The sequence below is a fragment of the Lepisma saccharinum genome, chromosome 1 (assembly GCF_977018435.1).
Source record: "Lepisma saccharinum chromosome 1, izLepSacc3.1, whole genome shotgun sequence".
Taxonomy (NCBI): domain Eukaryota; kingdom Metazoa; phylum Arthropoda; class Insecta; order Zygentoma; family Lepismatidae; genus Lepisma; species Lepisma saccharinum.
The window spans coordinates 11844759-11988937 of record NC_139229.1 but is presented as its reverse complement, the minus strand read 5'-3'; the positions used below and the strand labels follow the sequence as shown (position 1 = coordinate 11988937).

Below are 144179 nucleotides of genomic sequence, written 5' to 3'. Positions count from 1 at the left end.
ACTAGAAAATGATATGGCATTTCCATCCATCTATGGTAAAGTAAGCACTATATCATTTTCTAGTGAATTCATTGTGAGTGAGGTGTTGTGTTTCATTTTGTGGTGTAAATACTTAGATTGAACTACATTACCTTAATGTACAGCACTTACAAAAAGTACTACCTTTGTAGTTTATTTGTTCTTTTTGTTTCACTACATTTCAACCATGTAAGATGATTCATACGACTAATAAAATTGTAATAGAATGAAAAGAAAATCACAAATGTTATTAGGGACGTTGCTAGCATAAATGATTTCAAAAATCTTACAGCAGTTTTTATACTTTTCATGGAAGTATTTCATGTAACATTCCAGTTAGCATTTGTGATGGCAATGTGAAGCATGCAGAGAACGTTACAGCACAAAAGGTATATAAGTTATGCAGTCTAATAAATTTAAGAGGAAGAGATGTAATTCAGAAGAAGAAATGGTTATTTAATTGATGAGATATCGTGTAAACAAACTGAAAATTGTTACTTTTTTTGTAATGTAACCATCAATCTCACCAGTGCATTTAGATATTTCTGCCCACATCTAGTGCCTAGAGTTTACCATTGAAAATTGAAACAATTAATTTTGTAAATAGTTATCACATCTCACTCGACTGCCATTACATCTGCACCCTTCTGACTGGCATGTTGCATGAAATGCTAAGAAAATTAGGACCAATTCTATTTGTGAAATATGCCATGGACTGGATGCTATTAGTTTCCTTCACTTTACACAGTAAAATTAGATCGTAGTAGAAATGTTAAGAAAAGTGGCAAGGAAAATACTTTTGTCTAGTGGGCCATAGTGCTTGACAGAAGGTGTAAACTATGCATTACTAGTGACACTATTTTCCAAACATTTAATGCCCATATAAAATATACACAGATAGTCCCCTTGATTGACAGACAAACTTTAAAAAGACACAAGAAAATCACAATAACCCTCATTATGAAACATCGTAATGCAAAATTATAATATGAAGTTATATCACCACGGTCATAACAATTCTTTGTTCTTAATTTTTAACACCTACACACAAAATATTTAACTCAAAATGTGCAGACCTGACACTGAAACATCTATCACTTTTGTCACACCTTGCAAATGAAGGTGCAAATGCATCCACATTGAACTATCAGTTGTTGTTTTTCTAAATATAATGCACATGAATATTTTTTCAATCCCAATACTTACAAACTTCACATTTATAGATTCCCGTCTAGCCACAAATATAATATTAGTGGCAAGTGCTCTTAAACTGGATGTCTCGTATTTCCCGGAAGCAAAGGAAACCACATTTTTCCTACTCTCTACACAGTTAAAAGCCTCACGATTCGGTGTGAGTCAATGCAATACATATTTTTATTTACACTCTCGTGAGGCATTCTGCACTCTCAATACCACAACAAATATCCGATTTCTAAAGAACGAAATGTATCTCTCCTACATTCCATAACCAATACACAGTGGGGATAAAACAACTGGAATAATTCCGTAAATTTGTACACAATAAATAACAATGAATTTATCATTCGATAACAAAGAGAAGAGTTTTTTTGTATACACAGTGAATGGACACAAACATCTTTTTTTACACGCTACTGATCTGAGGAGATTTATTCTCTATTTCAATGACGTTCCTGTGATTAATGGTCGAGTTCATTAACTTATCTTGATCATCCAACGAATTGGATGTGGAATCCAGAGAGTTGGTGAACGGAGAATCGGGCAAACTATCCATGGTGTCCCTTTCACTTATGGCAAGAGAATCTGAAACTATGCTCATCCTTTCTTCCGAATTCAGGCTGAGGGATCCCAGTTCGATACCGTTGGAGTTTTCTAGCAGGTTCTTCTTCTTCATGGCGGTGTCCGCATCACCGGCCTCCCCGTTGAGAACCGCAGAATTTCTGTTGATGGGATTTTCCTCTTTCTTCTTCGCTACTTTCTCGCCTTCCTTCTTCTCTTGTTTCTTATCGGGTTCCTTTTTATCCCCATTTTTAACCTTCGCATCCTTTTCCTTCTTTTTCGTCAAGCCGGAAAATGTCGGAAGTTTTGGAGTGGTCTTCTCCTTTATTTCCTTACCTCTAAAAGAACCGGAGTTGGCTCTAAGCGACAGTTTCTCCGTCTCGTCTTCTTTCTCCTCTGCTATCACCATCAGATTCTTCCCCTCGCCTGCAGCATCGTCTTTGGGAGCTTGGATGGGTATGTCATCTAGAATGGTAATGCTATGCATTTAGTATCATGAACTTTATGGGAAAAAAGCATGCACAACAAATAATATTTATATTTATCTTCCACCATTTAGTGTCTAGACCATATTTCTTAATTCAATATTGCACAATAAAATTGCAAGTATGTATATTAGGATCGAGTGCTTTCAAACTGATACCAATGTCAATATTCCTGTGTATTCATTGCAGCAACTAAAAAGGTTTGAGTATATAAAGGCTGTAACTTTCTTTGGTTTGGCCATACTGCTTTGTGCACATGCACACATGTCAATAATGAGTATATTTGTTGTTGTCTTAGTGCATATTTGGCCTTAATCACTCAATGATTGATTGATTTAGTTTATTTTACTTTGCTTTTGTGCCACTGTTGGCTAATTGCGAAGATGGGGATGAGTGATATGATGAAATTGATGAATGGCCACTCACAAACACCCATGCCCAGGCCGGGATTCGAATCCGGGACCCCTGGCATCATAGCACGATGTGCTAACCACTCCACAACGGAGGTCAGCACCTTAATCATTCATTTTACTTTCTTGGTGTTTCAGGGTAAATGTGGCTGTGCCATTCTCTGTTCACACTAAACAAGAACAGCAATCAATGATTCGTTTTTTTTTTTTGGTCTGAAGGTGTTCAAGGGGTTAAAATCCACCGAAGGCTTGCAATCATAATATGATAAAAATGCTATACCACAGCAAAGTGTGTTTGAATGGTTTGAGACATTCAAAAACAGGGGGAGGACACCCCTTTACATCCACTAGTGGCAACAACATTCAGCAAGTCCGTGTCAAGATTCTGACAAAGCAACAAGTGCCTATATTGATGAAGTAGCAAGTCCTCCATATTGTGATGTTCTGTGAATGTAGGCCCCTGCTACACTTGCAGATCACAAAAATGAATCACTGCTCACTGTTCTTCTTTGATGTAAACGGAGAGTGGCACAGGCATGTTTACCTTACAGTAACAACAACACAAGTGATGAAGGCCAAATATACACTAAAACAATGACAAATGCACACTCTTTTGACATACACGTGCTAAAAACAGTGTGGCAAACCTAAAGAAAATGACAGCAAAAGTGTGGATAATTACCGACTGATCTACTGCAACCATGCCAGTGTGTCACTTGAAAATATTCACAGATTCATACATAAGGCAATAAAAGCTATCCTTTATAAAATTCAGCTTTGCTACAATTTTAGTGAGGGTTTACTTAAAATTAGGGGTGAGCCGATACCACTTTGAACCGATACTGATGCCGATACTCTTACCTATTCACACAGATACCGATACTTAAAAATTGCAATAATTAAACTTTGTTCAAAATATTGACCAACATTGGCATGTAAATATTCTTCTCCAATTATATGCATCCATTTACCAAGAATTTTGCCTTAGAATTTCAAGAATTACGTCAGAATATGAAAATAGATATGTAATCGCAAAATATAGTTTTTCATGCAAAATTGGTGCAAAATAAAAAGAAAGTTTGAATTTTCAATAATTTCCAGGATAATTAGACTCTGTGAAAGTGTTGCCTGGCATTTTTGCGGACCTTATAAACCACTAAAATGCCGGAAAAGTATCGGCAGGTATCGGTAGATGAATTCCAATTAATACTTTCTGATACCGATACCACTGGTATACATCAGCATCGGCTCAGCCCTACTTAAAATAACTCTGCATAATTCTCCAAATAACTGAATTCTGTAAAGGTATCCATTGGAATATGCATAGCTGGAGGGATGCGTGACTCAGAAAACTATTGACGCTTAAATCTGAATAGATAATATTCAATATTGACACTGTGGTATCAGTTTAGCCTCAGTATTCATTTATAAATATACACACAATTATACAGGGTGCGTAAAACAACATGACACCATTGTAGTTCAGGAATAAAGTTGATAATGACATTATCTGAGAGGAATACTTGAAGTCAACCATACTGAATTTAGGTCAATATTTTTAAATAGAAAAATGATCATGCGATACGTCAGGTTCGACTAGGAAAGTTCCAGAAGTCACTGAAACGCATTGATTTCACGAAGTGACAATGTAAATCTGGTTAACACCACACTCCTGATGAAGGAGTGGAGTGGTGCATTTTGGACACTTCACAAGTGAAGCGCATACAATTTCTGAAACTGTTTTAGGGTATTGTTATACATGGTGTTCATAAAGTCCCGGTACCATTACAAATGTAATGTACATTGTAATGGTACTTTAAGAACAGCCTGTATATATATCATCCCAATTACACAAAATCTGGCTATAAAATCATCCTGAGAGAGCTAGAGGAACGTAACTCCCAAAATAGGCTGTTCGCAGTGGCGTATACTGAGTCCCAAGATCTGGACTATCTCACTGTCACGTGGTCCTAGGCTATGAACAGAAATAAGTTTACCAACTGCTAAGAAATCAGGTTGCCAACTCATAGGAAATGAGGTTGCCAACTCGTAGGAAACCAGGTTGCCAATTCCAGAATCACCATCATCATCTCACTGATATGAATATATTGACAATTTCTGATCAATTTTTCTGATGTATTTTATTCTCTAAACTCCAGGCTTCGCAGGTAGCTTAGATAGCCTAGAATATACGCTCCTGGGTGTTCGATTTTTCTAATGCATCTACTTGCGTACTTCAAAGAGCTCTACGTATTTGGAATCAGATCAACATATCTCCACATGACTCTACTTTGCTGCTGATGTGACGAAAAGGAGATACATCGATCTGACCCCAAGTAAAGCTCTTCAAAGTGACTAGATATTTCCTGACTCTTACATGGTGAAATAAGCTAATGTACTGTGGTTCATCTATGTGGAACTGGTTGAAATGCATTAGCCAAACAGAAGGATGATTTTCGTCTTTAGCTTTCATTAGTGTCATGTTTCATTGACTTGAAACAAAGCATTATTTTGAATTTTAAACTTTTCCTGTTAATAACACTAAACAAATGAACGTAGATGAAAACCGATTACATCATCGACTTTCTGAGTCTTTTCTGTTAAAAAATATTGACCTAAATCCAATACAGTAAACTTCAAGATGGTGACCATGTTGTGGTTCTGCAGCAGAAAATATCATCTACTCTTCACATTTTAAATTACAACGTTCACAGAGATTAACAAGGGTGTTTTGCAACTTTTGATTCACCCTGTATTTTCATGACTGTAAAAGACTTCAAACATATCATTTCTGGTTCATGTGAATGTGACTTTCAAAAAATAAGTAATTATGAAAATAGTATTCTCACAGCTTACATCAATAACAAGCAATTCACAAATTTCCACAAGGAACAAATTCCCTGTAAGATCCAAAAGACTTTATCTCTTAAGAATTTCACACTCACCTAAATTAATCAATAATTTAAATGCTACAGAGTTCTATTCATGCAGTGCATGTGAAATCAATAGTGAATAAATTTCTTTGAATGTATATTTTTTGCTTGTAAAATTAAAGTGTAATAAAAGCAATTGTTTTCTTAATGAAGGTGAAATTTGGTAAAATTGTGACTACATAATAGACACGTGTGAAAGAACCCCCGCAAAATTTCATAAGTCAGAAAGTGTGTTACTAAAATATAGCTTTAATTCATGCATTATGCTCTACTGTCAAAAAATGTCAATTCGCAGTGCATATGGAACACGTCACACTGTGCGCTTTGGACATATTTTCAAAATGCAAAAGCTAAATAATTAAGCAATGAATTGTACATAATTGGAAAATAATGCACATTATCATAGTGTGAATTGTGAAAATGTGTTACAAGAAGTAAATAGAACGGTAGCCAAAAATTCTGAGAACAGAAAGGTAATTATTTCCCTTTGTTTTGGGCTTAGATGGTATGGCTGTTCTATAGTATTCAATTTCAATAGGTGTCACATTATGTGCAGCATGGAAAAAGAAGAAAGTTATTGGGTATTTTGCATTACTAGGGATCAAGGTTTAAGTCCCAAAACCCGTATTATTGAAAAGGAAATAAAAGTAAGGCTGTAGATAAAGATGGCGTGGTCTGCAATGGACTATAGCATACAGTCATTTTATGAGAATGAGTGAGTCCCAGAAATGTGTGTTATTTATGCAACTAGGTTAAGGAAGGTTGAGCTGGTTACAATGACATTTACTATTAATGTTGAAATCAACAGTAACTCCAGATCCCTTTAAAAAACATCAAACAGTGTGAACTTATGGACACGAAAATGAAAATAGCCTAAAAAAATCCAAGATCCAACTTTCTCCTTCCACAAAAGAAAAAGATGATTATTTGACTTGCAATTGTGTGTTGTCATATCAAAACAGATTCAGTCTTACGAATGGGACATTTAATATGATAATGTCAAGTTTAAAATTATAATGTGTATTTTTGCTGGGAGAAGGGGGAGGGGTCCACTTTATGCCATTTTTCTTCCTCTAGGTCGGGGATCAACAAACCACCAATGGTTTTAACCCATAGACGTATTTTCAGTGGCTCGTAAATGGTTGGCTACTCACTTCATTTGCTACCAACGATTTTGAAGAAAACTTTACGCTGATTGCATTCCCATCACAGAGAACGGACAGCCTGGTCAATATCTCGAGAAGCAATAACAGTAATCCCATGTAATTAACTTTCATCATAACCTGCTTTGCTATAAAATACTTTCCAAGTGAGATATTTAAAAAAAACTTATTTTAGGTGACATTTTTTCAGAGATATGGATTTCTCGATTCTTGTAGGTTTTTCAGTAATTTTATGAAATTATTGGACTTTTCCATGATTTTTTTTAGACACAGGTTATTTCTCCTGACTTTACAGGATTTTCAAGTCAATGGGAATCCCGAATATGGAAAATACTGTGTAACAACTGATGTTCAGTGAACAATGCATATAATTAGTGTTTTTTATATCTTCTCTCGCTTTTTTGTGTGTATTCGGTGTCAAGTGATTTCATATATTATGGGCAAGTTAAAAATGAGGGAAAGGGGGGGGGGCAAACTGAACCTCCTGCAGACTTTAAGAACGGGAACTTACACCCACAGATGAAATTCGGGAACATCACGAGAGCTGAGCCCGTGTTGGTGGGCAATAGTCATAAGGAAATCTTCTTGCTCAGAACCAAGACACTCGCCCGTATGCACTGTAGATACTCATTCTGCAGCCTAATTTGCAGTTCTTTATGTTTATTGTGTAATCCATCACGTATTTGTATTACATTCATTAAAATTGCATATATTGTCTTTGTGCATCTGTTTCTTAACCACACATCGTACAGGAAGCAAATGAATTTCGGATAATTCGGGTCAGGGTGGACTGCAGCCAGGTAGCCAAAGTCGTGCAGGGCTTTCTGGATACTGACACTCAACAACTGATGAAAAGGGGTTTATGAACTAGGGAACAATGTGTCCAGCACTCATAGGAAAACAGCTGACCTTTCACCCTACCAGGCAGCTTCAACACTACCAGTATTCATAATCTCATTTGTCCAATTTCTGCCAATCAAATTCTATGTTACCTATTCCAAAGAATAACTCACGTGAGTGCAGGTAACATAAATCTTAAATTTAAGTCACCATAGACTTAAAAATTAATTATTAATATTCCATGTGATATTCATGTTAATATTCTGTACACATTTAATAGAAAATAAATCAAAAAATGAATCTTAAAGCTTGAAATTGACACTGTTCATCCAAATTTTTTATTTCCAAAACTATAATTTAAGACTATCTGCTAGTAGTTGATTGTTAAAAACATTGTTTTTCATATCACTTGTTTGTAGCTCTTGCAATGAAAGTTCCCTATCTTCAAATTTTATGTAACTTCGCTTCCATCATTATTAAATTTTCCTTTTTGGGTTCTTTCTTAATCTTCTCATCTTGTTTACTTTCACCTATAAGACAGAGAAATTGGACACTTTTGTGTTTTAACTCCAAATACTATGTAAGAACCTAACCACTTGTTTAAAAAAAAAATGAAAGTAAGTTAGAAAAGGTATTTGAGGTAGTTTTGGGTTCCCAGTGGAGAGGCAAAAATTTGGTGTTGACTCAGGATCACAATGAAATGAAAAGTAGCAGGCTCTGGACAATGGACTACAGTGTTGCCACAACCTAAGGCCACATTTTCCCTTTTCAAGAGCAAATTTTCCCTTTTTTGTCCTATTCTTAAATAAATGATAAGTGGTAGTCTTTTTGTTAGCCCATGTTCGTATATGTAAAAATGGTAAAATTAATCACATACATTCTTACAGTCAATCTCCTTGCTACTGGGCAAGATGTCTCTGAAGTAAGTCCTGAAGCTTTCCTGGCGACGAATGATGAATAAATTCTCTCGGGCTATCGACCAGGTCAATTCTGGAAACGTTTCCGAGCTTTCGAGAGCTACCGTCACGTTAGCTCTCGAAAGCTCGGTAACTTTTCCAGAATTGACCTGGTCGATAGCCCGAGAGAATTTATTCAAGATATCTCTGGTTTGAACCCAGGTAAGACACGAATGCACAATTTCTGTTTGTTCCATAACCTATTTCATAAGTTCATCATTGTAGCTATTAACCATGCAGAAGAGTAGTGTAAAATAAAGTAGAAATATAAACAAACATATAGGCTGAAGGCAGAGCAGTGGAAACAAGAAGTAACAGCAAAGAAGTATGGATTCGAAACTGGAACTTAATATCTAAAAACCATCTGTACTAACGTTAAGTCTGATGTGTTCAAATTTCTCTGAAATTTAATACTTTTCTTCGAATTTCCCTTTCTCCCTTTTTGCTTAAAATTTAGTTGGAATTTCCCTACAAAAAAGAGAGATTTCCCTCATGTGGCAACACTTCACCCATTGACAAGATACTTGGTACAACTTGGTCCCCAAAATGTTGTTATGCCATGTAGTGCATTTCAAACAGCTGTATGCACAGAAACAGATTGCTTCTATATTTTCACTTTTGTTACAACCACAAGTTATTATGTCCATTTTTAAAACCAAAGTGTTTTTTTTTCAATACACATGGTATGGTGGTAATGCAACTTTCACAGGATGTACAGGACATGAAGACATTGAAGCCTCAATTCAACACTGCAGTATTTTTAGCCTGTACATATACAACCAAGCAATACATATTCAGGATAGCCAACCAACATTCATAAATGTTCATTCCAGTATTTGCTACAGCTAAATGATAGTAATTAGCCTGCTCTATGACTATTTCAACTCCTACACAGAAACATGAGTATTTGATTTCCAAAAAAAGACAAAAAAAAAATGTGATTCACTTCAAAGATAAACTTCAAATTGCTCTAAGATCTTACTTAAGTAGTTCGAAGTTCGTGCTTATATATTCTCTTATTGCTTTATTTATGCTGATAAATGCATGATGGCTGTTATAGATCGGACATTATCAGTGGTGAAAATCTCCTTTCAATTAGACATGGCATCCAAACTGAAAGTGTGCGCAGTGACTCGCATGGGCAAGAAAGTGTAGCCCTGCTGAAATTCACTGCCAATTTCAAGAAGTCTACAGTGATAAAGCAAATTTGTCTCAGGCGATCGCAAAATGGTGTGCGTTGTTTCAAAAATGGGCGTACAGAAATTGAGGCCGACTACCGGCAAGGAAGGCCGTCAACTGCAATGACGAGGGACAATGTTGAACATTTTAATGAACTGATTCATAGTCCAGACCTGGCAGCCTTCGATTTTCATGTCTTCCGGCCTATGAAAGAAGAACTTCCGAAACAGCTATATCATTCCGATGAGGAAGTTAAAACTATGATGCAAGAATGATTATTGAAAGTTGAACGGGAATTCTTCGAACAAGGTATAAACTCATGTCACAATATGACAAATGTTTGAACAGACTTTGTGATTATGTAGAAATGTAGTTTGGTAGTGTACTTTCATATAAATACAAGAACTGTCCTCCATATTCCATACACTATTTCTTTCACGCTAATGCAACTAACTTTTTAACTGACCCACGTATATTTTAGTTTTAACAGAGGACAGTATTAAAAAACAAATTATATTCAGATTTACAAGTTCCTTGCCATTATAAGAGCAGCATGACCTACTACTACTACTATCTACCAATCATCTTTGAGGGGATGTATGCTGGAAAGGCTAGCATATTGAGTTGTGGTGTGAATGTTTAACGAACAACATCGGCTACATTAACACATTTAAAGCCTCAAGACTCACGTATACAACTGAAGGACCAGGAGCCGTGTGCTTTCATGGCACACTGTCAACATGGGGTGTTTCCAACTCTAGTTTGTTTCTCACTTTAAGTTACAATTGGCACTATGAGACACGGAAGTAAACAATGCCTCAAAGAGAAAGAGAATGCAATTTATCCATGATTTCTTGGCTATTCCTCAACTGGAGTTAAGAAATTTTTCTTGAACTTTCGTGGATTATAATTGGTGAAAAAGTGGAATTTGATGGATGCATAGGTGTCTGGGTGTCACATTTTGCTACTAGTGTCTGACCACCTGAAGCTTGTGGCTGATTACTACCTACATATGTGATTCATTCATCGTACTTTCTTCTAATTTTGAAACGAATGCAAAATATCAGAGAGGTGCTATATAGGGCTGAGCTTGATACTGTTTTAACTAAAATGACACCACTGGCGATACATAAATATATTTTTTTATGTTCGATAATAAATATTACAGAAGAACTATGCCGTATCAATATGCCTGAGTTCTGGTTGAAAAGATTCACTTCGTATACAAGATAGTGAGGATGTAAAACAAGTGTTACAATCTAATCACAAAATCCATTTTTGCCGCACAATTTTGGTGTTAAATATATGACAATTCTGTATTTTGGCATAAATTTGTACTGATAATTCCATTCAATATAAAAATGCAATGGTCCATAAAGACCCTGAATTGTTTGCTTAGCCTCCTAAATTATTTTGCAATATTTGCAGGATATTTTGACTCCACGAAATTGTCACATGGCATTTTGCAGTCTCTGCAAGATACCTGGAGACTGGTAAATTATCAGTTATTCAATTCAAACTAATACTTTCCAATACAGATACACTGGTATCACCTCAGCCCTAGAAGAAACCTAACAATAAAAAAAAAAACTATCTATTCCTCAGATATCTTCAAAGAAGTAACATTAAAAACAATCGCAAGATAATTCTTTAAAGAAATTAAGATTTTTACAAAAATACTAACATATAACAAGAAAATGCATAATAAATATCAATAGAAACAAATATAAATGCAAAGTATATAAAATTTGTAAACATAAACATAACATAACACTTAAAATAAGCAAATTTATTAATTGAAAGCATGCTCACTATTTGGACTTGTTATTAAACATGAATACATTTACTACTTACAAAACAGTAAACACAAAAAATGCATAAATTCCCTATTTGTGACATTATTCCATCTATTTCCGGCATAATTTTCGACAACATTAATCTAACACAGCCAGGTAAAATATAGGTATCCCACTCACTTGTACATAGATAGCAGGGTTTTTAACACACAACAGGGTTAATTGGTAAAAATGACAGCACTGTTAGAACTATTCACAACACATCTAACTTACTCATAGTATTTCACGACATACCACATTATTGCAATGTGCACGCAGGTGAAAAATATACCATTTAAAAGTATGAAAATTGTTTTTTCATGGTACCCAAGTCCATACATGATTTCCTATGTAGTAGAAACATACTGCCCAGTCTCTTCCATTCTCAAATAACCCCAGATGCACCGACCATCTCTTTCAGTGGTACTGTCTTGAAAATAACATGCATGGACATTAACAAATACAAGCAGCTATACTTGGAGACACCAAACATTGGCAATGATCTATTTAAATCTAAATCCTTCACGACCGAAAAAAAAAAAATGAAGGAAAAATAATGCAGCAGTGTGATCAAATTAAAACTGCAACAAAACTGGTGCAGGTTGTTCAGGGTAGTTCATTCTAAGCAAATACTTCTAATTGTGTTCTTTTAATAAGGAAAAAGAGGGGTGATGCTCTTTTGTCATTCCCACAGCTGTAGGAGCTACATGCAGTCCGATGCAGACATGAAAACGGCTCATACCTGTGCGGAATAAACTCCAATACCAGAATATTACGGCTGCCATTCTTCCGGTATGTTGATGCTCGCTGGACGGCCGGCAACATAAAAATTCTGCAGGGCGTCCATCGTGTCCTCCCCTTGCGCTTCTTCGAACACTTTGCAAAGCTTCGCACCTGCACTCATTCTCACGGACGGACCGTACTTTGTAGTTGTGCGCTTGGGCGAGTTGGCCAGTATGTAATTCTTAAGGTCCGTGTCGGTGAAATTCTTGAAGAGGCCCTCGTGGCGACCTGACTGCGTTCTGCGAATGAACGTCGGCGAATCGAAATTCTGTGCAGTGCCGGTCTCCTCGGGCAGCCTGGCACTTTTGGGCGAATCTTGCTGCTTGTTGGCTGCCTTCTGGGCTTTCGGAGAGTCAGGCTGAGGTGGAAGCTTCTGCTCGCTCGTTGGACGGCTTAGTTTTTTGGCCAGGCCTTTCTTCTTCCTGATATTTTTCTGTGAAGCGGCACTTGGCTGATCCATTTGTTCACCAGCTGCATCGCCCGTTTCCTCCTTGTGAGCATTCGCTAAGTGTTCCCTTCTTAGAGACGGACGGGGAGACAAGTTCAGTTTTTGCATCAGCAATTCATGGTCACTGGGAGAGTTTGCCATAGCTACCATAAGTCCAGCTACAAGATCCTCTTCAATGTCATCTATTAAAAATCATGCACCATGCAAAAATGAATAATATCAACTAACTTCAAATTAAAAATGTTGAATTTACAAGTATGCATATTTTATACTAGATAAACAAACTTCTTTTTAAAAATTGTTGAAGTTTAATGTATTATCTACAAGTAAGCATTACTGAGGAAAATTTTATATTGCATCGACCACACAGAACACAATACTAAGAACAAAGCAGAATTATCCACATTAACAAATGATGACTAGAGGCACACTGAAGTACTAAGAGCTGTAAAAACATCAGAAAAGTCTGCTCTAGCAATAATGTAATCTATAACTTATACATACACACACACATGTACATAGACTACAACCACCCAACAATAAAGGCATGCATTACCTGGCAGTTTCTTTGTTCTAAATGAAGCATTAGTTATCATAGACTTTGTTACGGTCACTGTTGTCGTAGCAGGTGAAAGTGCAACACTAATGCCCATTGGGCCATCACAGGGTTGACCTGTAAAATAGAAAGAAAATGCAGAACATATTCGAAAATTTCATGTTAGATATGTTAGAACAGATAGAGCATTCTAATGCAATCTAATAATCATATATTCATGAGAAGGGTGGTCACTGGGGGGGGGGGGGGCAGTTGGACCTTAAAGACAATGATTTCTTTCCTTTGAGTCAGAATCGAAAAACATTTTTGTTTTGCTTTTTCTGATCTCTTTTTTTTTTTTTAAGCTTTGTAACTGCAAAATTGGAATTGTAACATTTCTAACAAGTGTTCTTGGCTTAGAAGCCAGTTAAATCAAATTGAACCGAATTGTTGGAATTGTTGTTTTAAGTCCACTATATGTGCAAATAGACTAATTGGGACTGTACATAGGGTTTTAAAGTGGGATTTGAACCACTGTGCAATGAGCCTGCACCGGGTATGGAACCTGGGACTCCTTGATTTCAAAGAGATGGTGTTACCACTACGTCATCGGGGAGGCCCCAGGATTAGATTTAATCATTGGCTGATTTTTATATATAGGCACATTAGCACATAGGCTATACAATACAGGGAGAAGCCCATAAACTAAAACAAAATTGACGACAGTCCCCTATCAAGAAAATTAAAATATGTCTGTTGAAAACTTCCCCACTCAATTGTCAAAACTAATAGGGTAAGCAGGGGGGAATTGGGAGGTATGTTTTTAAAACGAAGCTGTGTAGACCCTGATACTTGTTTTAAGACTTTGGACCCAATTTATTATATTGAGAACCTTCAATTACCATCTCTCACACCATCTCTTAAACACACTTTAATTTTTTTACCTCCTTATTTTATGCATTAAAAAAATTAAAAAGTAATTTACAACCCAATTACCCCCACGGGGGTAATTTGGAGGTATACCTAGAACTCACAAGATATTAGTGCTACAGTCTGTGGACAAAAGGGTGTTAAAAAAGAAAGTAAAAACTACATTTTACACTCAGTTTTAATAGTTTTAAATTACAAATGTTTAAGTACTAAATAAAACAATATTATCCCAGTATTCTAGGGCTTTGAAAAACCTACTGCTTACAGTTTATATATGTAGGTAAATGATAATACATACAGTAAATTTTTTGGTACAACCTAGAATTTTTTAGAGTATCTCAAAACTCTGAAAAACATGTGGGTAATTGGGAGATAGTTTTCTCCCCTCCTTAAACCACCCCTTTAAAGTGCATGAATTAAGATTTTTCAAAATGCTTCATACTCCTTGGAGTATATTTACTTGATTTAAGGCTAAAAATCAAACAATTCCCACTTGACAAAAAATTAGTGTTACATTTAGTTAAGGCAGGACAAACATAGTTTTTCACTTTTAAAGTCATAAAAGTGCAATAGTCGAAACAATATTTTTTTACTCGCTAGAGAATTGAAGCAAAATGCTGAAAACAATACAATTAGTGCCCAATGAATAAAGTTATCAATCCATGTACTAGTTATTGTATTATGACAATACAGGAAATTAATAAAAATAAAATGAAATGATACCACCCAGTTACCCCACCCAGCCAATTTCCCCCCACTTACCCTACATTCATTCATTAGACAAGAACTGAAACTATACTATCTCTGCTGAGGATAAAATCTCCTTGTCCTAGTTAAAAGCTGAGGCATTAAAGGGTCACTCAGCACACACACAAGCACAAACACAGAACAGCACGACCCCACAGAGGATTATCCTGGCCATGGATTCAGGTCCCAGAGCCTCGCTGGTCTGCAAGAAGCCGTTACTGGGGCGTACTACGAGGAGAAGGTCACCTCTTACTACCCAGCAGCCAGGTTAGGTCATGTCAGCATTTTGAGCACAGGAAGACTGAACTAATAAGCAGCAATTTGTGAATGATGGCCAGCGAGTGACTGAAAGCCACTGAACTGACTGTTCAATATATATATTTTAAAATTAAACCCCATTATTATTTTATACAGGGTGGTCCAAAAAGCACTTTACAACTTTGAAAAGTGTATAAAAATTTATTCGGAAACATTACGGAACTAGTTGTGGTGTCATTTTGCAAGGAAATACATCAAGATTGACGAGCATTGTGGAATAGTACTAAATTCTGCCACCGCAAGCACCAGCGGCAGTTCGATTAAAAAATGCCTGCTTTCACAGGTCAAGGGTGAGCTTGCTGTTTGCTCTGGCCAAATCCACGCCCAAGATAGCACACCACCTCAATGAAGTCCGGGATATCCTCAATAACCGATTTCCAGGATGATGCTTAGGTTGAGATGGGCCAATTGCATGGCCACCTTGTTCACCTGGTCTGATATAACAGCACTAGAACTCGTTACCATTATAGGCAAATACTGTAAAATGCATGACACTCTTATTTGAGGTCTTATTCTTCTAAAGAAATTATAATTGTAAATTTTAAAATTTCTTATATTGTGGACTAGGAGTACATTCTGATCTTCCAGTGTTTATTAAAATGTTTAAGATTGGCAATGTAATTTTGGTCGTATTGGTTCAGCCATGTACTTACGGTAAGCTTGCAATATTCATAAAAACATCTATGAGTTGAGAATTACTAGGTATTTGGTGCTTACCTGGTTCCACCTTCGTACTGCCTGTAATATTAGATTGTATTCTATCTAAATTAAGTTATATTAAACTCAAAAAAGCAGTAAAATTCACTATTCAGTAAAAGGAGCGCCATAAATGGTAATCCTAAGTACATAAAAATTATCATCGTTGCCAACTCCTATAGAGGGAAAAATTTATCACACGTGGGAAAATCCCTTTTTCCCACAAAAGATGAGAAACTTTATATTAACATTTATAACTTAAAAGAAATACTACAAGCAGTTTAATAACTTATAAGGTAATTTATTATGCAAAGAATATCTTACAACAAAATTCAGATCATTAGTAAGTGCAAAATAAGATTTCTTTCATGTTAAGTGTTTAGTAGTTTGTATTCTGTGAATATGGTGAAAAGTGTAAGGATTTGGAGACACTGTCATCTCTTTCTAAGATGGAAGCACATGGAATATGAAAAAATAATTTCAGATCAGATAAAATCTGAAAACATCTAGTTGAAAACGGGATGAAACTGTACAATGTTATGTCTCATTAAATCTGCAATGTCCATAATGGAATAATGAAGACATAATACCATCATTAGTAAAACAGGAATTGTATATTCTTAAATGTGAAAATTTGTGATTTGAAGAAGATATAATCTGAACTTTGTTTTCGTGTTGGAAATACGAACAGATAAGTATGTTTTGATTGACTGTTTTACAATTTCGAATACTTGAAGACTACATATATTTAATCCATTTTCTGAACTTGGAAAAGAATATTACACAACTGGATCTGACTAGTAGTTTGAGTAACAATTCTCGAACTTTGATTTGTTCAAAGCATGTGGTCGAATTTGGTACGATTTCAAACTTGATGTATTTCCTTACAAAATGTCGCAACAACCAGTTCTGTAACGTTTCAGAATATTTTTTTACGCACTAACAAAGTTGTAAAGTCCATTTTGGACAACCCTTTCCACCTTTAAAAGCTCTGTCCTTTCACATGAATTCTTCAAATCCATGAAGATACAAAATGTAACATTTGTGAAATACTGGACAAGATTCTACAAGTGTTACAGTTCTGTTAATTTATTGAAAATACAATAAAAATGCTGAGGAGAAAATTAAGATATGATTGAGAACAGACACGTGGAATGGAAAAGAATCCAGAAACACTAGGTAAGGATGTTCCTTCATCAAGGATTTTCACTGTCGAATGTATGGAGGGTAAGCATAAGTTCCAGATGTCTTCTACCTGAATAACACAAAGAGCAGCTGCAAAGCAAGGACGGACTAGTAGATAAGCAATTCGACCTTTACCTGATGGATTCACATGTAATGAATTTCTTATTGCATTTGTGACCAAGATGACTTCAGCGAAACTTTCATAACAGCCACGTTGGTAGATATCCTCCAGAGCCTGAGTAGCGATATACGAGAAGCCATTGAACCTGGAAAATACAGATAACAAAGCCAGTGAGAGGTAAAGTACTAAACATTTCAGTTCGATTAATGTCATAATTACGGTGCTGAAAATATCAACTGGATATTATTTACCGATAACTGCCGATACTCTTCTGGCATGTTGATCTTTCAACACTTTCGCGGAGCCTAATTATCCTGAAAGTTACGCAGATTCAACATTTTCCATTTATTGTGCAACAAGATTGTGTGAGAAACTGTATTTTGTGATTATATAACAGGCATTTTAACATTCTGATGTAAATTTTTTAATATTCTGAACCAAAACTCTGTGAAAAGGAAGCATATAACTGGAGTGGAACCCTAACCTACTAATAGAATCAATATTTTGAAATACTGGACAAGATTCTACGAGTGTTATACATAGTTCTGTTAATTGTTACACTTTTCAAGCACTGGTATCGGTTCATGATGGTTGCGGTAAACGTGGTTAAAATTACTTACGTGAAATTAAGATGATTTCGCACTTCTGTGTTGCACAATTTAATGGTTTCAATCCTAATAATTTCGAAGATCCACTGTCTTCATTCACAAAAGGGTACGGCGTTTGAAGTGTATGGAGATCTCCGCTTCAAATGCCATACCCTTTTGTGAATGAAGACAGTGGATCTTCAAAATTAATAGGATTGAACCATTAAATTGTGCAATGCGGAAGTGCAAAATCTTCTAAATTTCACGTAACAAAGTGGTACAGGCTCAGTAAAGTACATGTAGGGGATGTGGGGGGTAGGGCCCCCACCCATTCTTGATCTCTGCCATTTTGGAGCTAATGTGATCAGCATCATGTTCCGGCTGCCTTTACTCACCAGGGTTGCCTCCAGGTACCCACTGATTCGAGGCTGGGTGAGCCACAGAGCCACTTTACGTGGGTAAATGGCCAGAAAAATGTCGACCTTACATCACTCACCCCGGAAACCGGACACAGGTCTCTGCATGGCAGTCAAACGCCCTACCAACTAGACCACCACGTCAGTCCAAGCAAAGGCGTGCGCAGACCCTCTGATTAGGGGGGGAGGGGGGGGCAAGAGCATTTGATGAATGTTCAGTCGGGAAAGATAAACCTCACTTTATCTCATTGTTATTAGTTTCATTGCATTGATGTGTGTGTGTATGTGTAAGCACGGAGGGCCAAAAGGGCTAAGTAAAAATCAAAGAAGGTAAAAGGAAACACTCACCGGACAGTAGAAAAATTCAAAATTTTCGCTAACTTCGTAGCATCATCTGTGTGAGGAGAAAGAGACGGAACCGGAAGTTGGGGCCCTGCAGAGTTGTCAGGTCCCCATTGAAGAAGAACCGGTGTGTATATATATATGCAGCAACATAGAGGCACCATAACGAATAAATAAATAAATTGTGTCTGAAATGTGTGCCGTGCTTTTTTTCCTCCAAACAATTGCGTTCATGCATTTAAGACAAAACTGTTAGCAGCAAGAGTCTGAAGTACTTAGTGGTTATAACATCTCTATCTGATAATTTACAATGCTTTACAGGAAACAATAAAATTGCGAGCGAAGCGAAAATTTTTAGATACAAATTCTTGCAAGCTGAAAACAATATGGCACAAAAAATTTCTTGGGACGTCATGGCATTCTCTTTTACAATTTTCTTCATTTAGATCGTTCTGTACCCAGGGCCAACTAACTCCCTCCACCCCCTAGCTACAGCTCTCAACTTGACAAGACAAAGAAAAGGAGATACTGCAAACGTTACGAAATGTACTTTTATTTGTATAAAATTTGATATCGAGGGGTGGGGCAATGTCCCATTGTGCCACCATGCAGGTGCTCTGAGCAGTCTGGAAGAAATTATGCAAGAAAGACATGAAAACTAATTCAGTCTTGAATATCCTTTTGTCCTCCTACTCTTAGATTCTACTATAGTCTTGCTTTACTTTACCTCAATGTTTGCCCCCCTTGCCCCACTAGAATTGATTTCTGTCCAAGGTTGGATGAGCATTGCCCGTGTGGTTGCGCCACTGCACTTCTTTGCCCCGTAGTTGCTTTGAACTTTAATCGGCTTGAGAATACTTTATTTTCTTTAAGAGTATAATAATGTTTAATAACTTATAAGATTCCTCGACCCTAAATTTCTAGGTGAAAGTACAATAATGTAGGAACATGGACGTCTGGAAAGGGGAGCAAGGATCACCACACCTCCCCCTTAGAAATTGAATGTCGAGCTAAAAGTATATATTTCACACGTATAATTTGATTTCAGTAATAGTAATTTACATTAATGCGATAACCCTGATAATGTTGTTTTTTGAGGGGGCAGCACCATTATCAGGGTTATATACCCCATGGAAAAATACCTTGCTTGTCCCTCCATTGAAAAAAATTGCGGAGGTCCATGATTAGATGACCTCTCTTGCTCGCCCATGCTAATGCCTATGAGTCCAAGTCATAATTTAAAATAACCAAAATGGAGAAGCATTTTAAAAAATGAAATTTTGTCTAATGCATCAAGTTAACTTGAATGATGTCATTATTCTGGTGTTTTCTTTAGAAAGATTAGCTACGTAGTTACAAATAACTAGGTTTCGTAAATTTTACCTCTAACAATACAAAAATTACACAACTGTGGAAGTTAGTTGCATGTTATTTACTTTAGAGTGTCAATATTTTACATCCAAGATGAACATTCTGCTTGCACATGAAAATAATTAGCTGAAACAATGCCAATGCAAACGAAAAGCTTTAATTAATTTGAGATTTTTTTGTAGATGCAAAATAATTTAACACAGTTATTTTTAGTGGTTTTTATTTTATTTTATCTGTGACGTTTCGTTCTGGTTTCGCAGAAGGGTAGAGTGACTAGCCATGTGATGTTGTATGTAGCTTGAAAAAATTCTGGCAAACCAGAACGAAACATCGCAGATAAAATAAAATAAAAACCACTAAAAATAACTGTTAGATAATTTGCGATTTCGTAAAACATAACAGAGGGCCAGTAGTGAAGTGAACTACATTCTGAAATTTGTGCGTTTACTCACTAAATATATTCACAGTATAAAAAGTATAACAAACTTATGTGAGTGAGTATAAAAGTCGTAACACTCCTTGCAGACGACGTTTCGCAAGGCTACGCTTCGCTTCTTCAGGTATTTCTTTTCAGTAAATAAAATACTTCGTCATATATGTAAAAATAAATCCAGGATTAGGTAAAAAAGGGTACTGGGATATAGAATTTAAAATTACATGACATTAAAAGTGTCATGTAGGCTAAGAGATAATTCTAAAAGAACGGTGTACCCATACTACCATACAGAATGAATGACTACTGTAGCGTACGAGTGCTACATCCCTTCCAATGTGAAGTCCACAGATTCCGAACCAGCTCATGTCACTTCCAGCGTGACAAGGAATTTAACACACTCTTCACTGTTTTTTCCCCATCATTTAAACATTTTGATCCATGTTTCATCCAAGTTACCATCATCCCTATTTAGTCTTTCCCCCTATCAACACAAATATTTGCTGCCTCATGAACATTCCTATTGGGTTGTTTATGAACACTTTTTACCACTTCCCTTTTTCTAACCTTATGTTACAGCCCCAGAGCCACTATATCCCCACTGATTCCTGCATACTAAAATACGCTAGTGTAAATAAGTCTGCAGTAAGATTCTCAAACAGTTCATTGTTTACTCAAAAGCCGCCATATTTTATTCTCAAACTCTGCCACCATGACTGTTAGTCACTTAGTTTTCATGTAACATATCTATTCTGATGTTTTAAGTATATATGCCAGTACCACAGAAAGAAATAGTACTTACATCGCAAAGTAAACAGCATGCAGAAGTTCTAGTAGAAACTGTGATGTAACAGGGATTCTTGGCAGCAAACGAGGAACATAGCTTGAATCACTTCCATACGAAGATCTTTGGTGATGGCCTGGTTTGTTAAAGCCCTGAGTAACCAGCCTGCAAAATATACAAAACATGGTTGCAAAATATACAAAATATGGTTGCAAAATATACAAAATATGATTGCAAAATATACAAAATATGGTTGCAAAATATACAAAATATGATTGCAAATATACGAAATATGGTTGCAAAATCTACAAAATATGGTTGCAAAATATACAAAATATGGTTGCAATCAACATGCATCGGAATATTAACATATTTATAATATGAAGCGTTCGGGTGTAAAACAAGGTGACATTTTGGTCATTTCTGAGTTCATTAAGAAAAAAATTATAAGCTATACTGTACCTAAATTGTTTTTGTGTTGTGTTTACCAATTTCATAAGGTTTCACTGAATCCAATGCAAATTGTATGACGGTAATTTCACTTGAAAATTGAAGGATGGCACATTTTACTTTGTAACTCAAAAATTACCAAAATGTCACTTACCATGATTTACAACCAAGCCCTTCCTATATTTATGATATTTATAATGATTATGTAAAAAAAAAAAAAAAAAGTGCTCTCCTGTGCATAGCACCATGCCATGAAGGCATATAGGGGGTGTGGGGGTAACGCCCCACACTTTCTTGATCCGGTCGTGAGTGGGGGTGATGTGATCAGCATCATGCCCCTGATCGCCTTTACCCCCCAGGGTTTCCCCCAGGTACCCATGTTATTCGATGCTGGATGGGCGCCGGGGCCGCTTCCATCGTTAGAAAAGTTCCTGGATTTGAACCCGCCGGGGATCGAACCCGGGACCTTTAGCATGGTAGTCAGACACGTTACCGACTGAGCCACTGCGATTATGTAGAAACAAAAAATGAGGAAACCCTCACTTTAATTAATCTGCTCTTATTAGTTAATTCTGATGATTAACCGAGTCTGGATATTTTATTCCCTGATACAAGACAATTTGTTAGAATAAATTTAGAACATCTCAAGGCTTTGAGCAGAATTTAAATGATATTGTTCATGTAGAAACAGGGCTCGCAATATATATTATGCTAGTGCAAACATTGAGGAAGTAAATTATAACAGCTCCATACACATAGTAAAAACTAGCTACAAAAGTTCTTCGAAGAATATGTGACCTAATATACGAGAACCATGGACTGTGGGAACTTTGTATAAAGACAATACAATAAATTCAAGACTTAACAAAGGTACCAGTAAATGCTTGCAGAGAGAAACAAAACATGAAAAGATAAAGAAGTAGTGAAAGAAATTAAAATAGGAAGATGGAGATGGATAGTACATGTCTATTTATTAACAGAGGGCTCTGCATGTAATATGTCGACATTCAAGAGACCTGCTGGCATAAGGAATGTGGGTAGATATTCCATTGTCATGGGTGAGACTACATTTTTGACACTAAAGTAACTCCTAAAGTTCTACTAACACTTAGGCAACATTTTCCCTACAGTTTCTGTGCAATGAATTATGAAACTAAACAATGTGGATTAACTACTCTTAGAATACTTTGCCAGATAACTATAGGTAAATAGATTTTTGTCACACAGTGTAATCTTTCTTGAGAGATCACATCGAAAGGATGGGTGGGACAGATAAAAATACTTTCTCTCAATTTCACTTTCTGTGAATTTTCAAAAGATGAAAAATAAATTATTTACGACAAAGAGGAATAGTAAATTACCTTTGAATATTCTAGTGAGTTGAAGAGGAGTTGAAGGGCAAATGTTAGGGGAGGGGGGGCAGTGCCCCCCACACCTTTCGCCACGTTTGCCCCTTCCCTGTGCTAAATCAGTTTTGGAACCCAATCGCCGCCACTGCCTTCTATTATTAATTAAATTAAGTATAATACTTGAATTTCTATCCAAATGGCAATTTTAGATTGTTGGCTCACAAAATAGAAGAAAATTACAGCATTGCATTTAATTTTAAAAACAGAGATGGAGGCTCCATGGAGGGAACCCAAAAGTGTTGGGAGATTGGAACTGTAGAAAGAAACCAGAGAGGGAATGCTGGCTGAGGATTTTGAAGGATGCTAACGTCTAAAGAGAACTGTAGTGTTACTAAAGAATCAGCTATGAAATATCAAATGATGAAATCTCGTTTTGCATTATGACGTTTCAGCATGGAAAGAACGTACTTACTTTGACGCCACCTTGCAAAGCTGCTCGAGTGCAGTCTTGGGCATGGGACTCAACTGCCTATTGTATACAAACATCAGGGCAGTCATCACTTTCAGCCGATTCTGGGCATTGAGAACTTCCACTTGGGGTGAGGGACCCCATCTCACCAGCTTGGTGTTACATTCTTCTAACCTTCGAAGAGCACTCTCGGTCAATGATGCTGGAGCTAGGCTCATTGGCTGAAATTTAATACAATTGAAAATAAACATGTTGTGGAAAAGATTTATTAAACAGTTATAATTCATTGGGTGAGTCGTTGAATCAGTAGTGGCCGATACCAGTGGTATATAAGCCAATAATAATAACCCATGGTGCAACAGCCCAATGAGGGCCCGGGCCTATCTACCGACTGCTGGCCTCACACCCACCTGATCTGACTTACTCTCACACCGAGGTTCAAGATCATCCAACCAGTTATGGAGTGACATGTGGTCAGCATGATGAACCCCCAGTTGTTGTAGATTTTCATGACTGGGTTACGCTCCTCATTCGTAGCTCCCCAATTTCCATGTTGGTGGGTGACCACCAGTCCCCCAGGAGACTCGAACCTGCATGCATCCTGTAGCAGGAGCCCAAAGCATGATGCCTTAGACAGCACGGCCACGGTGCAAGACATACCAGCCAATACCAATCATATCGACTCTTAATTGAAGTTTTGTACACTATTCAATATTTCTTTATTAACACCACTGTGCTGTGTGAGAAAAGACATACTTTTACATCACCAAATAAGATATAACAACAAATGTAGTAGTCTTGAATACAAGCATACTTTATCTTACACATCCACAAGCTTAACCAAAAACATCCTCACATTTTGCAATTTATATACTAGATGTAATAAAATAAAAATGACAGCCTCCTCTATGCAATTTCTACAAGAACACTTGCCGGAGCCAGAGTTGAAATGATGTTGGAGCCACATAATTTATTTATTTTGAATAATTCCAAAATTATGAAATATGAACAATTTGTTGCTGCTGTTCGCTGCTCTCTTGCCAAAATGCTTTATTGGGATGCTAACACCATGACTGGCTTCCTCCTTCATGAACTCGTGCACGTTGCTTAGAATTTCCCGAGCTTGGCTATGCAAGGTTTTTGATTTCAACTTCGACAGAACTGGAGGCATTATGGAATTTAACGTTCATTAGCAAACACACACTTTTACATACACACACGCAATACACGCACACAACGTCAAACCGGTCAAATACTTAGTATAAAATAAAAATATGGTGCTTCCAATCCAACGAAACTCACCGTCACTTTACCTGCCTTTTCCCCTTCCGTGACAGAAATAGTGCTTCATTATTACAGTTGGCAACACTAGTTACTAGCTAGCCAATGAACATGCACTGCATAAAAGAAGCAACCACTACGCCGTGCTATATTGCCACATCAGCGTCCCTACCGAACGGTGGGAACCGCGAGCTGGAGCGCTAGTCAATTGTTTTCAATGATGTTTGCGCGAGTGTGTCCAGGAATAGAATGACAATGTGGCAACAATAGCGAAGGTTTTCGAGCAGGGTAGAACACATGATGCTAAGGGAGAGGGAGACGAAACGAAAATTCGTTTCTACGCAACGGCAAATTTACGTGTGTGGCACTCTATCGGTGGTGTGTATGTATGTGTCTTGTGTTGTAGTTGTGCTGTCTAGTATGTTTGTGTAGTAGTTGTGCTGTCTAGTAGGTTTGTTTTGCGTAGTAGTTGTGCTGTCTAATTTGGTTGTGTTTGTCTTGTGTAGTAGTTGTGGTGTGTTTGTGTTTATATTGTGTTATAGTTGTGAAGTGTTTGTGTGTGTCTTGTGTAGTAGTTGTGCTGTCTAATGTGTTTGTGTTTGTCTTGTGTAGTAGTTCCTCCATTCATATTGGGGGTTAGGCGTAGAGCTGACAACTCTGCACTGTAAAAAGCCATGTCAAGAATCAGCAATATAAGGCCATGGATGTTCCCAAGGTAAAATATTCCGGAGGTAAAATAGTCCCCCGTTCGGATCTCCGGGTGGGGACTACTTTGGGAGGTCCCTGGACTAAGGATAAGATCTACGTTAGGAATAAGAAAAATATTAAATTAGGCACCTGGAATGTTCTGAGCCTTTACCGGCCTGGGGCATTTCAGTGTACAGTTAATGAGATAGTCAAGTATAAATTAGATGTAGTAGCTGTCCAGGAAGTTAGGTGGCCAGGAGAAGGGAATTGTAAAACTAAAAATTATACTTTTTTCTATGGTGGTACTGAAAATCATAATTTTGGAACAGGCTTTTTCATAAATAATAGAATTATCTCGGCTCTTAAAACAATAGAATTTATTAATGATAGGATATCATATGCAGTTTTACAGGGTAGGTGGTGTAAAATTATTTTAATAAACATACATGCACCAACGGAAGATAAAGATGATAATACTAAAGATGATTTTTATACAGAGTTAGAACAGGTCTTTGATAAATTTTCTCAGTATGATATGAAAATTCTGTTAGGTGACTGTAATGCACAGATTGGCAAAGAAGAGACATTTAAACCCACGATTGGTAAAGAAAGTCTTCATGAATTAAGTAATGATAATGGTATAAGATTGATTACTTTTGCAACCTCAAAGAATTTAATTGTGAAAAGTACCACTTTTAAACATAAAGATATCCATAAATATACCTGGTCTTCTCCAGATGGTAAAACTCATAATCAGATAGATCATATTCTCATTGATAAGAGAAGGCATACTAGTATAATTGACGTTCGTACACATAGAGGTGCTGACTGTGCCAGTGACCATTATTTAGTAATTGCTAAATTAAGAGAAAGACTCTCAGTGATAAATCATAAGCAACAGAATCTAAAAGTTCTAAAATTTGATACAGGAAAGTTTACTGATGAAAGAATTAAGAAAGATTACCAAATTAAACTGTCAAATAGATTTGATGTTTTGCAGGATTTAAATGATGATGAAAATATAAATGAAACAGACGTAAATAAGAATTGGGAGCACATACGTAATGCAATAGAATCAGCAGCTAAAGAAAGTATAGGATACCATAAACCGAGAAAAAGTAAGCCATGGTTTGATAATGAATGCCATAATCTAATAGAAATAAGAAATCAGGCTAGAATTAGGTGGTTAAATAACTCTGATGATAAAAATCTAAACAATTATAATAGAATAAAGCGAGAAGTTAACCGCACGTTTAGAAGTAAAAAAAGAGATTACTTGAAAAGCAAAATTAACGAAATTGAAACAAACAGCAAAAATAAAAATATCAGAGATTTATATAAAGGTGTAAATGAGTTTAGAAAGGGGTGGCAACCTAAAGTAAACTTGATAAAAGATAAAGACGGTGATTTTCTAGCTGACCCAAGCGATATTCTAAATAGATGGAAGAACTACTTTAATGACCTTTTAAATGTCCATGTAGGAGATAAATCAGAAGTGAATGAAGTCCACACAGCAGAACCTTTAGTTCCAGAACCTAACTTGACTGAAGTTAAAGATGCTATTAAAAGGCTAAAGAATAACAAAGCACCTGGCATTGATTTAATACCAGCTGAGTTAATTAAATATGGTGGAAATTCATTAATTTGTCAAATTCATAAATTAATTTGTTTAATATGGAATAAAGAAGAAATCCCTCAACAGTGGAAAGAATCCATAATTGTTCCTGTGTTTAAAAAAGGTGATAAAATGAACTGCAATAATTACCGTGGAATTTCTCTACTCTCAACAACATATAAAATATTATCTAACATTCTTTTAACAAGACTAACCCCATATGCTAATGAAATTATAGGTGATTATCAGTGTGGATTTAAACGCAACAGATCAACTACAGATCAAATTTTTCACATCAGACAGACACTTGAAAAAAAGTGGGAATATAATCAAAATGTCCATCAGCTATTCATTGATTTCAAAAAAGCATATGATTCGGTCAAAAGAGATAAATTATATAATATATTAGTAGAGTTTGGAATACCTAAGAAGCTTGTTAGTATGATAAAAATATGCACCAGTGAAACAGAAAGTAAAATTCGTGTGGGTATTAATATGTCTGACAAATTTACAATTCATGATGGGTTAAAACAAGGAGATGCATTATCTCCATTGCTCTTTAATTTTGCCTTAGAATATGCTGTTAGGAAGGTAAACGAAACTAAAGAAGGACTAAAATTAAATGGTGTGACTCAGTTGTTAGCATATGCAGATGATGTAGACTTACTGGGGGATGATGTGAATACAATTAAGAATAATGCTAAAATATTTTTCAAAACTGCTAAAGAGATAGGTTTGGAAGTTAACAAAGAGAAAACTAAATATATGCTTACAGGCCGAAACCAAGTGTTAGGTAATAATCAAAATCTAATTATTGATAACAACTCGTTTGAAACAGTTTCCAAATTCAAATACTTAGGAGTAATATTAACAAATGAAAATTATATTAAAGAGGAAATAAAAAGTAGGCTTAATTCAGGAAATGCATGTTACTTCTCTCTTCATAAACTTTTGTCTTCTCGTTTAATATCTAAGAATCTAAAAGTTAAAATATACAAAACCGTAATTTTGCCTGTAGTATTATATGGGTGTGAAACTTGGTCCCTTACATTGAAAGAGGAACATAAATTGAGAGTATTTGAAAATAGGATCCTTAGGAAAATATTTGGACCTAAAAGGGATGAGGAGACAGGTGAGTGGAGAAGGTTACATAATTTAGAACTACATAATTTGTATTCATGTCCAGACATTATTAGAATAATTAAATCAAGAAGACTTAGGTGGGCAGGCCATGTGGTACGAATGGGAGAGGAAAGAGGAGTTTTCAGGATTCTTGTTGGGAAACCTGATGGTAAGAGACCAGTAGGAAGGCCAAGACGAAGATGGAGGGACAACGTCGAGATGGACCTAAGGGAAATCGGTAGGGATGGAAAAGAGTATATAGATCTTGCTCAAGATAGGGACAGATGGAAGGCCTGTGTTGCTGCAGCCATGAACCTTCGGGTTTAAGAAGGCTAGAGAGTTAGTTAGTTAGTTAGTTTATATACTAGATGTAGTATTTCCCGAGAGTATATTCATGATAAAGATTGAACTGTAATCATTAGCGCTAGGATTTTCATGATTTAGCATATTTTCTCTCGTCAGGGTGATGTGTTCCCTAAATATATAGAAATTCATAGTGAAGAAACTAATTGAACTAAGGAGCTCTTTATGGGCATATTTTGGCATATTTGGCCATTTCTACGTGTTAGAGCATATTTTGATGGATTTTCGGTCATATTCAGCATATTTTCGCTTTTTCAAGAAATATACAGTCATTTTCGAAGTGGATTCGTTCTTACTCCCATCTTCACTCGACGTTATTTTTTTTTTGTACTGCAGCAAAATCTTTTCATTTTTATTTGAAAATTTACAGAAAGTATTTATTGTGCACTCCAACTTAGGGCCCATAAAGTGAACTAAAAATAGTATGTATGTGAAAATATTTCAGCATATGTTAAATATTGATGTTTGAAAACAGTTCAGTTATAAGGGCATATTTTTCAAATTATAGTGCATATTTTGTAAAATTTTAGGTCATAGCATATCTTATTTTGCATATTTTGGTGATTTTTAGGTGATAAAAATCCTAGCCCTAGTAATCATTGTTTTGGTTCTGATTCTGACTTGAGTGCATGTGTCTCAGTAAACTAACTAACTTTTTTTCTTTCTCATGTTGTGTTGGTTTCTTGTGTGGTACAACATGGTCATGAACTAAATTTTCAACCTTATACTGGTAGGAGAGGGCCTACTTGCACAGCATATTTTATTTGGATATTAGTTTCTGGGCATAATAGAAGCAGTGTTTCCAACACAAGATTTTTAAAAAGAGAATCAATTTTTGGATCTTAGGTTTCGGGTATGAATTCCACTGTACCTGAAAAATCATGTGATATAATGAAGAAAAAAGTCCACTAAATGACTTGAAATTATTTCCCAATCTTAATTTAACTAACCTCATGATAAATAGATGATTGGGCCAAAGAGGGAAGACGAAATGACACTTCCTTTGGCTGCCCAGTTTCGTCCACAACTTCCAAGTTGTACAAACCAATAAGAAGTGTTTCAACACTCCGGCAACTCTGTAAAAATATCAACAAAGGGTACAGTCATTTAAGTAGTCTATATAGTACACACGAAGATCAGGCAAAAAATTAAGTCTTGCAGTTCTGTTTGCTGAGGTGACATCCACTCTGCTAACGACTGGCAATATACAGACAAGAAGATAACAACTGACCTATTATTATTCGAACGTAGTCTGCACCGACATACAATGTGGTCTAGCCAGCACTTCTCCTCAAAATGGGTAAGAAGTTGAAGTCGCTGGTTGCCATGTCAGGACTGGAAAGAGTGTGATGCAAGCTTTTACAGTCAAACTTCACCAAACAACTTGCTGTGGTTGCTACCATAGAGTTTTCACATTGCCATCAAGAAGCAGAATAGAGACCTCGCCATTTGCCCCTATGTAACTCATGACCATAAACCTCAATGAGTTCCTACTGATAATTGTTTTCCCATCAGCTGACAAAAATAATGCTGCAAAACTTATTTTCAGACTGCTCCTTGTAAATATCAATGCCAAAAAGTATACTGTACAGAAAGATTTGTTTTAAAAGAAAACAGCATACAAACACTGAAAACAAAATAGGTTCAATATATTCTAGAAAGCAAAATGTAGGTGAAATCATTTTTTTACATTAATGTTTCTCTTCCAAATTGAACAAATGTGCATACTATTTGTCATAAAATTATTTGTTAATTTCCATAAAACGGAAGTACTAATGTGTTCTTAACATAAGAAAATATATCAGGTAGATGAAGTGGGTCATTCAGGATCCAAGTGTGCCTTACACATACTAGACACTAGCTCACATTCTTCATCTTGTAACACTACAATGTGCCACTTTGTGGTTTACTTCCCTTTGTACTGGAGAAATATCTCACCCCTACAATCCTACACAGAACAAGCAACTTAAGCAGGGGTAGAAAAAACTAAAAATTATTTAGGCGCCAGCATTTTTTTATACAGGCTAAAAAAAGAGCCATGAATTCAACTAAGGTAGACTATGAAATACGATCTTAAAACATTTAATTTCTTAATTAATACAAGTATGAATTAAAAGCAATTAATTCTTGCACCAGAGTGGTTTTCCTAAAGAAGACTCAAATGGTAACATCATGGATAACTATGCGATACATTCTAAAATGTATCAGACTTGACGATATTGCTGCAGATTCTTAAATTTGGTCAGAAACAGTGCAAACATTTATAATTGCATGTTTATTATTATTATCATGTAATGATACAAAAAACACACACTGTACTCTTTAGTAAAAAAAAAGGTAATGGAAATTTCCATCAGCACACTCAATTAAAAAAAATGTGCCAGGTAAAATTTTTCAGGCACCATGGTGACCGAGCACCCTGTATTTCTCTACTCCTGAACTGAAGTATCAACTTCAGGCATTAATATGCACTTTTGAATAAGTATCCAGCTCTTGGGTAAATACCCATCTCTAGATCCACTTCCCCTGCCCACACCCAAGATGAACAACCAAAATTGTTGAAGTCCTTACCTTCTTGTCTCCATGTGCGACTGAATTAAGGTAAACAAATATGAGAGTTGGCAAGAACTGAAGAGTAAATCTTTGGAGTTCAATTTCCCTGGATCGATAAAACTGGAAGAGTTGGTTGCATACTGCATCTATAAGCTGAAAGGAGAAAATGTGTCATTTTAACGGTAGCCTTGAACATGAATTACTTATGAGAATACAGAAGATACGAGGTATGGCAGAAAAGTAATGAGACTGGCAACACTGCGCACGAATAGACGACGCTGCTGCCTTCCCCTTCACATTGCAGTGAACTAAGCTTCCCAGACATTCAACTCTATGTTTCCCATCAATCTTTTTACTCAAATGCTTCTCTTCGATGATGTGAGCTGACAAACCTGTTCTTGGGTTTAGATTTATAATGTCCAAATCGTGTTCGTGCCATCTTATTGCCATTTTCCTTGCTGTTTGTCCTACATAATCCTTTGACATGAACAACTTATATTATATATTCCTGTGGTTTCCACATCTGGTAGAGAGTTTCTCATTTTGAATTCATTAAATGTACACTCCAAACTTCTTGATGATCTAAAAACAATTTTGAAATTACATCTTCTAAAAATTTTGGCAAGAATTTATTTTGGAATAAATTAAATAATGAAAATGGTAACACAGATCCAGTATGGAGTTTTCCTTTCCACAAATGGAGTAAGCCAACATCTTTAAAATTTAATGTAACAGAAAACATCAAGAGACTTTGTGAAAACAATGATGACTTTGAATTACCTGATGGTATTTGGGTTTCATAATTTTAAATTAAAAAAAATAATGTGATCAAAAATTTTTATCTGAAATAAAAATAAACCAGACTGCTTCTTTTCACAGTTAAGTTGCTATATTACAACAATGTAACATTGACAACATCCATTATATAATAGATTCTTTTTGCTTAAAAAATTGCTAACCATTGTTAAAACTGCATCTTTAGTCAAAATGAAGGGAGCGTGTGTTCTCCTTAAACGTCCCAACAAAAAACTGTTTTCTTATGCTTGTAATAACTGTAAACTACAGGAAAATAAAATATTGAACACAGGCATCTAACGTTTGTTGCTTTTGTCTTTAGTACAATGAATAATATAATAATAATAAAGTGAAATAAAATAATGAAATAATAAGATTAATATGCACGCAGTTGCTAAATGTTACAGTGGGTATTTTTATGATTGAAAAGTTGCTCGTGATTAAGTATTTCGCTGCCTTGCCAGTAGATACTGTTTGAGATTCTTTCTAAATAGCTTATGGCTGTTGGTGGATGTTAGGGAGGTTGGGAGGGAATTCCATTCTTTAGTGGCAGTTACGGCATATGATTTACAATTTCATGTCTACTCGAATTTGTATATTTGAACTTAATGTTCATGTTTTTGAATATATATTAGTAGTCATTTTAATGCAGTCACCCATTTCAAGTTAATCTCTTGTGTTTTTGATTCTTTGCACCAAAAATAGCATACATTGGTACAGTGGACAAGAATACCCCACAACTGAAAACTATTATTGTTGCAAAGATAGATAAAAACCACCCTTCCGCCAATTAGTGATGTCTAAATGATTTATTGCATTGAAGTATAAATGCAACAAGCAATGCACAACTTAAAGAAGAACTGCACTTCTCCAAAATACACTACAACATAAGCAATTCTCAAAGGTAGTGATTTAATACTTACATCTAGATATTTATTTCTCTCTTCCAACACTGAGTATAAGGCTTGGACAACCTCCTGATTGTGGACTAGGGTGGTGGCAAAACTATGAACTTCAACTGGGCTAAGGGCAGCATAATCTGCCACCCACTCATGGATAATCCCTTCAGTCATCCCTTCACATGTTCACATTGTGTGATTATCTGGAGGAAAAAAATGAAGCAATTCAATAACAGTATTCAAGTACAATACATGGTCAGCCCCTTATAGATAGATAACAACTAGGGCTGAAATGATACCAATGTTGACGTATCAGTATCGGAAAGTATCGGTTTGATTTTATTTAACAATACCAGCCAATAATTTTCCTTGATCCTGCAAAAATGCTGTGTGATAGTTTTGCAGGGTCTAATTATCTTAGATGCAGTGCCCGAAAATTTTTCTTCAGAGCCAGGCACTAGGAAGAAAAATCAATGGCTATTTTTTTTAGCTTTAAATTGCAATTAAAAGGTAGAAACTTTCCTTTGTGTTGATGTATTAACTGTAATTTGTTGAAGAAATATGCTCAATTTATCTGATTTTCTTTGTTGAGCATGCATGGAGTTGCACTGGTATATTCACAGCACACAGTGTAAAAAAATATTGATCAAAACTGTATATACAAGTCATTTACAATTTCACTATTTACCAAAAGTCCCAGATCACGGCCATTCACCAGTCTCACAATTGTGAACCCCTTTCTACACAATGGCAATGTGCCCCTTGTGGGCATACACGTGCCTTGTGGTTTCGACACTAAAATATGCAAATCACGTGAGCTTTTAATTTTGAAGTGATTCCCATGAGAAAGCAGGTTTGGGGGGGGGGGGGAGGGTGACAAAGACTAAGAAATTGTTGTTGATTCTACGGAATGTGCACAACATTTATAAAAAACATATTTTGCTACCTTATACAGTACTGCAACCATACATACAAATTTAAAAACTGAAATATTACAGCAAAACATCACGGCGACCAGGTTTTTCCGAGCCCTGCTTGGATGTTATGCAAAATTCAATTGATTGTTTTTTTTTTTTAATTATGGGTACATCAGCACATACGCCTTTACCCCCCAGGGTTTCACCCAGGTACCCATGTTATTCGATGCTGGGTAGGCACCGGGGCCGCTTCCAACTTTAGAAAAGTTCCCGGATTTGAACAGGCCGGGGATCGAACCTGGAACCTTGAGCATGGTAGTTAGAAGCGTTACCGACTGAGCCACCGCGGCCACTATCTATATATATATATATATATATATTCCATACAGTTAGTGTATTATAATGGTTAGTTATTCTTTTTTGTAGTTAACTTTTGCACACCTCGTTCAAGAAAAAGCTTTAAAAGTTAGAGAGAAAGTTTGTTCGTAGTGTTTATGTTGTGTGACCGCTCACATTCACATACTACCATTTAATCCAGAGATTAAATGAAATTATAAAGTTCTTTGTGAGGAGTAAATCAGCATAAACTTTACGACTAAAATTTCACACTAACTTTTAAAGCCTTTTTTTGAACGAGGTATGTAAAATGTCATAGCAAAATAGAATAACTATGAATGAAATGTAAAAATATAATGAAAAACAATTGTGCTGGAAATTCACTAATATGATGGATGAAGTAGAAAGGTTTTCCTGTGGATTTAATAATAATAAAGAATAAATTGGTTTATTTTTATTAGCTTTATAATGTTATTATTGTGTAATATGTTAATCATCACCACCATGATAATAATAATAATTTATATTACAGTAAAACCTCGTTAATCTGGACTGGCAAAGGCCATTAAAAAAAGCAGAATGCAACATTTTAAATGTGGCTAGAAGTCACATGATCATAATATTGGTATCCCGTATGTACGTACTGCATTGTACGCACAGAATTGCTTTACATTTTACTGTACTGTATAGTGTATTTAGGCCTATGCCCTTTAAATACACGATAATAAACTTTTGTTGCTATAAACGGAGTTTTAATGCAGTATCTCTTAGGTTACTTCACTTAATCCGGACTTCGTTAAACCAGGCAACCCCCCATTAGTCCAGATTAACGAGGTTTTACTGTATTCATGTTTTATCCATGTTCTGACCTCCTGCAAAAATTTCTGGCGATGCCCATGGCTATAAATCATAAAATTTACTTTATACAATACAATATTGGCATAACAAATAATCACAAGTGCATGTTTTACAGAATAATGCCGATAGTCATTTTGCAAATATACTGCAAGAAGGTCTCGCTTTCTCGTTCTTCTGAAAAAAGACTGATTGACTGAGTTGGGGTATTAAACCCACTTTATGCACAGTAAGGCTAATCGGGACTGGACCTACAGTATAAAGTGGAATCTCAACCACTGTGCCATGTGCCTCCACCACGTATCGAAAAAACCCTTGATTACAAGGTAACAACTCTACCACTGCGTCATTGGGGAGGCATCTCTGAGAAAAAGAGAGATAAATTCCCCCTTCCCCCCCTCTCTCTCTCTCTCCTGTCAAAAGGAGAGAAAATGGGGCAAAAGTATTGTTTGCACTTGGAATTAAATCCAAAATTACAATTTTCAATATGGATACCAACACCATCAGTCAATACTGCTACCACTGATATATCAATATAGCTCGGTTCAGTGCTCGAAAAATTGTCTTCAAAGCAAAGCTCTGAAAATCAGGTGCCAGGAAACCACCTACTAGCAATTGTGCATACTACAATATGTTTCAAAAGTCGCGCAATCCAAACTTTGAAAATGTATATCATGAAAATCGTAACATATATTTACACCGGGTTTTCTGCACTAAACTAATCCCGTAGGCTATTACTGGGTTAATCAATTTATGTTAGGTGGCCAGGAGTAGCAAATTGTAAAACTAAAAATTATACTTTTTTCTATGGTGGTACTGAAAATCATAATTTTGGAACAGGCTCTTTCATAAATAATAGAATTATCTCGGCTCTTAAAACAGTAGAATTTATTAATGATAGGATATCATTACAGTTTTACAGGGTAGGAGGTGTAAAATTATTTTACTAAACATACATGCACCAACGGAAGATAAAGATGATAATACTAAAGATGATTTTTATACAGAGTTAGAAGAGGTCTTTGATAAATTTTCTCAGTATGATATGAAAATTCTGTTAGGTGACTGTAATGCACAGATTGGCAAAGAAGAGACATTTAAACCCACGATTGGTAAAGAAAGTCTTCATGAATTAAGTAATGATAATGGTATAAGATTGATTACTTTTGCAACCTCAAAGAATTTAATTGTGAAAAGTACCACTTTTAAACATAAAGATATCCATAAATATACCTGGTCTTCTCCAGATGGTAAAACTCATAATCAGATAGATCATATTCTCATTGATAACAGAAGGCATACTAGTATAATTGACGTTCGTACACATAGAGGTGCTGACTGTGCCAGTGACCATTATTTAGTAATTGCTAAATTAAGAGAAAGACTCTCAGTGATAAATCATAAGCAACAAAATGTAAAAGTTCTAAAATTTGATACAGGAAAGATTACTGATGAAAGAATTAAGAAAGATTACCAAATTAAACTGTCAAATAGATTTGATGTTTTGCAGGATTTAAATCATGATGAAAATATAAATGAAACAGACGTAAATAAGAATTGGGAGCACATACGTAATGCAATAGAATCAGCAGCTAAAGAAAGTATAGGATACCATAAACCGAGAAAAAGTAAGCCATGGTTTGATAATGAATGTCATAATGTAATAGAAATAAGAAATCAGGCTAGACTTAGGTGGTTAAATAACTCTGATGATACAAATCTAAACAATTATAATAGAATAAAGCGAGAAGTTAACTGCACGTTTAGAAGTAAAAAAAGAGATTACTTGAAAAGCAAAATTAACTAAATTGAAACAAACACCAAAAATAAAAATATCAGATTTATATAAAGGTGTAAATGAATTTAGAAAGGGGTGGCAACCTAAAGTAAACTTGATAAAAGATAAAGACTGTGATTTTCTAGCTGACCCAAGCGATATTCTAAATAGATGGAAGAACTACTTTAATGACCTTTTAAATGTCCATGTAGGAGATAAATCAGAAGTAAATGAGGTACACACAGCAGCACCTTTAGTTCCAGAACCTAACTTGACTGAAGTCAAAGATGCTATTAACAGGCTAAAGAATAACAAAGCACCTGGCATTGATTTAATACCAGCTGAGTTAATTAAATATGGTGGAAATTCATTAATATGTCAAATTCATAAATTAATTTGTTTAATATGGAATAAAGAAGAAATCCCTCAACAGTGGAAAGAATCCATAATTGTTCCTGTGTTTAAAAAAGGTGATAAAATGAACTGCAATAATTACTGTGGAATTTCTCTACTCTCAACAACATATAAAATATTATCCAACATTCTTTTAACAAGACTAACCCCATATGCTAATGAAATTATAGGTGATTATCAATGTGGATTTAAACGTAACAGATCAACTACAGATCAAATTTTTCACATTAGAAAGACACTTGAAAAAAAGTGGGAATATAATCAAAATGTCCATCAGCTATTCATTGATTTCAAAAAAGCATATGATTCAGTCAAAAGAGATAAATTATATAATATATTAGTCGAGTTTGGAATACCTAAGAAGCTTGTTAGTATGATAAAAGTATGCACCAGTGAAACAGAAAGTAAAATTTGTGTGGGTATTAATATGTCTGACAAATTTACAATTCATGATGGGTTAAAACAAGGAGATGCATTATCTTCATTGCTCTTTAATTTTGCCTTAGAATATGCTGTTAGGAAGGTAAAAGAAACTAACGATTGACTAAAATTAAATGGTGTGACTCAGTTGTTAGCATATGCAGATCATGTAGACTTACTGGGGGATGATGTGAATACAATTAAGAATAATGGTAAAATATTTTTCAAAAATGCTAAAGAGATAGGTTTGGAAGTTAACAAAGAGAAAACTAAATATATGCTTACAGGCCGAAACCAAGTGTTAGGTAATAATCAAAATCTAATTATTGATAACAACTCGTTTGAACCAGTTTCCAAATTCAAATACTTAGGAGTAATATTAACAAATGAAAATTATATTAAAGAGGAAATAAAAAGTAGGCTTAATTCAGGAAATGCATGTTACTTCTCTCTTCATAAACTTTTGTCTTCTCGTTTAATATCTAAGAAACTAAAAGTTAAAATATACAAAACCGTAATTTTGCCTGTAGTATTATATGGATGTGAAACTTGGTCCCTTACATTGAAAGAGGAACATAAATTGAGAGTATTTGATTATAAAATCCTTACGAAAATATTTGGACCTAAAAGGGATGAGGAGACAGGTGAGTGGAGAAGGTTACATAATTTAGAACTACATAATTTGTATTCATGTCCAGATATTATTAGAATAATTAAATGAAGAAGACTTAGGTGGGCAGGCCATGTGGCACGAATGGGAGAAGAAAGAGGAGTTTACAGGATTCTTGTTGGGAAACCTGATGGTAAGAGACCTGTAGGAAGGCCAAGATGAAGATGGAGGGACAACGTTGAGATGGACCTAAGGGAAATCGGTAGGGATGGAAAAGAGTATATAGAACTTGCTCAAGATAGGGAAAGATGGAAGGTCTGTGTTGCTGCAGCCATGAACCTTCGGGATTAAGAAGGCTAGAGAGTTAGTTAATTATCAATTTATGTTAGCATTTATCTAAATAAAAGCAATTATATTATTTTAAAAAACATTGTTAATTTGCTGAAAACATCTGAGAACTGATTTTCAACAATAAATACCAACTCCTAAAAAATTTATGGGATCATTTGTTGGTGTTTGACTGGTTGTAAAACAGTTGCTTTGTGAGGTACAGCAGAAGCAGGGCATTTTTATTGGAAAACCTCTTGCACATGTGTGTAAGAATGAGTAGTGAAATACTCTTCAAAAATGCACACGCACTGTTCCAATGAATACGCTATGCTGAATCAACCAGGCACTGTAGTGGCGAAGCGTGAGCGAAGAGAATTCAATGTAACCTGGGGCCCGTCAAGTATCTGAGCGACGCTCGCGGAGCAAGATTTTCGCTTGTTGAGCAGACAGATCATTTACTTGACGCAGTTTGCTCATTGATCAAAATATCAGTGCCTTTGAATAATCTGTGATGAATGTGGCTGCGTCGAGTGGACAAGATTTCGGTGTTTGAAAAGCTCTTAATGGGAAATAGAATAGTTGATGTGAGCAAACGGTCGAAATTTTCATTTTCACACCCTTGCACAACTTTCCAAAACTACGGTGTATATTTTATTTAGTATTTATTATTTGGAATAAACAACACTTACATTTTAATACAATTACAAAATCTGGAATATTACATCAACTTCCTGTCTAATTACGCTATATCGAAAGCCGTTCAGTTCATCATAAATATTTCCTCATTGGTCGCCCGCAACTAGCTGCTCGCCACCATCCTCATACAGTTTTCCTCTTCTTCCCTTTGTCTCAGGAGATCGAAACACAAAAACGCTATATTCTGTGGCTCAAACCTGTGGCGAGCGAGGTTCAAGTTCGCTCAGCGATCAAGCAAGCAGCGCACGCGAAGCAACGCCTATTTGGCCGTCAAGTAGCTGAGCGATCACGTTGCTCGCTGAGAGCTCAGATACTAGACGCGCCCCAGGGGTAGCCTAGGATTCTCTCAAGAGTCCAATTTCAGCACAAAAATCTTAATTTACGTTTTTTAACATACATGTATAGCCAATACTTACACACATCTTGCATGTGACTGTTGGCAATATTTCGACCTGCTAGTGTTGCCATATATGGAGATATGCCCCAAAAATGGCACTTTTCACTCAACCCATAAAATCGCCAGTCACAAATTCATCATATGTTGCACATGACCAATATTTATTTATTTATTTATTCAGAGTTTCAGATACAGTCTTATTTCGCCATTTTACACTGAAACAACATAAAGTAGAAACAAAGATAACAAAAGATAAAAACAATAACAAGATGGGATAGATTGTCGCAAATGACAGACTGACATGGCATCAGTCATCAAATGTCTAATTATGACCCTTCGATAATTTTTTACATATTTTTCTTACTCAGAAGTTCATTTCTGGAAAAATTTGAATGCTACTTTCCACCAGTTATTAATTTATATAACTTTCTGTACGGAGTGAACTGATAATTTTAAGCATTGAAAAATATCTCAATGGATGAGGCTTTATAATGCAGAAAACCCGGTGTAAATATCTCTTACGGTTTTCATGATATACATTTCCAAATTTTGGGTTGTGCGATTTTTGAAACACTATGTATAAGATGCTGAGCATCACGGTATTCAAAACATCGCTAAATCATTTGAGAAAGCAGGAAATGGGGTATGGGGGGACAAAGGGTAAGAAATTGTTACGGACTCTATGGAATGTTCACAATGTTGATAAAAAAAATTATTTAGTAACTTACGCTGCACTGCAATTTGAACTTAGAATCATCAAAATTTAATACATAATACAGCAAAAGATCACAGTCGCCAGCCTGAAATTTTTAGTCGCCATGGCGACCTGGCAACCGGGCTTTTTCGAGCCCTGGCTCGGTTTGAATGTAAGAAATGCTCAATGTAAGAAATCCTCTTGAAACAACAAAAAGATGTGTTTTCACATAAAAACAAAGTATTGGAACTAAAGGAAATCAAGTGAAAAGCAAATTAAGTGAGAAAAATAAAAGTTATGTTATACTTATGAAGAAGCTCAATCCCAAACCACATTTTTTGTAAACTAGTGTCTCTCATGAAACTCAATCCCATTTTGAAATGTCACATGACCAACATTTCATTTCAGAAAATAAAGCTGACTGCAAGATGGTTGCCATCATTGTAGCATGGCCTCCCTGCTTACCCACATAATGTTTCAGGGCAATGCATTGGCATGTCACTCTGCCTTTAATAGGGGTGGTTCTGCAATTTCAGGCCACCCTGTATACAAGTTTTCTTGCTTGTTTGCCTCTTTGATATTGTTTTGAAGGCTTTCCTCCAACCTCCTCCTCCTCCTCAAGTGGACACCACAAAAGAGCATATAACCTCATGGATTATCATGTTGTGATGTTGAAATATCCTGAATGTTTGCAGTTTTGCAAACTTACCCTGTATATACACACACATATAGCAGTACTCTACAAAAAGCAGAAGAAATAAAGTTGAACCATAAAGATGGTTATGTGGAAACAATGAGCTACTGTTTTCATGCTCTTCCCATGGATTATTTAAAAAATATGTGAAGCAGAGCTATGCTTTTCCTCCTGCCAGCCTTGAGAGTGAAGTGTTACATAACAAAATTACTCAAGGCAACTGGAAGTCAACTTCATGGGAAATTACAGAAAACACTTCACTGGCTAAAGAGAAAGCAAGAAAAAATTCTAGAGGTCATCTTGAGCAACATGTGAGAAAGTCATGTAAGCAAAGCATACTGACGTTAGCCACAATTTCACAGCAGGCTAAATATTTCAATTTCTCTCTTCATTAAAAAATTTTCATACAGCTAATAATATTAACTTCCATATATGTCTAAGGGCCTTCACGATTGCATAGTGGCAATGTGTCTTGCAATCAAGGGGTTCTCGTTTCGATGCCCAGTAGAGGCACATGGTGGTTCAGATTTCACTTTAATCTGTAGAGCTAGTCCTAATTAGCACATCAGTGCATAAATCCCTCTCCCCTTTCAAAAATCACCCACAGATAGGTTGGCAATCAGATCTGAACGAATTAATTATGATGTGCATTTATTAATCTTACGAAAAAAAGTTTCACTTGTGTTATTCGAGCGATTGTCATTTTGTAAACTGTGTTTTAAACTTAATATGGACTACTAGAGCATGCATGGCCATTCGTTGTTTAATTTTGTTGCATAGCTTACGAAGAAAAGTTAGACACAAGAATGTGAAGTTCACTTTTCCATGTCTGACAGGGCAACCGCTTTCTTGTGTCTAACTTCTATAGCATTTCCTTTTGAGCTTTCTTGTAAGATTGTGAACCCAAATCTTGTCCACTCATGAAACAATTTCATGTGAAAGCTATATGAGTTGAGTTTGGTTCAGTCCACTTTATGAATACAGAATGGCTGTTTGGGACTGGACCTACAGACTAACTTTTTGTGCTCATAAGTCAAATTAAGCCCAACTTTGATATTTTGCTGCTCCACACGTAAGTCGGACCTCATCTGACAAGGCAACAAAAATATCTAAAGCTTGCCTCGTGGACTGAGACCAACTTCCAGGACACCCAATACTATATCAGTTCTCAGTGAAACTAAATTCACATTTGGCAGTATTGGACATTGTCACAATCTGCATAAATATGTATTATTTTGATTAGTTTTCATTGTTGGTTTGATCTAATTGTGCAAAATAAAAACTGTGCTGTTTGTAGTAATAAAAATGGCAAATGGAGAGACGCATGCTATTTTGTAAAACTAATAATAAGAAGAAGATGATGGATTACGAAGTGCACACAGCAGAACCTTTGGTTCCAGAACCTAACTTGACTGAAGTTAAAGATGCTATTAAAAGGCTAAAGAATAACAAAGCACCTGGCATTGATTTAATACCAGCTGAGTTAATTAAATATGGTGGAAATTTGTTATTATGTCAAATTCATAAATTAATTTGTTTAATATGGAATAAAGAAGAAACCCCTCAACAGTGGAAAGAGTCCATAATTGTTCCTCTGTTTGAAAAAGGTGATAAACTGAATTGCAATAATTACTGTGGAATATCTCTACTCTCAACAACATATAATATATTATCTAAAATTCTTTTAACAAGACTAACCCCATATGCTAATGAAATTATAGGTGATTATCAATGTGGATCTAAACGTAACAGATCAACTACAGATCAAATTTTTCACATTACACACACACTTGAAAAAAAGTGAGAATATAATCAAAGTGCCCATCAGCTATTCATTGATTTCAAAAAAGCATATGATTCGGTCAAAAGAGATAAATTATATAATATATTAGTCGAGTTTGGAATACCTAAGAAGCTTGTTAGTATGATAAAAGTATGCACCAGTGAAACAGAAAGTAAAATTCGTGTGGGTATTAATGTGTCTGACAAATTTACAATTCATGATGGTTTAAAACAAGGAGAGGCATTATCTCCATTACTCTTTAATTTTGCCTTGGAATATGCTGTTAGGAAGGTAAAAGAAACTAAGGAAGAACTAAAATTAAATGGTGTGACTCAGTTGTTAGTCTATACAGATGATGTAGACTTATTAGGGAATGATATAAATACAATTAAGATTAAAAAAAATGCTCCCCTGTGATTAGCACCACGCCATGAAGGCATATAGGGGGTGTGGGGGTAACGCCACACACTTTCTTGATCCAGTCGTGAGTGGGGGTGATGTGATCAGCATCACGCCCCTGGCTGCCTTTACCCCCCATGGTTTCCCCCAGGTACCCATGTTATTTGATGCTGGGTATTAAGAATAATGCTAAAATATTTTTCAAAACTGCTAAAGAGATAGGTTTGGAAGTTAACAAAGAGAAAACTAAATATATGCTTACTGGCCAAAACCAAGTGTTAGGTAATAATCAAAATCTAATTATTGATAACTACTCGTTTGAACCAGTTTCCAAATTCAAATACTTAGGAGTAATATTAACAACTGAAAATTATATTAAAGAGGAAATAAAAAGTAGGCTTAATTCAGGAAATGAATGTTACTTCTCTCTTCATAAACTTTTGTCTTCTCGTTTAATATCTAAGAAACTAAAAGTTAAAATATACAAAACAGTAATTTTGCCTGTAGTATTATATGGGTGTGAAACTTGGTCCCTTACATTGAAAGAGGAACATAAATTGAGAGTATTTGAAAATAAAATCCTTAGGAAAATATATTTGGACCTAAAAGGGATGAGGAGACAGGTGAGTGGAGAAGGTTACATAATTTAGAACTACATAATTTGTATTCATGTCCAGATATTATTAGAATGATTAAATCAAGAATACTTAGGTGGGCAGGCCATGTGGCACGAATGGGAGAAGAAAGAGGAGTTTACAGGATTCTTGTTGGGAAACCTGATGGTAAGAGACCTGTAGGAAGGCCAAGACGAAGATGGAGGGACAACGTTGAGATAGACCTAGAGGAAATTGGTAGGGATGGAAAAGAGTATATAGATCTTGCTCAAGATAGGGACAGATGGAAGGCCTGTGTTGCTACAGACATGAACCTTCGGGTTTAGGAAGGCTAGAGAGTTAGTTAGTTTGGATTACGATCAGATAGTTTGGTCTCAGCTAGTCTTACTAAATTTAAAGTATTGATTAGTGTTATAATCAAGCTTTAGTAAGTACTAAACAATATAATAATATGTAAAAGATGTATTTATATCATGAGTGAAGTGACATATTTGATAGTTTTGATAATTGAACAGCCAACTTTTTTTATACTGCATAATAGTAGCAGAGACTACTAAGTATCATTCTGTATCGATCGAATGTAAAAAAAAAACAGTGTAGAGACTGTGTTAATTGGTTAAACATGAAATACAAGTATGTCCAGCTGAATGAAATTAATGAATGAATGAAGAACTGTGAAGTGTACATATTCAATTTTGGCCAATTACTTCAAAACTTAAATCTACCGAAGAACTCTGTGTTTATATTGAATATGGTCTGATTTTCAAACAACACATTTTATATACAGTAAACTATAGCTACTTATAGATCATTAGGTATAAGGAATTCTGGAAATTTTGCAAATATACATTTTATTGCAGCTCTAAATACCAACATGGTATGAAGTAAACTCATTTTTGGGGGGAGGGAGAAAGAGAGAAAATTGAGTGTTTTTTTTGTTTCCTTTATTACTTTTTCCTTATCAGAAGGAAGGAGGGAGAAGAAAGAAATTATTTAAGAGAAAAAAAAAACTCTTTTTTCGTGTGCTTGTTTCCTTCTCTCTTTTTACTTTTTTCTTTCGAGAGAGAGAGAGAGGCATTAAAAAAAGAGAGAAACACAGTAGAAAGGGAAAGGGAGCGAATAGAGGAAGATGCATCCATTGTTTGCTCTCCAATGTACAGATCATACTCGAACAGTGTAGAAAGAATACAGAAAAGGTTTCTAAGGTATCTGTTTCATATCATATCATATATAATATTTCTCCTCTAATAATCTGTTGAAAATATTTGGGGTGATGTGATTGTCATACATTCTGCTAGAAACTACACTGGAGGACATTCACCACCTGTTTCATTTGTTGGTTTTATTATCAGGCCTGTAGCTAGAATTGATCTCGGGGGGGGGGGGGGGGGCTCACAGGTTATGGGGGGGCTTTGTAAACCAAGTCCATATATCTGAAGTTTAACTGTGTTAAATGAAGGTAAATTATGCTTGTGTGTGCATGGGGACGGGGTTATTAAGTTAATATAAAATTTAGAAATATCACACAAATAGCACATTTTTTCTATAGGTATCTTCTAAAACATCTCTTGAAACGTTAATTGACTTACTACTTTTGATACAGATATTTATATAATTTAAAAAATGCACAATATTCAATCATAGTGCCTACCGTACATTCCACCCCCAGCAGAAAGAATAAAACTCACCTTCATTCCCAAAACGTGGGAACTGTTGACCTTTGATGCAGATATGGAAGGAATGTGGATGATGGCATCAAAGTCACAGATTTCTGTCTAAAAGGGAGGCCGCAACAGGGGCAGCAAATGTACGAATAAAGAAGCTTCCTTCTGAAAGATCTTTCTAAAGTCTAGAGAATCTTCTAAATAGGTTGCCGCTACTTATACTTCAAATGTAATAGCTGGTGTTCTTGTTCTGTGAATTTATCCTTCACCAATTTGTGAGCAAAATGATATCTGTGTCTACATTTTCACTCTTCACTGAAAATAATTATACAAATTGTTTCACCTAATGTCAAAGGTGCTGACGACAGTGCCAGGGGGGGCTGAGCTCCCCCTGCCTGGCTACGGACCTGCTATGTATGAACTTTCTAAACTGTAGACAACCTTCTAAATAATTTCCACTACTTGGACGTCAGTTCATAAACAAGATGAAGGAATGTGATAGCTGCTCTGCATTCTGTGAATTTGTACTCTCATCAAGACATGAGCACATAATATCAGCTGTAGACTATGTAGTGACAAAAGAAAATATAGACCTACATTGTCACTTGTCACTACAAATAAATTATACAATAGTTTTACCTGTCTGGTGGCCTGACGACAATGCCAGGGAGAGCTCAGGCCCCTGCCTGGCTACGGGCCTGGTTATTATGACTATTTAAAAGTGAACCATATATGTAACATTAGCGTAAAATGCTACAAAAAATCATCTACGACTTTCATTCTAGGAATCTGTCCTACCACAGTTTTTTTAAAGAAATTACTATGATAGACAATGACTATATATCGTGGGAAGTTCATCACACTTGATGAAGCAAGCCTACCTCCATGGTGTAGTGATTAGCATAGCATGCTACGATGCCAGGGGTACCGGGTTCAAATCCTGGCCTGGGAATGGGTTTTTTTTGTGAGTCTCTCTCCATCAATTTCATCAGATAATCACTCAAAAGTTGCAGAAAAGCAAAATCAGTCAATTAATGTATGAGGCATCGCAGATGTGGAGTGATTTTACAATACCGGGAATTTCTACATTTTGTTTGAAATTCGGCATACTCACTAATTTTGGCTGCCTAATCACGAATCTGCAGTTAAAATTTGGCGCTCACATGTGGAAATAGCAAAATAATCTAAATTAAATTCTTATTTCTACACCCTCGATTCCGAGCTCCGCCCCTGGGGTAATTGACCTACCGCCCCCGACTGCTAACGTGGCCCCGCCTTCCCTCCGGCTTTCTCTATAGAGTCCCTGTTAAAGGCATTTTAGAAATTGGCCGGATTCACCTGCCCCCAAATAAGCACCAAATTTATACGCGAGCATCAAATTTTAAGTGCAGATTCGTGATTACGAGGTCCAAATTAGTAAGTATCCCAAATTTCAAACAAATTGGATAAATTCCCTTTATTGTTAAATTATACCTTTGATTTGATTGATTGAGTTGGTGTTTTAAGTCCACTTCATGCACAATAAGAGTAATCGGGGACTGGACCTACAGATTAAAGTGGGATCCGAACCACTATGTGCCTCCACCAGGTATCGAACCCGGTAACCTTTGATTAGAAGGTGACTGCGCTACCACTGTGCCATCGGGGAGGCTACAGATGAAGAAGAAAGAGATGACAACAACATAATCCTAGGTGAGAACTTCCCTTTTGTCACAGTAGGGGAAATAGAAGTATACACACACTCTGTAACGATGGATGATGATCAGCAGTCAGCTGACGACCAATTGCTGAAGAAGACATACAGTCAACTGATGACTCTGCAAGTATCTGTAATGCTTCATCCATTGGTTGATTGATTTGGTCTATTTTACTTCGCTTTTCTGCCACTTTTTGCTAATAACGAAGATAAGTGATGAAAATATGAAACTGATGAAGGAACACTCACATAGAAAACACATGCCCAGGCCAGGATTCGAATAAGGAACCCCTGATATCATACCCAATTGGGCCCAAGTTCCTTTTGTTTTATTGCGATTTCATCATGCTTTCTGCAATTTTTACATGGTTTGATTTCGATGTATGTCTGTTAACACATACTGCGGAGTTTTAGCGATTACTTAAGATTTTGTTCAACATATGCTTTCATGATTAGGTTAGGTAGGTTAGGTTTGGTTCCCGTAGCATTAAAATAAAGTCCCTAAATGCATTCTACTAAGGTTCTGATTTACTTCTACATTCATTCCAATGGTAACAGTTTCATACATCGGAGACATATTTCTTCAATTTTACACAAGAAACTACTTACGGAAATGAGTTTCTCCAAGATTTACAATGTTCGTAGAGGTATTTTCTTTCATCATGGAATATATATGACCAGGAAATCATGCATTTTTCAAGAGAAATATCTCACCGACACACAATTGCCATTGCTTTCATGTCCTTGCCCTATGACAACCGGATGCTGCGTACGTTTGATGACGTAAGCCCCAGTCAGTGTTTCAACCCCCCCCTTTTTCTTTACTATGCTTGTCTAACGTAACCAAACCTAACCTAACCTTATCAGAAATGGTTCGTGGGGCTATCCATGTTTGGTTTGTGGGGCTATCCGTCAGCTACCCGTGCATAATGTATAATTTCCACCGGTGGCGAACACGATAGTAGGTATTTTTCGGTGAAGAAGGTTGAAACACTGTATACCCACAACGTGAGTCAAGATGTGCCCGCCATATTGTGTATTCCGGTAGCAAAAAAAGGAATTATAAAAAGCACTCAGAATGTGAAAAATTGAGTTTGTTTTCGTGTAAAAAGCATAATGGCACCTTGAACTATGTTCTGCAATACACAATTGGTAAGTACGAACCATGCGAAACACAAAATATGCGATTTTAATGTGTTTCCGACCTATGAAACTGGTACCCATTCCAACGCTTCTACGATATTTACTGTAGCTTGTCGACGGAGAATATTTTGTCCATGACAAGTGTGTGCGGTAATTTTAAAGTTGATTTTTTCAACATAAATAACTTTTTCGAGTCCAAATAGTGCTCATTACATTAAGGAAGGTTCAAATTTCGTGTGACAATGATTTCCAAAATTCTACGATAATTAGTCTTTGTGCTAGGAGAAATCATAAAACAATCAGGAACTACATGAGATGACCGGACCTCTCTACGATTTTCTTCATATTTGGCACTCACTAATTGAGGCCTCCTAATCACGAATCTAAAGTTAAAATTTGTCGGAAACGTCTAGAAATTGCAAAATAAGCAAAAATAAGGCGTTCGTTTTCGGAATGGAAACTGTCGATTTTCGCGAAATTTTTTGTTTCACAACCAAATATATATATATATTCCTGATACTACCACGACACCAAATTTTAACTATGTTTGCCTAACCTAACCAAACTAACCACGTGCCAATGGTTCACAATTATTTTCAATTTCTAGATCCGGATACTACCACGACACCAAATTTTAACTATGTTTGCCTAACCTAAACAAAACTAATCTAACCACGCACCAATAGTTCGTGAGGCTAGCATCAATAGTTCGCAATTTCTAGACGTGACCGACAAATTTTAACTTCAGATTCGTGATTAGGAGGCCTCAATTAGTGAGTATGTCAAATATGAAGAAAATCGGAGAGGGGTCCGGTCATCTCAAGTCATACCAACAATCAGAACTGTTACCATTTTGGGGGCTTCCCATGGATGGTTTTTGGGGCTAACGTCAATGCGGTGAATAATCTCAACTTACAAACATGAATTAATGGTGAAATAACTTGACCGATTTACTTGTATGACCTATCACAAGTCTACAGAAACTCAATTACGTAAGTACTTTCTCCTGTAAATTTGAAGAAATCAGTTTCCCGGCTTTGAAAATTTTAATGAAAAGAAAATGTCAATTAAGTGCCACATAAATGTATTAATATTCCTTTCAACCTCAAATAATACGATTGTATATATCAGGGACAATAAAAACATTCCCACATGAGGCGAAGGAATTTTTTGTTATTTAAACCTCATTACGCTAATGTTGTACATATGCAGCGCCCAAATTTTCTGAGTCACCCTGCATATTGAAATAAAATTACATTGTAAATGTGTCTAACACTAATCTCATATAAAGTTGAAGTAATTTCATCGAGGTAAAAATTTGCGGAAAAAAATGCGTTAAAGTGAAATGTATCTACATTGGACAACAGTCCTCCTAAGTCCCTTTCTTGCTTAAGTATAATCGCATGAAAACTGCAACTTTCAAAACATTAATACATTACACCTTTCAAAAAAGAAACAGTGTACTTGAACATGACGTACATGTCATTTATGCAACTTCGAATACCATTCATATCTTAACGTGTGAACTATGAACTTTGTGTTAGTTAACCAAGATCTTCGTGATAACTACTGGAACCTCCCACTTCGCTGATTTCACGTAATCAATAAAAGTGAATCACATCAATATAGAGAAAAACTTTTACTGGCATAATACATGTAATTACCTGGTTCTAAATCAGCCCTAGTGGGTACCAATGTACTCTCAAGACCACATCCTACGACTGTCGATATTTCTCCAATCTAGGAAAACACTCTATCATCAACGAAACAAAAAATTAAGTGCTATGATAAACAAGTTTACACAAAATCACAGACAATCTCAATCTCAGTTCAACTGAGCCAACGCAACTTGCAATATAGTAGATTCCGATTTCTCTTAACAGATGGCATTACTTGTCAACTTGATACTTCTATTCAAGGTACCTTTATAAGGTATGCCATTCCCGAGGTTCCGAGATTTATTCCCATGATGCTGTGCGCGCTATGACGTCATTAAGCGGACAGAATGGAATTTACTTCGTTAGCGTTTACGGAAGCTTGCCATAAATGTATTGATTTTTATGTGTACGCACCTTTTCTTGAAGTGCCCGTATAATGAGTACAAATCATCTTGTCTGTTCTGTTGCCACGTGCAAAAATAATGGAAGGAAATCGTCTGGAATAAAATACCATTGCTTCCCAAAAAATAAGTTGCTGCAGCAGGAATGGGTGAATCGTTGCAAACGAAGAGAGAAGTTTAACGTTAACAATTCACGTGTATGTTCAGTTCACTTTTTACCTGAAGATTACAAAAGAGACCTGAAAAATGAATTATTAGGGTTGCCTTTGAAAAAAGAACTTCGAGCCGAAGCAGTTCCAAATCAGCACGTTCCTAATTGGCACGGAATGCCAAGCACATCACAAGAATCTGTAAGTAATGCATTTCTATAAATCAAATCAATGTAAAGTTAAGTTTAGATTGTGTAATGGTTCTTTGCCCTTACCCGTGTGAGATAGGTCAAGAATGGTCATTACAATTTTATTGTTACATACTTAGTGTTGGTCTTAATACTGGGTTGGAAATGTTATGTTTAACAGCCTTATTATTATCCACGCTTTTAAAATGCCTTAGACAGCAGCAACTTACGAGTTGCACAATTAACTTTTCATAAATTATTCAAATTAAAGAGGTTCAATTTGTTTCTCCAAACTTCAGACTTATTTCCACATTACTCCAAACGCCCTCCACATCATCACATGTGTAACTTCTAAAAACCACTACACGATCAAAACTCAGTTTCTGGTTATTTATTTACTAAATATTGAGAGTAATATAGACCCTTTCAGCTTTGAAGCTCAAACATCACCGAGAAATAAATACTTTGATTATCCCGTGGATAGCCAACACTAATTTTAATTTACACTTGTATTCACATTGTGCTCGTTTGTAGACAAATTTGTATTATACAATTAGTTGAGAAAATTTAATATACGACTTATAAAACAGACGTTTTGCCCTTGCACATCCTTTGAACATTCTCGTCAAACATTGAGGTTGTAGATAATAGCTAAAGAAGCGAATCATTGTAATGCATACGTATCAAAACGAATAAAGTTCTATCAATGATATTTTAATTATAATATTATAACACAATATATTGTCATGGGAAGGCGAACAAGCACCAAAAACGTAAAGAGTCAGTCACATTACAATATATATTTATCATAGCATAAATAAATATATAATTTAAAGACACCATACAAAATCTAATACTTTGTGTTTCTGGATTGAATTGAATTTATTTTATATAAGCTCAAATGAGCCACAGTGGTCCAGTCGGTTAGGCGTCTGACTGCCACGCTGAAGACCCGGTTTTTCCATCTTTATACCGAAGTTCCAGAGTTCAAGTTCCAGCGTGGGCATGAGTGTTCTTTGTGAGTGTCTCTTCATCAATTTAATATAATCACCACTTATCCTCATCGTTAGCCAAAATGGAAGGAAAGAGATGCTAAATAACAAAAACACAATTACAAAATCATCCTAATCGCAATCAACTTGGAGAATCTGAAGAGTAACGTAAAATAGCTAACATACAAATACATACCATCTGTATGAAAGTGTTAATAAACTACAGAGTGGGTGAAAAATAACTCATAATTAGAAATATTTAATAACCATAATATTAATTGATCGATTTTAATGGAACCAGTTATACGTCGCACAGTAGAATGGCACAACTTTACAAGTGCTAGAAGTTCACATAGGCACAATTGTTAAAATTCCACATGTGCCAGAACATGCCGAATGCAATTCTCCAACTGATCCAAAGTCTTTGGCTTTGTTTTATAAACTTCTTCCTTCGCCCACTTCAACACTTAAAAGTCACGTAGGGTGAGGTCAGGGCTTCTTGCTGGCCATTCATGTGGACCGCGACAACCCAGCCAACGTCCCGGTAATTTGATGTCGAGTCAGTCACGAACAGTGCGTGCAAAATACGAAAGGGCACCACCTTGCATGACTATGACTTCATTTAAGTTTTAATAGAGAGTTATTTCTCACCCACCATGAACTTAGCAATTATTGTGATACTTACAATATTGTCTTTTTTTAGGTTGAAGCAAGAAGACAGCGCCTTCAATCAAGAGAGATAAGAATCAGGGCAATGTCGAAGCTAAAGGGACTCTCACCAATTAAACTAAAATGCAGTCAAATGACTAATACTCAACCTATCATAAAGTTACAGGAAGTTACTGAAGCTCGTGAGGAAATTAACAAATTAAGATCTGAAATCGAACGTTTAAAGAAGATTAATTCAGCGAAAGACACGGCGTTAAAGAAATACGATGCAGCTTTAAAGAAAGCAAAATATTTAGGTTCTGTGAAGAATGCACGGAAAGTGCTATTGACAAAGACTTATAAGAACAAGGTAGTGAATAAGGAAGTATACAAAATATTGTCCAGGTGTTTTACAAAAGGGCAGGTTAAGTGCTTGTTAAGTGAAGGGAAACGAGTGAGGTGGAATTCAGAAGACATTGCAAATGCATTAGCTTTGAGGGCTCTCTCAACAAAATCATATTCATTTTTGAGAAAACGTAACGTTCCACTTCCTGGACGTTCAACTCTTCAAAAGTGGACTAAATCATTTAAATGCAGACCTGGAGTTTTAAATGAAGTATTATGTTTATTGAAAGCTAAAACAAGTGATTTTAGCGACATGGAACGCCTTACTGTACTTTCGTTTGACGAAATGAATATTGACTGTCGCATCTGCTACGATTCGTGTGATGATAAAATATTAGGACCACATAATAATGTCCAAGTAGTCATGCTTAGAGGTTTGTGCGTTCAGTGGAAGCAACCTGTGTATTATGATTTTGATATAACCATGACAAGTAAATTGCTTCAAAATATTATCGAAGAATGTGAGAAATCAGGATTGAAAATTGTAGCAGTCACGTGTGATATGGGGGGAAAGAATGCCAAGGTGGCGAAGGAATTGTGTATTGATACATCGAAAACTTTTTTTTCGAACCCTGTTGACTCTAACAGGAAGGTGTGGTTTTTCTACGACGTCCCCCATCTTCTAAAGCTTTTGCGAAACCATTTTTTAGACGAGGAATTTATTTTACCCAGTGGTACAGTAATAAAGAGAAGTCTCATAGAAGAACTTCTGGAACGCCAGGCATCAGAACTGACAGTAACTCATCACATAACAGATGCTCACATAAATGTGAAAGGTCGTGCCCGTCAAAATGTAAAAATGGCTGCAAGATTATTATCTCGCCACACAGCATGCGCCATACAACATGTGTTACACAAAGACCGTGAAGCAAAGTTCTTCCAACTAGTAAATGATGCCTTCGACGTATTAAATTCTAGACGTCCTTACGACAACAAAACGCCATTGCGTAGTGGTTACGGTCTTAATATCCAAAGTCAAGAAAATACCATAAAGAGGTTTGCAGAAATTTGCTCACAATTGCGTGTCGGAAAGAGAAGTAGCATACTTCCATTTCAAAAAGGTTTCCTAATATCAATAAAATCTGTGATTGGTTTATTCGAAGAAGTCAAAGCATTCAACGTACCATATATTCTTACCTCCCATCTGAACCAGGACTGTTTAGAAAATTTGTTTTCACGAATCCGAGGTCTTGGCATTTTTCATAATTGCCCGTCACCTTTCGAGGTGCGCAATAGAATTCGGTTGCTCATTATGACAGGAAATGCTTACGACATTCCCCTCTCTACAAGTGCTCCAGTTTCTGCTTCTGAAAAACGCCAGGAATGTGCAGAAACTACCGAAGATCAAGAAGAAAACTTAAAAGATTTTATAACTAATGAACTTTTTATAGGAATTGTTGATGAGAAAAATGTAACATCTTTTCAGAACACGTCACAGGTTACAGTAGATCTAGACTTACTTTCACATGAGACCTTACATGCAGACTCGACAACTTTACAATGTGATCAAGACGTTAATTTGGATGCATTGCGTTATCTTGGTGGATATATCGCACACAAGTGTCGCCATATCAACAAACATTTGGGAAAGCCAGGCACAACATTTCCAATTCCTGACGAAAGTTCCAGTGACAGTGATTGGATAGCCATTATATCTCGTGGAGGGCTTACAGTTCCATCAGATCAATGGATGGACACCATAAAACAGTTTGAGATTGCATTTGCACTTTTCCACGGAGAAAGATATGCAAATGCTCCCAGCGTTATGACTTCGTTGTGCAAGATATTAAAGGAAAAATTCCAGGATATTCACGAGAAAGTTATATCAGAATATGTCCGGACAAGAACTTTCATTAGAATTAGACATTTAAATAAGTCTCTCCAAACAGATGCAATAAATAGGTCAGCAGCAAAGAAAAGCCGGCAGTGGACTACATCGACAAGAAATCACGCAAAATAATGTATGATGAAATAAAAACTATGCATTGTTTTGGAATAAATGTATTCTCCTATCGCGTATTTCATCTCTTGTTATCAAATTAAATTAACAGTTTTGGTCAGGCACGTATTTAAACATTTATTTCGGGGAGGGCGAACCAAGTGTCTCAGAAATAATAATAATAATATAAACGCTTAAATTAAAATAATTATATTATTATTATATTAAATTAAAATAATATTAATTAATAAATATTAAATTAATATTGTAGGTAAAAATCGGTGTAAGAATAGAGATATAAAAGCATGTATTCATTATCTAGCCTACGTGTAATTAAGATCGCTAAATTTGTATAAAAGCAAATGCCCTGGCCAGGAAATCAGGTTCGAATCCCGGCCTGGGTATGGATGTTTGTGAATGTCCATTCATAAATTTCATCATCACGACTCGTCCCCATCTTCGCAATTAGCCAAAAGTTGCAGAAAAGTGAAGTAAAATAAACCAAATAAAAAAAATAGATTTAATATTTCATATTTGTGTTGATTGATTGAATTCGCGTTTTAAGTCCGCTTTTTGCACAGAAAGGCTAATTGGGACTGGACCTACAGTTTAAAGTTGGATCCGAACCACTATGTGCCTACACCGGGTATCGAACCCGGGACCCCCTTGACTACAAGGCGACGGCGCTACCACTAGGCCATCGGGGAGGCCATATTTGTGTTGCTTCACAAGACTTATTTTCTAATTGCGCACTGTATTATTAGTAAAACACATTTTATGTGTGTGTTGGATATGGTATGAGATTTAATTAGGAAAAGCGATGGATAATGTAATATTTATACAAAGTAAATTAATGTATTATGTTCTTACAACAAATGTAACTATTGCAGAATAGGAAGCCAGTGCCAAAATTCCTTTTTTTTTTAATTCCTCGCAGTAGTAAATATTGTTACAAATAAAATTTAAAAATTTAGATCCTCAACTCAGGTGGATAAGAGACCAAATTATAATTCTCAGCTTGCATTTACCTCCGATTATTAGAAGTATCATTCGACCGAAAAGCAATCTCTGACTGTTGGCTGGTAAATGCAACGTGCCTAAAATACAGGAAAACGTAACAGCATAATCGTTCCATTATTTTTTTTTTTGTATTTGTATTACTTTTGTTTTATTTCAAGTATAATTTACCTCTTGGCTAATCGCAAAGATGAAAATGAATGGTGAGTAGATGAAATGGATGAAGGGATGATCACAAATCCATGTGGATCACAAACAGCACAGAGTAATACACAGATTGTTGGTTGTTGATTGTTGGATTGTTGTTGATCCCTTCGGCCCTCGACCCGAACTAGCACTACACTGAGGCTCCGGAATATCCGCTGTCGTCAATGTCTTCAGCTTTGGACCCCAACTGGAACTAATAGTAGACTTCGTTACTTTACGGTATTTAGTCCATTTCATCTTAGAATCACTAGATCTTACAGTATGAATGAACTGTCACACTTACCTTTGAATTCTCATTAACAGATTCTGTTGTACAGATCAACTTGGAAATTGAAGCCACGTATTTTAACCTCATTATATTCTAGAATGTTCCGCAGATAAAACGATTCGTTAATGTTACCAGTATTTCGACTCCTTCTCTTATTCATGAACTTTCCCTCTCGCGCTTTCCAGAGATTAAAAAATTACCATGAATCGCCCTACGTGTGGCGCTACGTTTGCAGCTTCCAAATGCTGACAAGTCTTTACATAGTGCAGCGACAACACCGAAAGCTCAAAAAAAGTTTTAATGCAATATTATCAACAACAGGGTTATAGAACAGTCTCCGTATTGCCTTGGTAAGTATTTCTCTCCTTATATCATCGGCACACTATTCAAGAAAACAAAAACCTAATTTTATGTAGTGTAAACTGAAAAAAATTAAGGTGGACTCCAGCCCCCTGATCCCACCTTGGGTGCGCGCTATTAACAATAACAGGGTTATAGAACATTCTGTGTCTTGCCTCGATAATTATTTCTCTCAAATTATCATCACATTATTTAAGAAGCCATGAACCTAATTTTATGTAGCGTAATTTCCTGAAGGGGGTGCTGGAGACCCCTGATTCCCACCTTGGATACGTGCTTGACTCGATAATTATTCCTCTCCTTAAATTATCGTCACATTATTTTATTTCCGACCACAAGAAACCAAATACCTCATTTTATCTATTGTAAACAGAAAACTTTTTGGGGGGTTCGAGCCCCCTAAGCTCCCCCTTGGATACGTGCCTGCTACGAGTGTCCCTTCATCAATTTAAACTAATCATCACTCATCCTGTTCGTCGCGATTAGCCAAAAGTGGAAGAAGACGATAAATAACAAAAACAAATTTATCCTCATCGTGGCGATCAACTGGAGAATGTTAAAAGTAGCGTAAAAATATTAAAGGGAAATTCCAGGACATTCAGTAAAAAGACATATCAGAATATGCCCGGACAAGAACTTTCCTTAGAATGAGACATTTAAAATAAATGCAATAGGTTAGCTGGAAAGAAAAGCCGGCAGTGGACTACAGCCTGCAGGGACAAGATATCACGCAAAAAATAAACTATGCATTGTTTTGGAATAAATGTATTCTTCTATCGCGTATTTGATCTCTTGCTGTCAAATCAAATTAACAGCTTTGGTGTATAATATCAAAAGATGCATGAAAACACAGCGTTTCATGGGCCATCTGCTACATTCTACGCATAGCTTTCAACCGCTCGTGTCCGCTTGGTGACGTCACAAGCTCTAGCCAATAACGTGCAAGTCGCGGAGTGGCCCCCCCTGACTTCTATTCTTACGACCACTTCGATAGTTATTCATGTGATGATTGCTGATTCCATTAATAAACTTTTTCGTTTATTGCTATTTTGATGTTTATTCCTTCATCGCAACTTTTAGTTCAGCTGTCCAAACACACAAAAATAATCACGATTTGTGGGTGCAATTTTCGATTAATGCAAGTGCTCAGCAGACAGTCAAATTTCTGTACCATTGCTTGCTCTTCGCTTGTTTGTTTACAAGTTATGGAGGTTAAATTGTGTATTTTACGAAATGTGAAACAAATTTTAATCTTATTTTTTACTTGAATTGTTTAAATGGTCAGTTCCCAATGTCATATTCGCTAAAATGGAAGCTGGAATTACATCTCTAAATATTCATAAATTAGGTGAGTTAAAAAATACAATATTTGGTATGTATGAACACTTATGTGATGCAATCAACTTCTACAATATAGAGAAAGTCTCCAATTTTGTTAATTTTCGGTATACTAACTAATTTTGACCTCCTAATCACGAATCTGTTGAAAAAAAGCCGATTGAATTTTTTATATATATAGGTGTATATGCGTAGTTTTACGAACAAAAATGTAATATCCTGTCATTGTGTCCAACCACGCCGTTGTTTTACAAGAAAATGATTTATGATGTTCAATTCTAGTACGATCCTTATTTATTCGATGAATGTAGGGGTGAAATGAGTGCTAATGGAACCTAACCTCGTGTGAATGGTTCGTGGGGCTACCCGTGGATGGTTTTTGGGGCTAACGTCAATGGTTTGTGGGGCTACCCGTGGATGGTTTTTGGTGCTAACGAACAATGTTTCATCAAAATGTACAATTTCCAGACGTGACTCCCGGTTTTTTACAACAGATTAGTGATTAGGAGGCCAAAATTAGTTAGTATACCGAAAATTAACGAAATTGGAGACTTTCTCTATATTGTACATTCTAGCCTCAACTTCCACTTGAAATAATGCGATTACTTTCAAACTACACAATTTTGTTTCTTCTGCAAGTTAAATATAACCGATTGGTATAGAAATAATGGTAACAGTTCGTTATGTCGGAGACACATTTCTTCATTTTTACAGATGAAACTACTTACGGAAATGAGTTTCTCTAAGGTTTCCAACATTCGTCGAGGTATTTTCTTTCATCGTGGAATCTATTTGACCGGGAAATCATGTATTTTTCAAGAGAAATATCTCACCGACGCACAAGTGCCATTGCTTTCGCTACGTGAACAGGATGCTGTGTACGTTTGATGTTTCCAACCCCCTTTTTTTTAACTATGCTTGCCTAACCTAACCTTATCGGAAATGATTATAATAATAATAATAATGGTAACACTTTACTATACCTGAGACAGATTTCTTCAAATTTACAGGAGAAAGTACTTATGCAAATCATTTTCTGTAGCGTTGTTGATGTTCGGGAATGTAGTTTTGATTCATTTTAATGTGAATGCATGTGGTTTTCTACGTAAATCTATTTCCGACATGCTATTGCTGCTGCCGCCATTTGCTTTCTGCATGAGAGCACAATGTTCTATGTGTTTGATAACGTAAACACCGTAGTCAGTGTTTCAACCCACACCATCTTTTCGCTATAATATGATGTGCCGTTGTCCGTATATGCTAAATTGAATGAAGGGAGTGCTAATGGAACCTAACCCAACAGGCCTAACCTAACCTAGTAGGCATATCTCGTCCCCGTGATGGTTCGTGGAGCTATCGTGAATTTTTGGTCTAACGTCAATGGTTTTTGGGGCTAACGTCAATGGTTTAATAATTACTCTTTATGTCGAAAATTGAACTTTTTTCGTGAAAAATTATCGTGAAGTGTTTTTAATTTTTTTTTTTAAATTTAGGTATTTTTCGGTGAACAAGGATACAACACTGCATGCACACTCCAAATCGACAAAACACTGGCACAACGCGCGATGTACAGGTAAGCTATCGCAATATTGTGTGGAAATAAGGAAGAACAGTAACTACTCGTAAATGTAAGAAATATGCATTATTTTCGTTAGAAATTCATTATTTCACCTAAATAAATGTTCCCGAATGCAGAATAGTACGTTAGCAATGTAAAAAAGTGTGAAATAAATCGTTGACAGGTGTCTCAGGTATAGTAAAGTAGTACCATAATAATAATAATAATATATCTATTGAGCGGGCGAGGTTCAGCATACGCTGTTCTCCGTCAGCTACCCGTGCATAATGTACAATTTGCACACGTGACGAACACTATAGTATGTATTTTTCGATGAGGAAGGTTGGAAACACTGCATACCTACAACAGTAGTCAACCTCTGGCCGATATATTGTGTGTTGTGGAAGCGAAAAAAGGAATAACAAAAACTACTCTCTATGTGAAAAATTGTGTTTGTTTTCGTGTAAAAAGCATAATGGCACATAATGAACTATGTTCCGCAACACACAATTGGTAAGTACTAACCATGCAAAACACAAAATATCCGATGTTAATGTGTCTCCGATATATCGAACTGTTACCGGAATAATTATAGGTGCATAGTTCCAGTGCACTTTTCTGTCATTATGTAGCTTCCTGTGACAAACATAGTTTTTGTACGGGAATGCTAACGGTTCCAAGATGACTCCGTCAGAAAAAAATTACCCCTTTTTCTTGGGGGGGGTATTTAGTACCACGTTTACGTAAATACCATACTGAAATACATGTTTGGGACAAATGTGGATTTATTTATGCAGTTTTGTGGTCGTTGAGCTCCACACTTTGTGGTGCTGTCATTGCTTAAACACACACAGAGGCTCCATTTCCCTTACAGCCCAAGTTATAATTGTTGAATTCTGAAAACTAATCGTGGTACAGTGGGATGCATAAGTATTGCTCGGCAATTTATCCATGACTATTTTCGTTAATTTTTCCCTTGCATCTTGCATGTTTTTAAGCAATGGACTATACTCTTACGTCCTCTGGAGCAGAGGATGTCAGCTGCTTGTTTGGCATTTTGTTCCAATTCTTAAAGCTCTCATTGACTAAAAGAAACGAAGAAATATGGTGATGGACAATTTGCTTGGTAATACTTATGAATCCCACTGTACACATGCATATTTAACACTGCTCGATTATAATTATGCCTGTACACACATTCATCATCGACTTAGTGATTACTTACTGCATGTTTTCTGGAGATTGATCTTTCAATTCTGTATATTCTTATATGCTTATTTGTGTGTGGGCAGACATTCGTCTTGGATGTGGACTGCTGCTGACATTTATGTCATGCAGGGGGGGGGGGGGGGGGGCGTGCAGCATTCCGCACCATGGCTGTGTGGTCTGAGGCGTCAGGCTTTGGGTTCCAGATGGTACACATGCAGGTCTGAGAAAATTGGGGAGCTACGAACGAGTAGCATAACCCCATCATGGAAACCTGCAAATATTGGCTAGGGGGTTTGTCATGCTGACCACACATCATCCCATAACTGGTTGAATGATCTCCCACCTTGGCTTGTGGGAGTGAGACTGGCAGTCGGTATATAGTCGTTGGCCATCACGGACTGTTGCATCATGGATTTACTATTTATGTTGGGGTGCGAAGGGGTTTTATGCTTCATTGTTAGGATACGCAGGTCAAGTTTAGCTCTTAAAATTAAGATAACCTCATGAAATGTTTTTAGCAGCTGATCATGGGGTATCTAGTCTCAAGCACAACACCCCTTCTGGCCGTTCATGAAAATAAGGTAGTAGTCTGTGTTCACGACAATAGTAAATGAAATATTGCTGCTTTCTAGGAAGTGTGAATGCTTGTGTAAGCTCCTTTTTACACCCAAACTTTGAAAATGTATATAGTGAAAACTGTAAGAGATATTTACACCGTGTTTTCTGCATTATAAAGCCTCAACTTTTAAGTGTAAATTTCTATGCACCTGGAAACACTTACATTCTGACAAAGCTGATGGAGCTTTTTCGAAATTTTAAGGGTGATTCATAAATGCAGAGCGAAGAGAATTCAGGGTAGCCAGGAGCAGTCTACGATTCTCTCAAGAGTCCAATTTCAGTTCAAAATCATGATTTATGATTTTTCACATAAATGTATGGCCAATATTTAAGCACATGTTGTGTGCATCTGTTGACAAAATTTCGACCTGATAGTGTTATCTGCTATGTCACAAAAATGGCACTTTTTCACTGAAACCATAAATCGCCAGTCATTGATCCACCAAATGCTGCACATGATCAATATTGGTCATAAATGACAGATGTATATTTCACATTTTCTGAGCTTACAGTCCTTTCTTTCCTCCTAGCAACCCTGTGCTTTCTGAGTTTTAGGCTCTGCCCACTTCCAATTTGATTTATGTGTAAACTTTATCACCACCTCATTTTAAACACTCAAAAGGAGGTTATCTTCAAAATAAACAAAAAAAAAACACTATAATATCATAAATTTACCTGAAAACAAAAAAGGCATATGGGACAAATCTTCAGCCTATTTATGCACACCTAGATCATTTTCTTTTAGTTTTTCAAACTTTCGGACACAAAAGTTGGTAACAGGAAAATCCATTCTCCATATTTTTTTTGTTACTCATATCAATTGAAATAGTCAATAACTTTTCCAGAATACTCCTGACAGAATGTACTTCCTACCTTTTTAACTAAATGTAATGCACTACTCTTATTGTACCTTCAGACTGATGTGTATAATGTATTATTTTCTTCTTTCAGGTCACAAAATAGAAGAAATTAGAACCCGTACTTTAAATAATATAATTTTCAAATTAGATCATGGCTTTGTGGAGGAGAAGGAACTTGCTACGAGGAAGGATCTATTTGTGAAGCTTCTAGAATGGTTTAATTTTGATAATTGCCCAGAGAAAGAAAAAGTTTTAAATCTTCTATTACGACTTGCTAAGGTAAAGTTTTCCATGGTTGTAGCTGTCAGGAAATTATGGTGCCCTGCCAGTAAATAATAATTAATAATTGCTTATTGCTTGTAGGTGGTATAAAGGGTAGTGTGGAAACCGACTTAAAAACCTATTTCCCAAGTGAGATGACAACATAGATTGCAATGCGATGTGTATCGGTAGTGACTTCTTATGGAAGTTATGCAGCTTAGTGTTTAGAACACATTATGCAGATTTGTTTGTCTTGAAAGACGGTAAGTGAATTTATGGAAACAGTTATATTTTTGAAGTGATTTGCAGTCACGAAATGGCATAAATTTGGAAAAAAAATACAAATAAAATAAATAAATAGTACACACAACAAGAGCAGCAACATCGCAATGTGATGCTGGACGTCGAGTATTGGGTTAGGTACTATATTTTGTTTTTCTATGTTAGTAGAACAGAAATAGTATCCTGAGATAGCCTTCATACCAAAACGACAAACCACACGTGTCACTTGGAAGCTAGCACTCAGTAATCAATGCAGTTTTTCAAACTGAAGCGACACAAGCTTTTTTTAAAAAAAACACATGTGTCTCATGATGCATGTTGCCTGTCGCATGTCACTTCGGTCTGAAAGCTCCCTCAATGGTGTGCATCGTGCCATGGTGATCTAAATTCGGAAATTTTTCAACTTGGTCCGTGCATAAAGCAGCTCTGCATTTCAACCAATCCCTAGTAAATTGGTGCCTTGATGTTAAATGTGGCTGGTGCATGGTGCTGATCACATCACCTCCAAAAAAGAAATGCCAAGATTGTGATTTTGTGGAGCCTGAACTCCACATTCCATTTTATGCCTTCATGGCACAGTGCAATGATCACGGGGAACTAAGTGAATATTGTAGCGTGACGTTGGGTATGGCACAGGATCTAGTCACGCCGGGACGTAGCTCAGATAAATAAGATAGGTCTTTAGTTTTGACTTAGCTAACCACCTCTATCCTAAAGGAAACTGATGAAGGTTTGTTGGGAGCGTGTGTTGTTGAATGCTACTCACCCCTTGCTGTAGATCTGACCCTCGGCTTCAGGTTTCTGCGATGGTCGGAATTGGAAACGGGTGGCCGCTGGAGAGATCGCTGGCGGCAGGCAAATTCGGCGGCTTGATTCTATGGAGCGCTCATCTCTGGACTCGGCTTGGATTTTAGGCTAATCATCCTCCGTAGTCCGGACTGCTTCTTGGGCTTCTCGCTTGCTGCCGCCTCGTAAAGTTGCGATCTCTCAACTGGCCGTCATCGTCGTCTCGTTGATCAATTTGCTGGTAATTGTGGAGCAAAGTGAAAGATCGATTTACCGTCTCCAGGGGTTTTATACTTTGGAATTGAGTCATGACTTGGTGACTTTGCACCTTCAGCTGTACAGCTGGGGTATCCCTGGATGCAGATGGAAATTTACAGTGGAGGTGCACTCACCGCTGGCGAGAGCCGTTGCCTTGCTGACTGCGCAGAGCCGAGTGGGAAATTCTTGTTGCTCGGCTCTGCATCCTGTGGAACGTGAGGTGAATGAACGTTCAACTTGCGAACTTCAGAGCGATGTCTTAGGAATATTGATGTTTCTACCTACCTTTATGCTCCCAATTCCTTCATCAATATATTTACTTTTTTATTTATTCATTAGCAACTGTTTTACATATTTTCCTGTAAAATCCATGTACATTCATGGGAAAAAGTACTTCCCCATAGAACCTTGATATCAGTAGTCTTATGGTGGAAGTATTTTTTTCCACGACTGTACACTGATTTTCAACCATTGACTGCCATATTATCAAGTGTGCATTTTCCAGAAGCGGTTTGAAAATTGCTTATTTCTAAAGATATGTAACTAACACAATTTTCCCACTCCCCAGGTTGATGGATGTCCAAGGCTGCTGTACTATATGGGAGCAGTAACTATTTTATCAGCACTTCGCTCATCCACGAGTGTGGATTTGCATCCACTTGTTGATGCACTTGTTGATGCCATTAACACATCTGCTGGTTCCAGCTATGATGGTGATGGAGAAGACCATGACGAACAAGAGGAATTTGTTGAGGAAGAGCAATATATTTTGGACCACGATGCACTGCATGCCCCTTTAGAGGGAGATTATGGGTACAGTGAAGGAGAATCTTCACAGGAAGTTCCAGCACGGTGAGGATTTTACTAGGGCTGATCCGATACTGATACTCTTACCGATTCCCACCGATACCGATACTAGAAAATTGCAATAATAAGAATTTGTTCAAAATATTGATCAATGTTGTTGTGTAAATATTTTTCTCCCCTTACATGCATCAATTTATAACATTAATAAGAGTATTTTGATTTTGAAATGCGTTTGCCTGCTTTCGTTCAAGATATAAGCAGGATTTTTCATTTTTTTACCAAACCTGATTAAATGAGTGAAGCAAAGATGAAAATTACCTTTCACATGTTTTTATTACTCAGATTCTATTTTTGCTTAAACAATCGCAAGGAGGCCCTTGTTAAGTCTCCTTCACCTGGTTTACTCCAGAAAATCTGGATACAGGGATATACAGAGAATGCCCTGATTGTCTCGGTGAAGTTTCAATGTATAAACCTTGCATAAAATGTACACAAAATAAAAAAATGTAGCACATTGGAAATATTACTCACGGTTTTAGCTAGCTTTTTTGTAGTTCAGCGCTGTACTTGTTACCTTATGCTGATCGACGCTAATAATCCATAAACCATATTCTCGAGAGCTCTCGACACTTAAACAAGGCTCACTTATCACTAACAAAACCACTGTTGACATATCTTCCTAATTTCTTAAATGCACTTCCTGATCATTCCGCTTCAGTTTGTAGAAGGCGATGCGATCCGGTTACGCTGCAACTCTTCCTTCTTCCAGGCTGCAAGTTCACCGTTCAAGTTCCTTTTTGGGATCGAACTCACTATTCAATTCAGCATTTCAACGTAACGAAATACCAAAATGTCAACTGCTCGTGTCACTGCAAATTTTCCAAGTTTTGCCAGCAACGAGCATGCGAACACGAACCGCAAAGACGCGACGTCATAACACCTAACCGCCGACTGCACTCTTTGTGCGCCAAAAGTCCAAAACAGTTTATTACTTAAGAGGGGTGCGAAGTGTTCTTTCTCCTCATTCGTTCTGGAGGAAGAGTCTTACAATAATCGGTTATAAATTTACCAAGAAATTTGCTTTAGAATATTCAAGAATTGCATCAGAATATTAAAATACAGTTTTTGCTGCAAAATTGGTACAAAATAAAAGGGAAGTTTGAATTTTGCATAATTTCTCGGATAATTAGACTCCGTAAAAGTGGCATTTTTGCAGACTCCGGGAAAGACCAATATGCCGTAAAAGTATTGACTGGTATCGGCATAGCTTTCAGCTCAGCCCTATATTTTGCCTTATATGTGAGCACAAAAAAGGCGCTGTTGTGGGCTAGTCGTAGAGCATCTGACTATCATGCGGAGACCCGGGGTGGGTGATCCAAGGTAGGATTTTTTCCAGCCTTGTCTCCAGCATAAATGGATACATGGTGGTAACCTTGGGGGTAAAGGCAGACTGAGTATGGTGCTGATCACATCACGTCCAAAATTGCCGAGAACAAAGAATGTGTGGGACACTACTCCCATATTCCCTATACTGCCTCATGACATTGTTCAATCTACATCTCAAACTTTACCCCGTATGTGCAAAGAAATGATCACAACAAGATTTTATTTTGTTTTCACTGGTTATGTTTCAGTAAATATAAAGTTAATTTAGATAAGGCGTAACTTACACCACGTGTTGGAAGGACCTGCCTCTGTAATGCAAACACAGTGTGACAAGTTGTGTCAGTTTGACAAAGATTGTAGCAAGCATAACAAGAGTGAAGAGGGCAATGTGCTTCAGTTCATCCAATGAGTGTGGACTGTTTTTGTACACCCTCCCCCTCTCTCCCTCTCTCTCTCTCTCTCTCTCTCTCTCTCTCACTCTCTCACTCTCTCTCTCTCTCTCTGTCTCTCTGTCTGTCTGTCTGTCTCTTGATAGCTGATCCACAAACTACTAACACATCATACACTCCAAGTAGCTATGACATATGGGGATAAGGTAATGAAAGATCGCGGAGCTCATTTTTTGTACACTTAATTTACTCTCCTTCTCCTTATATACACACTTCCAGTCCTGATGTAATACATCATGATCTAGATTGCCTCTTGTTCTATTACAGGAAGTGCACTCTAATGGACGTAATGCTATGAGCACACTATTTAGTATAGTACAAGCTCATTCCTGCAGTTTATCACACAGGAGTCCCTGTTCACTGCGTTCATAAGCAAAAGATAGCCGCTTGAATTGAATGCTGAACTCTACTGTCTTTTTGAGTTGGAGCTGGGAATTTTAAGTCCGTGACAACTAGCATGCCACCGCCCTTCTGGGACGAAGGCCCTTTTGTTGAGCTGTATGACAGTTGCCTCCAAGAGGCAACCTTAACAAGAGCATTTAACCCCCTCATGGTAGGGGCCCGGGCCCACCTACCAACTGCCGTCCTCAGTCCCACCTGGTTTTATTCACTCACCCGAGGTAGGAGATTATCCAACCAGACGGGGTGAAGTGTGGTCAGCACGGCTAACCCCCAGTTGTTCTTGTAGGTTTTCATGACCGGGGTACGCTACTCATTCGTAGCTCCCCAATTTCCTCACGATGGTGGGTGGCCACCAGTTCCATACACAGACTGAAATCTCAGGAGGAAAGTAGTTATGCTTCCCCCAGGAGACTTGAACCTGCATGCATCCTATAGCCGGAGCCCAAAGCATGAAGCCTTAGACCACACGACCACAGTGCGGACTGACAAGAGCATTTACAAACATGAATTATACACAGTTTTTATCCATTTCACAGCAGTGCATTTATAACACCATTAATAGGGGGTATCGAAAAAAGCAAATTTTTTATGATGCTTTTGGGGTAGAGCGGAAAAGTTGCCTCTATACATAAGTAACGTCTGTTCAAAATTTCACCACCCTAGGATAATGTCTTCTGTTCTGGCAAGGGACGTGAAATTTCAAAAATTTAGTAAAATCGGCAATTTTTTTTTTTTGAAAATTTTTTCAAATTTCACAGCACTTTGTGGTAGTGTGCAAAAGTTGCACCTATGTATGGTTAATTACAGTGCAAAATTTGGCGCCCCACGAACAATATGTTCTGTTCTGGCAAGGAGCCTGAAATTACCCAAAAATCGACAAATACACTGTTTTTTCATTATTTAACTAACATTTATTAAACATAAACCAGAATTGTCATACACTCGCATACTATTAGATATAAGAATTAAGAAATAAGTATTCAAAATTAAAAGTACGAAAATGTGTGTTTTGTAGGTAATAATAATGTAAAATATGTGTCTTTAGGTTTTGTACTGTCTGACAAACAGCCCATTGCACAGCTCTCCCGATCTTCAGTTCAAGACGACGCAGTACCCCATTGTGAACTCCAGTATTTACGACCGTTCCATCACACCCTAGAACAAGAATATGGTTTAAACCTCCAGGCACTTCTGCTGTGATATAGTCGTAAATACTTTCAGCAATGGCCAGACTTGATCCTGAAGCTGGTGTAACATGACCAACGTAGCTAGATCCTGGTTGTTTCACCAAGGAATAGTGTTCCTCTACAATTGTTCTTTGGTAGTATTTATCATCCTCCTTTTCTGTTGACAATGTTTTGTCACGTCGGCCATCGAAGTAAAGACCTGTTAAATGATCATTGTCAATGTCCGAACTCTCACTTTTAAGCTCTTGCATGGTTCGATACCTTTCTCTAGCAATTTTGTTCTTATCAATCACTAAAGATGTATCCGATTCAGAGACTAGGCCTACGTCGTGCAGAACGCTAGAAGCTATGGCAGCCGTGGCTTGAAGCGATACCCCAAATCTTTGGCTTATTAAGGTGCTATTTGAAAGTTTCTTTCGCATTTGCGAAGAGGATGAAGTCGACGGTCCGGGATTGTAGTCGTAGTCATCAGGTTCAGGTTCCTTATCCTCATTCATTGCCTCATCATCTTCTAATAACGTTGATGTTGATGAGAGCTCATCACCATCAGGCTGCGATGAGCAGGACGCAGTAGATTTAGAACTACGAAGGAATTTTTTTGTCTTCCTTTCAGCACGTGCTTGGAGCTTTTTGGTTTCTTGCAAATCGAGCGATCCAATGCACATTAGGTGCTTTGTTCTCTGATCAGCAAGAAATGTCTGTTCCTTAAAGGGGACCTTGGATTCCTTCGGGCAATTGCAGTCTGTAAACGTGGAGCACTTACAAGTTGCTATATCAAAAAGAAAGCATGATTCTTCTTTAAACTTCTCCACCCTTGCTTTAGTTGCCATGCTTTTCTCTATTCTTTTATAAACAGCCTTGATATCGATATATTTCTTGTGATATGCATGAATCATATCAAGGACACGTTTCTTTGAAACTGTCGGAATGGAAGCATCAGAATACAGCATTTGCAGCTTTACACAAACTTGCTCTGCGATGTAAGAAAATGCAGGTTCCTTGTTACCAGTTGTTTCAGATCCAAGACGCCACCTTTCGTAAATGCAGCATTTATTAACATCCTCTTTTGTTGGAAGCATCCCAGCAAAATCTGTTGGTGATCCGAAAATTGGGCAGTCTAATGCTCCTCGCTTTGAAAATTTTGAAGATTTTGCCATGTTTTGTTGCTCACTGCTAGCTCAGTTCACGACCTGTAACAAGAAAAAGATTAATAATTAATAATCATTAATTAGTGGTTAATGATAATCTGGAAAATCTGCTGTTAACATAATTGTTAATAAATCATATTTATATCTAAAAGTATAATGAAAAACAGTGTATTTGTCGATTTTTGGGTAATTTCAGGCTCCTTGCCAGAACAGAACATATTGTCCGTGGGGTGCCAAATTATGCACTGTAATTAACCATACATAGGTGCAACTTTTGCACACTACCGCAAAGTGCTGTGAAATTTGAAAAAATTTTCAAAAAAAAAAAAAAATTTGCCGATTTTACTAAATTTTTGAAATTTCACGTCCCTTGCCAGAACAGAAGACATTATCCTAGGGTGGTGAAATTTTGAACAGAAGTTACTTATGTATAGAGGCAACTTTTCCGCTCTACCCCAAAAGCATCATAAAAAATTTGCTTTTTTCGATCCCCCCTAACCATTAAGCCTTGTTTCCATGATATGAAAAACTCAATATGCTGACCAAGGCAGAAATTTATTTTATTATAAAACATAAACGTAACGTTTCAACTTTCTAGCAAGGTCTTCTTCAGACTCTGCACCAAGTACAAATGTACTCCCCTCCAGACATTAGAAAGTTGTTCTGGAACATTCTAGCAGGTGACTTTCCCTTGTCAACTGTACTTTCACCTGAATATTTGACAAACAGCAGTGCATGTTAAAAATCACACAGTACCATTCAAGTATATTATATTGGAGTTTGATCTTCCTACAGTAACGAACATTTCCGTGATAAATAATTTATTGGGTCAACCTAGAAATAAAACATCACCTCAAGTAAATTTATATCTGTAAGGCAAAACCCACTGCAGTCACCTGATTACATGCATTAGTAAAATAACTAATAAACCTTTCAGGATCTGTAAACTGTATTGGTATTTGATATTGGATTGGTAGAATATTGGTATTGGTTCACATCAGTATTGGTTAACATTTTATATCAGTCCATCTCCATTCATTTTCCTCTTTTTCTCTATAGGTCATCATGTGCACCAGTTGAGGCAAGAATGAAAGGAGATGGATATTTTCATCAGAAACAGGCATTAAGTCATTTGGTACCAGATACATCACAAAGTTTCAAGCACCTTCTGTTACCATGGCAGCCATTGCTTTCGACAGACAATCAGGTTTTGTTATCGATTGAAACATCTTTGCAGAGCGAGGATGAGACCATTCTTTTATCCACTTGTGGATTCTTTATCGATGTCATGCTTCAAGATTTCCCTGCCGAAGTCTTTCTGCAAAGATGCGGCATTGTGAAGGTAAAAATCTCAAGTTTTGATCTTATGGAGTAGGGAGGGACATATAAATTCTTCAACCAATTGGGTTCGTCCAAGTACCATGGTATACTTAGAGGCGTGCATATTTCTTTTTTGACAGAAACACTAAATGCGAAATTACACACTGCAATGTTCATTTTCATGTTATTGAAAGATGTGAAGTGCATTTTCCTCCCATGTGTGATGTGAAATAAACATGAAATTTAGAGTTAATTTACCAATGCGACACTGTCTCAAGTCTGTATTATCCTATGAGTTATGCAAATCTCAGAAAATTTATTAATTCCGCTGTTAACATTTGAGGAGCAAGAATGGACTCCTTTACACAGGAATAAACTTAATACTCTGATAACTTCATAATTGTACTATTACAAGGTAAATATTTATCTTGTGAAATAATTATGGTTTTCAAAATCAAATTTAGGGTTATATTCACCATATTGACACTGTAATTCTATTTTATATACCACTTTTGATTCTGAAATGTGCCCAGTTTTTTAACTGAAATCTTGATCTTTTATTCACCATAAATATGTAGCTGTAGGTACACTGCATTGCCTAGCTTATGCTTCAGAGCAACAGTTCATTGTCCAAGGTGCATCTAAACCTTATGGCCACTGCCTGTTAGGAAAAGAATGGTTCTATCATTCTCTGCCTCTCCCTGAACTACGAGCAAAGGGTGTAGGTTGACAGCAGTCATTTATGACTGGGCAATTAATCAGGCATGTTGCAACACTGCTTTTTACACTTGAAAACAACAACATCTGGAGACAGAAAGTCTAACTCTGTTCTCGTGTTTACGTGTTTGTCATGGATGCTCTATTTAGGTTATACCAGTGGATTCCAAAGTGTGCACCTTGGCTGGTTTACAGGGGCACTGCGCAATGTTCCAATATTTTCATTGAAATGACACTTACTTGTTACACGTGGTTTCAGATATGATTGTTCCAAATGTGTGCTTGTTTTTAATGTTGCTGAATTTGAAGTATGTGTTTATTTTTTAACTTCTTAAGGCAAGTAACCTAACCACGCTGAGCATTGCAAGTGTTAGATAGGCCTATATCCTGACTTTGGCACTGCAGAAAAATCTTGAAACACTAAGAGTGCCATGAAACAAAACAGTTTGCGAACCCCTGGGTTATACATTGGTGAAAATTGTGTGCCTATTTCACTACACGATTTCTAATTAGTGAATAATTAGTAAATATTAATTACCATGTAAGTCTTGAAGCTATCCTGGCGACGAATGATGAAAACATTCTCTCGGGCTATCGACCAGGTGAGTTTTGTAAAGGATTTCAAGCTTTCGGAAGCTAACAACACTCTCATCTTTGAAGAGATCACCTGGCCGATATCCCGAGAGAATCTTTTCATTAATTACCATGTCTGGATAAAATAGTGTATGAATATCAGATAATGAAAATAAAAAAACGTGTACATTGCACTTAACACATGAATTAAACATCCGTAATGCACTAACACACCATACTCAGATATTGTTACTGCAACAAGTACATCCCAACTGACAATCTAGCTAACAGTACAATCAAACTGTTTTTTTTTTCTTCTGAAAAGTGAAATTCATAAAACTGTTTTTAGGTTCTCTATTTCAAAAAATGTTTTGCATTTAAAAAAGTACATAGGAACCAGTTTCCATGAAAACTGAAAGTATTAAAATATTTCAACAGCACTACTAGCTGTGACCTAGTGGCTTGCAGCAAAACTGGAAAAACCAGAAGCCTGCCAAATTGTCAATGTTTATATTAAAAAGGGGAGAAGCCAGTGAATTCCCTTTCTGAGACAGAATGTATGTTGTACCGTTATTATTTTTCATTCATCAAGCATTGTGATTATTAAAATATCATTTTATTTCAGGACAGTGATAATTGTACTAATGACATGTCAAAACTTTATGGAGAATTGTGTGTAACTGTAAATTATACTTACTCAAAATTATATTTAATAAAAATATATCTTAAATAGTAAACTTTGTGTGCAAATGTCTATAGTCTCTTCCTTCCTCTATATGTTGTTCCATTGGAACACTGTAAGCTATAAAGTACTCAATTTGAAGATGTATCGTTCCATTAGCCACTGAAATTACTAAAACACCAAGAAATCAGATTTGGTATATTAAAATAATAATTTTTGCACATTCCTATTTTCATATAGTAATAATTTTAGTATGGAAATTTTCTTCTTGTGAAGAAAATTTAATAACATGGCTGTTTTTCTTCATTTATTATAGGTCCTTTTACAGCTGTTGGATATGAGCCATCTTAAAAGCAAACCAGTGACTATTGCAATTGTAAAGTGCCTTCGGAAATTAACCATCAGTATTTATTCTCGTTTAAATTACTATTGTGATCCCTGCATAGCAAATATGAAGATGGAGGTAATATAAGGATCCCTATTCTTACCTACTTGATGTTTTGTATTTCCATGTTGCACAATTGGATAGTTATTTCGGATTATTTCGAAGGCTCACTGCTGCCAACAGCTATAGTGTTAAAAAAAAGTCGTATTCAATGCTGAAAAATGGACGATAAGTGCTGTGAATAATACAAAATTTCAAGTAGGTAATTTTTCTGGATCCATCGTGAATCCCTATTCTTGTTTTAAGACCTGTATCTTCATCAGACTCAGTTACTTCAAGGTGAAATGTTGGTTTTTGTAAAGAAGTATTGGTAGAATTGTAAATCATGAATGTATTGAGTAGGGTCTTGAATCGTACACCCAAAACCTAATTAAGGAGATTATATCAGGATATCAACCAGGCCAGATCTGGATCTCGTTCCGAGCTTTCAAGCGCTAGGGCCACACTCATTGTCAGGCACTGAAATGCGGAGATGTGTAAAACCATTTTTATGTACAGGGTGCAGTTGGCAACCTTGTCATTATATTGTATATTGTACATAAATTGCCATTTGCAGTAGACTGTGCTTCAGTTGTTGTTTGCTGTCACTGTGCAGTGTGGGTGCCAACATAGAACAGTGAAATGCAGAACATGGAGCTTTCATAATTGGGAAAAGAGAGACGCGGTATTTATGGAGCTTTTGTTGAGAATGCATACTTTCACTGTTAAGCGCAATACACTCATAACACACTTTTTATTGCCAATGAAATTAGAGTAATTTTAAGGTAACTTTGCCATTGTGATTTCGAATATAGCATCAGTTTTTCTACATTGACTAGTTTTTGAGTAATGGCTGTTCCATTCAAAAACATAAAAAAATCATGTTATTTAATGATAAGGCTTAGTGTAGCGACAACATGGGAATTGTCTCAAATAATGCTGATCTATGAACATTTAATATGTATTGGTTTACAGAGAGCTCATTGAGATACTTAACAATGAGATTTTCTTATGTGTAGGGTATCAGGATAATCATGTTGAAGACCCCAGCAAAAATCTTCCATCGTGTGTGTGTTTAATCTACCTTGATACCTTTCTCCATCACCTTTATATCTGGTTGAAACGTCTACTCTTGGTCTTCACTAAAGCCACCAAGAATATCTGGAAATATATCTAAGGCTGTAGAGGAAATGTATCTTTGTGCTCAAATTGAGAAACTAAAATCAGGGATCTTTGATGACCCTCAAATTCGTAAACTAATGATTCAAATCTCTCAACATTTTGTGAATAATATTGAAGCTTATTCAGGGTTCAGTTATGTCTCCATTGTCAAGAACTTCTTGGAAAACCACAAAACTGAAAACTGAATAACTGGTGAAAAACATGCTCACAAACTTTAAAAAAAATTGGGTACCAATACTCAGTCCAAGAAACTAACTAACTAACTAACTAACTCTCTAGCCTTCTTGAACCTGAAGGTTCATGGCTGCAGCAACACAGGCGTTCCATCTGTCCCTATCCTGAGCTAGATCTATATACATTTTCCATCCCCACCGATTTCCTTTAGGTCCATCTCAACTTTATCCCTCCATCTTCGTCTTAGCCTTCCTACAGGTCTCTTATCATCAGGTTTTCCAACAAGAATCCTGTAAACTCTTCTTTCCTATCCCATTCATTTCAACGTTCCCCGGTTGTACACCAGTCATCAGAAAGTTAGTCCGCTACTCCTTTAGTCGGGAACATGAGAATCTTTGCAAATAATCAGGGCTTGCTGGGTAGAATAGAAACACATCACAGTATTCAAGGTTAAACGCAGTTTTATAATCACTTATATTTCCTATTGTATGTGGACGTACAAGCAAGGTACAGATTTGCTTATGTTTCTGCCTGAAGACGAACAATTCTATAGCATATTAAATCACATCACAATCACTAAAGTGTAAATCACCAACCCTGAGACCTTCTGTAAACAAACGGTCTCACCGATTTGATGTATCACTCTGCATCAGCTGATTCATGACCGCAATCATTTGCTGTTACACTCATAGTTCGCCGCACCTATTCATTTTATATAAGAGCCTCTGAATGTGAGAACCTGCTCTCAAAACAGACGAATATGCAGCCGCATACATTGTTACTCACCCGGCCATTCTCTCTTTCATAACCCTTAAAACTGCAGACACTGACACACCACTGCGCTGGGACACGAACTTAACCATTTCATTTACTCGTTTCTCAGGATACCACTGACAGAATGTTACATAAATATTGAGTAGAATCTGTTTCTCACCCCTTTTCAAAGGCTGTCCTTGCTGGTGTTTTGAAAACAAGCTCGGAGAACATGGAGACTTTCCTGCACGCATAGAACTCGACATGTTATTTTTCTAAGGATAAATCAGGCAATATTACTAAGTTGCACTACTTCCTTGCTGTTCACATGATTATTTTTAGAAAATAACCATTGTTATAAAATATCATTATGTACACAAATCTCTAAGCTCATTGAAAGTTACAATGCATATTACTAGAAAATGTTCACACTTATCTTGCCTTGCCATGTCACCAAGTTATTTTACGAAGTGCACTATATTTGGCGGAACAAAAATCGTTATTAGGATCCTTGTCAAAGTTTCCAACCGCAATAAATTTACGAACTTTTTGTCTTGTTGTGATCATCATCATCAACTTACAGCAATGCATATGGCTGTTTATGCCCATTATATATTTTATTTACATAAGATACAATTTACATAAAAATCTACAAACAAATTTCAAATACACTCCTATCTATATCATCCTTAGAAATATACATTACCATGTTATATCATTTTGTCTAAAAAAATTCAAGTAAAATATATTCAATTCACATGCAAGAAAGAAGCCAAATTTATGGGAAATGATTACTGGTGCAAAGAGTTAACCGTAAAGGTGAAGCAATAAGTACAAATGAAAGAGCATTGGGTTTAAAGTGAGACGTCATTTGCGGCAGCGTATCCCATACTACAAATTGGCCATTGTTTTACCTTACGTAATGAATCCTGTAACAACGCTGGATTTTCATGTGGATTATTTTACTTCTATGAGTTTGCTATGCTTTCTGCATGCAGGTGGTTTTGTTTACAGAAGGTCTCAGGGTTTGTGATTTGAACTTTACACACACTTGCATATAGAATTAACGTTGGACGAGACAAATGTAAATACACGAAAGTTTCTGTACTTAATTATTATTTCCGAGTATAGCCAGAATGAAACTAAAATAAAAATCAATTACACTATTCGGGCATTCCATTAACCGTTACCACGTTTCTGTTGATTTCTCACCTTCACCAGTTTTCTAACAGTCTGTCGTCAAGTGAAAAACATTCAGGTGGGTTCACTTCCTCTGCTAAGATGAGAAAGTGACATCAACACAAACAGATTATGACGTATTTCTAAACATATACACAAGTTCCAACCACAAATGTATCAATCTAACTATAGTTGTCTGTGACAACTTGCACATTATTGAAGTAACAAACATTTTAAAAATCGTAACTTCTTACAAATATAAAACCTTAAACTCTCAGGTTCGTTACATCGTGCCACATGGCCTGCCCACCTAAGTCCTCTTGATTTAATCATTCTAATAATATCTGGACATGAATACAAATTATGTAGTTCTAAATTATGTAACCTTCTCCACTCACCTGTCTATTCATCCCTTTTAGGCCCAAATATTTTCCTAAGGATCATATTTTCAAATACTCTCAATTTATGTCCCTCTTTCAATGTAAGGGAGCAAGTTTAGCATCCATATAATAATACAGGAAAAATTACTGTTTTGTATATTTTAACTTTTAGTTTCTTTGATATTAAACAAGAAAACAAAGGTTTATGAAGAGAAAAGGAACATGCATTTCCTGAATTAAGCCTGCTTTTTATTTCCTCTTTAATATCATTTTCATTTGTTAGTATTACTCCTAAGTACTTGAATTTGGAAACTGGTTCATATGAGTTGTTATCAATAATTAGATTTTGATTATTACCTAACACTTGGTTTTGGCCTGTAAGCATATATTTAGTTTTCTCTTTGTTAACTTCCAAACCTATCTCTTTAGCAGTTTTGAAAAATATTTTAGCATTATTGTTAATTGTATTCACATCATCCCCCAGTAAGTCTACATCATCTGCATATGCTAACAACTGAGTCACACCATTTAATTTTAGTCCTTCTTTAGTTTCTTTTACCTTCCTAACAGCATATTCTAAGGCAAAATTAAAGAGCAATGGAGATAATGCATTTCCTTGTTTTAACCCATCATGAATTGTAAATTTGTCAGACATATTAACATCCACACGAATTTTACTTTCTGTTTCACTGGTGCATACTTTTATCATTAGCATTTTGTAGGTTTGGTGCGTATTACTCACAATTCCAGAATATAAAAAATACGCTAAAAACTGTACTTACGTATGCGAGTATGTTGTTCCTATTTTTCTTTTCATAGAACGACATTTCGGAGATTAACTATCCCCTTCTTCAGGTTCGTATGAAAAAAAAATAGGTACTTAGCATAGTACCACGTCGAAATGTAATATAAGGATTGTGGACAAGGGTTGGTGTGGATACATTTCAAATATTATATCCTCACCCTAGAGGTATATAAAAAGCTCGTCGTTCACTAAAAAAACTTGCACAATAAACCTATTCTTGTGTTAAAAATGTTAAAAACTAAAAAACCTGCATGTATCACTATACAACTTGCAGGTTCGGCCATTCCTGCCCAACTGTGCTTCCTAATCTACATGAAGGTCAGTTCTCCACGAATGTTTTCCTCTCCCCTTTATTTTCTCATTTCCCCTTATCACGTCACAAATCCAACGTAAATTCACGTTCTTCACGGGCAGCTTGGATAACTTCCGGAGAGACGTGGAAACCGATATTGGGTTCAATCTTCCAGGCTTTGTCCCATTTTTGAGGAAATTGATCCACCCTTCTTCTAAATTTCCTTCATCACTATTAAGATTATTCTTCCCCCCTCTACAAATATTCACTGTTTCATACACTCCTTCCCACATTGACATTCTCTTAGAGTACATAGGACAGACAGGTCGAAATATGGGTAAAAGATGGAGAGAACATGAAAAAGATATAAGAGAAAAAGTTCCCAAAACAGGTCTCTCAGAACACATTTTGGAAAGTGGACATAGAATCGCAAAAAAGGAGATATGTAATTAGAAAAGAGAAGAGGAAGTTAGGAAGAAATGTGTATGAAACAGTGAATATTTGTAGAGGGGGGAAGAATAATCTTAATAGGGATGAAGGAAATTTAGAAGAAGGGTGGATCAATTTCCTCAAAAAATGGGACAAAGCCTGGAAGATTGAACCCAATATCGGTTTCCACGTCTCTCCGGAAGTTATCCAAGCTACCCGTGAAGAACGTGAATTTACGTTGGATTTGTGACGTGATAAGGGGAAATGAGAAAATAAAGGGGAGAGGAAAATATTCGTGGAGAACGGACCTTCATGTAGATTAGGAAGCACAGTTGGGCAAGAATGGCTGAACCTGCAAGTTGTATAGTGATACATGCAGGTTTTTTAGTTTTTTAAAATTTTTGACACGAGAATAGGTATATTGTGCAAGTTTTTTTAGTGAACGACGAGCTTTTTATATACCTCTAGGGCGAGGATATAATATTTGAAATGTATCCACACCAACCCTTGTCCACAATCCTTATATTACATTTCGACGTGGTACTATGCTAAGTACCTAGTTTTTTCATACGAACCTGAAGAAGGGGATAGTTAATCTCCGAAATGTCGTTCTATGAAAAGAAAAATAGGAACAACATACTCGCATACGTAAGTACAGTTTTTAGTGTCTTTTTTATATACTTTTATCATACTACCAAGCTTCTTAGGTATTCCAAACTCTACTAATATATTATATAATTTATCTGTTTTGGCTGAATCATATGCTTTTTTGAAATCAATGAATAGCTGATGGACACTTTGATTATATTCCCACTTTTTCTCAAGTGTCTGTCTGATGAGAAAAATTTGATCTGTAGTTGATCTGTTACGTTTAAATCCACATTGATAATCACCTATAATTTCATTAGCATATGGGGTTAGTCTTCTTAATAGAATGTTAGGTAATATTTTATATGTTGTTGAGAGTAGAGAAATTCCACGGTAATTGTTGCAGTTCATTTTATCACCTTTTTTAAACACAGGAACAATTATAGATTCTTTCCACTTTTGAGAGATTTCTTCTTTATTCCATATTAAACAAATTATTTTATGAATTTGACATATTAATGAATTTCCACCATATTTAATTAACTCAGCTGGTATTAAATCAATGCCAGGTGCTTTGTTATTCTTTAGCCTTTTAATAGCATCTTTAACTTCAGTCAAGTTAGGTTCTGGAACTAAAGGTTCCGCTGTGTGTACTTCATTTACTTCTGATTTATCTCCTACATGAACATTTAAGAGGTCATTAAAGTAGTTCTTCCATCTATTTAAAATATCGCTTGGGTCAGCTAAAAAATTGCCATTTTTATCTTTTATCAAGTTTACTTTAGGTTGCCACCCCTTTCTAAATTCATTTACATCTTTATATAAATATCTGATATTTTTGTTTTTGCTGTTTGTTTCAATTTCGTTAATTTTACTTTTCATGTAATCTATTTTTTTTTTTTTTTACTTCTAAACGTGCAGTTAACTTCTTGCTTTAATCTATTATAATTGCTTAGATTTGTATCATGAGAGTTATTTAACCACCTAAGTCTAGCCTGATTTCTTATTTCTATTAGGTTATGACATTCGTTATCAAACCATGGCTTACTTTTTCTTGGTTTATGGTATCCTATACTTTCTTCAGCTGCTGATTCTATTGCATTACGTATGTGCTCCCAATTCTTATTTATGTCTGTTTCATTTATATTTTCATCATCATTTAAATCCTGCAAAACATCAAATCTATTTGACAGTTTAATTTGGTAATCTTTCTTAATTCTTTCATCAGCAAATTTTCCTGTATTAAATTTTATAACTTTTAGATTTTGTTGCTTATGATTTATCACTGCGAGTCTTTCTCTTAATTTAGCAATTACTAAATAATGGTCACTAGCACAGTCAGCACCTCCATGTGAATGAACGTCAATTATACTAGTATGTCTTCTCTTATCAATGAGAATATGATCTATCTGATTATGAGTTTTACCATCTGGAGAAGACCAGGTATATTTGTGGATATCTTTATGTTTAAAAGTGGTACTTTTCACAATTAAATTCTTTGAGGTTGCGAAAGTAATGAATCTTATACCATTATCATTACTTAATTCATGAAGACTTTCTTTACCAATCGTGGGTTTAAATGTCTCTTCTTTGCCAATATGTGCATTACAGTCACCTAACAGAATTTTCATATCATACTGAGAAAATTTATCAAAGACCTGTTCTAACTCTGTATAAAAATCATCTTTAGTATTATCATCTTTATCTTCCGTTGGTGCATGTATGTTTATTAAAATAATTTTACACCACCTACTCTGTAAAACTGCATTTGATATCCTATCATTAATAAATTCTACTGTTTTAAGAGCCGAGATAATTCTATTATTTATAAAAAAGCCTGTTCCAAAATTATGATTTTCAGTACCACCATAGAAAAAAGTATAATTTTTAGTTTTACATTTCCCTTCTCCTGGCCACCTAACTTATTGGACAGCTACTACATCTAATTTATACTTAACTATCTCATTAACTGTACACTGAAATGCCCCAGGCCTGTAAAGGCTCAGAACATTCCAGGTGCCTAATTTAATATCCTTATTCCTAATGTAGATCTTATCCTTAGTCCAGGGACCTCCCAAAGTAGTCCCCACCCGGAGATCCGAATGGAATATTTTACCTTGGGAACATCCATGGCCTTATATTGCTGATTCTTGACATGTCTTTTTACAGTGCAGAGTTGTCAGCTCTACACCTAACCCCCAATATCAATGAAGGACCGCACCTGTCGTTGGTCAGCGGATCCCTCGGATCTAGCTGGGAGGATCACATAGTAGTCCACCAACTGTCCCCCACTTGTGGGACGCTCATAGAGCCATGACAGGACAGCTCTATAAATCCCAACAAAGCAAAATGTTGACCATTTCACTCTGTTGGTTGACTAACTGCAGTGAACGAGCCACTGGGCGATGAGGTCGTCACATCCTCGGTAACGCATCTGACTACCATGCTCAAGGTCCCGGGTTCGATCCCCGGCCGGTTCAAATCCGGGAACTTTTCTAACGGTGAAAGCGGCCCCGGCGCCCACCCAGCGTCGAATAACATGGCTACCTGGGGGAAACCCTGGGGGGTAAAGGCGGTTAGGGGCGTGATGCTGATCACATCACCCCCACTCACGACCAGATCAAGAAAGTGTGGGGCGTTACCCCCACACCCCCTATACGCCTTCATGGCGTGGTGCTATGCACAGGGGAACACTTTATCTTTACCTTTATTTGAAACACTCACTATCTTTATCCAAGGCTCTAACTGCTTCATCAATCCCAGCTTTATATGCAGGAGTGGAAGAATGTTGTTTTTTTTCCCTGTCAACCAATGGTTCATTAGGGCTCGCCTGCATCTTTGGCCAATGCGAGGGCACCTGTTTTCAAATTTTTCTATCATTTTGGAAAACAGATAGGATATTCCAAAATCTGAAAAATTGCTTAGATTTCCTTCTAGATCATTCATGTGAATATTAGTATTCTTTACTTTTTATTAGTTTTTCTTGTATGTACGCATTGCTTGCATTATAGAATTATTTTCCTGTAGTTTACGGTTATTACAAGCATAAGAAAACAGTTTTTCTTTGTGACGTTTCAGGAGAACACACGCTCCTTTCATCAGACATTTATTTTCATTTTGACTAAAGATACAGTTATAACAATGGTTAGTAATTTTTTTAAACAAAAAGAATCTGTTATATAATGGATGTTGTCAATGTTACATTGTTGTAATATAGCAACTTAACTGTGAAAAAGCAGTCTGTTTTATTTTTATTTCAGATTTTTTTAAAATTATGAATCCCAAATATCATCAGGTAATTCAAATTCATCATTGTTTTCACAAAGTCTCTTGATGTTTTCTGTTACATTAAATTTTAAAGATGGTGGCTTACTCCATTTGTGAAAAAGAAAACTCCATACTGGATCTATGTTACCATTTTCATTATTTAATTTATTCCAGTGTTCTTTTTTCTTATGCTTGTAATAACCGTAAACTACAGGAAAATAATTCTTTACTTTTGCTGGGGTGTAGATATTCACATTAGTTTCGTTTCTATAAAAGTCTATTAAAACTACTCAGCCCTACTTTTTATTTTTGGTGTGGTAGGGATGGTCACTGGAGAAATAGGGCTCATATTGGAGTGGTTGGTAGGTTTTATGTGGGTGAAGGTTGCAGCATCCATCCCAACTTTCAACTCCCTTCCCACCTATCTCCAATCCCAGCCAAGCCACAAAACTTTTATTTTGTGTGGTGTTTACTGATTCCTTCCATTTATATCAGTGTGTGTAGAGAGGGGGGGGGGTTGCAGTTGTTGTTGGTTTGTTTTAATGAACAAGTTGATCTCTCCCTCTCATTATACTTTATATGCTAATTTTATAGGTGGATATGGGTTGGGTTCAAAATGATTTAAACATCAGTGGCTTTTTGAAGTTTGCGATGCCTAATACCTCAAATGAACCAATGAGTGATTCAAGTTATGCCAGGAGCACAGCAGTGGATAGCAGAGGAGATCCGTTGGAAGCATATCTCAGAAACAAAAGCCAAGTGGATGCACCTAGTGGAGATTCTTTAGAAAATGTACCTTTCAGTAATCAACATTATCAAGACTATGTAAGTATGAAATAGACTACGTTCTGTACAGTCTTCATTCATCCCATATTACGTATTATTATTATTAGCAATATACGTTTATGTATATATTAGCTGGGTATTAAATGCAGGGTGTCCGGGCTAGAGGTATACAAAAATACACACATATATTTTAACATCTGCACAGTTCTTGTCCCGATTTTGTACAAAGTAACTCAGAAATTTTTATGTATGCTGGTACACCTCAATGTGGGCACCGTTTGTAGCCCGATAGATATCCAAATGTTACTGAAGCGCATGTCAAGAGTTGACCAGCATTTGAGCCTTTATTAGTCCAACCGATTCAAAACAATGCACTGTCTCAAATTACCCAAATCGTGAACTTTCCTCTTGTACACAGCATCTTTAATGAAGCCCCATGCAAGAACATCTAATGATGTCAAATCTGAGGATTTCAGTAGCCAGGCAGTTGGGCCCCCCACTTCCGATCCCATGTTCAGGAAACGTTTCATTCAGAAACGTGTGCATGCATGACAACAGCACGATTGATCGTACATGTGGACTACAAAAATCTGGGATTGACTGTCTATCGACTGAGCTTCACTTTAAGACAACGTAAGGAGTAGTTTTCGCATTATAAGTAGTAATTTGTGTATAGCTATAACCTGGACACCCTGTATATAATTCATGTTTAAAACACCCTGTTGTGTACTCATATACTGTCCAATTAGCAATTAGCCTGTAAAGGAATGACGATTTCACAGCTGATAGCACACTGAAGTGGTAAGCAACATTTGCACATATGTTTGTATACCATGCGATATATAGGTTATGGGTTATTAACATTAGAAAATGTTCCACTTTCCAGTTAACATCTTCATTCTGGTAGTGGCGGTGGTAGTGGTAGTTACAACATTTTAATAAAAGTTCTTGGGGTGTAAGGGGTGACCTTCCACGTAGGCGCTCAAAAGTCAACCTCACTTCCACATAGTACACCCTGGACTGCATTTTGTAGACAAACAAGGCTCTGGCGACTGACACTATGGCCAGTATAATTTTGTGTGTGTTGTCCTGTTTTTCTGTCCTTATGTGTGCTGAGTGCCCGTTTACAGCCTCAGCTTTTAACGGAATATTTTAGGATTTTATTTATGCAACAATAGAGTTGTTATTTGTAACGGTAAGGGGCTGGACCCCGTATAATGTCACTGGTACAAAATAGTCTAAGTGCTGACGCACCCAAAATTTTAAACTCAATTAAAAATCAAATGAAAGTTCCTTATGTTGTTATTCCATTCATGTAGTATCTTATAATTTTCCTGTATAGTCACGTACTCTGCTACATTTGTCTTTCTTCTGTGGAGTTAGGTGATAGATCAACATTTGCTAAACCTCACCCAAGAATAAAGACTAATGAATTGAATTGAATAGTTTAATAGCATGGCTTTATCATGGGCCCAAAATCCCACACACAACATCAGTGTCCATAAACTGTCATCAGGATTAACCAATAGGATTTGTCAGTATGCCTTTGTTTACATTGATTTTGTTGTTAAAGTAGACAGAGAATAGTTGCTGTATTGGTTTCAGTAAAAATGTCAATATGTTGCCAGTACATCCATGCTGTGATATCTATTAAAGTGTTTCAGGGTGTAAGTAGTGACACTTTCTAAAGACACCCAAACACACACTACATTTTCCAGACTACCAATGCCCTGCTGTCTGGATCCACAGTCTGTGGGACTCGTGTTTTGTCATTCATATGTGTTTGTCCCTGTTGTGTATTCAAACTAGAGTTGGAAGTGGTCAAAAAAAAACTGCTTTTTTGGAAAGAAAACTGAGTTTTTTCCACGGTTGGTTGGGCTTTTTTCGGCTTTTTTTCACAAAAGTGTCTCAAATCAATGAAAATACAGGAGGTGGCAGTATCTTTCCTGTTCCATGGTTTTAGTTTATCTCCCTACTGTAAAATACACACTCATTTCTAAATATAAAATACAATTTGCAATATGAAATTCATAGCTAGATATAAACAGTGTTTTAAAAAAGCTGGCTTTTTGGAATAGGCTGTTCTTTCCGAGTGTTATCTTCATATTTCGGTAGGCTTCTTAAATATATCTATATAGTACAAACATATTCACATAACTAGAGTAGTTTTGTATGTGTTTTTAATAGAACCTAATAGTATGTATAATTTGGTTAAATGCCCGTTAAACCTGGTCACGGAGCAACTAGTGATATATTTTCGCCGCTCAACTTTTGTGAGACCACAGCCCAGTAAATTTCTTACAAGTCGATGCCCTGAACTCGTAAATACATTTCTGATCTTTAAAGTTTATATGGAAATTAATATGCACCCTTACTTAATATTAAGAATGTATATCAACTATGTCATAATCATAGTTCAATTATGTATAGACTTGCTGTCAAATATAAAATTAGATTTAAATTAGTCGTCAACCCCTGGGTTCTTACCGAATCATGTTTTGTTAAAACAAAGTTTTGAAGTGACAAGGGGAAATGATCCACGCAACAAACACTGCACTAAAACTGATGCAGAAGCAAATAAGACTGGCTGTAAATGGCTAAAAAAAAATATATTTAAGAAATCTGGACTGGACCTACAGTTTGAAATGAGATCCGAAGCACTCTGCCTCCACTGAGGATTGAACCTCAGTCTCCTTCTTATTACAAGGCAACAGGATTACTTTATTCCACTCCAGAGGCCCATTCCTGATTATGAAAGGAACCTTCTATCAAAAAGCCAGCCTTTTTCCAACAATACTTGCAATTTGTTCTCTGTGATTTACAGGCTAAATTAAATCTTAATGTCTCATGAAGTAGCTAATAATCTTGTTAAGTATAGACAACATTCAGACCAAAGCAACACATGACAGTGGGGGGTGTCACAATGTAGTGACAAGGGTTCCTTCAATCTAAGCAAGCATCCACCACACATGCACAAACAAGACCTAGGTGACATTATGTGCGCTATTGAAGGAGCTTTCAGACTAAAGTTACAGATGATAAGCAACATAGTCTCATTCAGTGTAAAGCAAAACATTCACCGTGCATGCAAGAACAACAGACCGAAGCGGCATGATATTGAGAAAACAGTATAGTCCGAGCAACATGCACGTGACATGTTTAGCTCTGTCGCACTTCGGGTCAAAAGGTTGAATGGATTACTGAGGGTCTGCTTACACATGTCACTTGTTGCTTTGGTCTGAAAGTTCCCTGAGAAAACAGTAGAAGCCAAGTGACAAGTGACACTTGTAGCTTATGTTGCTTCGGTTCGAAAGGTTACATTTACTTCTAAGGTTTGGATTCCAAGAGCTACGTGTCGCTTCCGTTGCAAAGCTCAGTTACATTCATGTAACAAGTATACTTCTGCATATGTGTTGTGAACATTAAAGATTTATAATTGTCCCGAAACATCAAATATTTTGATATTAACATTTGTTTCATATTTTATGACATCAACATTTAAATGGAGAGACAAACATGTAAACGGTTGTTTTAAGCAGGGGTGCCCACAGGGGGGGATTATGGTGCAGGCTGAGCCATCAAGATTCTTGGGAGGGATTTTTTCCCTTCAAATAATGTAAAATTCGACATTTATATATTTTTCCAAAATATATGTAAAAATTTGAACCTTAAATGCACCATATTTAATCCATTAGATGAAGAAATGAAAGTGTTTAAGGGCATTTTCAAAGGAAGAGGGAGGGAGAAGGATATTTCTTACAAACAACTCTTACATACACTTTAATTGACATGTAGGTTCTGGGGGGATTCTGAATTAAATGTTGGGGGGACAGTATCCAATTCTAGGTCTTTGATTATGGTAGGTATTTTAGTTAGAGGTGCATTGAGCATTACATTGAGGGGGTATCCAATTCTTGTGTATTATTATTGTCTTAGACTGTTGCGGAAATTCTGGTGTGAAGGCTGAGAATTGTTTTTTTAAAGGAGGCCATATCCACTCTTCAATATAAACAGTAAGTCTAATATTGGCATGGAAATTTCAGTGGTAGGATTGAGTACTAAATTTAAAGTGGGAGATATGAAGCTCTTGATAAAGTGTTAAATCTTAGATTGTCAAGGGATTTCTGTAGTGAAGAGAGAGAGTTTGAACATTAAATTTTGGAGACTGTATTTAGCGATATTGTATGCACACGTTTTCGACCCCGAACGTGCCAAAAGAGAAGCTGGAAAAGACTACATATCTCTTTCTTTCCTAAGAAAATATTGACACCCCATTAAATTAATATTGTTGAAAGCCTGCAAAGGAAAGGTGTTAAGGAAAATTTCTTGCTCACTTCAATTGCAATAATGTTCTACAAGAATGCGTGTTTGGCGATTTACTGAAGTGAATGTGAAGTTTAATACTCTAGCTCCATTATAAGAGACAAGCGACATTCTCGATAGTCATTAATAACATCACTTCTTAAAATATAATGCATAGTGTTGGTATACTGCTTTTAAATTTAAAGCAGGTGCATCATTTGTAACAGGAAGCTAAGGAAAAAGTTACTTTCGGTAGACACACTGTCGTAAGTAGGGATTATGATATGGATTGAGAATGCAAATGATATGATTTGGGGGAATGCATGATCTGATTTTTGGGGGGCGATGCACCATTGGCCTTGGACTGGATGGGCACCCGTGGTTTAAGTCCATTTCATGGTCAGATGTGCTCATCAGGACTACATGTTTAGTTTTACTCATAGCTTACCCATGCCATACAAGAAACTTACATACCGGGTAATGGCTCTCAGGCCCACACTCTTTTTATCACTAAAATTCAAAAAACCATTATATTATTGAATCTGCTTCCTTTGCTGATTATATATGTGCAGTTATTTATTATATTATATTATAATAATTACAATAATTACCATCAACTAATTGTACACTGCCACCGGCATGAGGATCTCGAATGAAACTCATTTAAAGATGGAGGCTGATACGCTTTTGTCTCCTAATTACATTACATTTATGTTTTTATGAACAAAAGTAATACAGAATTATTGGGAACATCCTAGAGAACAATGTAATTCATTTTCAAACAGTTGAAAAATCTAAAAAATAGAGGTGGTGGGACTGCAAGCCCCCCCCCCCCCCTTTCATCGGTAAGCTAGGGTTAAAATTGCATCTGAACCACTATGCAATATGTGTCCACTGGGATTGGCCAATATCTGTCTCTTGGCTGCTACATCATGTAAATTTTTGTAGCTAGTTGTAAAACATGTCACTACAAACCTGTAAACTCATTACAGTAACTTCAAGTGAAATAGGTTAGCTGTAATTGGTAAAAAGCCAAAATTTCCTGTTTTTTCCCCCCCAAAAAAGCTGGCTTTTTATCATGATTCATCCTCACCTTAGCGATTAGTCAAAAGTGGCAAAAGTAAAAATAAATCAAATCATTCATTCATTCATTCATTGATATTAGGGTTTTCCTTTCTTTGTGTATGCCTGTTGTGAAAGCTTTGTTGTATCAGTAAACCTTTGTTGCATGAATAAATCATTTTTACGAGGGTAAATCAAAAAGTAAAGGCAATTTTCGCATAACATCTTTATTTCCACACAAGAAGAAGAACTGCACATATAACTTTTCCACATATGCCCCCTGCATGACAATGCACTTTTGGTATCATGCAATCAGCTTCTGTATCCCAACTGAGATTTTTGGTTGCTCGCGAAGCCACGTCTGCACTGCCTACTGGACCTCGTCATCTGACCTGAACCGGCAACCGTGCAGTGCCTTCCTCAAAAGGCTGAAGATGTGGTAATCCACCCAGTCATACACCTTTCGTTGAGTCATGGTGCTTGCTCCATACTGAGCTAACAACCGACGGTGGATGTCTGCCGGTTTAACTCCCTCCGACCACAGAAAACGCACTATGGCACACTGTTCCTCGATGGTGCATTCATGGAGTAGTGCGTCCATACGTGTGACCTTTTTGCTCCACGACACTCGACTGAATGGGGCAGTGATGGATATTCCTACTTCCACGTCACTCCAAGTATACACATGGTGATGTCATACACACCCAGTCTTCGTTTATTCCTGCAAAAACACAAAATTGCCTTTAGTTTTTTATTTACCCTCGTACATAAACAAAGCTTTGTTGTATGACTAAAGATTTGATCTATGAATTTTTCCACAGCACATAGAAGTTGGAGGTTTTGAAGAAGATACTGTACTATTGCAACTGAAGCAGATGACATTGCCACAATACTGTCTAAACATTCTAGTACACGTTGTGCCTCATTTAACATCCAGCGATCAGTGCAAGATGAACGAGATGATCCCCCTTACAGCAGACACTATCAAGCTCCTGTGCTCCTGCGTAAGTTCAAGTTTATGGACGAGCACAGATTCCTTGAGCTTAGAAACAAGTGATCTCCTAAAAGACATTTGCAGGATTTTTGGAGAAACTTTAGATTTCCACAGAGCTCTTTTCACCGATGGAAGTTCCGATAGTAATCAGTATGTACCTTATCACAGACTAGCTTATTTACAGGTATTGTTTTTGATCAGGAAACTGATAAAGTTAATACCGCATGATCAGGCCGAAATGGTCATCCCGAGAAACTTAAAAACTGCGCTAGCTGCAAGTGTGTTTGATTGCGGTGTATTTTATTTCTATCCAGATATTCATGCTGATATTTTATCATATGTTGAAATTTTCCATGAAGAAGCCATGAAATATTATGGTGACATTTTGACTGTGTTCAAGGCTATCAAATCGTCAGTTCTGTTCTTAAGGAACTGGTCGAGTTATGATGACGTTCAAGTCTTCACTGTTCTGCAACAAACAATACCAAGTTTACCTCTGCATGGCATGCTAAACGTAGTGACGTACTGTGTGAACATATGTGTAAATAAAATGTGCAAATGGTCCTTGGAGGAGCAGGATGAGAAGATTGTAACAGAAGTTATCTTACGATTGTTGGCACACCACAACGTTGACATACAAGAGAAAATGTATGAAACCTGTCACGGATATGTGAAGGCACTTCTTGGGGTGGAGCAGGCAAAATACACAACTAGAGTTGGAGCCGAACGACTGAAGTTTCTGTTCAATCGGACAGTTTTAACAGAGATTATTTGCTACGGATTGTGTAGCACACATCCACAGGTAAATAAATTTTATGTACTTTTCTCTTTTGTGTTAATTACAATATGGAAATTGCCTTAAATTTTTATCTTATTCATTTGATCAGATTTGTATCCCTGTAGTACAGAACTAGGTTTCATAATTAAAGTTCCTCTAGGAACTTACCTTCTAGAGCCTGTTCAGCATCAGATTGCAGTGAAACTTGGTGTAGAGGCTATGAAGACCATGGGGAGGCGAATAGTGATGAAAAGAAATAGTTCAAATTTTACCACCAGGTAGAAATATGGTGTTTAGAATTAAGTTTCCCCTAGTAGGAGCCCTCTGGAGGCCGTTCAAAGTAACAGATTGTGGTGCAACTTGGTTTAGAGGCTATGGAGATGCTAAATGCTGACAAAAAAACTTCAAATTTTCACCACCAGGTGGAAATGTGGTGCTGAAATAACACCAACCAGGAATCGGACATTCAAAACTTTATTTATAGTTTACGTCAGTACAGCGGTGTTCAATTTGCACATTTTCAGTGCGAGTGACCCATTGGAAATGTAAGACAGTGTGATCAATGGTTGCACGAAGCAATTTTTGGGATGTTGTTCACTGTGCACCAGATTTCCATCTGGTTGTGAAAATTTGAACCCTTTTTTTTTTTCTTTCTTTCTTTTCAGCAATCACTTCCACATGATCTCTATAGCCTATATACAATGTTTCGAATGGGCTCCAGTGGACTCTGCGTAGGGTTCTTTAATTGACCACTTAGTAAAATCGTTATATGCAAATTCTACAGTGCCTATAATTGCATATTTCAACTGTTAATGCTTATTTCAGATATTAGCGCCTATAAATATCTAAAATGTTTAAAAATTGTGACAAAATAAAGTGCAAGCTGCAAAATATGTGTTTTTATGGATTCAGGGAACACAGAAAAGTACTTCTCCTCCTTTTGAAAACTAGAACGTACAATTAATATTCAATAAACACGAGAATAAAGAGTCACCATGCCCTTGATGTCATGATCAATGTGCATAGTACTTGGTAACTACATCCCACACCTTGAGAGGAAGCCTGTCCATCATTACTTTTGCCATATAGCTGGACCAAGAGCATTGAACAGCCAACCCACAATCTCGAGACCAAAGAATCCCAGTTTGAATTCTGAACATATCTGTTCCTTCATGACTGCTCCACCATCATGAACAGATATTTTTTCTGTTTTGAAAATGGGATAAATAAATAGTGTAGTGTTAAGGGAGAATTCACACCGAAGAAACACGCAACATGCAACATGAAACACGTGTCGCTTGGAAGCCAACACTCAATAATCAATGCAACCTTTCGAACCGAAGAGACACAGCAAGATGCACGTGTCGCATGTCGCTTACATGCCTCTCGGACTGGGCCGTTTTCTCAATACCGGGCATTGTGTTGCTTCAGTTTCTTGTTCGCGCATGCGCAGCGAATGCTTCATTCCAACGAGCTGTAATTAGACTCTAGAAGAGAGCCCAACCAGCATTATGTTTGATCCTCTAATTTGTTGATATAATAAAAGTATCGATATGTACAATGTTTTAAGATTTAAACATAACGTTCATTTCGCTTTATCAAGTTTTTTGATGCAGTTATCTATCGGCTGTAATTTGCCTTCAACATCGTGAAAAGAGGCCGTGTTTTGGCCATTTACCTGACTGCTTTTATTTGAAAAAGTCAGCTTATGGAGGCACTTTAGTCCAAACTATATTAGTTAACATGGTAAAGTACTCTAGTGCATTGTTTTTCAACCACGGGGCCGCGACCCGATACCGTACCCTCGTATCAACTATACTGAGCTGTGAAATGTTCTGCTGAAACTGGTTGACAACTATCATAATCCCAATATCATATTTGAGTTGTGAGTTTTCGTTTTTTAAGTCCATTTTATGCACAAATAGACTAATCAGAACTGGATCTGCCCGGTGCCTCCCCGGTTATCGAACCCGGGATCACTTAATTACAAGGAGACGACGTTACCACTTTGTCTTCCATATTTTTATATTTGTCAACAAATATACACACGTAATCAAACTATTAATACTCTTATGATTATGCTAGAATTTATTTCCAATATTTAATTTCATAGGTACATGTTAATTCATGCATAAAATCTTCAATACTGTAAAGATTTACGAGGAAAATTCTTCGGGTAAGGGCATTGACTTAAAAAGAATACCGTGACATGGTTTCAAGAAGGTTGAGAACTATTTCTTTAGTGTTTAGGTATTCGCTTTATTCAGCCAGAAAAGTCTAGCGTATACAGTTTGATTTCAGTGCATATTATTTCTCAGTTTTCTCGTGCACAACATGCCTCTCCCAAGTTTCAATAACTTGCACAAATTTTACAACGCAGTTTACATGTAACAATGTCTCTTGTTACGTTATTTTCGGGTGACTAATAAACTGATTAATGCAATTATATCGGTACCATCATGCAAACTGAGCAAAGAAACCAGTGTAGCTTGCCGCGTGCATCTTGTCTCTTCGATGTGAAACACTCATGTTGCATGTTGCGTGTTTCTTCAGTGTGAATTCTCCCTAATATGTAACACTTTTTGCTTTAAATAAAAGAAATATATATACAGTGTTCTCAAGAACATGTTTAGACGTATTAAGCTCAAAGTAGTATCAACTTAAGACTATTTGTAACAAATTATGTAGCTGACCTCAATGTTTAGCACAGCATGCTATGATGCCAGGGGTCCCAGGTTCGCATTCTGGCCTGGACATGGGTGACTTTGTGAGTGCCCCTTCATCAATTTCATCATATCATCACTCATCTTCATGTTCGAGATTAGCGAAAATTGACAGAAAAAACAAACTAACATAAACCAAATCAGTCAAACTCATATTTGAGGCGTGTGCGACTTACTCACGATGATATAATAAAAGTACTTAAAAAATACTATAAAATGAACTACTTACGATTTGTGAGTATACGTTTTATAAAAAACAACATTTCAAGACAACGTAATCAACGCGACCCGCAAAATCCAGGATTTCGAGTTTAAAATGACGTAAGAGCGGTAGGGAAGTGGGCGGGGGCAGGAGTCTGGCAACTTCTGGCATTCAGCAAGAAACCAAACCAGTCACCACATGGTCATCCGTGGCACGATGTGGGGTGTTAATGCGATGAAGTTTCTAATGATTCATTTTTAGATTCGAAGTTCTTACTAGGGAAAGAAGGGAATATGAAGTTTTATGTGTACAGGGGCCAGTTGTTATGAAATACCTTTTATCCATAATTTTTACCATTACCTTACTCCTTGTCTTTTCTAATTGACGTGGCCATGAAGTGATTCCACTCGCCAAGAAGGGACCAGTTGTGTCTTGAAACGTTGTGTTTTATAAAACGTATACTCACAAATCGAAAGTAGTTCATTTTATAGTATTTTTTAACTACTTTTATCAAATCAATCAATAAACAAATTATGTAAATTTGGTTAGAAATAGCATCATAATTATTTCTTGTTCGTTACAGGTTCACACATATGCAGAAGAAATTCTACTTTACCTGCTCAAAGGACAGCTTTTGATGACAGAAAGATATTGGTTTAAGCTTTTGGAGGTAATGGTTCCATGTTTTCCATTGCTGCAGTGCTATGCAAATAAAAATTCCATGCTTGGACGTTCAATATCAACATTATTCGAGCTTGACATTAGCAAGGATATACCGTTGATGTCTCTTGAAGTAAGTTCATTGCAATAGTTATGTTACTCCCAACCAGTGGTGTATTCTCTAGGTTACCGTGTTTAGCACTGGTTAACCAACTTTTCTCATCTTTTTTTTTATATATTCAGCTTTAATGTATGGAAATTGTTTATTATACAGGATGTCCAAAAAGTCACACAACCAAAATTTTGAACGTACATAAGACTATCTTTTTTGTAGGATAAATTTCAAATATTTTATTTCATATGGGCATTGATTGAATAACATCTTCATGTCTGGCACACCTGGCATTGCCCTCTGACATGCCCAATATTGCCAGTACACCTCGTAATTTAAAAAAAAAACACATTTTTTAAAAAATATGTTTAAATTAACCCCTTAAATTGTACTATAATGCACAAAATGCATAAAAATGTATTGTTCTTTCATTAATTCGATAAATACACATTGGAAATTCAGGCAAGCTACTCCATAGCTGTCTCTTATTCATCTTTGTTTTTACTTCATACAAATATATTTTTACACCATAGTAACTTTTCCCCCACACTGAAAGTTCCACTGCAAGATTCATGTCTCTATCGCGTTTTGTACAAAAGTTACATACATTCAAAATCTTGGTTGCATGACCTTTTGGATACATTGTATATTATAAAGGATGTCTCAAAAATATGGGAATTTTTAAAATCGTAACTTGGCAACACTGCGAGGAATGTGGCACCACATAACGTACAAAATATAAAGTAGGTGTCCTGCCATTCAGTTATAATGGAGCAGTGGAGTGGTGCACAGCTTGCATATGCTGTGAAAGTGAATTGTAACGACAGTGCCATTGCTGCACGTCGAGAATTTCGGCAGATTTTTTCTTCTTCTTCTTCTTCCTAAAGATGAACATCGACCGGCAACAATTGCAGAACTGAAAACACGAATCCATGAGGGAATCAACCAGATTCTTGTGGACATGTTTCATCGAGCAATCACAATGTTCCCCAACGACTTCAGGAATATGTACACACAAACGGTAGCCATCTTCCTGACGTCATCTTCAAAATATGAAGGCTATCTTGTGAATAAATAACATGTTTACAATTAAATACATACCTTATACTATTCATCTCCATTAATACACTTGCTCCGAAGTTGAACTTCGTCTTTTATTTTCCATTTCAAAATGTCCAATAATTTTGAGACATCCTTTACAAGCTTTGAAAGCAGAAATTAAGTGCAGTGTTTAAAGAACTTACAGGACTGGTTTATGTATGCCAATGATTGTTGTCCAACACCCTTCTGCTGACCTGGTTTCCTCCCTTGTTGTACGTGGGGAGGGTGAGAGAGCCGGAGGAATAGTAGGCTATTCCTATTGCTATTTAAGAACACGTTGCCCAGAGTAATCAGTTCACCGCCAGAAACATCGTTGACAAAGAAAAGAGCTTGTTCTTTGTATTTCTGTGTCACGTTTGGCAGAGGCAATATTGCTACATGAAGAGAAATTATCTTGGTACAGAGAAATTCATGTCCAATTTTAGGTGATAATTGAAATTTTATGAAAAATATTGAAATCACCTGAAGATCAGAAGCTGCCAGGCTCCTATTTTTGTTTTACTTGCATGGTGTTTTATTTCTGTTTTATCTAATTAAACTAGATGGAAGTAGATAAGATAATAAATATTAACAATAAATAAGAATTGTTGCGGTAAACGAGGTCTAATTTTCAGGATATGCTACTGCCCCAACCAGGCACGTATCTAGAAATATGTTTGGGGGGGGGGGGGTCCGAACCAAGTGTCTCAGGAATCATAATAATAATAATAATAATAATAATTTTTAAATTAACATAATTATATTATATAATAAGATCCTTAGGAAAATATTTGGGCCTAAAAGGGATGAGGAGACAGGTGAGTGGAGAAGGTTACATAACTTACAACTACATAATTTGTATTCATGTCCAGATATTATTAGAATAATTAAATCAAGAATACTTAGGTGGGCAGGCCATGTGGCACGAATGGGAGAGGAAAGAGGAGTTCACAGGATTCTTGTTGGGAAACCTGATGGTAAGAGACCTGTAGGAAGGCCAAGACGAAGATGGAGGGACAACGTTGAGATGGACCTAAAGGAAATTGATAGGGATGGAAAAGAGTATATAGATCTTGCTCAAGATAGGGCAGATGGAAGGCCTGTGTTGCTACATCCATGAACCTTCGGGTTTAAGAAGGCTAGAGAGTTAGGTTAATATTAAATCAAATTAATATTAATTACAATACATAAATTAATATATCATTATTACACGATTAGGTAAAAAGACTGTAGCTATAAAAATAAAGATATAACAGCATATATTCATTACGTAGCTTACCTTTAGTTAAGATCGGAATAATTTACAAAATAAAAGTGTTCTGGCAATGAAATTAATGTCAAGTAGATGAATAATTGAATATTTATCGAATAACAAAAGTGATATCACATGTAGTTGGAGAAAAATAAGTTTCTAATTATAGAAAGTTCAGAGGAAATTAATAATCATTGATTATGCAACAAATGCTAATATTTTCATTACTTAATTTTAGTACTTGGTAAGTCTTAGGGGGGTACAGACCCCTGGACCCCTCCTAAATACGTCCTTTCTGTTCCTCAAAACCCTATGTTCCCAATATAATCCTTGTCTTCCAATAAGTTCAGAGGAAATTATACAACAACGGCTAAACGAATATATATGTTTCATTATTTAATTTTAGTACTTGATAAATCTTCCGGGGGTGGGGGTGCGGGTACCCCCCTAAATACATCCTTGGTCCTAACCTATTCTCTCAAACTCAGTATTTAAAAAAGACAGAAAATTCACACAAGGCTGGAAAGTACCTATTAGTTGTATTAAACTTGTAAGAGTAACTGATACTTTCTGCTTGAAATGTTGTTGCAAAGAAATTGCATACAATAAATGATCATTAATTGTAATATGATAAGAATGTGAAGGCTTACATGTGTTTTATTTACATTTCTTATATATAGTGTATTTCATATATTTATATATTACAACAAATAGAAAAATGATGGAACAACTACAGAATGTATTGGCTTATCCCTAGTAAATATTAGCTTCACCTTGTTAGAATTTACTAGCTTCTCTTCAGATATATATAATGTTTCCTACTTTCCAGGTTTTAAAAGGAAATTTGCGACTCATGTTTTCGTCTGATCCACTAATAAGGGAAGAAGCTGTACCACGTTTGACAATGTTGCTATCGGGTGAAGAAAAATCCCAGGAAAAATTACCTCATATATCTTCTTTAAATGGTGCTCATTTAAGTATGGTTTTCATTATTGAAAATCAGGTTGATGCCACAACAATGCCTTTGCCTTTGTCGATGTATCAGGTAACAATCCAACTATCTTCTGTTTTTTTTTCTGATATCATAGCTTGATATTGCATTTGGTCATACTTCATAGTATTTTAGTATTGTACCGTATAGTTGTTTCTAAACAAAATTAATTTAATTAAATATTAGGGTCAGTCAAAAATTATCTGCACATTTGTTATAATTTTCTTTAGGTTCACAGTGCTGCTTTATGTGCATGCTTGTTAATAGTGTGTGCATTTGTTGTTATATTATATTTTATATGTATTACAATTATTGTTATATTATATTTTATATTTATTACGATTATTGTTTTATTATTATTATTTACAGCCTGGAAGTTTGTGCCAAGTGCTTGAACTTTTCAGTTCAAAATATGTTGAACCCCATGTGAGAAAATCAGCTCTTAACCAAATGAGTGTCATGTCGGAAGATACCCTTCTGCACAAAGTTTTCTACGAGCAAGGGGGGCTGGAAGCTGTTCTTGATATAATGGAAAGGTGCCTGGTAAGTTAGATGTTGATATTTTCTTGTACAGTGTTACGTTCCCACAACTGCAGGGTGTGATTGGCTCGACACACGCAGTTGCAGAAACAAAGTTAATTTCCCTCAGCTCCTGTATTCAGCATCATGGAAACTCCAAAGGTCCACACTGGAACCATCTCAGGTGGGCAAAAGAAAGATGCAAACCACCGAATATAGGTTTTATCTAGTTTTATTAGGGTAAGTCAATTTGTATACATCGGGATAGATAGGAGCGCGAGACTGAGAAACTGAGTAATTGCATATTTAAACACGGTAACTTCTTAAATATCCACCTAAGATCGTCCTTATGAACTTTACTGACTATAAAAACTTGTGGGGTGTGAGCAACTCAACACTAGGCCTGTAAACAGACCCAAGCAGCTGCAGATATCAATAATCAACTTCCTTTAGCAACGAAAATTTGACGCATTTATACCTGTTTTCTGTAATCTCGAACCCCTGTCTAGCAAGTTATGTAGACAAAATCTGAAGCACCTAGAAACTTGGCATCTGTGGACAAGAAAGCTACTTTCCTGTACCTAGCGAATTACACAATATACACCCTTGTGTTTGGAGCAAAATTGGCTATAACTCAGCACACTTTTTTCCAAAATAAATGTCTGTGCAAGTAGTATAAAAGTAGCTATGTGTTTTCATTCGATTGTTCTTTCTGTAGAAGCTTTTTTCTTAACAATTTGTTTCGAAAATTACGAAGAGCTCTCCCTCATATTTACATATATTCTATAATAATTTGTGATGTGAAAAGTAATTAATAGTTGACAATAATGGTTTCTTAAATATGTACACTTTGCTGTGATTTTTTGAGTTTATAAATTTGATACAAATTTTAATTTGAACAACTTATGTCCTTAAAATTATGTTGAATATGTTCAAATAAAACAAATATCTAGCAGAATTCTTGAAATTGCTTGGATAGTCCATTATTATTAATATTATATATTCTTTGATACTACATATTTAGGTACATGTGCTTTTGATAATACATATTTAGGTACATATTTTATCAATTTTTGTTACATATTTATGTACATATTTTGTACTTTGATATTACATTAAAATCCTAGCTCTAGTCATCACTCATCCCCATCTTCGCAATTAGCTAAAAATGGCACAAAAGTGAAGTAAAATAAAGCAAATCTTGATTTATTACTGATTTTTGCTTGCCTAAGAACAGTGCTCAAAGTGGAGAGATGCAGGGAAATGCTATGGTAATTTGCATAAGCATCCTTCCCCCCCTCCTTCCCATTTACTGCATTGTCTCCATATTGATCCATACAAGCATCCCTGCATATCCCCAAACTTGACACAACTCTTGAGCACTGCTAATAACTACTAAGCTTCTTTCTAGAACTAATTTCTGCTATTTTGTGTAAATATTTTGATACTGATGAAGAAATATTGTCCTTTCAGATAGAAAATGACTTGAAATACTATCCAGATTTTATTATTCCAGCAACATGTATTTTAAAAAACCTAGTCCATCATAATCCCAAACTACGTCAAGAACTGTCTCAAGAGGAAGTAATATATTTTTCACTTGTAAGGGGTAAGTATTCCTTGTTATTTTTTGCTTTGTGTAATATACAGTTTCTGTATGAGAAATCTGTGAAGTCATAAAAGTTTTTATGAATGGAAATTTTTGGCAAATCATAATATATGTGTATTTTTTGTGTTATTTTTCTCTGCTGTTCTGGTACTTTCACCACATAAAGTACAGTTATTTATTTATTCTGTATGGATACAAGAAACACTGTGAATACTATAGTGGAACCACAGGCAAAAGAACCTGCGCAGACCCACGACTCCTGTGCATTGTACACCCATGGAGAGGGGAGGGGCAGAGTGGAGCATGCTTCCTTATGGCCTGAGTTGAACTGATGGAAGGGAAGATGCACGGAGACTTTTGGCTGAAGGTGCTTCTCCTTGTGGTTACTCTGTAAACTACTCTAATTCTTATGCTTAATTCACAATATGTATTTCTTTCTTCTTACACAAACATTCTCGAAAGAGGTGAATGATATTTGTAGTTGGTATATTCCCACATTGCCTTGAAATCGTGTTTTGAGTTTTAAGTCCACTTTATGCACAGATATACAGTAAGGTTGTTCACTTTATATCCGACCATTTTTGACGGGTACTCACCTTAAGAGATACCACGCCGCCACCACCGATCATGTTCTATTGGACCCCCAGCATTGTGGACTATCGCCCGGCATCGCAGCAAGCTCCGGCACAGGACAGGCATGGGAATTCTGTCCCACTCCTCCCTGCAAGCTTTCCATAGACCATCCAGGGTGAGAGGGCGGCGATGTTGAATACATCATTTCAACAGTCCAAATGCACAAAAATCCATTGGACTGGCATCTGGGCTTTTCACAGGAATGTCTTCAAACAGAATGACACAAATTCCTAATTCCTCTGCCATTTCCTGATAAAAACGTAGTGATGTTCTGGCGGTATGACTCGAAGCGTTGTCCATATGGATCAACACCTGGTTCGCGTCCATTCCATACAATTGTGGGATGTCCCTCCTATAGATAGGTGTCAGAATGGAGTCTTGGAAGTATCTGGCATTCACCTTCACGTTTTTGTCCACCTTGCGTATCATCAACTTACCCTCATATCCGAATCCCGTCACAACCATAAAGTCACGAGGGAAACTTTCCCTGCACTGACGAACAAAGTTGCTGCACCCGTTACCGTCAATGTCACGGTATGTGATCGCCCGAATGTGACCACCAGCAGTGAGATGGACATATGATTCATCCATTGTGACAACTTTCTTCCATTTGGAACCTGCCAGGTACTTTTCATACAGTTTCCTGCAGTTCGTCTTACGTTCGGTAATGTAGAAGGTGGTGTACACGGGCCTTCCGCACACACTTCAACCTGAGGCGCTTGTGAATTGTTTTGTTCACAGTTGACGGTGCGAGGTGAAATCTGTGAGCCATATCACGTTGAGTCTTGGCACGCCAATCGACGGATCCCCTTCGCACTACGGGTGACACTTTGCTTGCAGCCCTTCTCCTGGTGGTTTTCGTGGGTGAATGTTTCGCAAGGAGAGCCTGTTGTGTGTAACGGACCACAATAGCTTTCGCAGTAATCACCCCGAGTGTTAACCCATTCTCCCGACACTCTTTCACAATGCGTACGTATGAAAACTTAGCATGGAAAAGGGCCATTACGTAACCCTCCCAATACCAGTTGATTTTCGGCGCCATTTGATAACATTCACTACCAACACTCACGCACCTACAAGGTCAGACACAACACTGCTCCCGCCAGCAGACCCATAGTTCCAGCATGGTATGCCAGGTGGCAGCACCGAATTGACAATGGTCGGATATAAAGCGAACAACCTCTGTACTTTGTCCTGGGAATCTCTAGAGCAAGCAAAAAAAATAAATATATATCTGTGCAAGGAGTGACGTGAGACAGGTTGACCAATGATCATGTGAGAGGGAACAGGATTGCGTGGAGGAGGGAAAAGTGACTTCAGTAACCAGCTTTTACAGCAGCGTGTACTGCTTAGCTCTGCCCACTCACTTTCTCCTCTTCTCTGCTGCTATGCATGACTGTGCTACACAGATTCCACGAATAGAGTGTAGGCTAATCGGAACTAGAACTATAGTTTAAAGTCGGACCTGGACCACTACGTGCCACCAGTAGGTATTGAACCTGAAATCGCTTCCTTGCAGCGTGACATGTCTTGAAATCAAGAAGCATAGTGCTATAATAAAACCTACTATCATTTAATGTAGTGAAGGTCGGACCCCACACTTTCTCCCTGGCCGATAGTTTAGTTCAGCTAACTCTTTCGTTGCGGGATTTTGGCAAGCTGATATAGCTATCGCTGCATGGTTTTTGGGGAAATTTTCAGAATTGCATAATTTTTGTAATAAAAAGTATTCTAAAATTCTGGTGTGAATTCTACCACTATTATTTCAACAAAGGGCCATAGCTGGTATTAGAGTTTCATTGTTATTGAAGTGGATACAGGGAGGTGCCCAAGGGAAGGGGGTGCTAGGGGTCATAACCCTTCCTTTTGGTCCAATATTCGTAAAAGAAGAGAATATCAAAAGCAGGGAAAGATGGCAAAGTGAGGGGTGTCTACTAAAAAAAAGTACCACTTCCTTTCAAAAGTCTTGGGCATGCCACTGAGTGGATAAATTATCCTTGTTGCACTTGTTGTTTACATTCACATGGTGGCATATGTTTTTATTTGTTCAGAACAAAGGTGAGTTACCGGTATTTCTTTGGAAAACAGTTCAAATGCCCAACACAAGATGCAGCATATTCTAGTAATGACTTCGCTCGACATCAGCAGTGTCGAGAAAATGTGAAATCGACTGCAGTTGCTTTCCGAAAGTAACCCATATTGTAAAAAAATTGACTCAAGGGAAAGAATTAATTGTTATTTTTAAAAAATAATCTTTGATTTTTCTTTCTTTCAGGCATGTTTCTATTCCGAAATGATGATAAGTTCCGGAGTGATGCTGCACACTTAACGTCCCTCCTCCTGTACAGCGATTACATTCTCGCCATTCCGAACGGTGTCGGTGAAAGGGAAAATCCTACCTGGTACAAAATTACCATTCCAGAAATCATCGTGAGGAAAATGAGACTCCCATTTATTTGCAGTACCCAGTGGAAAACAAGCCAGTACAGATTGTCAGCTCTAAATACTTACCTCATAGCTTCGCATAAGAACAGTTGGCCAACTCAAGAAATGTTGAGGACGTACTGGAATATTGAATGGTACGATGGACCTTTGGAGTTATTTTCCTGGGATTCCATTCCACAGAAATATGAATTCTCGGAGAAGCTCTGCTTAACTAAGCACGATTTGGTGCTTTTGAAAACGTCCGCTGTTCAACATTGCTGCAAGCAGCAACTGTACGCCATTCAAAATGCAACTACGCATCAGTCGGTAATCACCGGATTGACAAATTTAGTAGGCTATCTTCAGTTGCATGCACTGGGGGAATGTGCCTCAGACAGAAGCAACAAAGAAATGAATTTGTTGGTCTCTTTACCGTGGGAAGTTACGTTCACTCGCTTCTTGGTCACCAGTCCATCCTGTTCTGATGACAAACAGCTTCTTGCAAACATCCTTGGATTCTTTCAACTGTATGTGAAATGTTTGCCAAAACAACAAACGGAAAACATCAGAACATGGCTGGAAGGATTGTTTCAGGATGTATCTGTGATGCCTGGAACTATATTGAAGGATTACAAGATGGCTCAGGAATCGAATGCTGTCCAAATTGCTCTTGATCCAAATGCACAAATATCACAAACATTGTACCATGAAACCCTGGTTCTCATTGACCAGTGCATTTTAGCAGAAAAGAAATATGAGCAGGTACCGAATGAGAATAGCCGTGTACTAAATTGGATTCCTGTCATTGAGTGCATCTTGCAGAACATAAAGTCCAGTGAAACTCAATATTTTTATAATCTTGGTGAGTATTGGTTTCATGTATCTGGTATCTTTACAGATTGCTAGGGCTACATATTTATGATGGGTAAAAGATCAAAATCTCAGTACAAAAACTGGACACATTAGGTCCAAATGCTTCATTTGAAATGGCATTTTAGTGTTAAAATGTTGAATATAATCCTAAATTTAATTTAGGAACTATATTGGAGAGGCTTGACTTCTATGCTGACTAATCCAGAGGCAGGAAACTACGAAGAATGATGATGATTTACTGCCAGTGGCAGAGATTGGGTGCAAAAACTGCAGGAAGAGATACCAGAACAGTTTACTTATCTTGGTAGAAATGGTTTAGTATTAAAGTACCACAGTTTGGGGCAAAAGTAGCAAAAAGTGTGGTGAGATGGAAGAACCCCCCCATGCTTACTGCACAAAATAAACATTTTGTTTCTAATATGACAGTTATGTACAAGGACTATTTTTTTTCAACCTCCGATAGGGCATTGAATAGCAAAATGGTTTTATTGACAAAAGTTAAGTACATGTATAATCTACTTTTCAATGTAATCACCAAGAAGATTCAGACATTTATTGTACCGATGCACCAGCTTTCCAATACCCTCTGCAAAAAAAAAAAGTGCAGCCTGTCTGTTGAGACAGGTCTGCACAGTGTCCTGAAGCTCCTCCTCATTGGTGTGGAAGTGCCAACCACTTCTTCATTGCCGGGAAAAGGTGGAAGTCACTCAGTGCCAGGACTGGGGTGTAGTGATCAAACACTTCCCAGTGGAATTGTTGAAGAAGGTCTTGGATTGACCCAGCAACATGCAGTCGGGCATTGTCATGAAGCAAGACAATGCTCGAAGACAGTATGCAGCTGCACTGATTGTGGTCCCGGGCTCCATAAAGTCAACCAGTAACACACCTCGCACTTGGCGGGAGAGTCGATTGCAGCAGACATCTCTAAGCACCTGTCGGTCAGCTTCAACTGAAGCGTTGGTCTTGGCAGTGGTGTTGTAGTGGCAGGAGGGATGCCAATCACGCTGCGTGATACCTTGCTACCTAGTGCTTCACGGGCCACCTGGCGGCGACATCGGAGTTTGGAAAAAAATAGCCCTCATAGTTATCAAGGTATTAAGTTTATGGTGTTACGTTAATGTGTAGTAAAACATGGTTCTACTGAGAAGTGAACTGAAGTGATGTATAAAGCTAAGGTTTGAAAGTAGAAGCATGTCAAATAAACGTATCTCTCAAATTTTAATGAAACTTACCAGCTACATCTTTGTCCCGCACCGCTGTCGTGCAGTCTGAGGTGCAAGCTTTGGGCTTTGCTATGGGATGCATGCAGGTTAAAGTCTCTTCGAGGAAGCATAACTCCTGAGATTTTGGCCTGTGTATTGGACCAGTGGCTACCCACCGTCATGAGAAAATTGGTGAGCTACGATCTAAGACGATGACTAGGGGTTCGTCGTGCTGACCACACATCACCTGGTTGGACGATCACCCACGTCTGTGGAAGTGAGGCTGGCCCTTGCGGGCTGTTACACCACAGGGGTTATTTACTACTTATATCTTTAGAATTTTGAAAAGTTGTCTTTAAATTGTTGATCTGATACTACAAAATAATGCAATAATATTGGAAAGTGGCTCTTAATCTCCTAGTAATGTTTTGTGCTACTTTCCCAGGTATTTTTTGAATCTGGCAAGAAAAGCCACAAAACCTCCCCATCCCTCTTTGCATAGCTAGTTACTACAAAAGTTCTGGAAAAATAGCACAAAGCATGACCAGAAGAATGAACAGCACTTTTAAAATAAGATATGTATTGCATTAATTTGTAACATACAATGGTGGTTATGCAAACTTTTAAGAATAACACATATCTTATATTACTGTGTACTTAATTTGAATTTAAATTTGCAGCATCTTTGGAATGGACACTATCTTGCTTGGTGAATCTAACTGGATACGAAGGCTGGAGTGAAGTGTGTGCCTCGGAAAAGACAAAAGTGATAGAATTGTGGTCGCGCTTCGTCTGTTCCCTAATAGAGCTGGTCACGGCCTTCCATTGCGGAACAGGAGGAGCAACATCATCTTTTATGGGACTCGGAATCACTAAAAATGCAGCTCTTTGCATGAACCATATTCTCTTCGACATGCAGGAAAAATGCGAAAGTCAGGTACTTTTTTTATGTAGTTCTACATGTGTCTGCTAGTAATGTACTATAATGAAACTTTAACAACTTATAAATTCAATAGAAAAGTAATTACAGTCACTGAGACAACTTTCTTTGAGAATAATGTAAGCTTTTATTACTCATGACCCAAGCCAAAAACATCTACATTAATGAAAGAGATAACTGATTCACTCAAGCCTTTCATGATTTTTTTTTTTTAATTTTATATTGGATGTGTGCACTATCAATATCTGCATTAGTAAAAATGTTTGTACTTGCACATCAATATTAAAAACAGGGATAAAGGTTCCAAATTTTTTAATGATTTTCACAAGGTTTATAGGAGAATACTGGAATTCAATGAACATTGGTGTTTTAAGAAATTAGCACAGTTTAAAGTTTGGCAAAGTACTATTTATAAGAAGGGGGGGGGACATTTGTAGTAGCTTCCGCAAACATCCATGCTTTTCAGTGAGCAGCCATTCTTAATCTACTCTCATCATGGACACAGATTACTGCTTAATTTTCAAGCAAGACTTAATGGAGTGTAATGCTTGAGACTATACGGCATACGCTTTTAGAAGGAACATGAGTTCACCCAATATGCAGCCAGTGCTCTTACGCTGTTGCCAAACTAACTGCTAGTGGAAGGGGAACACAGAGAATTCACTGTGTCCAATATTCAGCTTTTTTATATGTACTAATATAGTGACTATTTCTACATAGGATTATAATATCGTATCAATAATAGGATAAGAGAAACTCGTACCTGAAAGAAGAGTGAAGGTATTTGTTGTAGAGGAACTGCAAGGTTATCATCATCATCATCATCATCATCTCTCTCTCGTTTCTGTTTTCGAGCATGTTTCCCAGGAGATTTGAATAGGGGTTTACCGATTTCCGTGGTAGATATTTTACCCTGTTTTATAATACACAACACAGCATGTAGACCTACATCACACGCTTTAGCCACATGTTCTCAACTCTGAGAAAACACTGTTTTAGCACGCACTTCTTCCGACGCCAATTCCTTGAAATAAGAATGCACTTTAAAAATAAGATTTCTCTCTTGTGAACGTATTATTTCTACTCTTTGTGCCTGTAATAGCCTACTGGTGCTAGGTTTCGAGAGCAACATTATTAAGTAACACTCACAGAACACATACTATTGCACAACTATCAAACATAAGAGTTATATTGCAAAGTTATATACGATGCCAGAGGCTCCAGGTTCGAATCCCGGCCCGGGAATGTCTGTTTTGTCCCTTCATCAATTTCATCATATTATCTATCAGTCATCCTCATCTTCGCGATTAGCCAAAAGTGGCAGAAAAGCGAAGTAATATAAATTAAATTAATCAATCCTCTCGTTCTCACAACTGTTCTTCGTGGCGTACGAGTCAAATAATTTTACACCGCCCTTGCTACGAAAATGCCGAACTCAAACTGACTCAGATTCGCACCGCAAAATTCCTGAATACCGACGATAATGAAGGGTCATTGTTTATATTCAGCTGAATTTAACACCCATAGCTTTTCCAAGACACAACAAACTCAGCGGCGTCAACACGGTGGCAATGAAAAAAAACAGACAGGAGGAAATTAAAAGGGTTATTGTTTGTGTGTGTATTGAGACGTGCTGTTTCTCCTGTTTCTTCAAGAAGCGACATCTCCTATTATAGGTGACAGAAATTCATGGGACTTGGACGGTCAGGTTCAAAATGTCTTTCTGCATCTTATGATGAACCTTAATGTGGCGAGTTTTATGAAAACTTCTTGCGCTCAAAAAAAATACAGAACACGGCGTTTAACTTGCACGCTGCAGTATCCTAACTGTACAACGTTACACTCCTGCCATTGGCCACACCCTCTGCATGGCTCCGCCCGATATCACTTCTAAAAATATACGCCGTATAGATGCCACGGATTCTGCTGCTGAAAACATTTAGGGATGTTATTTTAATTCTGTGAACCCTAAATTTGAAATATTTTTAAGAGCAGCTAAGTTGATAGGTTTGGAAGTTAACAAAAAGTAAACTAAATATATGCTTCCAGGCCGAAACCAAGTGTTACATAAAAACCTAAATTTAATTATTGATAACAACTCATTTCAATCAGTTTCAAAATTCAAGTTCTTAGGAGTAAGTTATCACATTATCACCTTTCCATTTGAAAAATGAAATTGAATCCAAGATGGCCACCATTTTTTGAAATATCTTAACAACCAGTATCTTTTATCAAATTAGGTTTTCACACTTATGGGCTGCCATGAAGCATAAATTCACAATTACTCCCTCCCCCCCCCAAAAAAAAATAATTTGAAAAGCAAATTGAACTTAAATAATGTAATCATCTTTATAGGTTATTGAATATCTCATTTCAGACGTGGGAACACATTTGGCTTTTCACTCGCTGTAAAGATGGGCAGTTAGAACCTGATCTGATGTGGCTGGTTCTGCTGTGGATCTCCCGAGACCCTTTAGTTCGTGCAGCTGGCCTGCAATTGGTCACTGGACTCTCGATGAGCAAAAGAGGAGCTGAAGTATTGTTGCAGTCCTTCAATCAAATCTCTGGAGGCATTTGGGGAGCAGGTCTGAGGTAAGGTTCTTTATTAGTTGGAAAGTCATTAATACTCTAATTGATTTTTTTCAAATGGGGTATTTCCTAGTTCAAAAATAATCTGGGATTCTTTAATCGGTTCTCAATCTGTATCAGCTGATTTAATCATATGGATGTGGCAGTAATGTTACTGATCCAATATGGACAGGGCTCGAAAAATCCCGGATGCCAGGTTTTGCTGTTATATTTTTAAATTTGCATGTACGAAACTGTGAAGATTCTAAGGTCAAATTGCAGTACAGTGTAAGTTAGTAAATGTTTTTTTTTTTTTTTTTTATCAAGGTTGTGAACTCTCCATATAAAAAGGTAAAGTGCTCCCCTGTGCTCAGCACCATGCCATGAAGGCATATAGGGGGTGTGGAAGTAACGCCCCACACTTTCTTGATCCGGTCATGAGTGGGGGTGATGTGATCAGCATCCACCCCTGACTGCCTTTATCCCCCAGGTACCCATGTCATTTGATGCTGGGTGGGTGCCAGGGCCGCTTCCAACGTTAGAAAAGTTCCCGAATTTGAACTGGCCAGGGATCGAACCCGGGACCTTGAACATGGTAGTCAGACACGTTACCGACTGAGCCACCGCGGCCACTCTCCATATAATCAGTAACAATTTCTTACTCTTTGTCCCCCACCCCCTCTTCCCGCTTTCTCTTGACAAGCACTTAGTAATTAAACTCTCACATGATTTAGCCATGTTTTGAATTCGGTGATGATCAGCTTTTTATAGTATACACAATTGTTTGTAGGTGGTTTCCTGGCGCCTGATTTTCAAAGCTGGCGCCTAGCTCTGAAGAAGATTTATCGAGCACTTTATCTTTGTTGTTACCGGAGCAATTTTATCAATATTTCTATATCACTTGATACCGATAACTGCTGATTAATCTGTTCCATTTGTATTTTTTATATTCTTTTCATTTTCCTAAATGTCTGCAGCTTTTTTCATGTAAAATTTATAAAATTTGACAATTCACTCCTGCGTTTATATTAACAAAAGCTTAGGTTTGTTGAGTAGATTGTTTCAGCCATAAATATCTGGCAGCCATAAACTTAATTGTGCAAAGAGTCTGAACAAGTTAACTACTAGACTGGGATAGAAACTACAAACATTTAACAATGCTGTCAAAACAGTTACCTGAAAGACTTAATTTACAAACAAAATTTCAGGAATGAATTTGTCAGTGAATAAGGCCTTATAATGCAGAAAACCCAGTACGAATTTCTCTTGAATACATTTCATGTTACAAGCGCTGAAAGTTATGGAAAATTTGAATCAAGAATTTTGTGCTCTCACAGATGGATGCTTAGTATCACATAAAAGCTTAGTGGTCATGAATTCTGTTTTGTTTATTTTATTTATTTTATTTATTTATTTAATAGAAGATTCCAAATACAGCGTTAGCCATTTTACATTGGAACGTTTTTATAGAACATAAGGACAAAAAAATAATAACATAATACATCAAAAATAATAACATAAAAAAAAATTACATGTGGTTAAAAGACTTACATATTTTTTGCTAACTTTCTTCTAAAACTGTCCAGATTTTCAAAAATGTCTATTTGGCTTCCTAGATTATTATATTCACTGGGCAGTCTATGGAACAGAGAGCGCTGGATGAGACACAATCTCGGCTTCTTAGAGGCAAAAAGTTGAATGCTTCTTGTTGAACGGGCAGGCACACGAAAGTGAATTTCCTGAAGAAGGCGGTCACTTCTGAGGTTGCCATTCACTATTTTATGTAGAAATATTTGGTCAGCCTGTCTATGTCTCTCTTGTGGAGTTTGGATATTTAACATTTGCAGGAGGATGGACTTTTGCAAGTGTTTTGTGGACGGAATTCGGTGTCGAACAATGGCCAGGAAGAAATTTAGGACGGAATTAAGTCTATCTGAATTTGAGGGGCATGCCATAGACCAGATCGGAGAACAGTATTCAATTTTAGGTGACACAAAAGATTTGTAAAAGGTGCTGAGGGCAGTCAAGTTGTTTATTTCCGTGAAACGATAAAGAAGACCCAGCATACGCATTGAACCCCTTGTGACTGTAGAGATGTGCTCAGAAAAGGAAAGTTTCTCGTCAAATATGACGCCCAGGTCCTTTTGTGCGGCAACTCTTTGAACACAATTATTTCTTATGAAATATTTAGTATTAAATGTGTTTTTCTTTAAGGAGAAGGTCATCATGGTACATTTTTGAGGGTTGAGTTTTAAGTTCCATAATTCACACCACTTTATTAGAGAATCTAAATTCTTTTGCAGAAGTGTCATGTCACTGAAATTGGAGATTTTACTATATATTTTGCAATCGTCAGCGAACAAGAGAAGGTTATTGCATGACTTGGAAAGATATTCTGGGAGATCATCAAGGTACAGGATGAAGAGAAGAGGTCCAAGAACACTGCCTTGAGGTACACCAGAAGATACAGCTTGATAAGAAGAAGACATTCCGGAAAGAACAACTTTTTGTTGTCTGTTTTGGAGGTAGTGCTTGAGCAGAGAGAGAAAGTTTCCATGAATATTGAAACGGTGGGATAATTTATGAAGCAGGAAATTGTGGTTTATAGAGTCAAAAGCTTTCGAAAAATCCAGATATATATTACATCCAGTTGAGAATTTTCAGATATAGAGTTGATAGCGTCAGATAATAAAATGCTTAAGTTGGTTAAGCAGGAACTTCCTGGTAAAAAGCCGTGCTGTGCTGTATTTATATATGGAGAGGTAAATTTGTAGAGTCGGTCCTTTATTATCTTTTCACAGGCGATAGAAAGTGGTGAAAGAAGGGAAATAGGTCTATAAGAAGAAACAGCACACTTGTCTCCAGATTTATATAATGGTACCACATTAGCATTTTTCCATGAATCTGGAAATGTACCCTCATTGAAGCATCTGTTTAATAAAATAGAGAAGGGAATAGCGAGAGAGGAAGCAGCGTTTTTTAGGAAAATAGAAGGGATTTCATCAGGACCATTGGCGCGATTTTGAGGCATTGAAGATAGGATGTGTTGCACATGAATTTATGATTAATTATTTTTGTTTTATTTCTTACATGGTTACTCTGAATTGTTTTTCCAGTTTTCTATTAGACCATTATGAAGCATGTGTAGCGCGAGAGCAAGCAGCTCTCTTATTAGCAAACCTAACGAGCCATACTGCGGAACAGGATTACGTTTCCTCGACAATCTCGTTTTCTTCTGATCCTGAGCACCTTCAGGCAAATTGTACGGTGAGTGTAATTGTTTACTTTGTTCCCTATCACATGTGTGTTTGTCTTAAGAGTGAACTTTGAATAATGTCAGTTCCCATTGGTCATTTCTTGGATAGATTCAACACAGTACCTTTATATTTCATCTGTTGATTAATTTATGGATCTATCAAAGTCCATTACATAGGCACTGATGTTTGTAACAGGGTGTCTAAGAAATCAACAGGCAGATCAAGAAAATCAAGAAAATGTCAAGAAAGTATGCTTGATGTCAAGAATTTTTGCTATTTTTACAGTATAGTGAATTTACATTGTTAAATACCTGTACTGGGATTTGATAGAATTGAATATTTGGAAATCTAAAATTGTATTGAGTTGTGGTATGGATTTCCTAAAGGAAATCGGTAGGGATGGAATAGAGTATATAGATCTTGCTCAGGATAGGGACAGATGGAGGGCCTGTGTTGCTGCAGCCATGAACCTTCGGGTTTATGAAGGTTAGAGAGTTAGTTAGTTAGTGTGGTTATGATTTGTTCGCTTTGTTTCCTAAGAATTACATTCATGCGTGAAGTTTTGTAAAAAATATTAAATAATGTGGAAGAGATTTTCTCGGGCACTCAGCCAGGTGATTTCCGGAAAGGCTTCTGAGCTTTCGAGAGCTAACATCACTCTCATCTTCAGGGAGTGAAGTGCAGAGATAAGTCAGGGTGACATTATATGTATTTGGTGTGGGAGGGGTCCGGTGTAGCTGGCGGGGCAATCAGGTGGTGTTTCTCCGATGTCTGTGCTCCCAGTCAACTATCGCTAACCAGGCTGGGTCCAGTTCAGGTGGTCCTTTTCCCCATGTATGGCTATTGCTTCTTTGATGAGACGGTCCCAGTGGCCATTCCCCATCCAGAATGAAGTTTGAAGCATCAATTTTTACATGCATTAATAATTTAAGTCTAAATCACTTGTTAAAGTACAGCTTCAGTTTTCATCTTAACCAGCCTTGTGTAGGGTTTCTTTTATTGAATAAAAATTAGGGATGAGCCGATATCAGTGGTATCGGTATCGGAGAGTATTGGTTGGAATTCTCTACCGATACCAGCCGATACTTTCCAGCATTTTGGTCTTTCACGCGCTCCGCAAAAATGCCGCGCGACACTTTGCAGAGTCTAATTATCCTGTAAATTATGCAAAATTAAAACTTTATTTTTATTTTGCACTAATTTGAAATACTATCTATATTTTGTGATCACATAATATTTATTATAATATTCTGATGCAATTCTTGAATATTTTAAAGTAAATTTCTTGGTAAATTGATGCATGTAATTGGAGAAGAAAATGTACACACCAATATTGATCAATGTTTTGAACAAATTTTTATTATTGCGATTTTCAAGTATCGGTATCGGTGGGAATCGGTAAGAGTATCGGCATCCAAATCGGTATTGGTTCAAAGTGGTATCGGCTCAGCCCTAATAAAAATATCTATCTTCTTAATTTACAACTGTATCTAAGTAAGGGCAAGTAAATAAATGTTAATGAAAGGTAAAAAGGGTCAAGAAAAAGGAAAGTAAGGTCATGAAAAGGTCAAGATTTTTGGATTTATTATTTTGGTAGACTATGGAGTTAGATTTGGTGTTTTAAGTCCACTTAAGTAAGGCTAATTGGGGGGAATGGTCCTAAAGTTTAAAGTGGGATCCGAACCACTATGTGCCTCCACTGGGACCTGTTGATTACAAGGTGACGAGGTATTTTGGTAAACATCCTGTAGTAATGAATTGAGGGAATTATAAATGGTCAGGTGAGATGGGGTCAGAAATGCCCTCTGTAGTTATAGATTTGTACTAGCTGACTGACTCATCCACATTGGACTGATGGATTTGTATTAGCCGACTGATTCATCCACACCAGACTGATGAAATAAGATTAGGTAGTCAGAAAAACTGTGTCGCGCAAATCTAAATGATTGACCCAGAATGACTGTGGACTGGCTAAGTGTGTCATCACCAGAGCCAGTGTCCCGGATGTATGTTTCCAAACAAACTTTCATGGAGTGAATCCCCTATTCTTCAGCATTGCAAACTGATCGTGAAGGAGTGACTTTTATTACAATGAGAGCAGTTAGGAAACAGAAAGATGTTGTGTATCGTACATCAATGTAGAGACTAGATTCTGCAGAATACCTGGATATTTTACTCATTCCTAATGGATAAGGAGGTTAGTGAAGAAATAATGTAAGAAAATCAGGTAGTTTTTCAAGAAACACGTCAACAATTTACTATAGGAACATCAATATAATCTTTACACCAATATATGACAGACATCAATATTTTGCTTCCTAACTGCTGTTACAGTAACAAACAATAACCTTCTACGATCAGTTTTCACCAATTAAGATGTCTTCATATTTTTTTAAAGTATTGGCTAAAACTGCCAATGTTGCAAAGGCTTAAATTTTTAATGCATTTCCTCAAAAAAATGGTGATTTTCTTATGTTACATTTTAATTAACCCCTCATCTTTAAGTAATTAGTAAAATATCTATATATTCACCAGAATCTAATCTTTACACTGATGTGCGATACACCTCACTGTTGCGCTTGCTAACTTCTGTCACTGTAACAAAAGTTATCCGTTTCCTATACATTTTCAATGCAAGAGGATAGGAGAAAGCAGGTTGAAAGTTTTGTTTGCAAACATACATCTGGGACATCGGCTGCTATTGACATTCCCACTTGACCAGTTCATTAAGACCTATGAAAGAAAAACTAAGAATACGGAAAAACTGGTACTCACTTTATCCGCGAAACTTTTCTTCTTCTTTGTTCTATGAATTTCACTGACCACTGCCACGATCCTCATTGGAACTTTTTCTACTGTTGCTTGGCGTGCTTCTATTGTTCGTAGTTCTCCGCCTGTCATCTGCTATTTCTCAATGGTAACTGTTGTAGTAGGAGAATCCAAGTGTGGTGTGCCTGTCCACTATCGATGTTTAGCTCATGTGGGAAGTGCATTATGGCAGGTGAGAGTGCGAGTGCAAGGCACATTACATCGGCAGGTCCATCAGATCTGTCAATGGAAGAATCCAACAACACCTAACAGATGTAAAAAAGAGCCCAATCCACTACTGGTCTTACTAAACACATCAAATACAATAGCCATAAAATCCAAAAGGTACAGGTCAAGCACACTGGCCACACACTCGTAGACACCAAAATCAAGGAAACACATGCCATAATGCACTTCCCACATGAGCTAAACATCGATAGCAGACAGGCACACCACACTTGGATTCCTCTACTACAACAGTTAACACTGGGAAATAGCAGATGACATGGACAGAGACGTACAGTTAACGACAGTGCACCTAGCGGCAGCCAGAGAACTACGAACAATAGAAGCATGCCAAGCAACAGTATAACAAGTTCCAATAAGGATGGTGGCAATAGAGGTTTGCTGATAAAGTGAGTACTAGTTTCTCCGTATTTATCTACTACCACGTCTCTCTTTTCCCAGTTATGAATAAAACGTGTAGTTTTTTCTTAAAATTAAAATAGACATTGCAAATGATGGACAATTTAATATTAAATTAAGCAGCACACATTTCAATACAAGTTAATACCGAAATGTCTGTATTCTGGAAAATACTTACCCATAAATACTTAGGGTTTTAACGTGTACAAGAATTAACCATTTTGTGATTTTTTTTGTATTAAATTTCATTGGCATTCTTCAGTCAACATTTCTTCTTTTTTGAAAAACTCAATATGCTGACCAAGGCAGTAATTTATTTTATTATAAAACATAAACTAAACGTAACGTTTCAACCTTCTAGCAAGGTCTTCTTCAGACTCTGCACCAAGTACAAATGTAACTCTTCTCTTCTTTTTCTTTCAGTTGGAGAATGCTTCTGAATTATCTCCTGTTGTAGCGCTGCTTCAACATTCTAATTTCTTCCCTGAGATTTACACACTCATATCCAAGCTTTATCTTGGCCAGTCATTGGAACCTGTGTTTCTAACATCTTCTACTGGAATGGAGCAAAGCAACAAACAACTGCATTCTCTGTCCACATTAAATCTGCAGTTAGATTCAGGAATACCGAAGCAAATAGATGAGTACAGAATGTCGTATGCAAGTCAATTTCAAGACAGCTCCGCTGTCACTGGAGGTAAGTGTTTTTTTTTTTTTGTTTGTTTGTTTTTTTTACAAGATTCATGATGCACAGAGTTTCCATTGACCTGGTATACTTAGAAAAGTCAGGGAATTTTGAAAATACATCCAAAATTGGATGGGAAGTAAACTTTTTATATGTGGGTTACTTATAATTGTGAATCTATCATACTGACTGCATTATTTGACTTTACATGCATTTGTATTTCCAGGACCATCTTTTATAGGAGACAAGGCAAGAGAAGAAAATGTTCCAGTTGTTTTCACAGCTCCTTGTTTAGCAAAGGCAGTGTGCTTGTTACTGATAAACTTGCTTCTTTTAAACCCAAAGGAAGTGATAGATAACATGAAGAGATTTGGGATTATAAATGTTTTACTGAAGTAAGTTTCATTCAGAAACTTTTTTGAAAGTAGTTCAAATAGGTACACTCTCTGTATGTCAACTTTGTGTAAGTTATGTTTGCACTATAGGATATTATACAGTAAGGTCTAATAATAACCACAGAAAACTGTAGTAAAAATGTAAGGTAATATCCAAAAAATTCTTAAAAGATTATGTATATGCTATTACTCTGTTCTGTTCTGGCAATTGACATCATTTGGTTTTATATTCATGTGAGCTGTACAAAATTCAAAGTGCCTCACATGCCAGAGTAAGGATTTTTTGCATAATGATTTGGCTGATCACTTTTATTGTGTTAACTTAATTGTGTGTGTATATATACATTCAGTGCAGCCTTCCATGACCTCAAATATAACCTGCCACAATTCTCACAAGCATTAACCAAACAAGAAAAGCAGAACTTTTGTGTCACAAAACTTCTAAGTATTCTATTTTCTGTCCATGTAGGCGATAAATCAGAAGTAAATGAAGTCTACACAGCAGAACCTTTAGTTCCAGAACCTAACTTGACTGAAGTTAAAGATGCTATTAAAAGGCTAAAGAATAACAAAGCACCTGGCATTGATTTAATACCAGCTGAGTTAATTAAATATGGTGGAAATTTATTAATATGTCAAATTCATAAATTAATTTGTTTAATATGGAATAAAGAAGAAATCCCTCAACAGTGGAAAGAATCCATAATTGTTCCTGTGTTTAAAAAAGGTGATAAAATGAACTGCAATAATTACCGTGGAATTTCTCTACTCTCAACAACATACAAAATATTGTCTAACATTCTTTTAACAAGACTAACCCCATATGCTAATGAAATTATAGGTGATTATCAATGTGGATTTAAACGTAACCGATCAACTACAGATCAAATTTTTCACATCAGACAGATACTTGAAAAAAAGTGGGAATATAATCAAAATGTCCATCAGCTATTCATTGATTTCAAAAAAGCATATGATTTGGTCAAAAGAGATAAATTATATAATATATTAGTAGAGTTTGGAATACCTAAGAAGCTTGTTAGTATGATAAAAATATGCACCAGTGAAACAGAAAGTAAAATTCGTGTGGGTAATAATGTGTCTGAAAAATTTACAATTCATGATGGTTTAAAACAAGGAGATGCATTATCTCCATTGCTCTTTAATTTTGCCTTAGAATATGCTGTAAGGAAGGTAAGAGAAACTAAAGAAGGACTAAAATTAAATGGTGTGACTCAGTTGTTAGCATATGCAGATGATGTAGACTTACTGGGGGATGATGTGAATACAATTAAGAATAATGCTAAAATATTTTTCAAAACTGCTAAAGAGATAGGTTTGGAAGTTAACAAAGAGAAAACTAAATATATGCTTACAGGCCGAAACCAAGTGTTAGGTAATAATCAAAATCTAATTATTGATAACAACTCGTTTGAACCAGTTTCCAAATTCAAATACTTAGGAGTAATATTAAGAAATGAAAATTCTATTAAAGAGGAAATAAAAAGTAGACTTAATTCAGGAAATGCATGTTACTTCTCTCTTCATAAACTTTTGTCTTCTCGTTTAATATCTAAGAAACTAAAAGTTAAAATATACAAAACAGTAATTTTGCCTGTAGTATTATATGGGTGTGAAACTTGGTCCCTTACATTGAAAGAGGAACATAAATTGAGAGTATTTGAAAATAAGATCCTTAGGAAAATATTTGGACCTAAAAGGGATGAGGAGACAGGTGAGTGGAGAAGGTTACATAATTTAGAACTACATAATTTGTACTCATGTCCAGATATTATTAGAATAATTAAATCAAGAAGACTTAGGTGGGCAGGCCATGTGGCACGAATGGGAGAGGAAAGAGGAGTTTACAGGATTCTTGTTGGGAAATCAGATGGTAAGAGACCTGTAGGAAGGCCAAGACGAAGATGGAGGGACAACGTTGAGATGGACCTAAAGGAAATCGGTAGGGATGGGAAAGAGTATATAGATCTTGCTCAAGATAGGGACAGATGGAAGGCCTGTGTTGCTGCAGCCATGAACCTTCGGGTTTAAGAAGGCTAGAGAGTTAGTTTAGTTTAGTTAGAAAGAAGGTATTGCCAGGAATGTACAAGGGGTGGTTCGGCAAGCTGTTTGATTTATGCAGACACACTCCTGGAAAGACATCTGTACGGTGAAGAGATTTTCTTAGGTGATTTCCGGACAGGCTTTCGAGAGCTAACATCAATCTCATCTCCAGGAATTGAAGTGCAGAGAGGTGTCTTGGTAAGGTTATATGTATTCTGTGTTAGGTGTAGCTGGTGGGCCAATCAGGTTGGACCCAGCCTGGTTAGCCATAGTCGACTGGGAGAACAGAAGTCAACACCTGATTGGCCCACTACCTACATCGGACTCCTCTCACACTAAAGACCTAAAAGCTTACCTTGACACATCTCTTCACTTCAGTCCCTGAAGATGAGAATTGTGTTAGCTCTCAAACATTCGGAAGCCTATCCAGAAACCACCTGGTTGATATCCCAAGGAAACCTCTTCATCATTCACTGCCAGTAATCTGTACAAAGTGTTCATAAAATCTCACACCATAAACAAAATCAAAGCATTTATTCAGTATGTCCTCCACCAAGTTCAACACAGCTCTATAGGAAGAATCACAAGTTTCTGACCATGCAGGGAACATAATCTGGAGCTGTAGCATGGCATTCGTCCGCAATCCTCAAACCAGTGTTTCGGAAACGTGGTATTCGGTCAGTCTTGCTCAGCCCGCAGTGGTAGAACACTGCCTTGCATGAACCATTTGGTCTAAGGTGCAGGACTTTTCAGGCACCCTGTAATTTTGGCATGAAGAGCACAGTGTTAAGCCTAGCGTGGAAATGTAAATCATATTTTACTTAATTAGTAATTTAATTAGTTGCACTAAAAGTGAAAACCTAATCAGATATAGAAATATTTAAATATCATACTTTTTCCATAAAATAAATACAGGGTGAGCATAAAGTATTTCCCTGATTACAAACTTTTGTTGCTAAAGAACTATGCTAGATACAGATATGCAGTTTGTTGGAAATGGTAGCTTAACTCATAATGTTTTGTTATCAGTACACTTCGACATGTGCTCCCTTTCTTGCCCTTAGAACGTCTAGACGATACTCAATTTCTCTCCATGTCTTTGTCAACATCTCTTCCGTCACCGTCTCTATAGCATCCCGTATTAGTGTCTGAAGAGTTTGCATATCAGGAACTGGTGAACTAAACACTGTGTCCTTAACGTAACCCCACAAAAAAAAAGTCAAGAGGGGTTATGTCTGGCGAACGTGGTGGCCATGATATAGGATTCAGAATAAGAATCACACAATACAAAGAAATGGAAAAAAACTTGATGTATTGCACTACTTATTGCCATAGGTTTTATTTGCCTATCTACCATGGAAGTTGAGATATAAATATTCATAATCAGGGAAATACTTTATGCTCACCCTATACAGTTTATTTCCTACAGCCCTACTCTTTACATCACTTGTTTTTGTTTCCAGGTGTATACGTGATGTACCAAACCAAAAGAACATTGGGGAAAATGCCATATTGTATGTGGATATACTTGAACTTTATACAAATGTATGCACAGTTCTGACAAAGTGCATCCAAATAGACAGTAAAGTGTGTAAAATAATACTCCAATCTCAGGACAACATTCAACTTGTGTTTTCCCTCTTACATGTAGATAATTATTGTAAGTACTTCACTTCTTTACCGTTTTCTTGTTAATTGTGTATGCATATGTATATAAGTAATTTATGAACACGAGTAGTGGTGTGATTACATGTGTTTAGTCACAATAAATTCAAGAATAGAATCCCAGTGAGAAAAAGTAACTAGTTTACTAGCAACAATTGCATAATTACCACCAAATATATGCTTGTCGTGTTCAGAAATTGCCATGTGGGTGTTTTTTAAATAAAGAGAATTACTAAAAATAGGATTCCTTTGTTAATAAAGTGTTTTAAATGTAACTTTCAAAGGGTGATTTTATTCAACAGCTATGTTAAACAGTAATTGGTTTGAGTTGTGTAAATTAGTGTATTTGGGCTGGCTCTTGTAATAATAATAAATAAATAAAATGATACGCAGCATTTTCACATAGTCTAATTATCCATGATATTATACAAAAATTCGAAGTTTTCATTCATTTTGCACCAATACTGTGTAATTACATAATTACAGGTATTTTAATATTCTGTTGTAATTCTTGAATATTTTGATGCAAAATTGGTAAATTGATGCTTTTAATTGTTACATTTTTCAAGCATCAGTATCAGTGGGAATCGGAAAGGGTATTGGCTCAGCCCTGATTAGAATTTGCTTTTTACGACAGTTCTATATATTCATCATAATTTTCTTTTGTTTTAAGGTACTACCTCAAATCACATAATGTGTCTCAGGAATAAGCTTTGGACTGAAATATTCCGATTACTGTCGGCACTGCTTCAAGCACACGACAAGTCGTACAACGTGATAAGAAACAGCATGTCCTTCAGCTGCGATTCATTTCTGACAAGTATAAAGTTGACCATCATGGACAGGTCCTCCTCCGATCTCAGGAATAGCGCTTTGACATTCTTAAATTGCATCCTCTCGCAGGAATTTCAAGATGTAAGCACACAAAGGACAATGAGCTTGACCGACTCCAATCGCTTATCGAGTTCATTTTCTGTGCAGTCACTTCTTGACGAAGACTTGATAATATCATCGAACAGCAAACGAGAAAGTGGTGTGAATAGTGAAACATTCAATCAGGAAGTGCCTGGAGTTGAGCTGTGTTCAATATTAATAAGACTGTATGATGTTTATAGTTTGCAGTGTGAAAGTAAAGCAAAGTCTACAGTCGCTACTACATTATCTAATTTGTTAAATTTGTCACGGGAGGCGAAGAAGTTTGCTTTGAAATCAGGTTTCATGGAAACATTACTTACGCAACTGAAAGAAGTGTACATAAAATTAAGCTTGGAATCACTAGAGAGTCTAAGAAGAGTGAGTGACAAGAAAAGGGTAAGTTTATTTTCATTCTTTAACGTTGATTTCAGGCCAGAGTGGCACATGACAGGTGACAAGTGACATGCAACATGGGGGTTCCACACCGAAGTGACAAGCGACACAGGCCCCTCCAGTCTAAAGGAAAGCATCCACTGCATATGTGCAACCAGCAGACTGAGATGACACAATGCACACTATTGAGAAAATGGCCCAATCGCAGTGGCATGTGCAACTTGCAATGTCACTCCTGTATGAAAGCTTGCATTCACTTCTGAAGGTTCATTTCCAACTGACACATGCCACGTGCCACTTTGGTCTCAAAGCTCCCTTTGGCTTTGATAATACATGTTCAAAACTCAAGAGCAAATAATTCCCTTGTCTTTTACAAGCATAATTTGACTATTATTTTCCTGCAGTTTACGGTTATTACAAGCATAACAAACCAGTGTTATAACTGTATATTTAGTCAAAATGAAAATAAATGTCGGATGAAGGGAGTGTGTGTTCTCCTGAAATGTCACAATGAAAAAACTGTTTTCTTATGCTTGTAATAACCGTAAACTACAGGAAAATAATTCTACAATGCAAGCAGTGCGTACATACAAGAAAAACTATAATTTGACTATTTTAAAAATGTTTCAATGGGCAGGTACCATTTCTTTAACCCTGTGTGTGAGGAAAATATTCTGTGCTCTAGTTTAAAAGTGTAAAGTATTATAGAACATTCTTTGATATTACCTTTAATGACAAAAACTTAGTGATGTTAGTGTGCCAGAGATATTTTCCTAAGTTTCTGTTAATTCAGGGTTCTGTTCCAACATTTCAGTTATAGCTCAACCAAGTTTTGAATCTAATATCTTGACACTCCATACATTTACTCTAACCAACTAAGTTACCAAGCCAGTTTTCACAACTAGATACTATCAGTGGCATGCATTGAAGAGGGAGGGGAGGGTCTTATCATCTCTATTGGCCTAGCATGCTTGAAAAAGATTGTGAAAAGCAGAAAAAATGACAAAATATGGGACTTACTTCTAAAAAAGTAGATGCACGCCTCACCCCTTTAAAAAATTCTTCATTTGTCACTATATTCCCAATAATGACCAGACACCCATAGGAGCTGGAGCTGGTCTTGTGCACTCTCTGCATACACCATATTATTTATTTCTACTCCAGATATGTGATTATCAGGACCTCACTCAGCAGCTTCTTTCATACATGACTGCTCACAATAGCAGCAAGATTGCAAAATACAATGCAGTGATATTCTGGATTTTTTACTTGTACCATATCATTTTGTTAATTCTTAATGACGCAAGTCCACAGTAACTCTCTATTAACCCTGCTTGAAATATTCCTGAGTTATTTTAACGAGTACAAATGTAATATACTTTTAAAAATATAAAAAGAAAATCCATGAAATGCATTTAGAACATTTTTTCTGAGAAAAATTAATGTGTTCATCATGTAATCTGTATTTTGCATACAATGGACATATTCATGTTTTTGCCATTTCATTAAATTGTTTACTTATTATTATTAATAAAGAAAAAGGAATAAATTTTGATACGACTACTTTATAATATTTCAAGAATAAGATGTCATTCTGAGTAAACCTTATCAGCACTTAATTGTTCAACATATGCTAGATGGCAAAACTTACAAATGTAACATATATGCAGATTACATATGCAACAGTGACTATAATCACTTGTTTATTTTATTTGCAGGTTAACCCAGTGATAAAGGAGCTCTTTGTGCTTGTTGCACTGTTCAACAATTTCTTGCATGATGATATTACTGTTAAGGATGCTGCTGCCGAATCAGGTCTTGCAGATCTTGTGCACAAATTGTGGACATGGTGCTGTGTTATTCCTAATCTTCTAAGTTCTGTTTTGAAATTGCTGTGCACATTTACTGCCAATTGCCTTCAAGGTAAGCTTTTGTTTAGGACTAGAGAATGGTTTTTGATCGATTGATTGATTTGCTTTATTTTACTTCTTTTTTTGTGCCACTTTTGGCTAATTTGCGAAGATGGGGATGAGTGATGACATGATCAAATTGATGAATAGACACTCACAAACATCCATGCCCATGCTGGGATTCGAACCTGGGACCCCTGGTATCATAGTGCGATATGCTAATCATTCCGCCACGAGGGCCGGCGACTAAAGAATGGGAACAGTTGAAAGAAAAAACTGGAAGTTTTGAGCCCCCCCCCCACACACAAAATCAAAAACATCCCTTAGAAATATTTGTATTTGTAGAAAATGCTATACACTGTATCATCACTTATTTGTCATAGAAATATTATCACCAATCGCATTTTTTGTGTGTTTGCCTGTAAAATTTAAATTAAAATACAAACTCCTAGTAGTTGTTGTAAGTTTCCATAACTGGGTTACACTTCTCGTTCGTAGCTCTGCAATTTCCTCATGATAATGGGTGGCCACCGGTCCGATACACTGGTCGAAATCTTGGGAGAAAAGTTGTTACACTTCCCTAAGGAGACTCGTACCAACGTACGTCCTATATACAGATGTCTTAGGCCACAATAACACAGTGTGGGACCATATTAACGTGTTCTTATTGGGCAGAAATTTCCTTTGTGCTTATACAGGAGACTTGCAAATATGTCAATCACTCTTTGTGTATAAAATTCCAACTGCATTTTTCGCTGAAAATCTACATAGTACATTTCCTGTGTGTGCCTAATTTAATGAATAATACAATTTTGAAGTTTACAGTGCACATTATTTTCCTGTAGTTTACGGTTATTACAAGCATAAGAAAATGCACATTCATTAACTTTTATTATATTTGTTAATATAACAGCAGTCAGTGATCTGAGTGGACCGCAGTGGCTCAGTCGGTAACACGTCTTGACTACCATGCTCAAGGTCCCGGGTTCGATCCCCCGACTGGTTCAAATCCGGGAACTTTTCTAACAGAAGCAGCCCCGGTGCCCACCTAGCATCGAATGGCATGGGTACCTGAAAGGGGGGGGGGGTAAAGGCAGTCAGGGGCATGATGCTGATCACATCACCCTCACTCACGACTGGATCAAGAAAGTGTGGGTCGTTACCCCCACACCCCCTATACGTCCATGACGTGGTGCTAAGCACAGGGGAGCACTTTATGTTTTTTTTATATTTCTTAATAAATATTATTATAATTTATCATATTATTATCAATAGTATATTATTATTACTTCAAATGTGGGAAGTCACTTTGTGTAGAAAAGTACATAGTCTTATCTCTACTAAAATCAGGATACAAGCAGAAAATATCACAACAGGCTAGCAGTGTTTCAGAAATATCTCTTAACTGTTGCCAGGATAAAGAGGAGGGATACTCAGCAGAAACAAAAGTTATTTCAGCTGTCAGATGGAGTGAGAGATCACCTGCAATACTGGCTTTTATTTTCCAGTTTATAATTGGATCTGAGTTGATATTGATACTGATTTATAAATAGCCAATACCAGTTAAATATTTTAAACTACTGATTCGCATTACCAGCTGAAACCTATCTGCAATCTCTAATTATGAGAAACATGTAATCATCATTAAATTTGCTTCAATGTTCTGTGGAAAAGGTAAATATTGTGTTAAAGAAAACCAGTTATTTTAATACGAGGGTAAGTCAAAAATTATCTACACTTTTGCCACAACTTTTCTCAGGTTGGCCACACTGCCTTCAGCGCTTGTGTGCTACAAGGTTGTACTTTTTGTGGTCATGTGGCTGAGGTTTCTTCTTAATCGCTCCATTTTTCTTTCTTTTGTTACAGTGTGGAGTGGTGTGCACCAAGGAAGAACAGCAGTCAGTGATGTGATTTCTCTGATCTGAAGGTGTGTCAGGGGCTGAAATTAATCGCAGGCTTTCGGTACATCTGATGATGTCAGAATAATTGCTTCGGATGATAGGTAACCATCGGTTCGTCAGAATCATCTCTAGAGCTTGTTGAAACTTCCTGTCAGTGGTGGAGGTTGATGGTGTCCTGCTCCCACTTTGTGTTTCACGGTTGTCTGGCCATTTTTAAACCTCTCGATCCACTCATACACAATTCTATGCAGTAAAGTGCTGTCCCTTTTTTGTTCTGAAAGGCTGTGATGAATTTCAACCTCTGACACTTCTTGAGACCAGAGAAATTGGATCACTGGTTGCTGTTCTTCCTTGGTGCACACTGCCAGTGAAGCAGCCATGTTTACACTGTAACAAAACAAAGAAAAATGGAGCGATTAAGATCAAACCTCAGCCACATGACCACAAAAAGTACAACCTTGTAGCACACAAGCGCTGAAGGCAGTGCGGCCAACCTGAGAAAAGTTGTGGCAAAAGTGTAGATAATTTTTGACTTACCCTCATATTTTAAAGTGTAGTACCTGTGTTACATAAACAAGCAACATATTTCTTAAGTTGGCAGCATTTCAATAGTCACATAATATTTTTGACATGCCATAAAAAATGTATTGAAACATTGATAATTTAAGAAAGATAGTGCTTGTTTGAGTAATATTATGTAATGTATTGTATTGCAATATATTTCTCTCATTTTTACTTATAAATATTCTAAACATGGAATTGTTACATTGTTTCAACCTTAGTTTTGGTAAAAAATATCAGCATGTGAACAAAATGGTATCAATTACGCTCTGATTATATCAATAGGAAATTGGTTTTGAACTTTTATTTTCTTTACAGCCTCTGCTTCGTTGATTCTTACTACCACCATTCCAGGAGTGGGGCTTAGAAAGTCACCAACATCCCAGTCGCTGCTGCATTCCATCATAGCTCTTACTTTAAAAGAACTGAATCTTGTTTCAAGGACAAATACTTCGGATCTTCTAATCTTGTCACTTAATTTGTTGAAAAATGCCTGCCTTGTCCAAGAATGTAGAGTAGTGATGGCTAAGGTAATTATATACTTTTAGTTGTGTTTTTATTTATTATTTTGTGTACTGTGACAATTATGTCACATACTTGCAATGTATGGCATTTGCTTAACACACACACTCCCTCCCTCCCCCCCTCTCTCTCTCCCCCTCCCTTCCTGGTTTCCAATGTGTTAAAATTTCATGTTACATCATCAATCCAGATTTTTAAAAATTGATGAATACATTTCCATATAAAAAGTCTTGGTGACATAGCTTTCATTACAAGAGCACTGAATTTTCTCGTATAAATTTTGGATGCATTTATATGTGGACTTATGTAGTAAATTGAGGATCAACCACTATTGAATCAATTAATTGTGTATTGCAGGGAAGTCTTTTTGTGGGTTTGGATAAAATCCATCCTTCACTTACAAAGAAACAGAAACATTGGGACATTGTAGAAATTCTCTTTCTGGAGTTCCTTCAAGAATTTACATATCATGCTGAAGGACAGGTTTCATTGGGAAAGGTAAGGATGATTATGGCAATAAGCTGTTAAAGGTTATATTTATTTAGTACAGATTATGTATAAAGATAAGTTTATTGATTTAAGCATATCAAGCAAACCTCGGGTAAATTGCATATTAGCCTAGACATAAATTTATAAACACTGTGTTCGGGAGAGGAGGCTGGCCAAACAAGCAGAAGGGGGCTAGAAAGGCAGTATTTATATTTTTGTTATTTTATATACATTTTCCGTGACTTTGGCTAATTGTGGCAATAGATATTGGAAACACTCACCAAACACTGGAAATTTTCAAAATTTTTGCAACGGTTAAAAGGTCAGTGGTAAAAAGGACTTTTTTTTTCAGATTATATGTAAAATATTTCTGATACCAAACACCTCTCCAAAATTGTTCACAAGATCCTGATTTATGGTAATTTTGGTGCTAAATGTATTTGTAAATCAGTATGGTATCGGCCAATGATTTATTCGCAATATTTTTAATATCTATAATTGGCCTCTACTTTAGTGCATTATTCTGAAATATTGTCCTGGTTTCTATGAATATGAAGTTATAAAGTTTGAGGTTTTGTTTAAAATCTACTTTATGTACAGGACTGTGCATACAGTTTAACCCTGCGCTGCACAGTGGGTCTCAGAAAGGACATACCATATTTTGTAACTTTACATTCCACAGAACTGCATATTTGAATTCCAATTAATGGGATTTCATATCAACACAAAACTTGTAATTCTGTCCTTTTACAAAATTCTCACTAGAGGTCACTACTGTTTGATAATAAACAAATAATAGCTCTGTTTCTAGGTAACAACTATTTTCTCATGACAGTAGAAATTCTAGTAAAAAAAATATTATGTCCTTGAAAAATGAACGTTGAAAAAAACATATTGCAGGTTTCTTTAACATTTCAACTATTACAAACTGATTTTTCACAGTATTTTATGCGATGTAGTTGAATAGAACTGGTGAAATAACTTTGTTCCACCCGAGACCCACTCTGCAACTCGAACAACATCGTCACTTCCACCGTGTCAGCTGTTTTGTTCTTCAAGAATCCCATTGTGCATCTTGTGTAACAAAATTGTTACCAGCTTCCAATATTCTCATCGCTTACTGTTTATTTTTTCAAAAATAAAGAGTTCATTAACATATTGTGTTAAAAGTATTCATTCTGATCAAAGTGCACAGTGTTCCTCCTGAGACCCAAACCCTTTGACGGGCCAAAAAAAGGGCATTTAGGATTTTTTCCACTATTTTTCCCAGGATTACATAGTAATTTTAAACTACATATATTTTTTCAGGGAAGATTAAAAAGTTGTGCAGTGTAGGGTTAAAGTGGGATTCGAACAACTATGTACCTCCACTGGGAATCAAACCTGGGACCCCTTGATTACAAGGCAATGATGTTAAAACTATGCCACCAGGGAAACTACAGAGTTATAATTCACGTTCCTTAATTTTGTAAAATGAATTTGTAACATGCAGCTTCTTTCTTAAGGGCAAAACTATTCACAATCTTACTTTAATTAAGGAAGAAAATAGATTGTTCATGATTTTCATAAAATGTTGCCATTTTAGATTGGTAGAATAGTTATCAGTACTGGTAAATTTTATCAGACACTATCAGTTTTACTAAAAATTTCATATCAATTCATCCCTTTAAAAAAAGGGCTGTAAAGAATACTAGATAAAAACAAAAATCAGTAACAAAATACAGGGTGGCTCAAAAAGTCACTTAACACCCTCGGTACAAGGCCACTGCAGCGTGCAATGTGGAAATGGTGATGACCAATCGTTATCAGGCCAAGGAGGAACCACATTGACGCCACCTGCATGGTCGGCAGCCATCTTGATGTCCGCCATATTGAATTCAACTTCAGAATTTTAAATGGGAAGGGGGTGATATGATATATCAAATCAGGCTAGAATTTCACGAGAAATGCAATGGTGAAAGTTTTTTCGATGTATCTTTAACCAGTAAAACGTTATGACTGAATTCTTGTACCAATTTGCTCCTTTTCTAGGTGTTAGAATAATGCCTTAAAATTTGTTTAGCGCATCGGAAATGCATCGAGATCAAAGTGATGTCTAGGAGAAGCTTGCATGCCATTGCACAAGATTTTAATCGGATACATCCATGAAGAGCTGCGCATTATGAATGGTTGTCGAGAACAATTTACAGTGTGACGTTTCCATTGAATTAAAAGTCCTTCACAGTGACAAGGCTAATGTTTATGTTCATAAGGAAGTTCATAAACAGAATATTCGATGCTTTTTATCTGATAACCCATTTTCGACAGATCAAAGCTGAATGGTAAGTGCTGGTAAGTTAATGGTGTATCGTACTGTGTGGAACACGATTGGTTAGTCAATTTTTCATCAACGGAACCTTAAATGCTTAGGACTACTTGGATTTGTTAAAAAACAGGTTTTTTCATCCTTGCTTATGGAAGAAGGTACTTTTTACAGAGTTGTTTTTCAATAGGGAGGAACACCAGAACACTATGGGAACGTTGTTTCTGTCCAAAGTTATTTTATCAGATGACAAGGGTCGCATATTCTGTTTATGAACGTCCTTATGAACATAAACATTAGCCTTGTCACTGTGAAGGACTTTTAATTCAATGGAAGCGTCACACTGTAAATTGTTCTCGACAACCATTCATAATGCGCAGCTCTTCATGGATGTATCTGATTAAAATCGTGTGCAATGGCATACGAACTTCTCTCCTTAGACATCACTTTGATCTCGATGCATTTCCGATGCGCTAAACAAATTTTAAGGCATTTTTCTAACACCTCGAAAAGGAGCAAATTGGTCAAGAATTCAGTCATAACTTTTTACTGGTTAAAAATACGTCGAGAAAGCCTTCACCATTGCATTTCTCGTGAAATTCTAGCCTGATTTGATATATCATATCACCTCCTTCCCATTTAAAATTCTGAAGTTGAATTCAATTTGGCGGACATCAAGCTGGCCGCCGACCACGCGGGTGGCGTCAATGTGGTTCCCCCTTGGCCTGATAACGATTGGTCATCACCATTTCCATGTTGCACGCTCCAGTGCCCTTGTATCGGGGGTGTTAAGTGACTTTTTGAGCCACCCTGTATATTCTGAGTTCAATTTTATCCCCATATTATCATTAATATCAGATTTTCATGCAAGTTCTTAAGTATTAATGTGGTTAAGAGCCTTGTTATTTGTGAATGTTTCGTCGATATTTCACTGCTTCAAAGATTCTTACTTCACTTTTCAGGTACCCGATGCTTTAGATGTATTGATAGCTCTGTCTGAGAGTTCAAAGCATCCAACCAACACATTGGCCTTTTGTATCTTAAGGAATGTAGCATTTAATTCTGCAAATAAGTCAAGATTACTACAATCAGGTAGTGTTTTTTGATACAAATAAAGTGCAGCAATTCGCTTCTGTATACATTTTTGTCCAATGTCAGTCTAATTTCACCTTTGATAAAAGTGCTGTGTAAAGAAGCAAATTGAGGCACTACTAAGTGATGAGTGCACACTCTATTTGAAGAAATATTTGCTTTATATCCACTGTTAAACCAATGGACTTCCATTCTTTAAAAAAATGAAACAATAGGCAGTAGGAAACAAGAGCTCTAATTTCCAAGTAGCATTTAAAACAAAGAAATGGAGTTTAGACTTTGAACATCATATTAGCGTTGCATAAGTGATGTCGTATGCTGTCAAGTATTTTTTTATAAATACCTTTTTATGAAATAAAAATGTTATATTTGTAAAGGATATACTCTCATGCTTCATACTTATCAGCATAGACCAGTGGTTGTCAACCCTCATGAGACTGTGGCTCTGTATTTTTTTTTTTTTCAAGTCAGTGCCCTGATCCCCACTATATTACTCAAAAATATCTTTCGAACTCAATGACCTTTCATCCATGTAAGTTTGGCAACATTGAAAGGGTGTTAGAAATCAAGCAGTCCTTGCTACCCCCCACCTCCCACTCGACCCCACCCTCGAACAAATAAGTTGCTCACAGGACAGCAGCGCCAGAGAGACTTTCTCATCTTTGCTGAGCAGTACACTTCCTTAAAAATAATAAACTATGATAATTTGTTGCAAACTGAACCTTTAGATTATATAAAGTTTTATACAAGAAATTTCTCTTTATTATTTTTTGGACATTCCAGTATCATATGTTGTGCATCTGCACTTTCCCAGCCACATTCACATTTCTTATTGTTCGTTATTCAAATTTTGGATAAATGTTGCCTAGTACACAAATGGCCCGTTCTCAGTCTATTAATTAATACAATTACATTTCTTGTAGCACTTACATGATGAAACCATGGTTTCTGTGTTTTGAATTCAGCAAATGGTCTATCTCTATGATTCTCCAAGTGTTACACATTCATTTCGACACCAATCAAACTATTCATTCAAAATTGTCTTTACTCTAGGGAGATGATCAGTATAGTATACTGATAAGTTCGTAATATTTGGAAGGCACGCTGCTTTCTTTGCACATTCATCTACATGTGCCTGTAATATTACTATGTGCTTTAACTCAATGGTTTATCCAGATTTTGTTTGGACTAATTGTATACAATTTTTAATATAGGGGGATAATTTGTAGAGACTCTTGTGAGAAGATTTAAGCGCCTGTAATACACTTTGCAAGTCAGTAAGGTGGCCGCGGTGGCTCAGTCGGTAACGCGTCTGACTACCATGCTCAAGGTCCCGGGTTCGATCCCCGGCCGGTTCAAATCTGGGAACTTTTCTAACGGTGGAAGCGGCCCTGGCGCCTACCCAGCGTCGAATAACATGGGTACCTGGGGGAAACCCTGGGGGGTAAAGGCGGTCAGGGGCATGATGCTGATCACATCATCCCCACTCACGACCGGATCAAGAAAGTGTGGGGCGTTACCCCCACACCCCCTATACGCCTTCATGGCATGGTGCTATGCACAGGGGAACACTTTAATTTTAGTCAGTAAGTATTAAGAACTTTCTGGAATTTAAATTTTGAACATATATTAAAGCTTGGTAAATTGCATAAGATTCTGCTGTAAATATTGAAGTGTCTTGTGGAGGCCAAAATAAGAGGTGTTTTATGTTGTGGATCATACACTGCACATCCAACTCCTGACTCACTTTTAGATCCATCTGTTTATATGAAATAAAAACTTTGCCATTGCCATTGAATAAAATATTCTGATATGTGCGAATAACGAGCGAAATTAATGTTATCCAGAGACTGTTGAGGATAATCTAATGAAAAAGCAGGTCGTGAATGCATCTGTAGAACATCCTGGTATTCTTGAGAAAACTAATTATACAATTGTATCCACATAGCAGTTTTTCTGTTTGTTATTTTTCCCGTTTCATATTTTTTAGTACATTGTTGAAAGGATGCTCACAATATTATTTCACTTTGAAGAGCATATTTGCTGCTAACATCTTGTCTACATGAAATGGAACATTCACCCGCTTCCATGTATACTACTACGTTTGCGAGTGCTGTTCATGACACCTAAACAACACCCTTTTCACACACACCTGAGAATAGCTTAGCAACACAAAAATGCCACAAAAGTCTGCAATTATGAAAACCCATCTTGGACCAATCCCTTCTTTTTTTATGTTTATGTTAATTTTGTTTTGAAATTTACCTAGATTCAGCCACTGTCCTTCCAATAACACATTCTTGCCTTTCTTTTAACGTAGTACTTGTATACAGTGAAATGTAGCACAATGAAAATTTATAATCAAAACTGAGGTGTGTTCTATTTAGAATTTGCAATTCTTGTAGCTGTAATATGTTAAAAGCTGTTTGTGATTTTGTACGGAATATAATTGAAAATCTACTTGTGCATAACTATACAGGGTATTCTCTTTTCCTATCTGTTTTCAGTGAATTTTCTGAAGTTAGTTGGGAAGAAAATTGAAGATGGCACACTGGAAGAGAAGACTATAGCAGCAAATGCAATCTGGTCTTTAATAGCCAACAATCAAAAAGGGAAAAATATAATTAAATCTAATGGCTTAGACTTGAAGTTACAAGAGTGTTTAAATCACTTAAATATACTGTCGGATGTAGAAGAGGATAAGATAGAAGTACTGAAATATGTTCACAGTATTCTTAAAACAAATGAAAAGTTAAAAAAGTAATATGGCATAGTTAGTCTGTAAAGCAATTAGTGATTGCAGTCAACAGAATAACTATTATTTACTTCCCCTTTCATGAGGCGTAAAACCACTGTTCTCAAGACTCAGCTGGACCTTTGGCATTCGAATGGGCAAATTTTTTTCAAATTTTCCTCTCCATTCGAAAAACCTCTTGGATATTTCAAAATATGAAAAATTACATATGCTTAGAATTCCTTCTAAAGCACTGACGTGAATTTTCGTGTAGTTTTTCTTTCACTGTTGTCTAGATATCAATAGTTTAATAGACTTAAGTAATCACGAAACTATTGATATCTAGACAACAGTGAAAGAAAACTACACGAAAATTCGTGCGTATGTAATTTTTCATATTTTGAAATATCCAAGAGGTTTTTCGAATGGCGAGGAAAATTTGAAAGGTCCAGCCGAGCGTTAAGAAAGAGTTTCGGGTGTAGGCGGATGTGTATATATTTTTGATATGTCAATCATTGATACATTTACCGACATACAGGTTTTATCAACCAGTTTTAGAAGTGTGTAAATTTAAAAATTTAGAGAGAAAAAGGGTATTTCCAACCCAATTGTACTGTTCTACAAGTTGAATCAGGTGAGACAGCATATGTTTGCTCTACTGTACATTTTAAGATCTGTTTACTGTAGCAGTATTATTTAAATTACGTAGTTCACAGAAAAATTGTAACTGATTTTGTAAAGAAAATTATCTGTGGCTTTCCTGTGTAATCAAGTTTGTAAATTAGCACATTTCTTTTAATAAGATTCGTGATTTGTTTGTGGTCAGTATTTTTGTATATTATTTGTTGTGTAAATTTTGTATACTAAAGATTATATACCTCATGAATTTTAGTGATTTTAATAAATTATTATAGTTTCAGTTAGGTTTTTCTTATTCTTATCTTGGTTGTGTTTGTACATATGCATCACATTATATTGGGCTTGTTCCTTACGTCATAACAAAATGCACAAATCGGACGAAAGTAACTGGCCTTGTAAACCTGGTGAAACCAATTATTTTGCCAAAGTAAGGAATGCACGAGGTGAAAGTGTCACTCGCAGTGTTTTATTCATAGAAAGTTTCCACGTGGCATCCAGTGGAAGACATCATTCTGACAAATTAATTCTATTGCAGTCATTCTTGTTCATTTTAATCATAATTCAGGCACACTTAGCATGTGCATGTTGCTTCATATCGCTCTGTTTAAATTATTTTCCGAGCTAGTTCAGTTTGAAGCCATCATGCACATGCATTACCTGCACATAATTACTTGGTGCTACCTATGACAGTATTAAAATTGGTTTACATTCCATATCCTTGAGCCTGCAAGGCGTTGCAGTTTTCAGGGTGCAGTGCCTGGCCGTAATAGCTGACAGCCGTAACACCCCTTGCATCCCCACCTGGCAAGAATCCTTTCTGCTTGTGCTATCGTCAAAACAACTTTAGGGATGTTAGAGTGGATGCCTGCTGTAACGCTTTTGTCGTTGCGCTACGATACACTATAGTAATGTCCGTTTTAAATCTACAAGCTGAATCTTTCAGGTGTCTTATTTCAGTTTCATAGGCAGCACCAACCAGTTTTGGCTTAAAACTTTCTATTGGCACGTTTCTGGACCATCTTATATTGGTACTTGGGTCAGTCTCCATCCACCCTGCCAGTTTGTTTCAAGATCATGGAAACACCTTGTGTAATTAATTGGAAGCTGTCACAAAAAGAAAAATGCTGCCAAGTAATGTACGTATTTTCATTGATTTGAAACACTTGGGGGAGGGGAGACAAAAATTAGCCTTTTCTAGACTTCTTTCAACACAACTTATTACTATCCCTATTTTCATTATTTGACATAGATTTTCTATATCTTGGGTTATTTGCAGTGGAGATGAATGGTGAAATAAATGATGGGAGCATTATACATAATGATATACTCAATCAAAGTACCTCTGTGTGGTCAAGGGCAATAGGTTATTCTAACCACCAATTTTCACGGAACAAACCAGCCTCCCAATCCATGCATTTCATGCAAGAATGAACTTCACACATTGCACGAAAATCAAATTAAGGAATGCCATAACAAACTTCACCATCTTCACGCTACGACGCCCTGGCCAGGAGTGTCCAATTGCATCTACTCGACATCCGTTCTCAACGCGATCAGCCAAATGTGGCAGAAAAGATACAACATAAATATCCAAATATAAGAATACATGTTTTATCATGGATGGAAACTTCAGGCTCTTGTATTTATAGTACACTAGCTGATTACCCGGCATTGCCCGGGTGTTTAATGAATTCTAACTATAGCGTAAAATTTAACTAATTTTATTTAGGGCTATTTAAAAGCATAAGTACAGTATACAAATTATAAAGTAATATCTTTTACAAATTCACTATAATATAAATTTAACAACAATTCATGAACAACATTTTTAGTTCCACCTCCAAGAGCAAGAATAAATAAATTAAACGGCATTGCGAGTGTCACTATTCATCTTAGCAACCCCGAAAACAATGGATTCCACCAATATCGGTAGTTTTACATGTTAACCGCACCCTTGGGGTGCCAGGGGTGTTTTGGAGTTGAATGGCATTTGGAGATTCACTATTCATTTTAGCGACTCCAAAAACTGTAGATTCCACACCAATATCGGTTGTTTTCAATTATTTTTACAAGTCCCTCCCTCTCCCACGGGCTGGAGGTAAAAGGCATTGCGAGTGTCACTATTCATCTTGGCGACCCCGAAAACTATTGATTCAACTCTAATCCTTTTGTTTACCAGCTATCTATATATAGATACCTCGAAATGGTTGTAGTTTTTACGTCATAATCTCGCTATTTTTCGCTGGAATTGAGATTTTCTTGTTTTACATTATTGTTAACACACATACTGCACTGCAAGGACTCTTTCCCCATAAAAGGGGGGGGGGGGAATCCTGGGAAAATGGCAGCTTTCTTTGAAACTGAATCGGTGGCACATAGACATGTCTTTTTGGGGTTACACGTTGTGTTCTATTACTCATATGATAATAATGCAATTATTTTCTTGTTCGAAATATACCTACGATCATTTCCATGTGTATTTTGACAATGTCATGTACTTTGTTGTCTAGGGGCAGAGGGGAAAGGCATTTTTCTTCAGAAATTTTGGAATTTTCCGGTTCCTCCCCTCCCCCCTTTCCATGTATACACTCAATGTGCATAACTTGTATGTAGTCTCAATCTATGGCTCATTCCGCGTATAACGGTACTTGATTCGTCCGTCTAGGGTAATTAGCCTCCAATATACAGGCGTTTCAAGGTAACTCTGCAACCAGAGGCTTGAGTCAGTGGCGCACAGACATGTCGTTTGGGGGTGGGCTACAGGTCATGTTCTATTGCTCATATGATAATAGTGCAATTTTTTTCTTGTTCCAAACATGCCTGCGATATTTCCAGGTGTATTTTGACAATGTCCTGTACTTTGTTGTCCAGGGGCGGAGGGGGGAAGGGGCATTTTTCTTCAGAAATTTTGGAATTTTCCAATTCCTCCCCTTCCCCCACATGCTTATATACACTCAGTGTGCATACATTTTATATAGTCCGATTTTATGGTTCATTTCGCATATAACGGTACTTGATTTGTCCGTCTAGGGCAATTAAGCTTCGGACCTACAGTCGTTTCAAGGGTAACTGCGAATTTTGCTGAATGGCTCAGTGGCGTACAAACATCGTTTTGGGGGTACAAGTCGTTTTGTATTGTTCATATCATAATAGTGCAATTATTTTCTTGTTCCAGACATGCCAGCGATCATTTCCATGTGTATTTTGACAATATCCCATATTTTGTTGTCCAGGGGCATAGGGGGGAAGGGGCATTTTTCTTCAGAAATTTTCCGGTTCCTCTCCCCCCCCCCCCGCATCCATACATACACTCAATGTACATAAATTGTATGGTTCATTCCGCGTATAACGATATATCATTCGTCTGTCTGGGACAATTAGCCTCCAATCTAGTCATATAAATGAAACTCTGCATTTTGCTTAAAATTGGCCCGCTAGACAAGGAGCTTACCTGGCAAAATGGGCTTGGTAAACAAAAGGATATCAGTCGTTTTACATGTCACCCCCTCCCCTCCCTGAGGGGTGCCAGGGGTGTGTCTGAGTTGAACAGCACTGGGAGTGTCACTATCCATCAGTGACTCTCAAAACTATGGATTCCACACTAATATCGATAGTTTTACATGTCACCCCCACCCTAGGGGTGCCTTGCAGTTGAACGGCATTGGGAGTGTCCCTATCCATCTTATCGACCCCGAAAACTATGGATTCCACACTAATATCGGTAGTTTTCGATCATTTTTACATGTCACCCCTTCCCACCCCACCCCTAGGGGTGTCTGAGTTGAACGGCATTGGGAGTGTCACTATTCATCATAGAGATCCTGAAAACTATGGATTCCACACTAATATTGGTTGTTTTCGATTATTTTTACATGTCAACCCTTCCCACCCCCCTCCCTAGGGGTGCCATGGAGTTGAACGGCATTGGGAGAGTCACTATTCATCTTAGCGACCAAGAAAACTATGGATTCCACACTAATATCGGTCGTTTTAGATTATTTTTGTCACCCCCACCCTAGGGTGCCAGGGGTGTCTTACCCCCACAGTATTTCTTTCCACATTGTAAGTCATATGTGTACCAAGTTTGGACATTGTGAATGCCACCAATTAGCTTGGCGATTCCAAAAACTATTGATTCGACACTAATCTTGGTCATTTTTGACATTTTAATTTTCACCCCCTCTTACCCCCATCCCGATAGGTGATGAACTTTAAGTGGAACGGCATTAGGAGTGTCACTTTTCATCTTAGACACACGGAAGACTATGGATTCCACACTAATATCGGTAGTTTGATTATTTTTACATGTTGCCCCCTCTCACCCCCACCCTCAGGGGTCTCTTACCCCCACAGTATTTCTTTGGAGATTGCAAGTGATACGTTTTCCAAGTTTGGTTGAAATCGCTACAAGCGTTTGAGAGTTATGCCGGAACAAACATACATTTGTATATATTAGATTGCACTACCTACTCCAAGGTTAACACACTACGGGAAGTGAAAAAAAAATGAACAATACCAAAGGTGAATCAATAAACAATTATTTTGCAAACTTCCCCATCTTGACTGTCATCTGCTATCCAGAGTGGCATTGAATGTGAACAATAAGGGTCGGGATCGGGAAAAAATTTCCAGTCCTGATCCTGACTTCAGGGATTTCATTCCAGACTTTCTGGGATCCCAAGAAGTCTGGGAAATTCCAATTGGTCATTTTAAAAAGTCGTTAATTCTAGACATTATTTGTATTGTAAATGGTTGGAAATTATCGGAAATTGTTAGTTTTTATTTCAAAAATGCAAAAACAATCACTTCAGGTGAAAATGAGGTGTAGAATTTGAGATTTCCAGAGCTTCGGGAAATTTTGAACATTTCTCGTACCAAAATCGCGAAATTTTCCTATCCCGAATGTCGGGATTTAAGAAATTTCCCATCCCGACCCAAAAAATCCTGTCCATGAGAAGCATGCCTGCTTGCGTAAGGTAATTTTTAAGTTGTTCATCTTTTCAACATAAATAACTTTTTTTCAAAATCCAAACAGTGCTCATTACTTTAATGAAGTTTCAAATTTCATGTGACAATGATTGCCAAAATTCTATGATAATTAGTCTTCCTGCTAGAATTTGAAAATAAAACATGAAACAAACTGAACAGTTACCCAAGGCTATTTTTGTACTTTAGTATTATACGGACTACCTCCAAATCGTATTCCACCAAATTCAATTCCCACTTATCAAACCTAACCTAACCGAATGACTCATGTTTGCGAGGGGAATATAATTTAGGGTGACTTAAGATGACCGGACCCCTCTCCAATTTTCTTCATATTTGACATACTTACTAATTGAGGCCTGCTAATGACAAATCTGAAGTTAATATTTGTCAGAAACTTCTGCGAACCATTGAAGCTAGCCCCACAAACCATTGACGTGCGGTTAGGTTAGGCAAACAGTTAAAATTTGGTGTCGTGGTAGTATCAGGAACATATATATTTCCTTGTGAAACAAAAAAATTCACGAGAATCAATGGTTTCCATTCCGAAAACTAACTCCTTATTTTCGCTTATTTTGCACTTTTTAGACATTTCCGTTAAAACTTCAGATTCGTGATTAGGAGGCCTCAATTAGCGAGTATGCCAAATATGAAGAAAATCAGAGAGGGCTCCGGTCATCCTAAGTCGTTCCTAATTTAACGTAGACAAATGAGGTAGTCCGTATAATAAGTTACCGCTTTTTCATGTATCGGAAAATTCCTTATGCAATACCTTGTCCACACGAACTTTTCCTATCAACAAAATTTGATGTAAAGTTTATATGCATACACAAGAGGAAATTTCCCATACACTATTATTATATTGCAGGTACTTAATAACTTCTCTTACTGCTAACTTCACCATGATGAGTATGCAGGGTGACTACTCTAAGATCATCACAAAATTCAAGTACAATTCCCAGTTTTCAAGACTAACTTTCCAAAAATTCAATGATACAAGTAAGAGTTCTCTATTTCAACATTACTTATTACGGATCCTCCCCTTCGCAAAAATATATTGTTTGGGACATTGTGATTCCAATGAATCCAGACAGACAATTAACTGACGCTAAACGCAGTCAAATATCAGTCGTAAAGGAACTCTTAGCTTAAAATCTCAAAAAAGGTTAGATTTGACATCATCAGAGGACTTCTTTGTCTGTCAGAGAGCAAAGTATACGGACTGAGTAAATCATGCTCTTGATTATACACATATCAAGTGAAAACAAATGTGCAAATGCCACTAGCATCAAACATAGCAAAAAAAAAAACTGAACATTATGAAAAACATTACTAAGAGCATTAAATGCAACACACCTAACCTAAATAGATACATACCTTGAAAATATACCTTCATTACCGTAGTTACAGGGTGGAAATGTGTTGTGATACAAAGCACATGCTACAAACACTAAGCACGTACAGGGTTCAGTTTCTCCTGCAACACAAAAAATTTGCTTCTCGCTCTAGTTTGAAAAATTCATGCATCTCATATTTCGGTAACGGTTCCGATTATTTTATGATTTTTCAAATTCTCATAGCAGGAAGACTAACCTGACCCACCTAACGACAAAAGCATGTACTGGGAAGTGAAAAACCAGTGTCAAGGAAACACGCAGAAAGTAATCGCTAAAACTCCGCAGTATGTGTTAACAGACGTAAATCAAAATCGAACCACGTAAAAATTTCATACATAGAATGATGCAATTTTAACATTGTTAAATTTAGAGTTACTTCTGTTAACACATTCTGCGGAGTTTTAGCAATTACTTAAGATTTTGTTCAATATATGTTTTCGTAGTTCGGTTAAGCAGGCAAGGTTTGATTCTCTTAGCACACACGGTCATCTTGTAAAACTACCGCGTGGTTGCTGCACCGACAGGTTACATAATCGAATGCATGGAACATTTGATTCACGTAGTCGATGGTAATGGTGGCACGAGCTATCGTGCAACAGAGATGCATGAATGACGAGAAATACCTTACTTACAGGCCAAATAAGTTGCACAATTCGATAAAACAATTTCCGCGGCTTCAGAAAGTCCACAAGAACTCAATTCCGTAAGTACTCTCTCGTCTTTTCTCCTGTAAATTTCAAGAAATGTGTCTCCGGCTTATCTAATCGTTACCAATTTTTTTTCAACATAAATAACATTTTGGCATGAGTTTACAATACCGGACCACTATCCAATTTCTAAAATTTCGGCTACTTACCAATTTCAGTGTCCTGATGACGTATCTGTAGTTCATATTTGGCGGTCACTTGTTTGTAAAATAACCTTGTGATTTACCATGGTGATTGTCCATACGCAGCAATTCGGAACTATCTTCCTTTCGCAATTTGTTAATGGTCTTTTTTTTACTCAACAATCTTGCAGACATCAGACGAGGAATGCCTACGAGGTTAGGTTAGGGTAACTGTTCAAATTGTTTTATGATTTCTCATTGTCACACGAAATTTGAACCTTATTTAAAGTAATGAACACTATTTGGACTCGACAAAACATTACTTATGTTGAAAAAACAACTTGAAAATTACCTTACGCACTTCTCATGGACAAGATATTCTCAGTCGACAAGCGACAGTAAATATCATAGAAGCATGGGAATGAATGTAGAAGTAAATCAGAACCTTAGTATAATGCATAGGGACTTTATGTTAATGCTAAGGTAACCTAACCACGAAAGCATATATTGAACAAAATCTTAAGTAATCGCTAAAATTCCGCAGTATGTGTTAACAGACATACATCGAAATCGAACCATGTAAAAATTGCATTCATAGCATGATGAAATCACAATAAAACAAAAGGAACTTGGGCCCAACATTTTCTCTAACTCCAAACAGGGCTCACTGCTTTAAGGTTCAAATTTCATGTGACAATGATTGCCAAAACTCTACGATATAGTCTTCCTGCTAGGAAGATTCGAAAAAAAAACTATAAAACAATCTGAACCATTACCAATCTTACAACCCACTGTAATGAAAAACATGGTACTATTATCGTATGAGGGAAACCCCTACGAATCATATATTTCGGACTTCTTTACATTGCCAACGTGTTCCTAAAATGATATAATGCATATCAATGTCTATTTCTTAGATTTACGAGTACTTACTGTTACTTGTTGCTACGAATCTGTAACATTATGGCCATGATAGCATACTGGTTTAGGGGGCATTCTGAGTGTGTTTTGTCGATTTATGCAGTGCTGCAATCTCACTCACCGAAAAATATCTACTTTCGTGCCCGGATTTGAAATGATTCTAATACGTCGCAAACCATTGATGTTAGCCTCAAAAACCATTGACATTAGCCCCAAAAACCATTTTCCGAAAGGTTAGGTTAGGTTAGGCAAGCATCGTTAAAAAAAAAAATTAAAAATACTAGACACGTGATGTTCTAGTGAAAACAATGGCGAAGCTGAAACACTGGCTACGGGGTTGCATCATCTTAACACACGGAACATTGCACTCTCGTGCAGAAAGCAAATGGCGGGAGCAGAAACAGCGTGTCGGACAGAGATTTTTGCAGAAAACAACACGCATTCACATTAAAATCGATCAAATCTACATTCAGGAACTTCCACAACGCTGAAGAAAATAATTTCCGTAAGTACTTTCTCTTGTAAATTTGAAGGAATCCATTTCCCTCATACGATAATGTTACCAAAAACAGTAGTGCCATCTGTAAACCACCAAAACTTTCAATGTCGCTATAACGTAAACTATGCACCTACCAGACATGTACATTTCTCATTACCTACTCCTCCTTAAAAAAATAAAAAAAAAAGAACCAGTAACATTTTATAAACACACACTTGCTTTTCAGTTGTCAAAATGCTAATACAGCAAGAGATCATACTGTAATGTAAAACTAGAATTTTACCAATCGGCATCCTAAGAGCCTGTAAACATTAGCAACATCAAAAAACTAATGTTATCTGCACATAAATTACTTTCACATCTACGTAAATATTTAATTGATCTTGTTGTACTCCACAGAGCCGCAATGAATGCAGCTATGAAAAATGGCATAGTAATTCATATTATCACTCTCTACTTGTAGGGAAAAAATAGCAAAACGTTGTTGCATAACGTATTTTCTGCAACCGAAAACCATAAAAGACAAATGGATTCTGCAACCGAAAACCATAAAAGACAAATGGATTCTGCAACCGAAAACCATAAAAGACAAATGGATTCTGCAACCGAAAACCATAAAAGACAAATGGATTCTGCAACCGAAAACCATAAAAGACAAATGGAAAGATACTACCTAGAATAGGCATATGCAAAGATAACACATGTGTCGTTCACCTATGCTCTTTACTTGTTGAAAATTACATTTCTCTCAAGACATCTCATTTCTCATCTGGCTTATTGAATACCAAAGTGTATCCACATTTTCCACAATAATGTCTATCTTCCATTGCAGCCATGAACACTCCTGCACCACACTGTTCAGATGGACATTCACGACGGAGGCGATGGATCTTCCCATTCTCATCAACCTTATAGTACTTCAACACAGCAAGCTTAACCTTCTTCTTCTTATGCTTAAGCTTCTTTGGTGTTGTGTAATTCTTCTTCTTTCGCTTTTTAGCACCACCTCGAAGTCTCAGCACCAAATGCAGTGTAGATTCCTTCTGGATGTTGTAGTCGGAGAGGGTTCTGCCATCTTCCAACTGCTTTCCAGCAAAAATCAATCTTTGTTGATCAGGAGGAATGCCTTCTTTATCCTGAATTTTTGCCTTCACATTTTCAATAGTATCGGAAGGTTCAACTTCCAAAGTAATGGTCTTACCAGTTAGAGTTTTCACAAATATCTGCATTTTTATGCACAAATCAGTCCACGACCATCACTGTAACACGTTTGTCCCGAAAGGCTGTGCAAAACGTGGTCCAATATGGAGTCCTACTTTGCTGTGTTGCCAGTTCTTACGCACATGTTTTCGTACGCACATATTTTCCCTCCACAGCACTTCGTAAAGAAAACGCACATCAAGCTCGACAGAGAAACAATCATTTTTCGAAAAATCAGAACGTTCTATGATAAACTCATTAAACTGACAAGGACAAAAGATTAAAAGCGCCAATCGAACAAGTACTTCCCTACTTTGCGCATTAATACTCAAATTCTCAGCAATTATAATGTAAATAATTTAATTTCCCTCGATTCAAGTGACAGCACATATGTGTCCCGGAAATTTTAGAAAATCAAAATTCTCAACTGAAAGCATTAAAGAACTCGGGAGAAACCAACGCGGTAACTGAAAACAATCTTAAATCAACCCTCGATTACCATTTTTGTCTTTGAACAACTTTTTAACCGGTGGTACCGTTATCGGAAGTGTCAGTTGAATTCAGTGGCGTGCCCAGGATTTTTGAAAGGGAGGTGTTATGCACATTTTTTCTGGTAGTCAGCCCTCATTTCGCCATCTTTTCCTACCTTTGATGTTCTTTTTTTTAAGGGATACTGTGCCAAATGAGGGGTAATAAACATCACCAACCCTCCTTGGGCACGCCACTAGTTGGATTTTATTTACTGATAAAAAAAAAAAGGTAAAGTGTTCCCCTGTGCATAGCACCACGCCATGAAGGCGTATAGGGGGTGTGGGGGTAACGCCCCACACTATCTTGATCCGGTCGTGAGTGGGGGTGATGTGATCAGCATCACGCCCCTGACCGCCTTTACCCCCCAGGGTTTCCTCCAGGTACCCATGTTATTCGACGCTGGGTGGGCGCCGGGGCCGCTTCCACCGTTAGAAAAGTTCCCGGATTTGAACCGGCCGGGGATCGAACCCGGGACCTTGAGAATGGTAGTCAGACGCGTTACCGACTGAGCCACCGCGGCCATCTTTTATTTACTGATACCTACCGATACTTTTCCGGCATTTTAGTATTTTGCGGGGTCCGCAAAATTGGAGCGTGGAACTTTCGCGGAGTGTAATTATCCTGGAAATTATTCAAAATTCCAACTTTGCGCGTCAATTTTGCACCATTGCCGTGAAAACTGTAGAGAAGTATTTTAATACTCTTAGGTAAGTTAAAATTCCCCGTGCATATAGCCATTAAGGCACATTTAGGGTATGTGTAGGTAGGGCACCACACACATCCCTATCTCGGCAATTTTTGGAGGTCATGTGCTCATCACCACGCTCCGGTCACCTATTTCCCCAGGTACCCCCCTGAGCCTTGATGCGAGAACAAGGTCGGTAAAATTCCGACCATAGATCACTGACCCCAGGAATCGAACTCGGTCTCCCGCGTGGCTGTCAGACGCCCTACCGACTATGCCACCGCTGCTCTTACCGTGCAATTCTTACACGTTTTAAAACAATACTAATAAATTGATGCATATAATTAAAAGTAGTTACTGGGACACTAATATTAGTCAATATTTTGAACAACTTTTAATTATTACAAGCTTGAAGCATCGGTATACCGCTATATATTGGTATCGGCTCAAAGCAGTATCGACTCAGCCCTAATATAACTATGAAATATTTTATTGTCTACCCCCCTGAGAATACAGATTTGTAGCACCCACCTTACAATTCCAGCCCCTCCGAAATAAAATCCTGTGTACGCCAGTAGGCTCAACAGCAACAGGCGCCAGATG

General features: G+C 36.8%; 3 protein-coding genes across 5 annotated transcripts in view; 1 reads left to right on the top strand and 2 right to left on the bottom strand.

Moving 5' to 3' along the window:
- Hyccin (PI4KA lipid kinase complex subunit hyccin) overlaps positions 1–50150 on the bottom strand; it is a 60630-nt gene extending 10480 nt beyond the window's left edge. The window contains exons 1-10 of one of the 2 annotated variants that reach the window (XM_083129249.1): positions 49960–50150; positions 32881–33059; positions 31181–31315; positions 29560–29685; positions 23545–23762; positions 21292–21438; positions 17355–17485; positions 13365–13481; positions 12320–12990; positions 2109–2241 (exon numbers count right to left, since the gene is read on the bottom strand). In XM_083129249.1, the coding sequence (XP_082985375.1) occupies positions 12350–12990; positions 13365–13481; positions 17355–17485; positions 21292–21438; positions 23545–23762; positions 29560–29685; positions 31181–31315; positions 32881–33030 (1665 nt within the window). In that variant the 5' untranslated portion in view covers positions 33031–33059; positions 49960–50150 and the 3' untranslated portion in view covers positions 2109–2241; positions 12320–12349. Of the gene's footprint in view, positions 2242–12319; positions 12991–13364; positions 13482–17354; positions 17486–21291; positions 21439–23544; positions 23763–29559; positions 29686–31180; positions 31316–32880; positions 33060–49959 lie in introns of both variants that reach the window. The other variant, XM_083129256.1, reaches the window with a different exon arrangement.
- A 7542-nt stretch (positions 50151–57692) lies between these two features.
- On the top strand, positions 57693–132043 carry ana3 (rotatin homolog anastral spindle 3). Of its 2 annotated transcripts, XM_083129241.1 has the most exons (24): positions 57693–57875; positions 62202–62389; positions 64266–64549; positions 70136–70418; positions 72685–72831; positions 82436–82666; positions 88813–89787; positions 93272–93481; positions 96622–96837; positions 97153–97326; positions 98776–98911; positions 101820–102830; positions 104724–104980; positions 107361–107575; positions 110668–110818; positions 114685–114958; positions 115173–115341; positions 118869–119065; positions 119744–120381; positions 122097–122301; positions 125069–125280; positions 125630–125770; positions 129026–129155; positions 131663–132043. In XM_083129241.1, the coding sequence occupies exons 1-24, from the start codon at positions 57836–57838 to the stop codon at positions 131917–131919; spliced, it is 6741 nt and encodes a 2246-aa protein (XP_082985367.1). In that variant the 5' UTR covers positions 57693–57835; the 3' UTR covers positions 131920–132043. The 2 variants fall into 2 exon arrangements, with proteins under 2 accessions (XP_082985367.1, XP_082985368.1); XM_083129242.1 differs by lacking the exon at positions 62202–62389.
- Positions 132044–141864: 9821 nt separating this feature from the next.
- RpS27A (ribosomal protein S27A) lies at positions 141865–142472 on the bottom strand. Its single transcript, XM_083118215.1, has one exon. It carries the CDS (start codon positions 142387–142389, stop codon positions 141919–141921), a length of 471 nt encoding a protein of 156 aa, XP_082974341.1. The 5' UTR covers positions 142390–142472; the 3' UTR covers positions 141865–141918.
- Between the last annotated feature and the right edge of the window lie 1707 nt (positions 142473–144179).

What these genes read in the sequence shown, in the direction of transcription:
- ana3 (XM_083129241.1), top strand. Translation starts at nt 57,836, where the DNA reads ATGGAAGCTGGAATTACATCTCTAAATATTCATAAATTAG. An exon ending in AAAGATGCGGCATTGTGAAG is followed by an intron (nt 70,419 to 72,684) that starts GTAAAAATCTCA and finishes CATTTATTATAG; the next exon opens with GTCCTTTTACAGCTGTTGGA. An exon ending in GACAGGTTTCATTGGGAAAG is followed by an intron (nt 125,771 to 129,025) that starts GTAAGGATGATT and finishes TTCACTTTTCAG; the next exon opens with GTACCCGATGCTTTAGATGT.
- RpS27A (XM_083118215.1), bottom strand. Translation starts at nt 142,389, where the DNA reads ATGCAGATATTTGTGAAAACTCTAACTGGTAAGACCATTACTTTGGAA.